The 144,179-nt window shown below is 41.9% G+C and overlaps 2 protein-coding genes across 2 annotated transcripts in view; both read left to right on the top strand.

The window, feature by feature from the left end:
• The window catches only part of plpp4 (phospholipid phosphatase 4), a 46,926-nt gene extending 36,401 nt beyond the window's left edge, over nucleotides 1-10,525 (top strand). Inside the window, exons 6-7 of the mRNA XM_062400409.1 lie at nucleotides 5,345-5,515; nucleotides 6,922-10,525. Of these exons, the coding sequence (XP_062256393.1) occupies nucleotides 5,345-5,515; nucleotides 6,922-7,130 (380 nt within the window). The 3' untranslated portion in view covers nucleotides 7,131-10,525. The remainder of the gene's footprint in view (nucleotides 1-5,344; nucleotides 5,516-6,921) is intronic.
• A 41,167-nt stretch (nucleotides 10,526-51,692) lies between these two features.
• wdr11 (WD repeat domain 11) lies at nucleotides 51,693-104,932 on the top strand. The gene is made up of 29 exons (XM_062401057.1): nucleotides 51,693-51,877; nucleotides 53,432-53,543; nucleotides 55,023-55,176; nucleotides 55,426-55,599; nucleotides 55,895-56,099; nucleotides 60,494-60,659; nucleotides 62,963-63,065; nucleotides 63,753-63,951; nucleotides 64,992-65,092; nucleotides 68,672-68,848; nucleotides 74,820-74,904; nucleotides 79,145-79,251; nucleotides 82,765-82,840; nucleotides 84,343-84,451; nucleotides 85,168-85,289; nucleotides 85,685-85,832; nucleotides 88,854-88,960; nucleotides 89,553-89,667; nucleotides 90,766-90,937; nucleotides 91,655-91,763; nucleotides 93,832-93,894; nucleotides 94,225-94,290; nucleotides 97,337-97,526; nucleotides 99,500-99,595; nucleotides 100,761-100,926; nucleotides 101,204-101,301; nucleotides 101,404-101,549; nucleotides 102,137-102,219; nucleotides 102,986-104,932. Exons 1-29 carry the CDS (start codon nucleotides 51,792-51,794, stop codon nucleotides 103,183-103,185), a joined length of 3,735 nt encoding a protein of 1,244 aa, XP_062257041.1. The 5' UTR covers nucleotides 51,693-51,791; the 3' UTR covers nucleotides 103,186-104,932.
• The last annotated feature ends 39,247 nt before the right edge of the window (nucleotides 104,933-144,179 follow it).

Raw genomic sequence — 144,179 nt, 5'->3', positions numbered from 1 at the left:
CCGAGGGGTGTCCAATTGGTTTCTACAAGAGTCAAAGGTCAGATTTGGAGGGTGAGAGTTGGAAAGGCTCGGAGATGGAAACCAGCCACATATGTAATGTAATCAAAGACACACGGACCTGCCCAGGAGGTCGGTGGTTCACTGACAAATATCTCATCAGAAAGAAAGGGAAGAAAGTTATGGAGACAGATATTTATTATCCAACCTCAGGACTTTGCAGTGGCTTTGACCCAAGCATTGTTTTGGGATATGCAGCCAAATCCTGAGGTTTGAAAGAAAGATTCACACCTCAGGATTTGGCTGCATGGCTGCTTGGTGGATTGCTCAAAAACAGGATTGACAGAACATCTCCTAATATGCTTTGTTTTTACTGTTGCTGTGTCTCTTTTTACCACCCAGTCCCTATCTCCATTTATTCATACATCTTTATATATACATTTATTTGTCCCAACACATGCACTGACATGCACAGGCACACTCATGCAGTGTAGGGAAACCTCTGCTTTTAACCCATCTGGTGCAGGACACACAGAGCAGTGAGTGACCATGTACGGCGCTCGGGGAGCAGATGTTTGGGGAGTAAGGTGCCTTGCTCAGGGCCAGTTGACAGGGTAGGGAGAATCCTCTTGGATTTTTGGACAGATCAATCCAGGTTCGTCTTTTTGTTGTTTCTCCATGGAGTCGAACCAGAGATGAACCAGAGACCTTTTCTGCCCATAGTCCAAGTTTCCGCCACTAGTCCACCGGGTCTGCTACCCTGCTGTAGCCAACACTCCCCCAACTTACTATTCATGAACACATTACACAACGCAAAGGTTATACAATAATCAATTTATGTAAGTAATTGTATCAATTGGAGTGACAATAAAAACATACCTGGATGGACAACACCTGGATCTGTTCGAAAGTCCAAGAGGACTCTCCCTGCCCCCACTTTCTAAGTGCCCCTGAGCAAGGCACCTTACTCCCCCAACATCTGCTCCCCGGGCACCGTGCATGGCTGCCCACTGCTCTGTGTGTCCTGCTGTGTTCACCAGATGGGTCAAAAGCAGAGGACAAATCCAATCCCTCATTTGCATGCAGTGTGACTGTGCATGTGTTTGGGATTAATAAATGTATCTTGTATCTTCAATGAAGAAACCAAAGACAAACATTATTATTTTCTTTTCAACTTTACAGCCACATTAGCAGTTATGTGAGGCTTTATAAGTTCCAAGGTCATTCATTTAGCTAAATACTAACATGGGGACAGGGCTAACTAACCCTGTAGTGTAGTGGGTACAAATCATGGCCAATGTTACTGTAAAACATCCTTTGGAAACACACATGTCATAAGTAAAAGTCATGGCAATGAATGGAACATGTCTTCAGTGATTTTCTTTACAATCCAAACTGAAACCTGCTGCAAGAATATTAGTCTACTTCAATATGTCATGCTACTCTCACACCTTTATACATCGCATGCAACCAACTCTATGAAAAAAGTAAACACAATACAAATGTATCAGATTTGATGATGATAAGGGGTCACAAAATTATAAAATATTTGTGAAAATATGAATTTTGTTCCACACTCTATATTGTCTACATTATCCCAGAGTCTTTTGGATGGAATTCCATGTGCATCAAATATTTTGCATTGCTACTCACCCAGTAAGAGATTTGATGAACCTTGGTTACCTTGGCAACACACAGGAAATTACCTTGTTACTAATCATAGCTTCCTCTGAATGAGAAATTGCCCCCAGTCACATTTCTTAATCTTTTTATCAACATGTGTACAGAAAATCCCCCCATTTCTTCAAACATTGCAGATATGCTGCTTTAGTAACAATTTCTTAACAATCATTGTGATTGTTTTGAAGATTGAAAAAGCAACTGCACAGCTCATCACTCCCATTAGCCGTCTTTTTTAGTCTCAAGGCTTTTAAGTGCATGAAGTGGATTTATTTTCATGTTGTTTTTTCTCATTGTCTCCTCGTCCCTGTCTTCTGGCCGTCAGGGACTTCTGCTGCCTCCTGATGAGAGACCATCAGTTGTTCTGGGTATACCTGATATTCATCGCATAACCTTACTGCTGCAAATATATTGGACGAGTTCATTATGTTAATGTCACATGTAGAAATGTGTTTGTTTGTCTCTTTAGATGGTGTGGGGAATATTATATTAGCTATCCCCTGCTCATGTATTATGCATATCACCAAAGCATTTCTATTAGTGTTATCCTAGTGTTGTTGTCTCACCGTGTCTGCAAATATTTTGTCTTATATAGAATGAAAAGAAGGGATTTTTTTCGTTTACTGCTTCACTGCACCGTTATTTCTTATGATACCTTTAATAATTCAAATGCAATTTTGCTTGGTTCAAATAGCAAATCTGTGTTAGAGATCTAATTAGCTAAAGAGGACCTAAAAATATTGTATAGTTGCCATTTCCTATCTCTATCTTATTTTAATTTATTTGTCATTGAGGCTCCTAATTGCATCAAAACAAATGAATCATCAGTTGTTTTGTTTTTATGTTTTTCAATGAACCCAGACTAATCTTGACCTAGTTTTTTATTTAAACTTCGGTTACAATAGCTCATATTTGAATTAATATATTTGAATGCTTCACAGATTCACACTCACTGTGTTTCTGTGGTTTCTTCTGATGCACAAACACTCACTCACAGAGTAACTGGGACTGTAGGTGAATAAATGTATTCATCGTGTGAGGGCTTGTTGACCTGCCCTTCGGCACGTCCCTGTCTTCCTCTCAAGCATGCTTGGATAAGCTTCAGTTCCCCTCACTCCAATTGATAATTGGGGATGGTGGGTATACTGGGTCCTTCCTTGATCCTGAGCATTGATTTACTGTCTTTCATTGGTATAAATTAAAGTTATTTTATTAGTGATGTGGGATCAGCCATGCAGAAACTGTAAAAGGTGTCTCGGAAATGCCCTCATGTAAAACTACTGGGAATTTCCCCCAATTTACAAAGTTCAATCAAAACACTGAATATGTCATTCACAGATAATTGAGCCCCTGCTTGCCAAATGAGTTATGTAATCGTCTTAGCTATGGTTAGAGCTATTCAAATGAATGTTGAGTGAGCTGCTGGGTGATTGGAAATGTGAGGAGTTCGCTCAAAAGTCAGATGACGGGCAATGAGGGATGCTGTCAATATCACTGCATGACTTATTGTGTGATGGTCATTGGTGGTAATAATATTCTGATTTCAAGTGAAAGTACCACACAATAACACCAACCCGAGATAGGCAACAGCAGAACCAGAACTTTCACTTTAAAAATCAAAATTCTCTGCAGAAATCTTGTTAGAATGCTGAGCTATTTTGCAATTGGCATGTAAACTGTCCTTGCTAAAAAGACGGCTGATTGTACAGATTTTTTTCTCCATCAATTATTTAAACCCCAAAAAAGTTTTAAAGATCCTAGTTATCCTTTGAAGGATCGGCTGCAATGTGGAATCCTGGTGCCAGACACCACAGGAGTCTTTTCCGTCTCCATACATTGGCTGGTTGGACGTGTTTGGGCGGCATGTAAACGATCAACAACATATTTGGCCAGACCAGTCATCATTTTCTGGCTCTGTTGTTATGCCCCATCTCCACACCCTTCACCTCTGACCGATTCTGAATATTTGATGTATAAATGTGTGTGTCGGGTCAACTCCAAAAAAGCATAACGATATTTATGTTGTTAGTTTTCATATTAAACTGGAGGGACTATAAATAATTATTCAAATAAAAAATCAATTGATGTCTGCATCTAAAAATAAAGTCTAACAATTTCAACACATCTTAACAACTGAACAGCTCTTACACCTGCTTGTTCAGTGACAGAAGAGAACTCTAGCTTGACCTGTCAGTTTTTTTTTTGCTGCTTTTGACACAAGTTACAGTTTTGATCTGCTTGCAGTTTAAAACGCAAGCAACTGGTCTGTGAGCTCCCTCGGCCGCTAAACCAGCGCTGCAATGGGTAGAAAACCTGCGATGGTCAAAATCTGTCAAAATCTGAAAATTCGCAATGATTTATCGGCTATAGGTCTGGGATGGTGTGTGGCTGTGGATGCTGACCCCAAAACCCCTAAGAGTGACACTAGCAACAGCAAAAACCATACAGATCACTACACATACCATTATAGAATACCGACACACAAAATTAAGGAAAGTCGGAGTAGAAGAACATTTTATTATATAAATGCCATGATGCAAACTTGTGTTAGTTATTTACGGCACTGTATAAATATATCTTTTCAAATAAAAATCTAATGTTAGCCGATCCCAGCCGCCCCATACATTGATGTAAAGTGCCTAATGGGAAATGTACAGGTGTTAATTGAGTCATCTGTTGCTCCCTGACATCAGAACAAGCTCTGAGACAGCAGGACGTTTGTCTCTCCACCGTCCTCCGTCTCAATCTGCAGGCTACACACGTATCATACAACCCTAAGTACTCTCGGCAAACTCGTGGGTTGAGTGACAAATGGGCAGGTGATGGGTGCTGAAGGGGGCTGTGAGGTCCACTGCTGCGGTAAACTAATGACCCCCGTCTCAGCACCATCTTTTATGGCTCCATCACACAACGTTTAATACACACAGTTGGACAGCCGCTGTTTCTCTTACACTAACGACCATCAGCCAGGACCCCCTTCAGCACAGCTCGGACAGCAGCTCGCTCACGACTGTTCCTCGGTCTGGGCCGTAGTGTTCACCCTGCCCTCAGGCTGTCTCGCCATTGTTGGGCCTTTTTAAAGAATACCTATAACTATGTATCAACTTCAGTCCAGTCTTATCTTTATAAGGCATTGATTTCCCATGGAACTTAATTTAGTCCTGCGTGTTGGCTCAGGGATGCTCAGTGCTGCCACGTACACACTTGCTAAACAAGTCTCCTTCAGTGTGTGGGTTGTGCTTTGTCTGTGTGTGGATGTGTCTGTTCGTCTCCGCCTGCTCTCAGGCACCTGTCGCACACTCTGAATTTGGTTTGGAGACTTTTGCCTGACAGACTGAAGTTCCATCGCTCAGTGAGCTCACCTGCGAGTGGCTGGCCACGCTGCAAAACTCCCATCTGCCTGCTTCGTTATGTTTTTTCTCTGTGAAATGCTCTCTAATGAAGATATAGTTGTCCTTTCCATTGTTGATTTCACCCCGTCGCAAACTTGACGGCCACACGGGGTGATTGACTTTTACAAGACAGACCCTTTGCGGTTTATGTCTTCGCCGATGAACAACAGGATTGGTCACAGACATGGGGAGGGTTTATAAAGTGAATGCTTAATATATTGTTGAATTATCACCCTCTTGTCTTCTCTCTCTTTCTCCCTTTCTTTGTCCGTCAGTTGCTTTCTCTGGTCTTGGCTTCACCTCCTTCTATCTGGCGGGGAAACTGCAGTGTTTCACGGATCAGGGTCGAGGGCGTAGCTGGCGTCTCTGTGCCATGGTGCTGCCCCTCTACAGCGCCATGATGATTGCACTGTCCCGGACTTGTGACTACAAACACCACTGGCAAGGTCTGCCTGACAACTCCTTCTGAATAAGAATCAGATGAATGCTGCATGTTCTTAACGTACACAGTTTTATATCTTTGTGCAGCTTATTTTAATCACACGTGGCTTAAGGCAGTTTTATAATTATTATATAGATCATTTACAAAGCAAACTCCTTGTGATGCCTTATTTTAAACAGCTACTTCAATCACACATATCTTAAACTTAATCCGCCCGGCTGATGAATTCAGGGAGGACCCCAAAACAATGTAGAGAAAAATCAGGCTCAGTCTCGTGCTTATTGGCCCAACAGACTGAACATTGCATTCGATAAGACTGCCAGTCTTAGCATAATGACAGTTTTTGATTTCCTGAAAACTGCCTCAGATAACGGTGAGGTGGCATTTAATTCCGCAGCCTGAGAGAAAGGGACAATTACAAGCTTTCATATCTGTTGTGGAAGAACTGGAGGGAGACTGGGAGGGAATGAGGTAAGCACATGTGGGTGGTGTGTGGGAGAGAATATGTGGTGCGACAGCTCTGTCATATGGTGTTAATTAGTTTCAGAGAGCAATATGCGGCTTGTGAGCCGGGCAGCTACAAAACTTTGTCTTTTAACGACAAATCATCAAAAGCACAACGCAGGTTGGAGTCGCAGGCGAGCGGTCCACTTTCAGAGTCTTCTTAGTATTTCTTAACTCTGCACATATTTGTTCTGCTGCCTCTCACAGGTTTGCCGGGGGATCAGTTCCAATGCACTTGAGAGGCCTCAATCTGCACTGAATGTAAACACAAACCTGAACTTCAAATCAACGTCTCAATTAGGCCACCAAACCATTGCATTGCATCAAATCATATTCTATTACATTCAGCAGACAGGGGTCGATGAAACATTCAAAGGGCAGGCTCATCCATTGTAAAGTTCTCCGCGGAGGAACAATCGATGATATACTATATTTCATTTCCCTCCAATAGAGAGACAATAAAAGGGAGGCCTATGGAAAATGTAATTTTGATATCATGAAAGCCTCTATTTCAGCTGCTCCAGCCACCAGCTGGCCATGTCATTTTGATCTATACGGAGCAATATAGGCTTTACAATCAGCCTGGCAGTGTGATAGTATGCAATGTATCACAGCTTATAGGGAGGTATAATACAAAAGTGTTGGGTATATATGACAAAGTGACAGACACAGCATGTCCAAGAGGCAAGTGCTCAGTCGAACAGATTCATCATCGCACCATTTAGTTTGCTGTCGACCACTAAACTAACCAGGCATGATGGATTGCTCACTGAAAAGCTATAGAACAAATTAAGTAATTTGTCTAATTAATTGTGTTCATTCTCAGCGCAGGTGTTGCCTCCACATATGCTCAAATTAAATGTGGATGCAGACCTTAAAATAAAGGTGTTTTTGTGGCTTTTGCAGACGCCTTTGTCGGAGGAGTGATCGGGTTGCTGTTTGCGTACATCTGCTACCGCCAGCACTACCCACCCTTCCTGCACATGGACTGCCACCTGCCTTACGCCACTCTGGCCAACGCCGCCCACGTGCCCTCGCACCCACCGGACGACCTGCAGCCCACTGACAATGCCACCACCCTCCCCCTGGAGGGCCTGACTGAAGGTCCAGTATGACTAGTGCCCACCACCGAGACAACCCCCAACCCCCTCACGAAGCCGGAAAGCCCACCCCCCCATCCCTAGTGACTGGCTGGCTCTCGTACACATTCAAGTGGACATTAACACCTACATCTTCGTACAGTCACACTCCGGTGACACACATTCTTTTCGTGTTTATTCTTTTAAAATCGGGCTCTTGCTCAGCAGCCATGAGAGTCTATATTTAGATGGGATGTATGAGAGGAGCCTACGAATATGGGACATCACCACTGAGAGGGAAGAGAGAAAAGCATGTTGAAAGCCTGAAGAAAGCGGTTTTGCTAATGGCTGTGAGGGAAGATGAAAATAAAGCCAGTCTTTGCTGGAAGTCTTCGCCTAATAAGAGATGTGGCTGGCAGCTCGTTTTTAAGCCGGAGCACATTCAATGTTTTGCTATTTAAGGACTGGGACGGCAAGTTGGGGGTAACCCAAGAAATCCCATTAAAATGTCACAGCAATCAAACCATGAAATCAAACCACTGTAATTAAACTAATTAGATATTGTGTGTTTGATGGCACAGTTGGAAACAAATTATAGAATCCGAGAGCAATTCAGCGACATTTTGAGTGTTTCAGTTTGACTTTCACACCCTGTATTTTCAGAGGGAACCAATGTAAGGACATGGGGAACTAGATTCATATCTTTTCATTTGCAGTTGATCATAGTAACATAATTAAAGATATTAGACAAATATATTATAGGAAATGAGCGCTGGTCTGCGTTTCCAAACCCTTCTAAAATGACTAATCTACCTTACTCCGTTTTTAAACCTTCCATTTAGCTTTCCTGTGCAATCCTGGACCCACCAATCCAATTTTATTTCTTCACGAGCCCTGAGTTTTCCACGTGTTCCCTGGGGTTGCCCATGGGTGTGGAGCCAAATTGTTCCTCAATGAGTGCAATCAATAAGTGGCAGGTGGGAATGGCATGGCGGAAGTGTGTCTGGACAGGCACAAACTCCAATCTGATCCTGCATTAATCCTCATTAAGGGAGGTCGGCCACCGCGGCTTATGAGGACATGAGGACTATATGAGATGCCCCACGGACTGCCCAAGCATTGCAAATGGCTCTCAGCCCAATGCGGTCCCATAAATGGCCAATCTCACATTCAGCAGATGACAGGCCAGAGCCCGGACAGCGCGTTTGATGTATTAGTCATCCATTAATGTTCTGGTGTTTAGGAATATTTCAAGCCTTCATTTACGGACACTGTGCTGAAACGAAGCAAGCACCAAAGATTTGTAGCTTTTTTTTCTTTCAGCTCGATCGTATGCACCCTCTGATGTTTTATTTTTATCAAACATGAAGCATTACTGGTTCCCTATCATCACTAAAGCAATTTGTAGCCTCTCACAAGTTTTGTTCGAAATGACACATAATTTTGTTGCCTTAGTTACTGTGTCTGTTTTGCCATTGCTGTGACATTAATGGGAAGGTGCCTGGTCATCTTATCTCTAACCCTACCAAGCTACATAGGAAGGCAAAGGTTGTTCGGATTTGCACATAAAAGTGGAAAAGGGGGTAAAAAACAGCATCAAAACATTAAATGGATGTTTGAGTCTAATCTAGACTTTTTACATGTTTGTGTAAAAAGCATCAGTGGAGACTTGTACCTTCAGCTGCAGTTTGCTTCCTGTGCTCGCGGCACAGGGAAACGCAACCACGACATTCACTGCGAACAAAATTCCTTTAAACATCATTTACTGAAATCAATAAGGCCTCTATCACTGATGCAACCCAGTGGCACGTTCTTAAAATTGTATGTGTGTGTGAGTGTGGGGTTGTTTGCAGTACACCAATGCAATATGGAATGAAACTTTACAAGGGGGGAGGCGCTCGACTCTGCTCGTCAGACTCTGGACTCGAAGACACTGAGGAGTCCAGAGAGGAAACTGACTGGGAGCTGCTGCAGAGTCTGTCAGCCAGCCCTGGATACCAGTGACGGAGAGGTTCTGACCGCTCGAGTCAGATTCTTGGATGAATGGATTGTGACAGAGACGCGTTATGTTCTATAGAGCTGCATTCGCCTGACTTGGCAGCCTGATGTCTGTACCTTGTCATTAGTTCTCTCCTAGTAGATGTTATGTATATTGGTAAAAAAAAAAAAAAAGTATTGTTCAGAAATTGTGTCTGTAAGAGTATTTTGGCTTTGGTGCTATAGATACTTTTGTAGCAGTAGGCGTTACTTTTTTTCGAATGGTGGAAGAGTACATTTGAAATAAAAGTTTTCTACCTAAACAAAATATATATATATATATATTAAACATAATTCTGTTTTGTTTTTAGTTTTTTGAACCAAATGTTCAGAGGTACTATAAGTAGTACGGCCATGTTGAATAAAAAATACTGAGATAAGGAATAAATTGGAATTGTTGGAAAAGAAGTAGCAATTTTTCAAGAAATATGTTGTAATATTACATGATGAAAGATATGAATTTGTAATACATTTACCTTAAAAGGTTGGAATTTCACGCAATTGTAGGATAAAAAAGATAAAGAGATATTACGGCAAAGAAAAATTATTGTATGAGAATAAAGTTATAATATTACGAGGAAAAAGGTGGAATTTTATGAGAATAAAGTTATATTATAACGGTAATCTCAGATTTATCCCCTCAACCTAGCCCTAATACAATGCTGTATAAAGGACACCACTGCTTGTGAATTATTTCCAACCATTTCACCATCCCAGAGACTGATGGGATAAAAGTAAGAAAAAAATATTATAGAATGATGAAACTCCAGGTGTCTGAAGAAAAAAAAGCGTGAAAGACTTATGAATCTCTTTTCATGGCATGCCGGTTCCATTTGTGAGAAGAGTGTGTTTTCTATGAATACGCATGTCTTGCCTTGAGAACTCTTTGAGCTGTGTTTTGCTGTTTCTATACTTTATGTACAATAAAAGACTGCAGCTGTGTGAAATACGTCCGTGAAGAAAACAAAGGAGCCTAATGTATCTTGTCAAAGTGTGACCGCTGGAGTCTGCATTTGTTGTTGCTACAGGAACTCTGAACTGCTTCTCATGCATCCAACACATCGAGACAAGTCACGGTCTGAGGATGTTCGTGTGGAGACACTCCACCCTGTCATCACATCCTTGGTGTTGCAACATTAGCATTTATTATATACAAACGGACAGTCTCACATTGTGCAGCGGCAGACATTGGAATGAGTTGCATGAGTTCATTTTCAGTGAATTTATACTTCAAAGGTCCTGCTGACAGACTGCTGTGTGTGTATGGGTGTGTGTGTGTGTGTGTGTGTGTGTGTGTGTGTGTGTGTGTGTGTGTGTGTGTTTGTGTGTGTGAATGCAACTGTGTTCTAAGTGTGTGTTGTGACTTTTCTTGCATTAGTTGTGTTACACTCTTGTTTAGGGAGTTTCCAATAAACATATGTATGCGTAAGACTGCCTGATGCTTTTCATATGAGTAGGATTCAACCAGGCCGCTGGAACCTTTCTAAAGTATAGAGAGTAAATGAGTGTAAAAAAAAAACTTGACAATTATGAAGCCAATATATATGACAATATATCATAAATAACAGATGAGTAATAAAAGTAAAACCAAATACTGTTATCAGATCAGGAGGCACAGACACCTAACAATACATATGTGAGAAGTGACTATAGGTCAAACCAAAAGTTAAAATCTTATTAGTGAGGAATAGATGAGATGTTGTGTATGTTGGATTGATCTCATCAGATAAGTTTTGATCAGTACCATAGAGTCTGATGTGAGGCGGCAGAGTTCCAGAGTCGTGGTGCAGAGCAGCTTAAGGCTCATAGTGCTGAGTTTAAATGTGGGGACAGAAAGAAGAGCAGCCGAGGAAGAGCGCGGGGCATGAGGGGATGAAGAGGGTCCGACTGATGTGAGGGAGCCAATTAAAATTAAATTTATAATCTAAAATCCAGGCGATCACCAAAGTTATGCGATTCTCTTTGGATAATTAGGCTCCCAGAAGTAGCTGCAGAGTGAGCGCTCGTCTTTTTCACGCTTCTCTCAAGGGTTAAATCATTTGACTCTGTCAGGTCGTATGGTTTGGTCCGGGAAAGATGTCTGCCACAGATACAGGCAGCTCAGGACCTGGACCCTGGATTAGTCTGAGGCTACATCCACACTTATACAGAGTTTGACTTTTTTAAATCCAGTTTCATAACAATCTGCCTGAATTTTTGCTTCGTATCAGCAAATATCTCTATTAAATACTAAAACACCTGAAATCTCAAATCACCAGTCAGGTACCGGGTGCTGAAAGCAGGAAGCCGATTCTCTTAGTTGCCCAAAATACAATGAGTAAGACGCAGCAATGCAGAAGTAAGAGCAGGGAGTTCTCTGGGTCAACGAGTTGGAACCGTTACTTTTTCTGCTCTTCCAAACTAAAACACAACCCCCGCCCTGTTTCTAGGAGTCTTTGGTTATGTGCTTTAAAGCTTTGGAGTATTTTGATCACCAGGCATGAACAGATATAAAGTAGTACTTATGACATAGAGATGGAGGCGGCCAGAGGAGGCGAGGTGCCAGGTAACGTTACCTTCTGCGATGTAAGATCTGTTTGTTTTATATCTAGTGTCTGCAAAAGTCCTGCTGCATTTAATTTAATGCATTGCACGCAGTAGCTTAAAGGAATTTTGAGAACCCCATTCAATAACTTTGCAGCTCAATAAAACAACGGTTTGATATTCTATATATTAAAAAAAGGAGAAAGTCATTGAATTCAAATCTGTTTTGACTCACATAGTTCTTTGTCGGGCACGACACGATATAATCCGAGATTATTTCTTCTGCTCTTTGTCAGTGCATCGAGCGTGCAATCAGATTGGTGTTTTGTTTTGAATGTATTATCAGCTTTTCTGCTTTATTACACAGAGACAGCAGAGTGATGAGCAGAGTGATGAGCAGAGGATCACATGGCTCGGCTGGGATTTGAGCCACTGCAGCATGGACTCAGCTTTGGTACTGGTACACTCTTACTACCTGGCAGGGGTGGATCCAGGGGCGGGACCGGTGGGGCACTGGCCGCAGCTGAATTCTGATGGCCCCTGAAGTGCACCTGTCCAGTCAGTAGTCTTGAAATTAACTTACATTAATAACAAAATATATGACAATTTGTTAAGATTTGTCTTTTTCTTTTCTAAGGTTTATTGAAGAACACAATGTGAAAACCCTTTGATTACATATATGAAATGATGTGTAACTTGTCTCAAAGCTTTAGAGCTTTTGCTCTTCCTGAATCATGTGTCGTGCATGGACATGTGTAAACTGTGGCCCCTTCACGGCCCCTGATAGAGACAAATCCTAGATCCGCCACTGCCTGGGCTTCCTGACAATGTGATTTCTGCCTCTGACTGAACAACTGCGACAGTATACCAGCTTGCATACCAAATATATTACTTTCAAATAACATCAGTAATTCGAAAAGTCATTTTGAGTGGCTCCCACAAGGAATCCCTGAAGGCTTTCAACACACATGGCCTTGTTCCTCATAAAAACGTCTTCCTCTGAATAAGTCAGAGGAATAAGATCAATAAGGTGGCTGTTCACAGATGTTGTTCCCTCTTCAGGGCATCGGTAAGCCGTCGCTATGTGTCTATTTTCAAAACTTGTTAAAGTTTGATGGTATTTGCAAAGTGCTATAGGCCTGAAGGAGGGCGAGGGCAAAAGGAATGGAGGGAACGCTTTCAAATATTCACTCTGCTGATAGACAATGTGCGATTGATGCATGATGTCTGGTGAAAACCGTCCAATCAGAGCCAGGAGAGCTGCAGAGAGCCTGGTGTAAGGCCCGAAGGAGCCTGGCTCCCCCTCACACACTCCAAACATCTGAACTGTTAGAGGTGACATCATTCATAGGCAGGAAAACACATGACCTCATTGTGAGCATCTTTAGAGTTAATGATTGTCAATTGTCCCGCGAGGGAAATATCACATACATTATTTGGAGTTGACAGTGTAAAACGTTATATTTCCATGGCACACTTTGTAGTTTCACACAACAGCAGAACACCCACACAGCAGCAATTACTCATCTCCAGCCACGGATGCTCCTCAGCAACGATCCCTTCGAAAGCTCACAAGAAAAACACGTGCTGTGATATCATGTATGCCCCTGAGGTAAATGATCGGACAAAATACAATTTACCTTAGGAGGTGAAATGGAAGCGAGGTATGTGTGTGAATGATTAGAGCGCTCAGTCAAAGGCAAGTCTGTCATCCCCCTAAACATCCGTATTGTTCTCCTGTGAAGGGCAATTCTGCTCCCCTGGATGAGCGCTGCCATCATCCCAGTGAAATCCACCTGGATCCAATGCATCAACAGTCAGCTGGCACCTAATATCACTTAACATTGCAGTGCCCTTCAAGACGCTGAGCATGTCAGCCCTCCATCATCCTGCTCAGGGTTTTCACAAACCTGTGGTTGGTCCACATCATGAAGGAACAGGGATCGTTAACATGGCAATTAGGTTTTGTTGATGCTGATGCAAGATACTAAACAATTAATGAATGTCAAACTATAGGGTTTCTCTCTAATGGGACTTTTTTATCAGATGGCATTAGAAAGGCCCTGGACTGGAACATACTTTGAAGATATGCTGATAGCAGCAGCTGGATTTAATTAAAAAAATGTTCATTTGGTTAATGTACGTGTTGACAAGGTGAAAATCAGAACCATTGGCAGAACAAAGGTGTCCACAGACGAATTGAAGAGCAACTTAAGTGTCTTTTCCTGGAAATTCAAAAAAAATACCTATAGAAACCTTGGAGGCGGAGCTAAAACATGCCAACGTTGTCACTCTCCCCCACACACACAGACATTATAAACACACACACATGCGATATACCAAGTTGGTGTCAGCCTGGATTTCAAAAGAACGCAGATTATTCAGCATTCCCACTCGAGCTGTGTTCTCTTCCCACAAGCAGTCGCCGGTGGCAGAGCGACTCCCGCCTTTATCACAGGGTGTCAACCTTTCCAAATATATTAAAATGTCACGGCAAAGAGACGTTCCAAATGGTCGACTCTAACCCTGAAAGGACCAAGGCAGTTTGAAACACTATGTGGCTTTATGAGACATGTTCAATACCATAAAGGTCGATTTTTTTTTTTATAAATGTGGTAGTAAAAAAACATTGTCGTATCTTTCAAGCCGCAGTGTCTTGTCGAAGTCGGTGTTTGAAGAGAGGAGACGCGGACCCAGAACTTGCAGCATAACAGAATTTATTACACAGAAGTTTCACAGGTCAGACGGGCTCCATGGTATGCCCGGAGAAATCACAAAGGCCAGATAGTGAAAATCTAGATCGCATTCTGCCAGGCAAGACCTTTTAAAGAGGAGGTGTTGCAAACAAAGCTATAGATCAAATGACGTAGCACATAGGGTCTATGCCTAAATTTGGACATGTTTTTAGTAACTTTAAGTTGAAGTCAACCGCTAGATCTTTGCTCCTCCCTTAGCAGGCCAGATACTGTACGATAGGTCAAAGATCATTCCAAAGAGGGGACCAAAGGACCCTAACACATGGAATAACACTTACAAAGCCTGAAAACATCAGAAACAAGTAACTCAAAATGGTAGCATGCCTTCATGGTATATGACCATGTTAGAGCTGAATATACGACACCATCATCAAAGAACAGTCATTTAATTTAGTCTGCAGCTCAACAGGTATACGTGGAAGATTCTCTTTAATATATGAAAACACACTAGACTGGAAAAAACTAAGGTCTCCTCCAGACATGTCTGAAGAAATATAAAAATAATTTCTGTTTACTATTTTTTTTTTCTTAAAAAAGGTGATTAACCCTTTAATGACTGAACCTCCTCCATTCAAATCATTTGAAACAAAGGAATTGATTATTTATGCCCAGCACAATTCTAGTTTCACACCTGTGTCCCTTCTTGGCTACAAATCCAGGTAACACTGCAGATTTCAGGTGAGCACAGATGAACTCTTTCACCCTCAGCTGAAGAATCTGAAAACTGCCTTTCAGTGTCAAACTCTGAAAATACATCATTCTGCTCGGTGAAGGCCAAACATACAAGAGTTACCCGGGGTAACTTTAGTTTTTCCTCTATTGGAGAGTTAGTCATAATGTAGCTATGTTGAGATATTGGTTGATACAACACAAGCTTTAAATAATAAACAACTTTTTCTCTCCGACTGCAGCCCATCATTTGGAGTCTTTAGTTTGGGACATTTCTTAATAATGAATGTGGATCTGGATTTCGAATGAGATGGTAAATAATGGAGTCATTAGATCGGCTCATAATTAATGAAGCACACAAGGTATGTGGCGTTTTGACCAATATCGGGAAAAAACGGAAAACTGCTTCGCTCCCAGCAAGTCAAATAACTCAGTTAAAAAAATCTTGTTAAGGGGAAAAATCATTCACAGTAATGACTTTCTGAACTGTGGCTGTTGGGCAAGAAGTGTTTTTGTGTTTTCCGTAATTCTCTCTCAGATCGATTAGCTGCTTATGATTGCCCCAATCCACAGCCACATAGGTCAAATAGATGATGAAGTTCACATCGTCCTGTTATGTGGATTATATATAGGTTCATGGTTTCACACACTCTCACATCTGTAACACAGGTTTCATTTGCATCACATTAGTTCACAGACACAACCGGTCATTTTTGGTTTAATCGTATTCATTGCTACGTTTCTGTCTCTACGCTGTTGTCTAAATGAGGAGCTCACATTTAGTTTACGCTGTTTTGTACTTATTAGTTGTATTCATTTTGAATTCATTCAGTTTCCATTCTAGTTTGGCTAAATGATGTGTCTGAGGGTTGAGCCTGTTAAGATACAGAGGACCAGTAACATGGACAAGACCAAATGTTGCATCCGCATGGGGTGGAAATGGATTTTCTTGATTTTGTTTGGCCCTTTCATTTCCAAATAATTGAATTAAGAGTATTATTTGCTCAACCTTTTTTATCCTCCTAGTTCACTACTTCATTTTAAAATTTCTTTGTATTTGTTTATTACTTTTAGGTGAAATAAATCCCATCTCTTGAAAATTTATCTTCTGATCGTTTGTCCTCTGACTGTGCTGATTCCCGGCAAAGGCCTGCAGCTCTATTTGTGGATTTGATTTATGATTCTATCGAGAGCATTCAAAATCCAATGTGCATTGAAATTATGTCATCAGGGTTAAAGACTCAAATGTTACATTGGTATGAAAACTGTAAATATGTACGGCAAAGTAGCACACACGACACAATTTCAATGAAACCAAACATGAACAAGAGCTGAAATGGAAACTGACATTCATAATAGATCAGTGGCAGCGAGCAGACAGATGTGGATGTACCTTTCATGCTCCTGTTCCTCGGGGTGCTGTGCTATATCGCACGGCTCCTGTGATTTCTGTTGTGTCTGCCTCATTAATATGCAAACCACAATTCTGTAAAAAAGTGCAACACTGACTTGTAACCCCCCCCCCCCCCCTCGAGGAACTGTTGTGATTGGCACTCGCGTGCTCTCGTCTCTTAAATGCTCCGTGCTGATTGCACTCGAGTTTGGCTCGCTCACAGACATCAGAACAGTCAAAGAGTCGACGAAAGACAAACACACTTGAGTGGAAGAACGCGAGGCTATTTCCCCAGGGAGCGCTGTCAAATGATTATGAGAGGGAGTTTGAAAAACTTTGTGAACTTGACTCCTAATGCTGCTGTGAAAAGGGAGCGTTCTCGTCTGCTCTGCATAAGAAGGAATCCAAACATCTGAGAAATATGAGTTGGAATCTTGTAATGGTCAGAATCAGATCCCACACTCAGAAGGTCAGAGTTGCTGTTCTGCTGCTCCGTAATGAAGGCCAGCGAGTGAGTCGACGCCAAAACACAGAAACTATTTGATTTGATTTATTCACTTATTTATTTCACACCACAAGGCAGCTGCAGTGTGAGCTTAGCGCAAACTTACACAACTCCCACTCACAAATACAACCCTTGCATCTCCGATTGCGCCTTTGACATTGTTGTTTTCTGCCTAATTGATTCAAAAGTACACTTTAAATCTTGTATTTTTTTTGACATGGTAACTTTCCAGTCTACCCTGGTCTCCCACTCCTACTGTATTCTGTTTCTGACTTTGCTCCATAGCAACGCCTTTGTGTGTGCTTGTGCAAAAACAGAACAACTTTTAATATTAAACTGAAAAAAATGACTTTTAGGGCAGTGTTGTTTTCTGTAGACTTTAACACGAGGTTACATAAGTTGTTTTGTTATTTTTATGGTGAAATCCTTGAAAAATCACGATGTAACCAGAGCTTCTTAAGTTCAGAGCTGCTATTCCCAGGTGAATCGGTCCAGCTCCGGCTCGCTCTGAAGGACCTTGTTAAGTCCTCTTTGCTGCAGCCGCTTCAGGACCGTTATTGATGGTTGAGGTGTGAGCTGAGCTGAGCGACACACTGAGGGGACACAGCGACTCCGCTCTGTCAGCACGGCTCAACTTTTCAAGCCTCACACTTGTAACCTTTCACAAAACTTTCCCAAAGTGTGAAATTTGCAATTCCCAAAGGTTTCACGAACGGTCACTGAGGGTTTTTTCCTCGCGCGTTGAATGCTTTCATCTGGCAGGTGACCTATATTAAAATCATAACTCATCTGAACTTTAAAAAAAGAAGTGGAATGGAGCGTATTTTATTTCCTTTTGGCTGAAATACTGCAGTGGACCAACAGTGTCAGAACGACAGACACACTTCTCTCCCACAGCCGAGGCCACAGGGGCACGTTCTGGTGGAGGGCGAAAGGATTAACCAAATGATATGCTCTGCACCACGGCCGGCAGCCACAGGTGAGCTGCATTATGCTCACAGCTGCTGACCCAGTTGTCAGCACTTTACAGAAGAGGAGGAGCAGAGGAGTGGCCGAGGCTGGTGGGACTCTGAGCAGAGCAGCTCTGTGGTGGCTGACAGTTGGCTGACAATTGGCTGCTGACACGGGCACAGCTTGGTTTTCATGTAGTTCATCAAAATGAATTATATGTTGCAAAATTCTAGAATAATTGTTTTTGCCTTAATTATTTTGAGCTACAGAAGGAGAATCAAAATCGAGGATGATGGAAACGCTGACAACTTCATAGAAATAAATCCACATATCTTGCTGATCGCTGTAAAATGTATTATTTATTAATTTAATTGTTCATTTGATCATCTGGAACTTGTTATGTATACAACAGCCAATTGTATCCATTCATTCATTTTTTATTTAAGTAGAATTACAGTTAAATGGAGGTTGGGAAGACACCTTCGATTTCTGTTGACTGAAGTGAAGTTGGCCAGATGCACGTTAGACTTGCACGAGCCCAGTGGGGGTGGGGGGTGGGGGGGGGGGGGTAACCGACGATCTACAGGTGGGGAGTATGGACCATGTGTGTGAGGACTCATTAGAGAGGGTGTGGATAACTTGTAACCGCCGTTGGAGTGCAGAGGCCTCATTAGCAAAAATGTTGCTGAAACTGAAAATGGGAGTTTTTTTGTGCATTTCCACAAATTTATGAAAAGTCATGTTCATTTTGCCTGCAGATATATTGTTGGAGCTGCATTTCAAAATGACACATCAGCTAGTGGTCCTTCACAGGCTGTAAGACATTTAACTTGTTATTAAGGGGAGAGCGTGGCCTAGGGGATAGAGCGGGTGCTCTGCAACAAGAAGGTTGCCGGTTCGAGTCCCACTCTATCCCATCTGCATGCCTAAGTGTCCTTGGCAAGATACTGAACCCCTAGATGGCCCCTCATAAAATGATGAGTGTTCAAAAAAATGTAAGTCGCTTTGGATAAAAGCGTCAGCTAAATGACGTAATAATGTAATGTAATGTAATTATAGTAGAAAAGTAATATTTCATCCAAAGTCGGTCCATTTTTCTCTGTGTTTCTTTTTTTGTTTTTGAGAAAGATTACAATAAAGTTTTGGAACTGATTTCCACAAAACTCTGTGCAAGAATGAAACGATAAACTTCAGAACAACCCTTTCAGTTTTAGTGCTGATTCAGATTTAGGAGCTGACACAGGATTTTTCTTCTTTCTTTAATAACTTGTGCCGTGTCTGTTCTGAACCTGCCTGTTTGGAATGGGCTGTTTGTTTGGCCTGTGGTAATGTAGGTGCAGTCTTTTTTTTCTGCAACTATAAAAGTGACCTGCAGTAATTGAGCTGACGCCAGTAAAGACCAACAGCAGGATTCACATAACTCCACAGAACCCTGAGGCTGCTCCATCGCTGCAGCACAAAGACATGTTCACTTGTTTATTTAAAACTCAGTGAAGCTCGAGTCAGTACTCTGAACCTCGAACCATATAATCAGTTGTCTTTCCTGTTGTCACGATCACCATTGATGAGTCCCAGTCGTCGATGCTGGTCGCCTTTTTATCCAAAGTTTACTAACATGCAACACGTGAGCAAATCGCATCAAATTCAACTGCGCTTCCTTGGGCCCTAAAAATCACACATGCCAAGTCTGACACTGATAAAATGAACAGTTCTCTAAAATGTTTAGATAGATCAAGTTAACTCTCCCACGCTTCTTGAAATCTGTGTTACGGGTCAAAGTTATTCGAGACTGAACTGCTGACTTATCCGCCATCTGCAGACCTGTGAGCTGAAGGTAGATGGGAAAAGCCACAGGGAAGATGGAGAGTTCATCTTAACCCCAACCTCAACCCGATCTCCCCCCATCTAACCCCCACCACCTGTCAACTCTCTGCAGGTTTCTTCCTCCTGATGACTCTGTCTGTAGTGTCTACTGCGCGTTCATGCAAATATTCTCACAGTTATTAGCCATGACAGGTATTTTGAAATCTCTCAAAACAAGCTTATAGACTTCTGTGCGTACACTTGACTGGTGTGTGTCGGTAAATCCGTGCGCATCAGAGAATTAAAAGAGCTGAAGTGAGCGGGAGGAAAGCCCAGTGTGGAACAAATAAATATTTCATCATAACCAAGTGCTTTCAACACACAAGGCAGGGATGGAGATGCTGACTGGCAATGCTAAAGAGGAATACAGGCCCATGCAGGCAATCCAATCTCTAGCCCCCATAATGACTGTGAGGAGATATTGTATGTTAAATTCAAATTCAACGAGGATTCAAAATCCTCGTTGTAGATAGCAGAATTGGTTTTCAGGATTTATCTCTTTTAAATTCATTACACCAGCTGAGGCTAGATCTGCATTCACCTGTGTTCACCACCTGCTCAGTGGAGAAATTGTAATAAAAACTCCCTTTCAGGGAATGAAATGACAGACCTGCTTTTTTCGATGTAATAAAAAGTAGTGTGTGTTTTCAATGTTGTAGAATGTTTGTCCTTTCTGAGGTTGATGTTAGAGCAGGTGAACTTGACTGCATTTCACCTGGTACGGCGCTCACATGGTTTGTTAATTAGCTATGTCACACATCAACTTATATATTCACAGAAGATTTACAACCCAATCTAAGGTTTTCAAATATTAATCCATTTATCTGTCAGAGTGCAAAGTAAAAAGAGAAAAGTTTGGGAAAAGCTGTGCTGCAAACGCTTTGAAATTCATGTGTTCCGAATGAACAACTCGAGGAACAAGAGAAACCACAGGGTGTCGATGTATTTACTGACATGCCCATTCTGTGGATAAAACGCATGCTTGTCTCTGTGCATGATCACACATAAGTTTCACATGAGTGAAACGAAAGAGAAAATAAATCTGTAAAGAATAACCGGCTTGTCAAAGAGAGAGAGGGAGAGAGACACATCAATGATTCAACAGATACAATAGCTCATCGCAGGTCAAATCTTTGCGTCACAATGTCCTGACTCTGTGTTTTCCACTGTCACTCTGAGTCAAACAAACAAGATGGTGTTACCAATTACCTGTGCAGGTCTTGTCATGAATCATAACTTTAATCACAGCCGATTTGATGGATGCTGTCCCTTCCTGTCGCTTGTTGCATCATCATATAATGACTGGATGTCAGAATCAAGCTGAAAGAGTCCCGACGGTCGTGGATCAAGGTTGGGTGAGTTAGTGGGCTCGCTCGTCCACCTAGTCGCTGTTATGCTGGACCATCTGGCAGGAAGACAAGGTGGATGGGGAGATTACAGGAACAGTGCCTCCCCTCTCCTTGAAATCCAGGGATGACGTGCCCTTGAGCAAGGCGCCAATACCCCCGATTGCCTCGTGTTCACAGGTGGATTAAAAGCAGAGGTTGTAAACGTGGGTGTGTGTAGACGTACCCGGCCAGTAGAGGATTCTTCTTCTGTAAATAGTCATCGATTATACTGCAGCTTAATATCAATTGACAGGAGGCGACTAGCTTAGTGTATCATTTATACTGGGATCAGGTGGGACACAGCTGTTGAGAGTTCTCTTCATTGCAATGACCATAATTACACAGACATCATTAGTCTGATTATTATTAGTCTGACATTGAAGACATATTTTCATTCATGAAATTCGCATGAAATTCCATTCATATTCATGATTACATGTAACAGAGCCTAGTCTGATTACTGAACATTACTTGCTTCTATTTATTCACACTTGAACACAGGGCATCATCCTGTATTTCACAAAATGCTGTGAAAACTCTAATAGGATACATGTGGTATACACAATGCAACAAGCGTCAGGATACTATTTACATTACACGTTAACTGGCTGATGCTTTCATCCAAAGCAACTTACAACTAGTGCCTTAAACATCTATTAGGGGCCATTTTGGGGAGGGTTCAGGATGATACGGGACGCAAGGGTTGGGATTCAAACTGCTGACCTTCTGGTTGGAGGTAAACTGCTCTACCCCTTCATCCACAGCAGCCCACAATAACACAATACTCCAAATGTCTTAAAGGTAATTCTTCATTAAACCCAGAGAAATCACCAGTATTTTCAAGTGATGTTAAATTTTGGTGGACCTTTAATTGTATACCTCTGGCTTTTCAGGTCTCTGCTATAACAAACAACATATGACAAAAACACTCAATAAATTATTATTTACTATCTGCTGCGCAACGTGAATAAAACTTTAAAACATTAACTCATCTGTGAACTTGATTTGTGTCTGAGTCATGTCAGAATGATGTCCATTGGCCATGGTGGTGAAGACATGATCATGATGCCTTCTACTTCACAACATCATCGAACTAGGTCTTGTGTTATTGTTTTGATCGAGAGACGCCTATCGGCCAAAGTTACATATCTTACTTTATCGTAGGGCAGTAAATACACTGAAATCTGATGAAGTTAGCATGACTAACTTGTTTGTTAATTATAGTATAAATTCATTCTTCTCTAAAATCTGCTTTAGTTTCTATTAAATTGGGTTGGTTGCTCTTCAGCTGCTCTTACAGTTGTATGATAAAATAAGTTGTTGTGTGTGGCCCACGCAGGACTGTAATAATCCTGACCAGCTACAGGGGCCTGGATTGGATTGGAGGTGCAGATGAGAGGGGGAGGGATGTGTCGATGCACTTTTTCAAACCCTTCTTCTACTTTTTCTAGGATTACCCCCTAGCTAGTGTTAGGAATTTAAATTCTAGCTGGTATGTGGGTCTGACTGAAACTATTTGCAACTAAAGGGGGGGAGAAGCATGAGCAGTTTGAGCCAGATATAAGGCCTTTATACAAATGATTTATAAATAACCCTTGCTGCATATTGTTAATAATGAATCTTACAATTGTTCTGAATTCTAACTTTTGGTATTAAACCATTATTGCCTTAGACTCATTCACATATATTTCAAGCAGCTGTCTGATAAAATATGGAGGTCGGACAGAGTGATTTTGTTGACATTGTTTTGTTTAGTTGTTTTGGTTTCAAGGATCCTACTGTTTACATCAACAGGACATTGTTTGAAAATAGCAGGAACATCATATTCCTTTCGCCAATGGCCTACATGGCATCAGCTGTGTCAAGGCCTTTCATGAAGAGAACATTTTGCTTAGCAACTATCAGAGTAGTAGGAGCGTCACGGAGAGCGGCTTCTTGTCACTTCGTGGATTCCTTGAAAAGAGGCGGGGGACTACAGCTGTGGACCAATAAGGGAGAACCAAATTGATTTGCGGTGACTCCCCTCCAATCTTTTATAACCAATCACATTAATTCCACTGTTATAATTATATCTAACCCCTTCTGTTCGGGGCCATTATTAACTACCTATTGCTAACTTATTTAGCCTAGGTTTTGATAATTGTCCATGGCCATGTTGTTCATTGCCTCTCAATAAACTCTTGAATTGGATCTGTCCGGCTCTTCTCATATTAAGGATAAACCAACACGCTTAACACTAGTTAACTAACACTTGCTTAAACCAACAGGTCCGATCACCACCTCAGGATCATGATAGTTGCTGCAACTTCTTAGCCCAAAACACGTAGGCGTCATTTGGCATTGAGGCATTTACAAGTCAGTGTTACTGTGTTTTTCACATGAATTTCTTCGAGGATAAGAAGCAGCCGGGGAATGCAGGCATGAATTAATTATATTTGGGAAACTGTTGAGAGGCTTAATAACATCCCGATGTAGAATCAACTTTGCATTAAATAGTACTCACACACGCATGACTACAAGGAGCCTCATGATATTTTTGTGTTTTATGAAAACTACTGCAAAGCCTCATCTTGCCTGAGGCACGAGAACATTCTTAAAAAAATCTGTCTCTGAAACAAAAGTACCTGGTTTCATCCCGATAGCTCCACTGCCCCAAGGCTCCCTGAAGCGCTGTTTCTCTCTCTCTCTCTCTCTCTCTCTCTCTCATTCTTTCACTGGTTAAGATACATATCTGATGGATTGAGAGACCTATACATTTCATAACGAATCTCACCGATGAATTATAGATAAATTGTCTTTGTTGTTGCCTTTAAAAACAAAGCCGCTAAAGAGGGAAAAGAGCAAAGATAACATCCGAGGAGTCTATTTTAGAATGAACAAAGGTGGAGAGATGTGTCGAGCAAAGGGAATCAACACTCAGGATAAATATTTGAACTGTCTCCTGTCTTCCCTTTTTAGTCATTTGTATCTATTTAATTGGCCTTCAGTCCCTTTTCCTGGTTCCAGCAGATGAATCTCACATGAAAAGGATCCTGTATTTTTTCCTCTGAGGAGCCTGTGATGGAAAGTTTGTCAAAGAAGTTACAGTCTTTTCTTCCGCTAAGGAGACCGGTGGGGTTTGTGTTTCAGTACTTTATGTAAATGTGAAAATGATATGACACTTTGAAAGAAGGTACTGTACTGTAGGTCTCAGCTTATGGTTTTCTCTGTTAGATGACATCTATGCGGACAGACTCTGGGATTTGCTCCAAATTGTAGAGGGATGTCATAAAAATTATGTTTCAGAATTGGCGTCTTTGACTGTCCGCTCAATTCATCGGCTGCATTCTTCAGAGAAAGCGCTCTACGCTGTGTGGCCCATGGAGAATGCATCCTCCGTGGGCAACATACACTGCAAAGGCTGAACCAAAATGAGATGCTCTGATTTGCAGAGCTCTGCAGCTTTGAAAAAACACTTGCTCGTCCTGCCCTGATTGCCGTGGCCGTAGTTTTATACCTTTTTTAAGTGAACCAAATATTGGACTTCTCATTGCTTGCTGGCATCATAACTTCTTTGAAAAATTCCTTAGAGACGGGACTGCCTCGTCACGCCACTGTGACGCAAACTTTCTTCAAATGTACCCTCCGAAAGATGCAGCGCCTGAATTGAAAAACAGCTTGAGTCACCCGTGTGTTATTAATTTTGCGTCATGGGATAAACATCAAGGGAATGAATGAATGTTACGTGACCAGCAACACTATGAGCAGGAGTTCACACATTGAATTTCCTTCCCCTCGCCAAAAAAGACTCGATCCTATTTTTATAACTATAGATTATTCAAGTGTTAGAAATGTATCAGGTTTGTTGAAATTTAAATATTCATGAAGTGTCTAATGGTGTCGGTTTGTTAATTTTATGCACAGACACTCACACACACTCTCGCACAAACACACACACACACACACACACACACACACACAAAAACAGTGGAGTACAAGCAGTCGGCCAGCCCTCTGAAGTGGAGATGATGTGTGAATCTGGGGCATGGTGTGAATGATGTTCAGTGCTGATGGGCATTGGCGCTGCCGCCCTGCCAAGCCCACGAGACTCCCAGCTGAGGAGAGAGGCTGCAGCTGGTCTGGGTGAGGTTGGCCATCAAGAGTGACAGCGAGCTGGCTTCAGTCTGTGACCAATGACTGTAGCTCTACTCAATATAGATGTAGGTTTTACATTCAAAGCATCTGGTGTGAGCCGTTTCACAACTTTCTCCTGCTACGTTTGCCCCTGAAGTATGAGTTTGGGCAGATTTTTATGGGTTGTATATTGGCTACGATTTATAATTTGTAAGAAGCTGACGTTGTTTACGTCTGTGAGAATCCGAACAGTCAAACAGGGCGCCTGGAAGAGAGTATTAGTGATACTGAGGAATGTTCAACCAAGCGTCTCCTTGATTCATGATGGAGATGTTGGTAGAGTTTCTGAAAGATGTGTTCTGAATGTTCAATTCTCTAGCAACGACTTCTTCCTCAGTATCTGCAAAAAGGAGAAGTTGATGTAGGCATGTACATATTCCTGATCCTATGATGGTTTGAATAGTTCTTTATTGAGTTAAAGATGAGCAGCAGGGTGGTGTGGTGTGTTGTGGTTTCCATTGTGGCATCACACCAAAAAGATTCCCAGTTCAGATTCCAGTTCACTTCAGTCAGGGTGTTTCTCTGGGGAGTTTGGTTTTGACATTTCAGGCAGGTGGGGGTGCTTCTGCTGTTCGTATGTTTAATATAGGGTCAACTTTTTAGAAGAATAGAGCAGTGGTTCTCAAAGTGGGGGGAGTGACCCCCTGGGGGGGGGGCGCGGACTCTCTCCAGAGTTACAGACAAAAAAGATCACTGGTTAGTGAAAGCTCCCTCAGTGGTGAAATGCTAGGGGCTGGACTGACACAAACAAATCAAGTACTGTTTTGTTCCTGATCCACCAATCAAAAGAGGAGTGTTATCATTTGAACGCGAGTTGCACGAACACTTCCGAGTATATAAGTAACTGCAGGCATGGTCAGGCAAACACAACTACGAACAAGTTTCTGATTCTGCAACGAATAGTTGAATTAAAAATGATTACGAATTCCTGAGTAACAGATTAGTTGAGAAAAAGAATAGTTTGTTTTATGAGCAGATTAAAAATAATAAAATGGATCCAGAAGAACTCCAGCTAATGGAGAAAATAATGATCTCACTTCTAAGCAAAGAAATTATGATAAATTATTTCATGAGCAGGATCAATGTGCATGATTACTCCTTTACCTAGAGTAAATGCTGGTACTACTGACAAAAGAGTTAAAATGGCAATTGATCAATATTAGCTCAGTTTCCGGGATTTGGCTCACATCCATAATAAAAACCACTCCCTAAGACCCAACAAATGATCATTGCATTGCTTTGAATTAAAAGACATTTTGTCTGTTGTTAAGTGAAGAAAACAGCGCTCCAAAGAATAGAGTTGTACTGACCATATCTATAGTTTATGCTGAATAGTTGTGTCACAGGTTCTCTTAAAGCTTTGGCTGCATAAATCATGACCTGCACTACATGTGTGCAGGTCCATGATCATACAACAGGTTGGTTTCTAAATCCATTTGGTGTGAGAAAGGGGGAGGTGCTCTCTCCTGCATTATTTATCACGGCTACGACAAAGTTCACATTTTGTTCTGGTTCAACACGTCTGTCAAGCTGAATGCCATAAATACGTAGGGCCCACTATATATGACCACGTTGCCTTTGAGGAATAAAATAAAATCCTTAACAGATTCTGCAGGTGGGGCGCTGGGAGCTGACCTTGGTTCTAAATCCTGTAAACGTGTTAAACTACAGGGGACTGGGGATGTTGTCAGCATACAGAATGTGACGCTGTTCAGTGCAGAGCTTTATGCTGTCTTCTAATTACTCAAACATTTGAAGTAAGTGGTAGCATGGGATGGGAGCAATGCAACAGTAGAACAGGAAGATCAACATACTAAATAATAGATAGATCTCAAATTAAGGGTTGTAATGGAATATTTAATTACATTTCACAGCAAAGACAATTATCAATTCTGGTTCATACAATTCTACCTAGCTGCGGCTAGGGACCAGAGCACCCTGTCACTTAGTCAGACTAGGGGAAATGGCACAGAACAATGGAATCACATTTGATTTATTCTAAATAAGCCCCTCGTTTCACAGAGGTAGAATGTTTATCCAATCAGCTCTCTGCGTGTTGTCTTCAGGCTTAGACTCAGTGAACCCCCGTCTCTGCTGGATGACCCTGTACATAGGTGTGAATACCTTTTGTCTCAACAGAGGCACAGAGGAATCTCTTAAACACACAGGAACAAATCAGAATAATATTTCCATCTAAAACTGTCATTCCTTGCATGAAACATATCTAAATATAAAATCTCCCATCACAGGGTTTACAAATAATTATTCCTAGTCTGTTTGCTTGTTCTGTCTGTGTCTTGGTGATTCTTCTCCGGGTAAACTGTCTTCATCCATAGTACAAAGACATGCAGGCTGGAGACTCTGAGGTAGGTGTCAATTATATATATTTATATAGATGGATTATTCTTGGACAGAAGAGCTTGCAAAAATTACCTGGCATTGTAGGGACTTCAATAAATATCTAGAAATAAAAGATCTTGTTGTGCTATTCAAATCAAACAAACCTTTGAGCAGTTTGTCAGTCTCAACCTAACCAGAGGTCTGTCTGGTGTCTTACCTCCATCAGTGAAAAAAGGGGAAAGCGTCTCCTGTGTGATGTGGGAGAGGAAGAAAATGCATTTTTGTTCTATTATCCATTACATCAAATCCAAACTTTTAGACATACGTTCATTCACAACATTTCTGCTGCATTTCCTGTTTGTTTGCTGAGGACAGACGCCTTCAGAACCTATGTTTAGCTCAAACAGCTAAATTTGTGAAATGTCAGATTACAACCAACAGTGTATGCGAGTGCTTTATGTTTTATGTGTCAAAGGCATAGATATGACTGTGTTGTGTTAATAGCTGTAAGAGCAGGATTGTGTTGTTTGTGTTGTTTGGTTGTTTATGTTATGTATGGATGTACAGTCCCTGAAGGGAATTACAATACTTATCTCACAAAACTTTTTTCCCCCTATTCCTTCTAACCCTTACATGCAGGGGGGGGGCCTCAGGCCATGTTTTTCTCTACGAACCTTTCCATGAGAAAACTGACAGAGTCCGACCCAAAACCTGAAAGCCATTGGGTTTCTTGTGTCTGAACCCAGGCTGGTAAGCTGCACTGATTTTGTTCCATTGCTCGTTTTCTGCTTTTACAGGCACGTGCAATATAAAAATCTTCCCAGCCTTGCCCGCTCCTGGTATTTCATGATGGCCTGATACGATGATGATTTAAAAAATGAACGTGAGCAATATGAAAACTGATTCGTTAAGTTCAGCGTTCGCGAAAAATACGCACAACACTGTACTGTACAGCCACTGCAGAGGGGCTGAAGAGCCGCGTTCGGCTCCAGAGCCGCGGGTGGCCGACCCCTGTGTGGAACCGAATTTATATGATGTATTGGAAATTTTTGCATCTCCTGTGGCAGCGGTGTCCCTCACTTTTAGCTGTCCTCTGGAAACACTTCCGTTGTGCTTTCTCCTCTATTCGCAGCGCATTTGTCTATTTGCTGCCCATTTCTCTATTTGCTGCGAATATCTGTAATGTGTTGTGATGTGTTGGGAAATTGATGACGATGTTTTCTTACTTTGCTTGTGTTTTGTCGACTTGCATGTGTTTTCTTAAGTTGCTGTCCGTTGAGCTCCCCTGGCCCCCATAGAATTGGGTTTTGTAGACTGCATGTTAAGTATAAGACAAAACACCTCTAGGGTAATTTGTAGCAATATTTTTCCATGGATTTATCCATCCCACCAAGAAACTGAGATTTGTTCTGGAATTAATGGTCAGGGGTATTATCTGGTGAAAGCAGGCATGTTTAGAGATTCAAACTTGAGCAGCCAAGCACATCTGCAGATGGTTCTGAGCCAATCTGATAGTGTCTGAGATTTATTCAACATCTAAGAACAGCTCACTTGGAGTGTAGGGTTCACAGAAAGGAAACGAGCCAGTGAGACGAGTTTACAGTGAGGTGAATCTTGTTGTTTTGTGTTGCCAAGGATTAGGGAATGTGAATGTTTGACAACCCAGCAGGATTTCCTCACCATGAAAAGTTGTTTGATATCTTCCCATCAAAAGTAATTTAAAGAAGAATTTGACTTACTGTATTCCCTATGTTAAAGTAACATGCTGGGCAGCACAACTGGATTAATCTCTGCTCTCCCCTCTCAGTTCCGTCACCCCCCCCCCCCTTCACATGCACTTGCAGATCTGTTGCTCTTCCAGACCATGCCCTGAGCTGTAATAGGATAAGGCCCTGGGACACTGTCTAAGATTGTGGAGATCATTAAAATACTGTCCTAAGCTGTGCATGGTGTTTGCTCACTATAGCAACGACCATACAGCACTAATAACCACGGGTTTAAAAAAAGGATAGAATGGATTGGAAGTGAATGTCTCCTCTAATTCATCCCACATATGGAAAGTGCCACAACTTGTGGGACTGTGCACATATCAGGGAATTTTTACGGTATGAAACTGTGAGAAAGTGACATTGTTAAAATAGAACCGTCAGAGCGTGCTCACTGGGTTTTCCTATAAAGGTTGTAAAGTAAGAAAATAGTTCTCTCCAGTTCGTGGACTTAACCCTCTCTGTGGTCCTAGGGGAATGGAACCATATTGGATTATGGGAATGGATTTCAGCTGCTACAAAAATACAGGATGTCAAAATAAAGAATTCAATTTGTGGCATGACTCTTATACAGTCAGGTTAATTGCTATGAAATCTGGTGCCTATAACAAGCTTTACCTCAGAGAGAAGCAACATAGACCCAATTCGATTCCTTATTAAAAGTTTCCAGCTTTATCAGTTTAATACTATACTATTAAATTAACTATAGTTAATATAATTACAGAACTCAAATTAACCCTTACCAATGTTGTTGACAATTAATTGAGCATTAATCGTGGTGGACAGCATGTCTGCCTGTTGCCTTGGTTACTGTTATGTCAGTGGTTAATGGGATGCAGCTCCACTCCACCAGCCTCCCCGGTGTTACTGCATGTGCTACACTTGTATTCCTTATTATAGTTTTGGGAGAAAACATCTCTACAGTGTTCGATCTTTAAGAGAGTTACTGGCGAGTAATAGTCGATGAGACATTGAACCTGTTCTGAAAGAATGTCCCTCAATATGTTTGCCTCAGTCTGTTTCCTAATAAGAGCTCTTTGTTAGCAGCAACAGACAGTTTACTTTGGAGAAAGGGATGCAATGGCTCAGTGGATGCAATAGCCTTGTTTATCCACTCGTTTTCATTTGGGCCTGCATGCCTCCCATCCATCTAAGGCGCACTGTGTAGAATGATTGAAAGATGATGCCTTCAAGCCAGTCGAGGGGCTGCTGGCTGCTGAGCGCTCCTACATTCATTACCATATAATGCAGAAGAAGGATCGGCTCTACACGCGGGGCTCTGGGTTTTAACCGCTTACAAAGATTCATTAAATATGCATGAATCATAAGAGTGATTTGCAGATGATTTCCCATCTATGAATATTTAATGCTTCTTACTTTGTCATATTGCATTTGATACACCTCCTCTGCTGATCACAATGAAAAACAGGTGGCTTTTTTCAGCACATTATAGACTTACTGTAAAATATTTTGTAGTAAAATTATTATACAAATATTATAAAAAATGTATTGTAAACCAAAAATACACTTTTAATTTGATTTGATGGTGTAAGACTTTGTCTTAACAGTTAACATATTCACTTTAAAACCGTGTATGAATAATACATTTTATTTTGAAATTAAAGAGCCACCGAGGCTGCCCCTAACACCCCAGGGTCATTATCACTTATTTAAGCCAATTACATTTCAGGCTGTATTTGAAAATGTGCATTGACATATCTTTGATTTAGCCATGCACTTGAAACCAGTGTTGCCTCTGGCAAATATGTCTATTACAGTCTTATAATAATAAAGATGCAGCTGCAAAGACATTTTGACAGGCATTTGCCTAAAGCACATTCAACACAACTGAAGCTATAAAAATAATCCAATAAGGCACTTTAAGGTACCAGAAAGAACAAAGGAGAATATTTGTATGCTTATTTCTCAAATACACCCTCATGGCAGGGTAAAACATATAAAGGTGAGTATAAGGGATCTGGAGAATGTGTTAAACGTAACTTTTATCCTGCAGTATTAAGCCCTAGATCTACAGAGACTCCAGTGCAGAACCTGCCCAGGTTCACAGCTGAACTCAGCACGTACTCCTCAGCAGTATTTCTGACTTTACACTCATCAGTGTGCATTGCTAAGCTTCTTATTCCACTGCCAGTCGGAATACCTGACTGCTGATATATTGAATAAATCTATGTGTGCCCCCCCCCCCCCTCCCCCACTCCTCCCTCCCTGGAACTCAGTCGTCTTGTGAGTGTGTCTGGGCAGAAGACGCACTCCGTAATCATTTGGTTGCAGCTGGGAGCACTGCAGATATCAGACCATATCCAGGGACTCCATCTTATGCCCTCCACGATTCTGTCTGGAGGCTTTTACTGACATGTTCTGCTCATCCCATTGTCTGCGGGAGCAGCTTTGTTTGCTTGACTATTGAGTGGAACATTAGGACATATCTGGTGACTGTAACCTTGCCCTGTTAATTAACACAGAGCCTTGTAGAGTAGAAATAACCAATCACTTCTGGTCTATAGAGCCTGTCTGTGTGTCTCCTTGACGAGCAAAGTTGCCAGTAGCTGATAGGATGACATTTGTCTCAGAGTGGGTTGTATTTTTGCCCTTCATCAGTGTGTGTGTATGTGTGTGTGTGTGTGTTTGTCCCTGCCTTCCACTTCCTGTCTTACACACACACACACACACACACACACACACACACACACACACACACACACACACACATACAAATATGTTGGCCTTGCTCTTTCGTCTCCCTCACTATCTATTGTCAGCCCTGAAAATGCAGAAATTCAGAATTGAACCCAGCAAGTGCAAAACGAAATGTTGTTTACTTTCGTCTTTTTGTCAATTTCCACTGTTCTGCTCCAGTTGGTGCAACAGTTCAATTGCTGCTCATCAGAGGAGATGCAGTCACATGGTGTCCCAGGTCCATCCTATTCCCCCATGTATGGAAAACGACTCCACTGCTAGGACCAATAGCATTAAATGGGCTGTTAGTGAGCGTAAACTGGAGACACTTAAAAACCCAATAACACCACATAGAGAAAGAGAGTTTCAGTGATATTCTCTATAGCATCCGTGTAAGGAAGGAAACTATTTGTTTTCTAGTAAAGGATGCCAGAGCTATCACACAAAGTTCTCTTATTGGCTCGGGTTCTCAAAAAATCAGGACTCACTACAGGCATGAATGATGATTGAATTGTGACTCAGTTTACCAAAATCAGAGCAACGTGTAATGTCATTAAATTTGTGAGGCTTGAGGAGGCACATTTGAGACACCATGAGGGAAAAACACTGATATGTTGGACTATTTCACTTCCAAAACGTGTCTATTTTCAGACTAGTTAATGATCCAAAATACTCATTAAAGTGTTTTCACTGCGCTTTGCAAATTAGCATTTGTTGATTTCACTTACGCTTCAATGCGGATCTGTGAAGGCCATTTTCTCATTTGCCAGAAATCTTCAGATCAGTAAGTTTTATTTAAATTTTATTCCGATTTATATTCTGAAGGTTTTATAGAGGTTCATTTTCATCTTTCATTCATAGCCTGATTTGAATAACACTGTAAACTCAGAAACATAGTGAAAGTGGATATTTCATCTGTATGGCTGTATTTTTGTGATTTAGTGAAAGAGATAACCCCTATTTAACGTTCACAGTTAATTTACAATTAGCATATTAAAACATGAAACTTCACAAAACTTGTATAGAGACAAAAAAGTATTCTCCAAACAAACTCACTCACTCTACTTTCTGACACTACTTGGCGCATCGACTCCGCACCAGCAATGACGTCATTGTCTTTGTCGGAATTATGTAGTAATATGTAGAAAAATTACAGAAATAATGTAGAAATAAACTTGATTTTCTCAGTTTCTGTTTTGAGGCTCTGCTTCAATGGACATGTACACGACAGGTCGGACTGGTCCTGCTGCCCCCCTCCTCTCGTCTCTGCTGCGAGCGAGCACAATGCATTATGGTAAATACTGCTTGGTAAGTGACCATCGGATGTGCACGACATACAGTGCCTTGCATAAGTATTCCCCCCCTTTGGACTTTTCTACATTTTGTCATGGTATAACCACAGATTAAAATTTATTTCATCGTGAGTTTATGTAATGGACCAACACAAAATAGTGCATCATTTGGAAATGGGGGGGAAATATTACATGGATTTCACAATTATTTACAATTAAAAATCTGAAAAGTGTTGAGCATATGTATTCACCCCCTTTACTGTGAAACCCCTAACAAAGATCTGGTGCGACCAATTGCATTCACAAGTCACATTTGCAAGTCACATAATTAGTAAATAGGGTCCACCTGTCTGCAATTTAATCTCAGTATAAATACACCTGTTCTGTGACGGACTCAGAGTTTGTTGGAGATCATTACTGAACAAACAGCATCATGAAGACCAAGGAGCTCACCAAACAGGTCAGGGATAAAGTTGTGGAGAATTATGAAGCAGGGTTAGGTTATAAAAAAATATCCAGAGCTTTGAACATCTCTCTCAGAGCACCATAAAATCCATCATAAGAAAATGGAAAGAATATGGCACAATCGCAAACCTACCAAGAGGAGGCCGTCCACCCAAACTGAAGAGTCGGACAAGGAGAAAATTAATCAGAGAAGCAACCAGGAGGCCCATGGTTACTCTGGAGGAGTTGCAGAGATCCACAGCTGAGGTGGGAGAATCTGTCCACAGGACAACTATTAGTCATCTACTCCACAAATCTGGCCTTTATGGAGGAGTGGCAAGAAGAAAGCCATTGTTGAAAGGGATCCATAAAAAATCCTGTTTCGAGTTTGCCAGAAGCCATGTGAGGGCCCCCCAAACATGTGTGCTCTGGTCAGATGAGACCAAAATTGAACTTTTTGGCCTGAAAACGCTATGTGTGGCGAAAACCCAACACTGCCCATCACCCTGAGCACACCATCCCAACAGTGAAACATGGTGGTGGTAGCATCATGCTGTGGGGATGCTTCTCTTCAGCAGGTACAGGGAAACTGGTCAGAAAAGAGGGAAAGATGGATGGAGCCAAATACAGGGAAATCCTTGAAGAAAATCTGATGCAGTCTGCAAAAGACTTGAGACTGGGGCGGAGGTTCATCTTCCAGCAGGACAATGACCCTAAACATACAGCCAGAGCTACAAAGGAATGGTTTGGATTAAAGAATGTCAATGTCTTAAAATGGCCCAGTCAAAGCCCAGACCTCAATCCAATAGAGAATCTATGGCAAGACTTGAAGATTGCCGTTCACAGACGGTCTCCATCCAATCTGACTGAGCTTCATCTTTTTTGCCAAGAAGAATGGACAAACATTTCCATCTCTAGATGTGCAAACCTGGTAGAGACATACCCCAAAAGACTTGCAGCTGTAATTGCAGCAAAAGGGGGTTCTACCAAGTATTGACACAGGGGGGTGAATACTTATGCACCCAACAGATGTCAACTTTTTTGTTCTCATTATTGTTTGTGTCACAATAAAATTTATTTTGCACCTCCAAAGTAATATGCATGTTTTGTTGATCAAACCAGAAAAAGTTTATTTAGGTCTATTTGAATTCCAGTTAGTAACAGTACATAATGGGAAAAAGTCCAAGGGGGATGAATACTTATGCAAGGCACTGTATCATGATGCATTGTGGGAAACAATAAGTGCACTATATAGGGTATAAAAAGCGTTAATAAAAATTCGGACACCACTACAAAAGGGCGAGCTTTAGTGTACTATATAGTGATTAGTGAGTGATTTCAAACTCAGCCTTAATGTCCTAATGTAATAATCAGCAAACTCCCCTGTGGTTCAATGCAGTCATTTTTACCTGTGGAGAAGTATGGCCTTGGAAGTAATATGTTAGCATGCTAATATGCTAGCAATCACCAGCAGATATAATGTTCTCCATCTTACATTAGCACGTTAACATGTTTACATTTGCGAATGATGAATAAATGTACGACTGTGGCTGAAGGGTCCTGGATGTCAAGGAATCGCTAAACTGGGTTTGTCCTCATCAGAGGGTGTATGTGTGCACAAAGTGTCAGGAGAACCATTAGCTGGTGGTTGCCGCACCAGTGGGCCGACCAGGTGCTCCACTGGCATTTCCATCCCTATAGAGCTGGCTTGCTGACGTGACTCAAGGGAACATGTTGCATTTTCCTACAAAAGGTTTGAATTTTTTCACCCTGTAAGAGGCTAAATATTGTTTTACCAGCTGCAGTGACAGGACATCCCCTTCTAATTTGAACATTGTAACGACTCCTCCCTCCACTGACCGTCTATGCTTCTTCAACTGACACTGGTCAAATATCCCACTCAGCTGTGGTAATTGTGGGACCCTGTTGCTTTGAAATGGTTACTTTTCTTCATGCAATCCACTTCTTAATAAGTTGCCAGGCTCATTTTAATGAGGCGCTCTGCTGAGATGAAACACAGACACATATTTGCTGATGTGTACAGTGCAGGCAGCGTAGGGGAAAAGATTTTCTTATCAGTCCCAGCGAGTAAACACATTCAAACGGCACTGCTTCGTGTTTGTCTGCCTGAAAGTGCAATTCATTTCATCTCACGGTGATAGCTATTTAAAATTGCAAACTTCTTGAATAAGGGCATGTGCGCAATGAATTATTAATATAAAACTCCTATTTTGACATGTTTTAGGGCAATTTTGATGTTACTTGGAAAATCTTAAAAAATATGCACTTCTGTCCTAATTTCACCTGACAGTCTCTGCCACACACCATTTATTCATATGTTTTCATCCTTTAAAAAGGCTATGCACCCAGAATTTTTTAAGTCCTCATCACAAATTCATTTCACACTCAACAAACAGTCAAGTTGAATCTGCATTCCGGCCTCTTATTCACAAATTATCTGTTTGCATCAGAACAATGGCGAGTTTCACCAAGCTGATCGAATTGGAGTTGGAGCTGATAGATGTTGAAGAGCAATTATTTTTTATGAAAGAACAGCAGCAAAGAAAAGAAAGACGTTGTCCTGCAAGTCTCCTGGAAATGCGATGCTACCAAGGGGACCAATCACAGATCTTGTGTTCTGCGTCACCCCGACACGTTGTTACATTTTCGGGTGTGGGTCCAGCGTACTGCTCTGCATAGGGTACACCTCTACTCGAAGGCTATGGCTTGGCTTCGCCGCGGAAGCATGAATTGGACTTTAGATATGGAGGCTCAGTCAAAAGTAACGAATACACAACCATTCTTATTTTCAACCTACATTTTAAATAGAACAAATAGAACACAATATTTAATGTTTCTTTCAATAGATCGCTTTAAATCCTGCACCTTTAACTTTTCTTAGATATTCTGATTGATTGGAAATCTTCAGAAAGCCTGTCTTTGAAAGGGTAGGGTCATTGATTCTGTGGTGGGGTGTGGGGGAACATAATGTGCTGCAGTGGTAGTATTGAACGCAGTCCCAGCCTTGACCCACCTGTGGGCCGTTGTTCTTTCTCCTTGCTTGTTGTCCTGGCTTGGTTGTGGCTGTTGAAGGTGACAAAGGTATCTGGCTGGCATGATTACTTTCCCCTGCCTAAGTCACTCTCTGTTGCATGCTGTCTAAATCGACAGTCTCCACTGGAGCCTGCATATGCCCTTGTTATTCTGGCTGTGGGAGACACTGGAGAAGGCCCCATACTGGAGGTGGTGAGTTGTGGTCTTCCCCATATTAATTTTTTTTCGTGCAGCATGGTCAGCCTGGCTTATTATTGTGTTTTATTTGTGTTAGGTTCACCTGCTGCTGTTTTTTTTTACTGCTTGATTTTTCTCAGTTTTCATTAATATTGGTTTGGTTTCTTTATGGCAGCTTTATGTTACTTTATGGCTGAATAGTTTTTTTATATTTATTTGACCAACTGGGTCATACCATTAATGGTTTTATTGTTTACGGTTATATTGCTTTTAATTTCTACAATAGTTTTGGTTTCAGTGCAGATGAGTGCCACAGTGCACAGAGGCTATAGGTCCCGACATTGATGCATGCGAGTCAGAGCACAGGTGAGTGGCCCTACTGGGCAGTCCTTAGTTAGTCTGCCTCTTAGGAGAGGCGGTGGTCTAGTGGCAGAAACTTGGACTATGGGCAGAGAAGGTCTCTGGTTCGTCTCTGGTTCGATTCCAAGGAGAGACAACAAAAGACGAACCTGGATTGATTTGTCCTAAAATCCAAGAGTCTCCCTACCCTGTCTAGTGCCCCTGAGCAAGGCACCTTACTCCCCCAACATCTGCTCCCCGAGCGCCGTACATGGTCGCTCACTGCTCTGTGTGTCCTGCACACAGATGGGTTAAATGCAGAGGTTGAATTTGCCTGCCATTGGATGGGTGTGTTGTGCATGTCTTTAAGGGGTTTGGTAGTATAGTAGTTTTAGCCTAATGTAACACAGTAACATTCTAATCTTCCTATTTGCTGTTGGCATTTTTTGTTTGTCTATTAACCTGTTTCTCTCTCCCTAGAATTTCCAGACCCTCCTATCCAGTAATGTTGAATCATTACAATAAAATATTTGTTGTTGATAAAACGATCACGTCTCTGCCTCTTATCAGTACAAGCTTGTGCAATTGATCGGTTTCCAGAGCGGGACCTTGAAGCGGTAGATCCTGGGCTGCAATTCCTCAGGTGGTGGTGTTGTTGTTGTTCCAACCAAACTCATCTGTTTATTGCCTCCCCACCACCAATCCAGAAACAGAAAGTGTGGCCCTCTTGAAGTGCATATGAAACTAAATCTGAATGTGCTTCAACGCCCATATACAGTGTAGTATAAAGAGTGCATCAACAACTACAGTAAGAATGTGTTGGACAAAATGTTTTATTCAACAGTCTCTTGAAAAGAAAAGACCTAAAAACACGTCAGTTGGGTGAGAGACAGTAAAAGCTGATGGGGGGAGTCAGCAGAATATTCTGACAGTGCGCAGAGATTCAAACTGCTCTCCTTTGTTGTCCAATAGTCTTCGTCGGGGCAGAAAATGTAGGTTAGATTGATAGTTCATTCCTTTTGATGGCTTCACATTTCGTTTCGACCTCTTTCACATCAGACCTTCTGCTCTGGTATTTTGGAAACTTTCCATGTTTGAATGAATTATACATCTGAGAGAATTGAGGTGCCTTGACACAGATTTATAAAGGACAATCTGTCCTAGCTATGGATTTATTGCACTTGCACAAAATAATACACATAACAATGAAAGGTCACACACAGTCAATACATATCCCCTTGTATGTTTACTTGCCATTTAACTCCCACCAAATTGCTTAGTCATCCAGCCCCCTGAATCTGAAAGGGGATTATTAGCTGCAGGGCACCGCGATTGTTTCCTGAATGATTGTCACTTCCATGAGCTGTAATCAACCTGTTTACAAAGGAAAACAAATCACCTGTTCAGAGAATAAATAACAATCCCATTTCTTTCAAATCTAAAGCAGCCTTTTGAATTTCAAAAGATGGAACACAGTCTGTCAGAGTGTCTGGTGTTTTATCACCTGTTTTGTGACGACATTACTTTCCAGGATTTATGGGTTTAAAGTTTGAGGTTGAAGTTCCAACCAAGATCTTCTGCACTAACCACGTTGACAGTGTTGCCTGTCCACGTGGGTCAGGGCTCGGTCCTGTGCCAGTGGTCGTGGCGTGATCAAACTTTGCCAGTCCTTTCCAGTCTGTTGCACTTTATGTCACTAACCTCCCCTCTCCTACCTCCAGGCTACTGCCTCAGGATCCCTGCAGTGGAACCTGCTCTCATCTCAGAAGGATGATTCATTACCCATCAGCACCCACACTCATCTACTCGTCACTGCTGCACCGTCGCTGCTCTTTTAAGGGCAAGCGTTGGTGCAGCATGTCACCATAGCCAAAGTCATGGGATTGAGAGACTTTGATTTCATCCAAGTGTTATAAAAATCCTCTAATCTTGGTTATTACTGAAACTGGTTTTGGCTCTTGGCCCCAATAGAGATGAATGACCTTCCTGCTAAAGTTAAAGAGAGCTCAAAATCCCCTCTCATCCTCCCTAATAAGCAGGTAGGTCATAATTTAGTCATGACTGCATAACATTATTCTACTGAAACCTCACCCCTGTACTGACTCATGTGACTCCCGTAAAAAATGATTCCCTTTTTGAAAATTTTCATGATGTTTCTGAGATTGCAAAAGTTCAGGCTGCACAACAAATTTCTCAGCTGTTTTCTTGTTGATATCTCAAGAGAAGAATGAAAAAAGAACTGAGAAACAGAAAACTAATTTAATTTTTTTTACATTAAAGAGATTCTGCACACTTACATTTGCTGTAAGCTAAATAATATGTCCTGTGGTAAAATAGATTAATGCTGGTTTTAAAATGTGTTATTATTATTTTTTACATTTATGGGTTGACCATGGTTCATAACACCACCTGGTGTTTCAAACCATCTTAGAGCTTGTAGAGCAGACACTAACGTAGGGTCCACTATTTGGGACATCTCTACATCATAATATTTAAATATATTTAAAAATGTCAACACTCACAAGCTTTCATCAGCTTGTGAGTGACATCGCAGTCTCTCACAAACACACACACACACACACACAATCACACACACACACACACACACACACACACACACACACACTGAACCGCTCTCTGTACAAGCAGTTCGAATGGCTCGAGGCGACTGTGGACTTGGCCGTCAGGAAGCTCTGGAGGCGAGAAGCTTCGTATTCATATGACATTTCTAAATGTGTGTGTGCTGCTATGGAGTCATCGCTCATGGCAGGACAATCAAGATAACTTAGCTTCAGCAAAAACTGTCATCGTGTGCAAGTGTGTGTTTGTTCGGGTAGGCAGGTGTGTTTTAGAATTTCCAAGGAGATTCACTTCAGACAAAACTTAAGATTGAAGTACACTTTGAATCATAAAATACATTCTCTTAAGGCATGTCACAGAGTCAGGTAAACCCTGACCCTTTCAACCAGACGCAGGGTGGGGGGCCATCTGTATTTATTGGTTGTGGAGAGAGGAGAGAGAGGGGGAAGATAAGAGAGCTATTTGTAGCTGGTTTGGTATGATGGTAATAATTATACTTATAGGTGTAATAGTGTTACAAGCAGCCCCAGACAATAACATACACTTATCAATAATGATGAGTGTGGAGTAGCAGCTCTGGAATCTGCAGCTACCTGCAGAATGAAGACAGGGGGAGAGAGGAATCGCACAAACTGTGGGAGAGAGATATCAGAGAGTTAATGACATGGTTGAAATGGGATATAAAAGCTTGTGGAGAGGCAGAGAGAGAGAGAGAGAGAGAGAGAGAGAGAGGTGCCCAGCGTGTTGGGGAGGTCCCTCAGCAGTCTGTGTCTGCAGCAGCAGAACTGAGGGATGGTTCAGTGCTCACCTGAGCCCGCTCAAACTAAATAAGCTTTATTAGAGAGGAAAGTTAGAAGTCTAGAGAGGGTGACTGCCTTACTCAACACAGCGTGGGAGATGGAGACTGAAGCCTCTGCTTCCCGTTATACTAGAAACCAAATCACCAATAAGAGAACAGTGTCAGCAGATGAGACACGTGTTTGATAGGTGGTGTGGGATGAAAGAGTTTAATCAGTGCTTACATCATGTTCTTGAGGCCGGATTGTTTACGTTCAAGATGGACATGTGGAAAGGAGAAACCAGCTCTGCTCAGGAGCTCTGCTCTGATCTCGTGGATTTTTTTTCGAAGGGTGAATAAGGAAAGTGGTAGATTTGGAGCTGAATATAAAGTCAATGAACTGAAGGAGATGACTGAGTGACAACTGGCGGAACAAAGCATAATGCAGTTACATAATATTGAAACAAAAAGGTGAGCTTGATCTTGGAAGCTCTATTGTAAAGCTTTATCCTCGATTCAGTGATTTGCATGGTAGCAAATGCTGAAATGTGAGGGGGAAAGTAGATTTTAGGGGGAATTGGAAAGGAGATTATGGAAAGCGTGTAGAGAGTGTGTCTCTCAATGGCATAGTTATAGCCATGAAATGATTAGAGATGCAAGTGTGTCTGGTGTCCTGACAGTGTTGTGATTCACAATGTAACAACGATAAAGGTCTCCTGCCTTCAACAAAGTATTTATTTTCATTCGGCCTGAAGCCAAACCCAACGATTCTAAATCCTAACCATGGTCACAGTACTTGTTGGTGTTTGTTCCAGTCATCCTGCCCCTAAGGGTGTCATATTTGAAAAAACTGACAAGGGCAGTCACAGGTCGTTCTGTTGTTTAGCCTCTTGTTTTACAGTCTCTAGTTCCATTTATAAATGTTTAAATCTGGGCTCAAAAGATTAAATGTATCAGACAATATATACATATTGATGCTTGGATTAGTGACACTTTTTTCAAATTAATGTTTAGATAGAGAGGTTGACCTACAGGTTCAATAATAATAACATCTACACTTGAGTCAGAGAGTGAAGTCAATGTGTTATCAGCATATAGATTTTCGCCGGACTGGCTGAAGTACTAAGGGGTCATAGGGTCAGGAACAAGATCCATAGTGGAATACATTCAGTCAGCCCTGCAGGCCATTCCATCTGGATCTGACCTGGCAAAGACGAAACTCCAGCTCTGACAGGGGAGAGTGCGAGACAGAATAAATAGCCTTAAGTGAGGATAGACACAAATTAACTTATTCTTTTCTTTTTCTGTTTATCTCTACCTGCCTCATATATTGTATCACACACTGACATACACACACACAATTGGCCCAGGATTTTCAGTTTGTATTGATCAGTCTTGCATTCTTGCTTTTGGAAGGTGATTTGTAACTTGGGTAATTAGAATGTAACTGGAAATGCAGCACAGGTGATTCTAGCCTTTACTTGCCGCAGGGAACACATGGGTGTAGCCTGCATATGCACAGAGTGGTATGTGTTATAGTTTACGTGGGCATGGGAAGAGGGTGGCGTGCAGAGAGAAACAAAGTGTCTTGTTAAATGTGGTTTTCTGGCACTTTCTTTTCTCCTTTGCAGATTGTCAACCTTGAATCCTCCACTATTCACTCTCTGCCTCCTCTTGACACTCTCCCTTCCTCCACACTCTCACTCCCTCCATTGAATTCCCCCTAAATTCAATTGCGTTTTAAATCTATATATCATAGAGCCACCATGATCAATACTGCCAAAGTGTCGGGATATAATTAAATGTTCCTGAGGTGAAGGGGGAAAGAAACATTGCTGCACTTTCTCTTTTATTTCTGTGTCTCTTCTTCTCTTCACGCTCTTTGTCTTTCTTCCCCACCGTGTAAGTGTAGCCCTGGCAACAGGGTCTTGAGTGTCGCCACTACCCACCATTCTATTGTTGCCAGAGACAAACGCATTTTCTCTCGGGAGTAAGAGAACTAACTCTGTGAAAATGTCACCCTGTAGTGAGTTTAGACCCCAGAGCCAATTCACATCATCATGAGGTCAGATTAACTCACATTAGTGTGAGTACATTCATCAGCAATGTGCATATGGCCAATACTGTAAATTAATGCATCACAGCTGTACTCTTCACCTAAAAAAAATAATGAACGCAAAGTTTAAATCATAGAAAAGCTAAATGATTTTTGCATGAATGTAAGCCGTCTTAAACTTGTCATGTTGCCGGAGATTTATTTGCGTCATCACGACATTAAGCTGGTCAAATACTTTCAGAACTGCTCTCGTGGCCTCAGCATTCTTTATTGGTGTAACTAATAGGCTTTAAAGCCTCGTCTGCTCTGCATGTTGAATATATTCCTACTGTTTTACTGAAACATCACACACCAGGGGTTTAATCCATTTAGCTTATACGTCTCTCGGGAGAGGATCATTTTTCTTTAACAGCATTTCGTGTCTGACCGTCCGTCACCTTGTCATTTATTAGACATTAATAAACATCGAGAGGGAGGCCACAGCGAGAATAGTAATACTTTATGCTGACAGCTGTATCAGCATATGTGGTTTGTGGTGATGAGGCATTAAGTGCAGCCAGGAGACCAAAGGGCCACTAATGGATCTCTAAGCATCGGGTTGATGTGACACTGTGTTACCATCACATTAAATATTCTCTCCACAGGTTAAACATCAATGCACTTAATTTGTGCCTGTTTCTCTGGGCACCTTGGTCAACTCGCATGCATTCACTGTCACCATTCAGTTTCTCTGTCCTGTCTTTGGTGAGAGCTTAGTGGTTTGTTGACTCTTTCCTTGTAATGGTTACGTGGTTTGAGTCTGAGGATAATGGTTCAGATTGAGCTGAATGACCAATAATATGCAGAGTTAAATTGAGCTCCATCCCACTCATTTCTCTCTTATTATGAAAGAGAGTGTCTGTGCAGGCAGAGAAAAACTCTAAGGGTTCACAGATACAATTTTGTAAAAATCCTCAAAATCTCATGCAGATAAGGATGTGCAAAATCGTCCCCTTAAATTCAATTGAGCTGCTCTAAATTGCACACACTAATAGATATCAGTCCCCTAAACATACAAGATTTTTCATTAAGTATTCTGTGGGAAATCTATGAAAATGTAGGAAAAAAAAAGAAAAAAAGCCCTATCTTGCTAATTCATGTTGAAGTCTTGGATCTGCCCCCCTGATCTAGATCATCACTAAAGTGTTATCTAATTTAATTTAATTAAATTTCTTTACTGACCTTATACCACTTGCTTCCATCAAGCTTCATTGATATTTGCCCAACAGCTTATGGCAAATCCTGCTGGGCAACAGACAGACAAATACAGTTGAAACTAGGCAGGAGCAGTGAGAGCACATACCTCCACCAAAGCTAAGGCCATATCTCGCTATCTCAAATCAGTGTTTCCCAATAATTATCTAGACTGCATCGGCCCGTTATATGCTAATTTGTTCCACCAGTTTTATAATGAACCCAAAAATAATTTGTTTCACTTCTTACATAAGAGATCTCAAACTTGATGTTTTGCTCAGTCGCTGGATTGTACAGCTGTGTGCAGAGCCCTTTGCCGCACTGTGCTATTTCAGGTGCTTGCACTATTGTCCATAAAGGTGCTTCCAACCATGCAGACAGTCAGACATCATGGTCTCACCTGCAGTTGTGCGCATATCAACAAGTGGCATAGAATACAGCTCTTTCTTTCATGGGTGAACTTTTCTGTCACTTGGAATCTGTTACACATGAAAGAGAAGCACTTTGTTCACGTGCATGCATGCATGTCCCATTGTCCTTGGAGAATGTTATAATCTATGTCAGCATAAACCTTAAGAAGCTATACAGTGATGACATGGAAGGAGTTTCTCTGGAAGCGTAAACTATATTTTCTTACAAACCCAGTTTGACGCTGCCCCCGAGCGCTGTCCAACTCTTTAGATTTGGTGACTGTGAAGGTTGTTTCATATGAATCCTGGCAGTGAGCCCTGGCCCATCTGCATTTATTTATGACTCCCCCCTTGTTGATAAAGGTTTTCACTTTAATCTGTCATGGATGTTGACTAAACAATCTCACCTCAAGGGCCATTTGGTACCTGAGCTTTTGATCCCATCGGTGTTTCTTCGTGAGGAGATGGAGTCAAGTTATTTATTTCCAGCAACTTTAGATTCCACGAAGAGTTGAGGTGACGTGATTTTGTCAACTTTCTTGAGAACTAAATTAACTAAATTAAACGTGTCTTCCATATGCAAACAAAACAACCATGCTGATTCAATGACATTATCCCACAAAAACACTAATTTATACCCCCTACTTTAATTGCTCTACTGACTGCTCAACTGACATTCAGTTGCACTAAGTTGATGAAAATTACTTTCTGCAAAATGGATTTTGAATCATACATAATATCTCCCCTGAGGTTACAATTTCCTTCTGCTTCTATAGGAAAACGGTCACATAACCTTTCATGTTATATGACCTCCTGGTCACTCCGCATTCTGCTGTATTCATGATAAATGAAACAGATCCATTATGTATGATTTTCCTTGTGTGAAGACATTATGCAGCCCGAGCGCAAAATGATGTCTCATTTTGCCGTCACAAACCAACAGTTTAGAATCCATTCCGTACAAGCAGAGGTAATAGAGACAGTGCTGCCAATTACACAGATGACAATGCCTTTATTACACGACTCATTCTGGCTTTCATTCATATTCATGTGACAGATGTTCGATTGCCTGGATGATAAAAGTAAATCAGGAATCTCTTGTGGGGATCTCTCATCTCAAAGTGTGACATCATAACTCATTCTGACATCCGACGCTGTAACCATTGAGCGAGGCAGTTTGAAATATGGAGGAGAGCTGTTAACACATTCCGGAGGAGTGATTCAAGGGACTGGCTCATTCATGTGGATCTGACATGCTTCATGAGCAACAGAAGGTCTAATCTGGTCATGAGGACATTAAAGAAAAACATCAACGAAAATAAATGAATTGAACCTTCTGGATGTTTTCGTCCCTGTCTTTGCATATGTAAACGTGAGTGTGTGTTTACTTGTTTTTGTTACCTCTTGAGGACCCTAACCTGCACAAACACTGACCTTCCCGGGACCAGTGGACCTCATGAGGTCCAAAGCCTGGTGACATTGAAACAAAGTCAATCCAAATGTGTATTTTCTAAAGAATCTGTGGCTCCTGTACGACTGTCGAAACAACCTGAAGCTTAAATAGACCTTAGATAGTGGTAATCCACACACCTTTGCAGCCAATAACATTAAAGACATAATATATTGATAAATTAGATTATCCAATCAATTGAATTTACTCAGACTTTTCTAATCGTGCGGAAATGTTAGCTATATTATTTCTTGGAAAGCACAACACAGAGCCAGGGGGTGTGGATCAGTAGAGCTTCTCTGAATAAATATACCATACATGCTGTAGATCAATAAAACATGTCGACATGCTCATAAACACGTGAAATAAGACTTGATACTGGGGCTGGAAATACAGAAGGGAAGTGGAACTAATGGAGATATTTCACACGACTGACAGGCAGCAGTCAAGTGCTCTCTGTTTTGTTTTGTTTTTGTGACCCAAAGTGTGATAATCCCTGTTCTCCATTTTCATTACAGAAACTTCATTACACATTGCCACTAAAACTCTGAGCCAGAAAAGTCACATTAACTTAAAGGCTGCAAGAAGAAAAACAATAAAGATAAAAAATTGACTGATTTATTACATTTCACTCTGTCGTGTAATGGCTGTCCTGTAAGGGCAGACTGATTTAACGCTGCCTTAACATGGGTGAGTTGTGACACTGATGGAGAAAGTTGTTCATCTGGGAATTTGATTTTTATCAGGAGTGGATCGAGACCAAACCATGTTGTTGTTTTGCCAGAATAAACAGTTCCCTTAAGAGAAGTGAACATCTCAACAAATTCCTAAATACAAATAACAAATTTAGTCTTTGCAGGAAAAAAAAGTTTATTTACCAAAATGTTGAACTGTAAAGAAAATGTACAAATAGCCATGTAAGTTGTTCAATAATGTGTTTGCTCAAATACAAAATGCTGCACATGATTTTCACTGTAAGTTTCTGCTTTGACAGAGAAGCTACTCCGCTCAGAAGGACCTTGGACAGCAGAACTGGGAGAAAAACTTAAATCCACCCTCCAGTTTGAGTTTGCTCTGTCTTATCAGTTTCTTACCACACGTGATTGTGTTACTATGCCCCCCAGGCAGAAATCACTGGGCATTGTTTAGTTTTTATAAAACTTATCTGACTGTACATCCTTTGACTTTCTGCTCAGACACCTCCTGAATGACTGACTGCTTTGCAAAGTCTTGAATAAAACTCACAAAAGACAACTTGGTGTCAAGCAGCTTTTTGAACCCAAACCAAAATCTTTCTTCAAGATAGTCAACTTGACCATCTGATGCATAATAATTAAGTTAAATATGATTTGTAACTATTTTGGAAACGCATAGAAAATTGATCCTGCCTGTAAAACAGATCAAGTAATTGTCATTTATTTGCCTTATATTTGCCAGAAACACAACTCTCATGAGACCCTTCATTGTCAATAAATTGGTATATATCTAAATCTCTTAAAAATGTTAACAGTCTGTTTTTTTCGGGGGAAGTATGGTTAGGCGGTTTTCTACCTTGAAGTGGTAAAAAAGATGACAACTGCAGCTGGATCTGCCTCGAGAAATCTCAGAGCTATCATCTGTAATTCTCTGTAAGAGAGGCACATCAAGTTTGACAGTAAATAATAGTTTGAGAAAAGACATTTGTCCCTGGACACGTCTAAACAACGGGTGTCAAAATTAATTCGTATATGTTTTCAGATCATTTACTTACCAGGAAAGCCCAGACCCATCAGTCTCAGAGAGAGAATTCGACATTTTGGGAACTGTGGTTGGTAGTAGGCTCTTGCAATCAGATAATACGATTAATGTGTATTACATTTCTGTGTTAAAGTTCCTTCTCAGTCCCTCACTTCCTATTAAACTCACACTTACACCGATAAATGTATCAGCTCCACTGGGGGAAACCAGCTTAAATGTGAAATGCTGAAATAAGATCTATTCAACAGCGTTCCCACAAGTTTCCCAAGTTTGACATTCTCGAACCTAAAGGCGATGAAATATCTCATCATGAGCAGATTTTTCCCACACTGCCTCAAATTCATTATTTTTCAATTTATTCCCAATACCTGATGTTAAAATGTAAATCATGGCAACAGTGTAAGATGAGAGGCTGCCAGGAAAGATGACCTGATTCTTCGGGTCACTGCAGACAGAGACAGACATGCTGTGGTGAGAGATTAGATTTGGTGCATCTATATTTATGCTCACTTAATGAAAATAACACATTTATAGGCAATATTTATCACTTTTAAGAAGTCAAAAATTATACTGTCAACCTTGGAATTCTTGATAAAGGAACCAGCTACATGACAGAAATAACACATATGTGAGCCTCCTTGGCTGGTGAGAAGTAGTTTAGTAATCCTATATCAGCTCAGCAGTGCTCCTAAAGACAGCAGGCCTGCAGTTATTATGATGGAAGGGAAGATTCTGGATGGGTACATTGTTCATGCAGGGAACTGTGACCACAGGATCAGTTTGACAGACAGTCAAACATGGGATATGTAAAGTGAGAAGCAATCTTGAGTCAACCAACTGACAATTAACATGCAAATCCGTATAGAGCTCCAGGGAATTTTTAACAATAACCAAGTGACACAGACCACTGTGAAACATGCTCAATAGTCTCCCGGGCCACATATGAGAAAATCAGAATTTCTCTTCCGTATGTATGGATCTATATGTTGGACTTGACAACTGCACACACACAAGGAATAAGAATAATGTTGTATGCTTAGATGTGTCTGCCACATAATGCAGTTTGTAAAAGATGGTGATGCAATGAAAATCTAGAGGGCAAATGTTTTTTGCATCTCTATCTCCCTGTAGAAAATTAAATGAAAATGTTCATTTGGAAAACACCATTAGAATTAATGCATTTGCAAGCAATGGACCATAAGTGATGAAAAATGTATCAAAATATTTGTACATCATGTGTCAGTTTCGCTAGTAGGTCTAAAAAGAGAAATCATTTTAGCCGACAAAAACACTTAATGGGCCTTTCAGTCACACTTAAGCAAAATGCATTCAAGTAATATTTCATCCAAATGATTTTAACAGTCTGGAAGTATGCAACAACATTTGCAAATTTAATGCACTCATACTTTAGTAGTGTGTGTCAATCAGGACATGACGAGAAAAAAAGAAAACCCTTCACATTAGAAAAAAAAACTTGTATCAGAGCCTGTTAATAAATCCTCCACTTAAAATGTTCAGTGTGGCCAGGACTGCACAGAAAGGTTTTTGGTTTTATTTTTTTGGTGGTAATTAGTGCAGTTGTTGAATAACTGCATTGTGCTGTATGTGATTATAAGAAGTTTTATTCCATTTAGTCAAAATTGTAAATAAAACACTTGATAGTAGTGACAGTTGTTTTTATCAGTTCTGTCTTGTTATTGTCTTGTTTTAGTCATGAAAATAAAGGTTGTTGGTGAAGATGTTCATAGTTATGTTATAGTAATTCTGTAATTTTCAGTGAACTATTGAAATGAAATGAAATTACCACTAGTAAAAACTCAATATGTCACACAGTGTGGGGCAAAATGAGAGCGAATTCTGGTTTTATGAGAATCAATCAGACAGTCATCTACCAGTTAATGGAAGATGTCACTATGCTTTATGTCTCTGTACTTTCAAAAAGAGGTGAGGAACATTTTTCCTGTCAAGGGCCAGTTACATTTTACAACATCCTTCACTGACCATACTAAATCTTCGAACACATATATCATACCAACCTCGCCGATGCCTTGGCTGGAACTGCTTCTCTCTGACGTCAGATGGTAGTGATGATGGCGATTACACTCACAGCTGGTTTCAACATTCTCAAACAAATCCTCACTTTTGGTAAAACCATGCACGCCTTGCAAGGAAGGTTAGTCCATCTTTCTATCAAACTCAGCAATGATCCCATGCAAAGAAATAACTTGTTGAGTGGTATCTGCTATGTATTTTGTTTTCATTACAGACCAAAGGTTTACTTGTTGAATTTCCTGTTCTTTCCAATTGTTTTTTTTTTCAAATTCTTTGTCCAGTGTGGGCAGCTTCCCATCAGACACATATTTCCTTCTCAAATTCTCCTTCCACATGAACTTTCAGCCTCCTAGCTCTCTGCTTGTTCACTGACTTTTTCTATTGGCTTTTTCTCATCACTGTGAACGTGTCCCTGCAAACAAGGCACACTCACTCTTCTTTTGCTTCGAAATACATGTATATATTTGTGCTTCTCTTGGAAAGTGTGACATTCCACATCTACTTTTATTTTCTTGAGACCTTTGCCATGATCCTTGCCAATGAAAAACAGCTCCCTACGTGTTGACTTCATATCCTTCGTATTTTTATATTTCTGAACTCCTCTTTTGTGTTAATGAATTATCATTGTGGTCAGGATCAAATTGTCTCTCCAGAGGCTCCTTGCCCCTCACAAATAAACTGACTTTCTATGTACCACTTTATTTAATATTTTCTGCACCTTTGACTTACCTGATGGCATGTCTATATTTTCTTTGTGCTGCTCTGTATGCTTTATCTCAGTTCACCTTCCTCAGTAAAGAGAATCTCAAATTCGAAGGCTAATTTCTGGCAGAATGTCTGTCATTATACAGGTACAAAGGCTTTTAAAAAGTGTTTCATTTTGCTATTTCGTCTACTTTTCAGTTCAATTGCATTAACTTCTCCTGTTATTCTTGAACTGAGGGTGACGTATTCAGTAAAAAATTAGACAGAACTTTGGACATGATGAACATGTGTCACATGGCTTTGCAGATGTTGAGAGAAAGTTTGTACGGTTAAGTGCATGATGTGGACACATTTCTTTCCCCAGTGTAATGTCTGTGTGTTCTGCAGCTTGTGTCATGACTACTGTCAAATAAAAAGCTGAAAGTGTGTTAGATTCTGTATTGCCAAAAGACATATGATTGTATTTTTATGTTGCACAGCTGCAGTGGCCAAAAGCCAACCCCCGGCTCTACTTTTTGAGATGTTTCCAAGCCAGTCAGATGACAATAAAACTGTGAGACATTACTTTTGGTAGCATCTGCGCTTCTGCATATCAGGGTGCATGGACTGACAGCAAATACACTGCAAATTGGAATGAATAATAAGTTGATGGGACAATTGTTTATCACTGGATTTTATGAAAGAATCAATAAGCTGTGATACAATTGTATGCCGCAAAGTAAGTTGTTCTTACTTACAATTCTTTTGTGTATTTATTTTTGTTGATATTTTTTTATACAGCTTCTGAAATGTACCTCACTGCCATCTTTAACACTTAAAATGACTTAAAACCATATTATTACTTTTGTTCAAAAATCTTCCATTTTTATCTTCTATTTTGCGCAATATGATCAAATATAATTGTATATTTGTCCGTTTTTTATTGTACAGGGAATTTTTACTATTCTAAAACAAGCTTATCGAAAATATTATGCCACCATATAATGAAAACAAAAGGAAATAAATAAGAAATTCTTTAGTAAATTTTAAGATTTTTGCTTAGAAAAAGTGATTTTTAGTTGGAAACCGTGTTTTAATTATTTAATTAACTTTTTTTTCGTCTTGTCAAAGAATTTTTTTGTCTTTTTAAAGAACAAACATGCAGAGAAATCTGAAAGTCAGCTCTGGAACCTTATTGCGCTGGGATTTGTTCCCGCACGACTTTCCGTTTAGAGACACCGTTTCACTTCCTGTCAGAATTCACAACAAGAGCCGAGCCGCTGAAGCTAATTCATTTGAGCAGCTTTTGCTCAACAAATGTTAATGTAGCAAAAATATTTACAGACAACAATGATTCCTTACACCGTCAACATCAAACTCGCGGCTCGGACGTTGACTGGCACTCTCAATTTGCAGAATAAAACCGCGGTGGATTGGTGAGTACTGCAGCTCAGCCGTTAGCACCATGTAGCTAAATAATTCAGTAAAGATGTGCAGAATGACATATGTTGTTTAGCAACTCTTAACGTTTCTGCTCGTTTCACTCTATTGGTCCCTCGTGTCGCTGCTCATACAGATGACAGTTTTGGCCGAGCCCGCTGATGGAGATTTCTTATTCAAAGAAAACAGAAACATGCAGGAAATCCAGTGTCATGTGATGTGATGTGACATTTCGCTGGGCCTGATGCATTCCTCAGGCCTCATCTTGTCATAGTAATTCCCCTGTATACTGTGACTGCTGCGTGACTTCATTTACGTTTAGGTTAAACTAAGATTTAATCCAAGATAATATTACTATTTTAGTCGAGGGAACAGCTGAACTGCTCAATTCCTCATGCATGAAGCAGAGGTATTCTGCTCACATTGCAGAAGTGACAACAGAGACCTCTCACGTTGCATGATTTATTGTTGACAATGTGTAAAGGAAGTTTAAAAAGGCACAGGCTATGGTATGGTGGTGTTGTCTTCGTCTGCCACCTCTCAAAACATATTTCTTCTGGTATTCCCACATGTTGGTTTACTGTCACATACTAGATCAGCATTTTTGTCAGCCTGCTGCACCAGGAGGATTATTTGAAAGTCTGTGTGAACATGATTGTATTTATTAAATAGCTGAGTTGCAGGATTTCATGTGGATTCGACTTGTGATTTTGTTGGGGGTGTGGACGTGGTCCAGCCATAACATGATTGACGATATTTTATGGACACTGAAAGATTAAAATCAATATAGACATGAAGTCAAGAGCAGGAAACTGTTAAACAGAGACAGCTGCTAGGTTCTAGTACCATATTCATCAGATCAAATACGTGCATTGTTTGATATTGTCTAATAAACCATATGTAGGCTGTGGAAATTTGCTATGTATGGTCTGGCATGTGGTATGATGAACCTTAAGCTTCCTCCTACATCCCTCATCACTTAGTTGTCACCCCTGTCTGTCAGTATGATGGTTTCTTTTCTTTCTTTTTTAGCAAGATTACACAAATACTACGGTATGCATTATCACTAAAACATGATGGAGGGATACGTTATGGCCATTCAGTTTTGGTTCAAATCCAGATTAGTCATGCTGATTCAGGATTTTCTTTTTACTTTTAGTTAACATTGCAAAGTACGGTGTTTTTCCACTTTTTCATAAATTACTCAAGAAATAGTTTAGATGTCTTTCTGAAATTTACTCAGTTATATGTATAGTGAGCATATCTATAAACAGGTAAAATGTTGTGCACATCTGAATAATATCTGGATTTTTTTATTTAGGTATTGTTTGGTACCAAATATTCCATTCAACTATATCATGGAAATTATATTTTGGCTGTGTTTGATAACTGGTTTACAAAAAATGTCTCTGTACATATTATATGTATCTGATGCAAGATACACTATGATGATGAATGCCTTGGAGGAAGTATGCACTCTCTGAGTGCCCTTCTGGTTTGGTCTGAATCACTCCTCCTGTCTCCTTCCCTGTGACTCTCCTGCACTGAAGGGGCTGGCAGGGGCTGATAGCTCAGGGATGTCACTCCAGTATCCTCATCATCGACCCAAAGACATCCCAGACCATTCAGGTTCTAGAAAGACACAAAGCCAACGTGGTCAAGGTGAGTTTTCATTTGTGTGACTGTTTAGTTCTATGCTGGACTGCAACTACTATTGTTTTTATTCTATCACTCTGTCAGTTATCTCTTTTAATTTATCAATGATTTTGTCTAAAAGTATTGAACATATGAAGAAAATGCCCAACCTAAGCTCCTAAAACTCAAAGTGATCCTACTATCAAACCCTGAATTAATTGAATGTACACTCAAAGAAATAAGAAAATAAAAGCAGCAACAGTCCAATTTGAGAATCAGATTTCAGCTAATGTTTGGCATTTTGTTTATTAAAGGATATTTAAACTTTTATTCCCTAAAAAAATTATCAAGGCCTTTTTTTTTCTTTCAATTAACAAATCAATTAATATACAAAAATCGTAGCCTTGCCCTATTGGCTACAAATGACAATTTCAGGAAATTAAGTGGTTGGACAAAAAAAAAAAACTCAAGGGCACAGAGAGGATATGACAAATTAATGTAGTTTGAAAATTGTATTTTAAAAATTTATGTAAAATTTTGACCTGAATATTTTGAAAAGAACACACAGAATGAAGAAAAGAATTTCTTTCATAGTTTCCTATTTACTTCAGGTCAGTATATGTGGATGTGGAGTGCGGTTTGTAAACTCATCAGTGGTCTTATGCTGTTTGCCTTTTATATACATGTCAATATCTTGTTGTGCGGAATAAAAACTTGCTGATTAATTATTAATATACAACCCAGTGTTAATGTCACCATGGTGTGACCTTGAGATAAGTTGGCCGAGTCTCCGGCAGACAAATTCAGCTGTACTTCACTGAGAAGCCCACACCAGGAACACTGATAAAGGTTGCTGCGTTGATGGAGAACCTCATTGTTTGTGTACGTGTGTGTACACACATGCTTGTTTGTTAGGGTAGATAATGGGCAATAAATTCTACAGTGATTATCAGTGCCGGGGCTCAATCCGAGACTCCCATTCCTCACTCGGAAGCACACTTTAATCTTGTAAAGCACCACCGCAGCAGCAGCAGTGGGCCATTCCTCACCACCAGGCCAGACACAAGAACGCTTCCTGGGAAAAAAAGAAAATAGTAGCTACAGTAAAGGGCATGTGTATTCATGTTGAGAAACATGGACATAATCAATTATACTACTAAAGCTGGCTCTGGAGTTGATTTATTGTAGAACGTGCATTGGTTTCACTTCAGTTTTGTGTGTATTTGAATCTGTTTCTTATTTCTCTAGTTTTCTGTATCTTTCTATCCTGAGCCCACATTTTGTCAGTTATTAGTGAAAATATGTAAATGCACTTTTGCAAAGAAAAAAAATCCTCCGGAAGATCTCCAGTTAGCTAGAACGCTGTTGTTTTCTAAGTCAAAGTCATCATCTTCCATTTCATAAATATGCTGTGACCCTCACCTTAAATGAACACCAAATCAACACACACACAAACTGATATTTGATACCAGTAACTTACCATAGCATGTGTTTTGTGTTTTTTAGGTGAAATGGTCCAGAGAAAACTATTACCACAACGTGAGCTCACCCTACTGCCTGCGTCTGGCCTCTGGAGATGCCTCAGGGAAGATAATAGTTTGGGACGTGGTCAGCGGCACTGCCCATTGTGAGATCCAGGAGCATTCCAAACCTATCCAAGGTAATTCCCCATCACACAGGCTTGAATTGATTGTTGTTTGTCCCTCAGCTCGGCGCAGGATTGAGAATTTACTTTGCCAGCTTTGCCAAGGGGAAATCTTTGAGCTGCTGCTTTGTTGTTGGCTATTTGTTTTCATTAAGATGCTCTTACTGTCACTCCCTGTCTCTCCTCCTGCTGCACTGCACAATATGTCTCCATCTCCTTCATAACAAGGTTTCTCGTCTCTGTCTGCCTCTCTTTCTCTGTCAGACCTGGAGTGGTTGTGGAATCAGGATGCATCTCGTGATCTGCTGTTAGCCGTCCACCCTCCCAACTACATCGTCCTGTGGAATGGAGACACAGGAACAAAGCTTTGGAAGAAGAGCTATGCTGAAAACATCCTCTCCTTTTCTTTTGATCCCTTCGACCCATCCAACATGGCATGTAGGTGAACCATAACATATGACTCTGCATTAATTTAGTCAGTTTCAGTCTATTTCTTGTCTCTGTGATTTCCAAATCATCAAGCTCAGTGTTAGTAGCAAGCCAATACTCTGCATGAGCACCTCTTATCAGACTCACACTTCTACATCTAGAGAGATGCATGTTGAACAATTTATGAAATCTCATTTTCCATAATTTGTATTAATCAAAACAGATATTTTCTTAAGTGAAACATACAAACAGACTACGTGTCCAGTTGTAATCCTTATCATGTTTTTCTACCCCTCATTTGCAGTACTGACCAGCGAGGGAATCGTCTTTATCACAGACTTTTCCCACTCCAAGCCCCCAGGCAGTGCTGGCAAAAAGGTGTACATCGCCAGTCCGCATGCAAGCCCCGCCCACACCAAACCTGCTCCCGCCCCCGCTCTCCCGGCCCCTACTGGCGCCAAGAAGGCACTCAACAAGGTCAAAGTGCTCATCACCAATGAAAAACCAACGTAAGAGCTACTAAACTTCCATGACTGTTTTAGAATGCTTATAACGTTTTTATATTTCTCCTGTTTTGGTTTACAGTCATACAAGGGCAGTTGTATGAGCCTGTTGACCCAGAAGTTTTTAATATTCACAGCATCATATCTTTTATAATTTGTATTTTATATTTAGAATTAGCTTTTTTGCCAGTGAGCTTTTGTCACAAACATTTTACAGTGAAAATGAAATAGAGGAGAAAATGTCTGAGAATGTTGAGGAGGACCCTACTTACAGAGCATCCTCCTCTGATGAGAATAACCTCATTGCTGATCCTCCTGGTTCTCTAAACCACCAGCAGACACGTTTCTGTCTAAAAATTGAAAGTTATCCAGGTCCCGTTCCCTATTTGAACGACAGCGTAGAATTTCTGCTGCTAATGAAATAGAAACGGTTCCAGGCACCAGTAGATACGCTGTCAGCCATGTCCATGACAAAATCAGGATTTGTGCTCTTTATAACATTTGAGAGAGATCTAATTGAGATAACACGGGGAAGGCACGTCTATGGGTACAGTTGGAAAAAAGCTTGGTTGCTCATTTTGGCAGTAGTGTTCAACTCAAAAGACGTATCACCAACAAGCAGTTGGAAGATACTATATTGATTAATACTGGAAGGTCTTTGCTTTGACGACAATGAAACACTGCAGGGGTGATCATCAGCAAACTCCAAGGAATAAGTAATGTCTGGGATAAGTGGGTTCAGCCATTACCTTACCAATGCTCAAATTTACCTTTTTATAGATATGAAGGATGATAAAGGACTGTTATGTGTTCTTTCCAGTTGCTTGATGATGATGAAGCTCTGTTTAAAAATAAGATCTGTTGATCTTGTTTGAAATTGTGTTACGGTTTCCTGGGGTCAAATCGACCATGAACATAATATTTACTTACTTGGTTACTTTCCCTGATAATAGAAAAAGTTTTTCTCTTCAAATGGAGACAGAAAACATTACTTGGAAAGAACATAAACCCTCTAACCCTTCCAAATTTAGCAATTGGTGAAGTTTTGCATATCTTTCAAGTAGAGGAGTATTTTCATTTAGCTAAATATCCATTATAGTGTGAACAGGGCTTAAATGAATGACTTGAATTCCAAAGCAATATTCAAGCAGAATTCAGTAACTAACTGTATTAATTTCTTAAACCATCAATCTAGGTATCAATATGTTAGATATGAGCCATGTACGTAATTTATTTCTTAAACCATTTTAAGAATCTGTCTTACATCATATCAGTTTCAGAAAGTCTCACACAGCCTGGTCTGCATTTTAAGTCAAGTCCCTCACAGTTCTACTTGAGCAACCAGGATTGAAGGGCATCGCTCAGGGTCGACTCGGGAGTTTTATTCATCAGACAAGGCTCAGGGCAACTTCAGCTATGAAATGTAGTGCCCTTCACTTGTGGTGAATCTGCACCCTTCAGCATATCCTTCACGGCTGGAAAACATTTTTAAGCACTTGCATGTGTCTTATTTTATTAATCAAAGTTTTTCTCAAATAGATACGAGGGTATTATACAAACTGAAAGATGCAACATCAGGGAGCAGCTTAACTTGACCATGTGGCATTTTTTGAATGAGCTCTAAAATTGTGATGCTCCCCCACTTTGTCTTAATCATGTGAGGTGACATGCTGACACTGAATCATGACAGCGGGTCTGTTTGTGGGATGACATGACACTTAATTGTTTATCACACCCGGGAGATTTCTCTCTGGAAGAAATAACGGGCTCTGTTGTGTGAGCATATGATGGATCCGGGTCCTTTTTTTTTTCATTTTCTGATTGAGATGCATAGAAGAGCCTGTTTGTTTTTTCAACTCAATGTCGATTGGTGTGCGCAACATTTTACATCAAGGATTGTTTAAATTCAGGCAGTTTAAAACTCATATTGGTAACGGTTAAACTAGTGATAAATTAAGCTAAGTGTCGGGATTGAAGGGAAAGATTAATGACCTGCCACCTTCTACTACATTGTTTTATAACAAAGAAACACATAAAGATGTAGCTAATCAAAGATTTTATAACATTAAACTTTTTATATTGTATGAGGCTGATGGATCAGGGACTGAAGCCTTGTTTGATGTGCTGGCAGCTTTCTGCCTGAGTGGTTGTGAGTGTCAAACAGGCTTATTTATAGCAGCAGCACTCCGGCCTCTCTGTCCACCCACCCAGCCAGCTCTAATAACAAACACTCCATTAATCTTAACTTAATATTCTCTCATGTCTCTCTTGTCATGTTCATTTCAGTCTTTGTGTCGTCTAGTATTAGTACGTGACACCACCCTCCTTCACCTTTCACACGGGGATAATTGTTCTCGCTGAAAATGCTGTATTCCTCCGGGCTGCTTTGTCTCTGTGTCGGGATTGGGGGTTTATAATGTTCAGCGTTACAGTATCCCTGCTCGTGCTCTGTCTGCCTCGAGTTGATGTATCTGCTCTCCAAGCCTGTTGTCAGAAACGCGTACTTGATCACGCACAATAGAGTCTAATCAGGCAGCCATAAATCTGGCTAGCACGGATCTGTTCCCTTTATCAAGAGGACAGAGAATGTTTTTTTACACTCACACAATCCAGCATGCCTGTTTGTAATTACAAATACAACTCCACACTAACTTTATACAAAGTATTACATAAGCAGTTTGTGTAGATGTGACTGTTGATATATAATTGGATAGCAACTAATCTAACTCAACTAATTTCTTCTCTTTTCCCCAAACACAAACCCACACACACTCACACATGCACCCAGGCTTAAAACTTTAAAGTGAATAATGATTCCTTAATTTACATGTGTTGATTGAGAAAGTTATAGGCAGCACCTACTGCTTTTTGTCGAACTTAATCATTATATCAGATTGTTGATGTTTGTATCTTGATGTCACTTTAAGAATCGTTACACCCCTATTACATCTGAAGGCCATGAGCACATCCAAGTCAAAGTTATGATTTGTGCGCTACAATCAAGTAAGTTTATTGTACATTGTCCAGACATCACAAGCGGAAGTATCTACGTAATGTATAAACATTGTATCAGATGTTGATGTAATTTTCCCTTATTTATTTAACATGATCAAACATCAGAAGCTGGATGGTGCTTTTTAAACCCCTGTCCTTTGAGGTTGTCCTGTGCTGTCAGGAACATCTGGTGTGTGTTTGCGTGTGTTTGTATGCATTACATGTAGCCATGATTAACTATGTATGATCCATTGACGGCCGTAGCCTTCATGCTTTATTCACAGCGAAGAGAGGGAGAAAGAAGGGAAGTGTGTGCTGTTTGGGAAATTGGGCAACTGAATATTTTGAAAGTGTTTGGCGTAATAGGATTTGTTTCGTTTTTTCTCAGTAGTCTCGTCTTTCTCTGTGAAGATCTGTTGCTTTCTTGATGTTTTGCCTTCGGTAGCTCGTCTGAGCCTCCATCTCTGCCTCGCCTGACTTCAGTGGGCTGGTAACTGTGTGATTTAGCTCGGCAACTGCTAAAGGTTCCTGTATTCAGTCCATTTTATCTGTTAATCTTTCCCTGACACGATAATGATCTCCATTGTGTGATAAAGTTTGTTTTCTCCTTTATTTTATCTTACTGTGACCTAGAGGAATGAATCTGTAGCAATAAGTCATGGCCTTGGACCCTCATACATTCTGAGAATATCGGGCGTCTGTTCCTTCTTGACTGGACTGCAAAGTGTCTCAGACACCTTTGTTGTTATACTGAGAGAGCAAAACAGACTGCTGCTTCAGATAGTAGTACTTGTAATTAATTGAAACACACATCACGGAAATTGCAGCAAACAGCCTTGGTCTTAAAATTTTTTTATACTCAAAATGTTTTTTATCTTATACTGCCAATACCATCTTAATATCCTCAACTCCCAACTACCAACAGTAATAACTAATTCATTCAGCTTTCTGAATGGAAAGAAATTAATAAAGATGGAGTCGATCTTAGAAATAAAAAAAAGTTTTTCCTAAAGTTGACTTTCTTAACCATCTTCATGCTGATATACATAATTGGTCATATTATAATCATATGTTGTTCCAACAGAGTTTTATTCATTATATTTTAGGTTATGTGTCCAAATAAAACATGTTATTACTTGTCACTGCAATTTATGTTTTGCCTTTTTAAACATAGCATGCTTTCAATAAATTGAGTTTAGATATTCATGCAAAACCAAGACAGGGGACAAAAATTGAAAATGCCAAATCCTAAGCAATTCTGAAGGAATTGTAGATATAGTCATCTAATTTGTATACTCTTTTATTTATGAAAAGATACATTATTGTTAAATATTTGGCTTTCAATTCAACTTCACTTTCTCACTTTGTGTGTATCCCTGGCCCTACTCTCCTGTGTGTCACTGTAGTGCGGAGGCGGTGACGTTGAACGACTGCCTTCAGCTGTCCTACCTGCCCTCCAAGAGGAACCACATGCTGCTGCTCTATCCCAGAGAGATTCTCATCTTGGACCTGGAGCTCAGCCAGACGGTGGGCGTGGTGTCCATCGAGCGCTCCGGGGTGCCCTTCATTCAGGTGAGGTGTTGTTTATGTGTTTGGGGAAATCAGTAAAAGACTTGGTGGAAATTGCAAACCTATAGAAATACACTGACATCTCAGTTGGTCTAAAGTGAGATAAATGAGGGGATTCGGCAAAAATCTTTTTCTGTAATGGATAATTCTTCAAGGAAGTCAATTCCCGCTGCCCTAGATTACAAAGTTCTCTGCCTTTCATCCTCCCTCTCAGTCATCATCATCATCAAGCTCTGACAACTGTAACTGCACAGTCCTTAGCTACAGCCTCACAAATCCTCACCAGCCTTTGTATTATCTGACTTCTGCGCCCTCTTTTATTCACATTCAGCTGCACTCGTGACCTTTTAGGTGCCAATTCCCTCCGGAGGATTTGTCCCAGGTCCAGAGCCTGTAACCGAACAGAAACAGCCTCTTAATGTCACTCTGTTGATTGTGCTATCACTCTGGGTCTGTGAAAGGCTACTGTAGGGCTTGTCATTACACTGAGTGGTTGTTGAACTCTAAGCTAATATTCCTTTCTGATGGTATAACCTTGACATTCATGCCTGCATGCACTTGTATTGGTCAGTTTACTGTTCCCTTGTTTCACACAAACATTTTCTCTTTGTGTGAAACCTGTTTCATATTCTGACTGCATAAATCGAACTTTCCTTGGGTTGTCAGTGATGTGGTTTTAACAAAGATAGCCACGGTTAAATAGTACAAAGGAAGAGAACAAGTCTCTGTAGTCACGGAGTAAGTCCTAAAGCCACAGAGCCGGAGTAAAAGGAGTATTACTCAGCCTCCCGGGCTCTGTCCCACCAACTCCCTCTCTAAGTATTATGAAGTGCTTGTCACACAGCCAATTTGCATGACTGATGACACAGGTTTCAAATACTTAAATCCAGACTGCAGTGTAGAAGCTCGATGGGAAGACAGAGGAATATAGACACACACACAAACACACATTTGGACTATACACTGACAGCCAGTTTGTTGCTATACTACTTGTAATCGATGACTCAAATTAAGTTGTGACTCTGTGTTAATGCAACAAATTGTTTTAATTATTTGAATTGCATTGTTTAAAATTGTATCTAGTAATTTGTTCACGTGCACTAAAAAACAATACAAGTTAAATACAAATATTGTTGGGTAACATGTGGCTCAGTGGTGACAAAGTGAGAATGACAAAAATGACAAATCGAGGAAAGATGAGAAACTTAAAAAATTATGTATGGAGAATAATATTTGACTTTTAAAACGTATTGATCAGCTTGAAGTTTGTTGTTACAGATTGAAAAAGGAAACAGGATCACAGCCATGCAAACTCACTGTCCCCACCATCGCATGTCTAATGAAGTCGATTAGTACATCTTAACTTTCATCTCAGAATATTTGCCCTCTACTCGTTGAATTTTGACATTCTACCAGGTAAATTCAGGTGAATAACCACATGTGCGCTCAGTTGTCAACATGACTGATATTGTTTTTCTATTCTGTCTGAAGCAATCGATTACTGAAGATTAATGTGCATCTATTTTAAAGAATTGATTGAAAAGTCACTTTTCAAGCAGAATCATGGTTTAAAAATCTGTGGATGGTGTGTATGGGCATAATATGCAATTCACCATGAGTAATAATTAGGACTGTCAATCCTCTATAATTCAGTTTGAATGTCATTCCTTATATTTAATATCCAAATTATATTCAGATTTACAACAATACTACACCATTGTGGCACTGTTTATATTTGTAGAATATGTCACAAGGACATAAACATAAACACAGTTGAAGGGCATCTTTTTTTCTGTTGCGTTGTTTCCGGTCTCTCTCCTGTTCTTGGAATGAGTATAAATAAAACCATTTTGTTGAGCTACACACGTGTGAGAAGTGCAGCAGATCAGTCTGCACTGTAATTTGCTGCAAAGCCCCAGTGCGACCCATGCATTACATATTTATATACCGTCTTGGGGGGGACGAGTCTGAGCTGCAGAGGCAACTCAAAAATACACATTTGAACTGGAATCATAGCATTTGAATAGTAATGATTTTTTTAATTTTCAAATTATGCTAGACTCCTGAGATTAATTCTAACAGCCCTCACACTCATATTGTCATAAGTGCATTTTCCATTTTAATGAATAATGGGGGGGGGGGGGATAGCAGCTTCTTCAGCCTGAAACTAGCAAAGACACTTTACACTTTGCGTTTGCTGCTGCTTTGTGCTCAGTGTAAGAGGAGACCTTTCAAAAAGACAGTTTGTAAACCTGATTATGAAAACACACATCATTAGCTGTTCCCCTGACTCTCCCTGTGGTTAGGTTATTCCTTGTGCTCAGCGGGACGCCCTCTATTGTCTCCATGAGAACGGTTGTATCACCCTTCGAGTGTGTCGCTCCACCACCACTACAGAGGAAGCAGCAGGTATGAAAAGTCTTCCCAGAGACTAACGCACACTCCCACGCACACGCACACACACACACGCACACAAGCTAGTGGCACTGTTCTCACTCACAAACCACTGTCACTCTATTCAGCCAAACTGTTCTGCAGCCAGAGCCTGTAGCCTTTCTCCATGCTCCAGTGGACATGTTGCCTTTTTCGGTCTCATTTATCTTTGGCTTAGTGCTATAGGCTGATGGGACCATTGTGTCGCCGAATCTCTCTCACTCCCGCACTCCCTGCTATCTACTCATCTTTATTTTTTCCTGCCATGTCCTATTTTGAGACTCTCATGCACTAATTTATTTTCTTACGTCCTCTCTTCATCTCTTCCTTCATTAAACCCTTTTTTCTATCTCTTGTCTCTTATTCTCTAACACTGAATAATCATCTTCACTGGGTTCTCAATCCTTCCATCCTTCCTCTTCCTTTCGCTTCACTCTACCCATTGTCCTCCTGCCAATTTTCTCTTTTTTTTTCTTATGTTGACCCCCTCCATTCATCTCCTCGCCTATTTGCTCTGATTTCATCTCATTCTTTTTTTATCTCCCACCATTCCTCTTTTCCACTCTCCCTCACTGTCACTTTGTCCCTTGTCCAACTTTTCTTCCACATTTATCTCCTCAATGTTCCTCTGAATCTCTCTCCGTCTTTCTTTCTTTCCCCCAGACCCAGAACAGAGTGTCCAGGAGCTCATGTACGACCTTCGCTCTCAGTGCGATGCAATCCGAGTCACCAAGACAGTCCGGCCATATCGCATGGTTATCTGCCCTGTCAACGAAAACAACGCTGGGCTCATGGTCAGCGACGGCAGAGTCATGCTGTGGGAGCTCAAAGCTCACACTGGCAAGGCTGCAGCCAATCCTAAGTACGCACACACAAACACACGCACACACACACCCACATAAGAATGCAATTATTTCTGTCATGTTACATTACAGTTTTGCAGGAAGAAGCTGAAATTGCAGGAACAAGTAATGTTCAAGAGTCACAACTTTAAAGGTGACTTAAACTGACTTAAAACTACATAATCCTCTGACCTACATTTACTCTTCTTAGTGACTGGTGTAGCAAGGGGGTTCAGAGAGTTTATAACATTGATGAGCCCTGCTTTCCTTTGAACACTCCCTCGATGCTCAAGGAGACGGTTTTCTATTTGTCTCTTAAGTTCCTGCTCCCTGTGTGAGGTTGAGAGAGGTTAGTCTGCCTGTGAGCAGTCTAATTTTGGCAAACACGACAAAACCTCTTCAGTGAATTATAAAGGGTTGTCACACTCTTCCTTTTGTCACTCTCTGATGAATCATCTTATTATACTCTTATAGAATATAGAATCTCAGACATGTAGGTTCTCTCTTTCTGGCCTTTTCAGATGATGGCTGATGCCTTTCACACTGCGATAAATTGATATTGATTCAAGCATTCTGGTCTACAGTCTTCCTATTGGAAAGATAACAAATCTGAAAAAGGTCCAGGTTAAATATGCCGACGTGAATTATAATTCCCTCAGTGACATGGTGTTTGTCACAGAGTGCTGAGCTTGCACAGATGAATTAGGATGATTTATTTATGGGGAAACCCTTCACTCTGCTGTACCTATTCAATTTTAGGTCAAGCCACCAGTGTATCAAGTGCCATCAACAGTCATGGAAAAGTTCTTTCTAGGAATAACATCCGTTCTTTACTGAGCAGCAGCTAATCAATATAAGGCATCAGTACAGACTTACCCTCTATGAAATGTGCTCTGTCACTTTGGGTCAGTTATTTATTAAGAAGCAGATAACATCCATCATTTGCACAAACAACATTCATTTATCATCCATTCACTTGGTTTCAATAATGCATGTGCGCCTTGCTTTCATTTGAGAGAAAATGTTTTTGATTCATATTCTCTCTCCCTCTGTCTGTCAGTTCGGGTCTGTCGCCGCTCTACTCCCCCGTGTCATTCTGTGGAGCTGCGCTGAGTCCAAACCAAAAAAGGATTCAGGATCTCTCTCTTAACAGCATGATCGGTACGACTCTACACATCAGTATCAACACCAGACATGTGATGTCGACAACACATATTTCACACTTATCACTTCTTGTTGAAGCAGGGGCTTTTTTTCCTCTCCATAGAAAGATTGCTTTTCTAAATTGAAAAGATTAAGAGATACATACAGTGTAAACTATAAGAATTTCGACAGCTGCACATTATGCATCCTTAGGCTCTGTTTCAGCACTTTAACTTGACGTATACTCATTTAGATTACTTTAAAGAGCTGAGTATATACTTTTACTTTGATATATAAACTTCATAATAGAATCAACTGTAATGGAGATAGAGCCCCTGTAACAAACAGTTCCAAGTGTGCAAGGGTTTTGAAGCAATAATGTTTTTTTTAGATCATACATTAAACAACTCACACATGGCTCAGATTGACTGAGAACTGAGAGTTGCCATTTAAATTGAGGTTGAAGTCTCTGTCAATATGAAGATTAAAGATGTGACCACTGCAATTTAATAAGATGATGTAGTAAATAGGTTTTAAAACATAAATAAGACATGTCAAATGTAATTGGGTTATTTAAATCAATAGTTAGGTATTTTCTAAACAAGCAGAGGGAAATACAGGACAAAGCAGTAAAACTAGATAATTACAAATGAGAATAGAACAGGAAGGACAAGTGTTTTGTATGAGCAGAAAATAATTTCTGTGATGAAGATAAACTTATTTATGACGATGGAGGAATCAATGCGCACTTGTTGTCAAACATCACGAGAAGAATTCATGGCCACAACCTCAGATAATTCACCACAAGATGCAACCTCTTTTTAAACCTCAGAAACAGAAACACAACAAGCTAAAGGCCGGGAGTGCCCACAACGAGCTGAAGAGCTGAAAGTGGTGCAGTGAGAGAATTATCATATTAACTACATTAATCAATTTTATTTATATAGCTTCAAATCAGACAAACAGACAAACTATCAGGGCACTTCTCACATAGAGTAGGTCTTGACCATATTAATATTAACAAAGATCAAACACTGCTCACCATGAGCAAGTGTCGTGACGACAAATTAGAAATATTATGAATTTTGTTATGCTTCATGTGCTTCATCTTTGAAGTTTGCTGAACACTTACAGTTTGACCACATATGTTTGCAGAGCTATATTTACCACACAGTTCTTTCCCCACTGATATTAACCTGCCCCAATTAACACTGAGACACTGAATCACTTAAATGTAGTTTTTTAGTTATTTCCAGCTGAATGTCCCTAAGTCAGAACCTGATGAACAGTATGTGTGACACCGCCCACTGTTACTCTGTGGAATTGTGTGTACTTAATATACTGTATATGTGTGAAAGTGTGTTCATCAGGCCTTATTGTATCTTTTATTGTTCCTCTGTGAGCTGTTTGCGAGGGCCTCTCCCTCACTCTTAGCTTTAATGAGTGACTACTGGTTTCTCCTCTGCTGCACGGCACAAGCCAGAATGATTCCCCAGGCTGAACGGCTCGGAGGAGTCCCACGGGTGCTTTTGCCGTGCATCCTTTTCACTTTTATCTCTTTACCTTCTCATCCTTTTGCTTATATTGTGATTTTCTCTCTAACACATGCTGGTCATAACTCCTTACAAACTCTCTTTCCTCCCCGTTGATTTAGAACAGACCTGCCTATCAAAAGATGAATGTAGGCATACAATAGTAATGAAATTCAGAATTTATTTTATTTCTTATTTTTATTCTTTTATATTATTCAGTTGTATTCAACGAAAGTCAAACTGCATGTGAGTGGAAGGCCTTGGGGATGTGGAGCACTAGTATCTATGCTGGCATAAGAGAGGAGGATTTTGCCATCTCTCCCTTTATACACACACACATGCAGGCACGCACACATACATTCACGCACCCACACACGCACACAAGCACACACGCATTACATGCACATACAGGGAAATTGAAGCCAGCCATTGCCTAAAGCAAAGGCTCTGTCTGACATTTGCTGACTAAATCTCTTGTTATGAGGCAATGTCACTGACCTGCAGGATGCTAATATTTTATGAAAAGCTATCTCTTGTTATGATGTGATGCTGATTAGCTGACCATAAGAAAAGGATAAGGCAGACAGATTATTGCCACATACAAGAACTACCCGGCAAATGTGTTTGATTTGCCTTCATTTTGTATTCTCATTTGTTACACCTTTTAATCTATTGTTTCTCTGGTTCCGGTTTTTATTGATGTGTTGCCTTGTTTGGAATTATGTCCTCATCTCATTTTAATTATAACTTCAAGCTCTTATGATGCTCAGTTAGACGCAGAATGTATTCCAATGTGAAGCAGGCTGTTATGGTGTATGAATTAAAATCGAAATGGATTTTTCCACCAGTGCCAGTAAATACATTAAGGTTGTTGCACCCTCAGATGATGTCCATTAGATCTCAAGCAAATATGCAAAAGAAGATGAATATCCATTAAATGTAGTCATTAACAGCCTAATTGTGAAGGACATGGTAATCCAAAACCAAGCTTCAGTAAAAAAGTGTATAGGTTCAAGTATTTAAAATATTTAAGGATTCAAGGCTTATGTTTACATTGAAAATAAAAATATTAACAAAAAAATAATGTGAAGTTGTTTGACTGCACAATGAGAATCAGCCTGCAGGGGCTGTGTGATTATGGGCTATACAAATACAATTTGATTGATTGATTGATTGAAATGGGAATGGGTGTAAACGTGTACTGTAGAGCGTTTGGGACATTCATCAAGACTAGAGAAGCTCTAGAAAAACAGACCATTTTCTTAACTGGATGACACATAGAGAATCTTCTCTGGCGTAATTGTCTCAACTCAGCACTCCCTTCTTGAGATCATCAAAGATGGTAATCTTGTTAATAAGCCACAATTTAAAGAAATACCTATTCTAATCTCCTGGCTCCCGGCTGCAGTCAGAAATAATGTGAGTGTTTAAATTTCAGCCAGAACAGAAGAGCTCTGGATTAGACTGCTGAGTTGAAAGTTTTAGTTGTGAGAGTGCTAATGAGCTCTGTTACAAAATATTTATCTAGAATTTACAATAAAGGGAAATGAGCAATAACTGCACACTTTTCTCTGTGTGCTAAAAAGATTAGATTCTGGCTTCAATCTGTATCAGGGTATGAATGACAATGGATGTGGAGGAGTAGCACCTGCATGAAATGAGTACACCATGCTGGTCTCATGTATATGCAGCCTCATCTTGAGTTTGTAGCAGGAGCAAGAATGATGCCGTTTAATAGTTTGCTGTTGGTCCTTTAGCTGTAGTTGGTTAGTTTGTGTCTATTTGTCTAGGGTTATTAAATAAACATGCATTGAACAGTAGTGAAACCAACTCAGAGCATCAATCATGTGATGTAAATGGTAATATTAATTTATTGCAAATTGTATGAGCTTGGTTGAATGGCCCTCACTCTTTTCCCTCAAATTTGATTGTCTTGTAATTTTCTTTTAACAGTGCTATAAATTCTGTATATACTGTGTAGAATAAATTCTAGTTTTTCCATTAATCAAAGTCTATTGTGATAATGTCAACCTCAAACTGTCCACTGCTTTGGTTCTATCTGTAGGCCAGACCTTGATTGCTGGTGAGATTCTTCCTCCATCATCCAACCAGACGGAGGTCCAGTTAAAGTTCCTGCTGACCGGCCTGCTGTCTGGTCTGCCGCTGCCACCGTTTTCCATTCGCATGTGCCCACCACTCACCACCAAAAACATCAACCACTACCAGCCCCTGCTGGCTGTAGGTAAGTAATAACGCACCTCTGACACATACACTCACAGCACTCTAGAATTCAAAGAGGAGCAATGCACTATGACTGGCAGGGGGGTTGCAAATTCTTTGGTTGATTAGATAATTTTTTTATTTTTTTAATAATTTTGTTTTTATTTTGGACCATTTTTCCCCCCACAAATTGAAATGTCTATAAATACACATTAACATGCATCCAACATATTGTGAGGCTGATTTGACCCTCTGCCTGACAACATCCATCCGTCCAAGATTACATAAGTTGTTTGCTACCCACCAGGGTCCGACATCTCACTAATGTGGGAGTATGTGTGCCATCCACAGATGGCTTGAGGATTCACTGTCTCTTCTACATGTATGTTTAAAATAAAAACATGAATCTGTGAATTACTTTAATAGCTCAGTGTTGTATTCAAGATCTATGTTTATAAATGGCAGTGGCATGGCCAGCCTGTACCTTGGACATGTTTAAACATGAACATATGAACCTGTGTAATATTTGAATAGCTTAGTATTGAATGCACAATAACAGGGTAGCTATGTTAATACATGGCACTAGGCCCAGTTTAATATAATTCACAATTTTATACAATAAATATATAGTAGGGGGTCCCCGCTCCATCTTTCCACCAGTTTGGGGGTCCTTGGCCTGAAAAACGTTGAAGACCCCTGCACTACACATTTAAATGATGGCTAATAATACTCTATGAAGGACAATTAAAGCAGACAATCAGCTTGGAGTTACAAAGTGTTTTCAAACTTGCTGATATTTTACTAAACCCACTTGACGTTTCGAATGAACTTCCTTGAGTTTATAAATTAAAATGAATCCGACTTTGTGCTTGCAGCAAATAACGCAAAAGACATAGAATTAATCTGAAATATCAGCCTCGGTTATTATCTCCCCCGAGACAGCTGCAAGGCAAGAGAGACAGAGAAGCAGAGAAATTTTGATATATTTGTTTTTGATCAGCATAGCAATTTTCATGAAAAGCTGTTCCCTTGTCTTCACCACAGTAATGATGCATACAATTACACAGTCTGTATTTAAATGGGAAACTAAGAGCATAATTTCCTATAAATCGGTCTCTGTTTTTGTTTCTGTCTTTCCGTCTGCTGCTCAGTGTATGTATGCACACACACTCCTGCCTGTGCACCTAAATTAATTTTAGGCACAGGCATACTGCTGTTCTCTCCCTATCGTCGCAAATCTTCAGTTGAGTTGTCAAGCTGAAAAATGGGCTACGCTCAGTCCCCTGATGAAGACCACGTAAATTAATCATACCTCAAAGATATATTGCCTCGTTTAGATCCACACACAAGCAGATGAATAATGACACCTTCAACCTACTCATCTTACAACCATTTTCACTGGTGTCTTTGTATTTCTGACATTTCATTACATGAGCAACATGTCCACAGTGGTGAACACCAAGACCTGTTAAATTCACTGCACATTATTACCTAATAAATACAATAGTTCTAAAAGGCTTTGAGGATCAACCCAATTAGTATGCAAAACACCACATTGTGGTTTGAAGATGCATATTTTTATTTGCTTTAACCAGGGTGCGATAGATCCTGTGGATTTTTAGCAACCTAACCCAGCAACCAAACTGCAAGTCCATCCCTCATCAGCTATGCTGCTCATACTTCGAGGGTCGCAGTGGGGGGTGGAACCAATCCCAGTTTACATTGGGTTAGAGGCGGGGTACACCTTTTGAAGGGTTGCCAGCATATCACAGGGCTGACATATATTCACACATACATGCAATTTAGAATATAGAAATTGACCTAACCTGCATGTCTTTGTACTGTGGGAGGAAGTCAGAGAACATGAAGAGAACCCACAAAGATACAGGGAGGACATGCAAACTCCACACAGTAAAGCACCAGCAGGCCGTTTAAACCAATAACCTTCTTTCTGCGATAGAGCTAACCACTGCACTACAGTGTAAGAAAAAATAATTTAAAGAGATAAGTTTACAGTCAAGAAATAAACCTGGATTTAAACCCTTGTCACCTGGGTAAACGATCTGGGTTTGACCCAACCATCCATCACTACTTCATTCATATGTGCTTGTTGTTGTTCTCTATACTACTTCCCCGTCCTGCCTGAAGCCTTTCAGCAAGAAAGCTTTCAATACATTGGTTTAAACAGTGCACTACTTTCAGCAAGAAAGCTTTCAATACATTGGTTTAAACAGTGCACTAATTACAAAGCTTCATTCTTGCCCCATTAGCTCTATTCTTAGGATGTTCTCGGCAGCAGACGCCGCTCTTTCAAAAGCAGCAAATCCAGAAAGCCTGTTCAGTCAGGGACCTGTCTTGTTTCTAATAAGCATGTGACTCTGAGCGATTACAGTAGGACCACCTCCTACTGCAGATGGTGTGGGGTTGACTTGGCATAGCTGGTTCCCAGTGGCCCTCAGAATCTAAAAGTAGAACACGACATCCCCACGGTCGTCTCTAGCAGCATTATTGAAATGTGCCTTTTGTTGCACTTGCTGAATGCTGGCCACTAAGTGTGAAAGACTGGATAATCACAGAGGAGATTTTGATGAAAGAGGCGATCTTTACTGAAAAGTGAAAGGTATGTTCTGGCAATTCAAAAGGTGAAGTTTGTTTAATAAAAATAGCAGCTTGAGGCAAACATATTTCATTTATAGTCAAGTTCTTATTGTAGTTTTGTAAGGAATAATACCTGTGCTATTACAACAGTAGAGTCACAATTACTTAAGAAACTGTCATATTTGGAGTTTTGAAATCTGGTACTTTGCCTCCTGTCATGCTTTATAAATTGGAATACATTCCTGGGTTAGAATTGCCAGCCTCACCGCCACTATAATGATGTCTAGGCTGGTTCTGTGACAAGTGCTCTGGCAAGAGATGGCATCTGTCACCTCTCCTATATACCAAGACCCAGAAGATAGACCTAATCACTAAATCCCTGTATGAGGCCTTGAAAGCTGGAGCTCAGTTTCTCTTTTGGCTTCTGAATTACTCTACATTGGGGTTTCTACCGTTCGGAATCTGTATAAGTTTTCTTTATGTAGACTGAAACAATCTGCTGTAGATCGAAACTTAGTTAAATAGAGACTATTGAGTGTCAGCGATGTGACACCAGTCAGAAGAACAACCGAGGGAAACCAAGTTTGTACACCTTCCACTTGGTGCAAATAAAGGCAAGAGATGAGCTCACTCTAAAGGTGTGAAAGCACTGGGGGCTGAAATTGCTATCCACAGTTTCATACAGGGAGAAAGAGGGTAGGAATCCCAGTGTGTTTCTATTTTCTCTATTTCTGCTTTCTACTTTTCCCTTCTGTCAGTCTTTCTTGCACCTTGCCTCCGACAGGGAGGTTACAGAAACAGTGCTACCTGTCTATCTACCCAGAAGCAATGCTGTATGGTGTCCTGTCGAAAAACCTGTAATCTGTATGAGACGTGGCAGCTCCATTACAGATAGTTACAACACCTAGAGCCTTCCTCTCAGTGACCTGTGCACAAACACAAACAATCCAACATTCTTTTCCAATCATTGGATGGCAGCATGACTAATTTATTTATGTGTGCTTTGCCCAACAGCTATTCTTTGCTGCATTGTTTGGATTTGATGGGAATGAAACAGCACTATGAGTAGAATAAAGTATCAACTCAGCTGAAACGTACATTTCAATTGCAAAATGTGGGAAATAAACATCTACGCACTGACATACAGGCAGCTACTGAAGCATGCACTTCAAAAAGCAAAACAATTATCGGATGGACTGATTCACATTCTCAGTTCCACTGGTCTGTCATTGGGAATATCATTTACATTTGTCCACAAAATAATCCATATAAACTCAAAGCCTTTAGTTTAAGTTACAAATTTACTTCTGCCCCCACACACGTACTTGTAGAGTTGGGTTCAACTGAGTATAGTCTAGCTAACAGCTGCAGTTGGGTGTTTAAACAATTTAGTCTGGGGATTGGTATAAAATCTAATTTGAATACAACATTTCGATTTCTATCATTTCGAGAAGGTTTTCTACTCGGTGTCAAGCTTATTCATGAACCTAATGTTTTTGCTAACGTCTATTGCTGGCATTAGCTTTTCTTAATGCGGTACTTCAGGGTCTGTACATGACCCTGAAGCCAGCAGCCGGTAAGCTCAGCAGCGGAAACTGTGCTAGGTCAATTAGTAGTTCCCCCTTATAAAATGACAAAGTAGATGTGTTTACACTTCAGTTTTGGTATGGATTTTAAACAAAGAGTATTTAGAGAGCTTTATAGTTGTGCAGCTCACCAGCTAACCAGCTAAACTACTTTGTTTTGGAAATATTTTCCTCACCTAAAGCAGGAAGATTTATCTTATATTTGTCTTCTAAAAACATAAAGTCAAATACTGAGCAGCATTCAGCATAATATGAAAATGTCTTATGTTATATAATAGCCTGTGTAATGAACAGCTGACCTGAATTATAATGGAATTTTGGCGAATAATGATGCTATTTTCTGTCATATTTCAGTTATCTTTTGCAGAATCACAATGACATCTTCTTAAAAATAGTCTCTTCTCCACTTCCAAGGAACAGGCTGCGTCTTTTGATCACCTTCAAACAGACGTTATGAAACAAATCAGGGAAATAAATATCTACTGTATGTATATCACAGACAACTCACTTTTTGTCTGCCCAACTTCCGGCTGAAACTTCCTACAGTCTCACTGCATGTCATCCATCAGCTACTCAGGGAGCAGGAGCACACACACACACACACACACACACACACACACACACACACACACACACACACACACACACAACACACACACACAAAGTATGCAACCATGCCCATGTGGCAGTGCCTATGGGCCCTGCCTATCACTACCTCCAGATGTTGTGTCAGCATGTGGTTGTCATGATGTCGCACGGTGCAGACTGAGCAGTTCTTTGCAGAGGGACTGGTACATCAGCCCAGTTCCATCACATTCAGGATAATCATAGATCTGAATGTCCTGCTGCACCTGCTGGTGATCATTACAGAAATACATAGAGATCCTCTAAACGTAGTTAAACACTTTCTCAACATCATGAAAATTGGTTTTATTTGCCTTCACATCTGCTACAGAGTTTTGTGCACCATGCTCCTGAGTTGAGTTTTAATGACTGCATCTCCCTTTCTTAAGTTACAACCAAAGCTGTTTTGTGCTATTTTAAGCTGCTTGTTTTTCCGATTAATGTAAATCTTGACAATTGTATTATATAAAAGCATAAGAAAATATTTTCTAATCGGAAATGTCCTTATACTAAATAGGATTAGTTTTCTATGGTTCCGTGCTGAAAGTGTAAATATGGGCTTCTTTTGCATATTCTTCAAACATGGGCTCTTATATAGTCTAGTAGAGGAACAAAAATGTGACATCACAAATCCCCAGAAGATGCAAAATCCTTAACTTTTTTATTTGAATACATCAAACGAGCTCCTTAGTATGAGTTTCAGTCTGGATTTAAACCAGGCCTTTGCTAAAAAACCTCAGCTTTCCCTGCGAATGTTAAAACGTTTACATCAATTAATAGTTGGAAACAATGTCCACATGAGAGCTATTCATAAATAATCTCAAAGTATATTATAAACAATTTGTCAACATTGTCAAACCTTTTGATCCGTGTCAATGGACACATGCAGTATTAAATCGGGTGGGGTTAGAGTTGGAGGTAGAGCTTCTGTGTTACTTCCCAGCAGTGGATGAACAGTGTCCTAAGGCTGTGAGTTGGATGAGTCACAGATTGATGGAGTGCCTCTATCCCCACCTTCTGTATTGCAGAGAACACATGCGGTTGTTACACTGACGCGTCGTCTGTCTGGAGGCGAGACCACTGGAGGCGAGATGCTGCTAGGATAACAACATGTATTTTCTTTGTAACTTCTCTGTCATATTCTTAATTCTCTGCTCTCTATCTCTCTATCCCTCTTCGTCTCAGGCACCAGTAACGGTTCTGTACTGGTCTATAACCTGACCAGTGGTCTTCTCCACAAAGAACTCAGTGTCCACTCCTGTGAAGTCAGGTAAGATTTTTGTTTCTGTGCAGAACTTTTACATCGTCCGAACGTGGTTATCTTACCAGTGAAGCGTGTTCAGTCGTGGTGCTTTTAAGGACCAATATTTGTTACAGGACATTGTAGCATTTTGGATGAGTGTGGCAAGTCACTCAGCTCAAGGCGGATCTCTTTTTTTTCAGGCTCATTAAAGTTTGTAGAGGCAATTGGCACTCACATAAGTAGAGTGCCACCATGACAACTGTTGTGTTAACGAAAAGTAATTCCCTGGCTTGCTTTACAAAGGTTTTACCTGCATATCTTAGAGTACTTCAGCTGAGTGCAGTACTTTTGACTTGAATAATTATACAAGAGCTACAACAATACAAGAATACAAGTACTTTAAACAGATATAGAGATGGTGGTTAAATATATGGCCTACGGTATATTATCTACACGTATAATGCTTTTATATGCAAATTAAATCAGAAAGACTGAAAATGTATTTGTTGACAAGTGAAAGTCTTGTGACGCTCTCAGAAAAACCCTGTGTGATCACACCAAAGCATATTTAAAGAAAAGAAAAAAAACTACGTGTTTCATACATTTATACCAACAACTTACTGAAAGGTAAGTTTGTTTCCTGAAGTGTGGGTGAACACAACTGAGATGCACTTGAAAAATGGGACCGGCTTTTCAAACTGCAAATCAATTTATCTCCACAACCCAATAAATTGTATTACAGGGCCCATAATGCACTGTGTGTATATGTGTGTGTCGACCTTTGTGTCAGTGTGTTTGAGAGATTGTGTTTGGAGTGGAGGTTGTTTTAGATTTGTGATGCCCAATTTTATATACAGTATCAACACAAACTGCTGATGTTACGTTTTGGGTACAGCCAGTGTGGTGTTGTATTTGCCCAGTAAACTCTACACATGCTATCCATTTTAGTCATTTTGTTTATCCTGTTTGGGCTGTAGGGAGCTGAAGACAATTCCAGCAACAATGGGGAAAAAACATACCATCTCTGCCATTTCGCAATTAATTTGGAATGAATCTCAGTAGGAACATCGCCCTTCACTGATTTTCACACAAGGAATACAACACGCTCTCTCATTGTTTTTACCAAACCCAATTTTGACAGCATCCACGTTTCTCACAGTATAGACCTGCTAGACTTGTCAACCTCAGGTGTTGAAAACTTTAATGCCGTGCTCTCGTATTACGCATGCTGGCTCGATGGAAAACCCCAGCGGACCACAGTCATTTTATTAGTTACACTTGTGTTTTTCATGCTATGACAAGTACAAATATTGCCTGAGAGGAGAGTTTTATTTATAACACTGTGAAATGCACGCTGAATATTACTTTAATTGTCATTTGTCACATACAACAAATTTCTTGACTTTTTTATACATTGAAAATTGGGCAGAGTGTTGAGGCTTCTCCTGTAATGATCTCTTAACCTCCGAACACTACACCATTCTCTCAAGTGGCTAATTAATGAACCTGTCAATCACACATCACAGGGGCCATTCAGGGACAAGCAATCTTCATTATAAGACAGACTCCTCCTTCTCCTCAATACCAAGCATTTGAAAAGGGAAAATGAAAAACTAACAACATCAGTAATATTGAACAGTTGTTGATGACATTTCTTGGAATCGATGATGAGACCTCCAACAAAATTAGGAGCTTTTTAGTTTGGAACTCTGCCTGATACAGATCGAAGCTATTTATAAAGATAAAATGTTGAGATTCTGCTCAATACTGCATATTAATGGGTCATGAATACTTCTGTGCCAGTCCTGCAAAAACACTCTATTCTTATGCCTATTCATTTTTAAGTATTTTTTCTCTTGATGTGGGCTGGCAATAGGGACTGTGACTGAATGAACAATAACTCCATTCTCTATGATCAAAAGAAGAGTTGTTACCACTGGGCTAGTGGAGAAATCCAGCCGGGACAAAACAATTCACTAGCTGCATCAATGTTCATGCTGAGAAAAGTTATTAAAAAGTTGTCACTTAATTTGATTGTTTTTTTTTAATCCTGAATAACTCAATTATTCCAGATTAATGTGGTTTTCAGTACTTTTATGATTGTGGTTGCATATTTACTCATAACAAGCTGGCCGAAGCAATAAAAACAAGTCAAGTTGCAGAGTTCTAGCTTTTGAAGTTTGGTTACAACTAGTACATTGCCCGTTCTAAACCTGCCTGTTTGGAATGGACTGTTAGCGTGGCCTAATTATCTGGAGCTGGTTCAGAACTATAAATGTTTTAATTGGTGAGTCCCTTTCTAATAGTTCTACAATATACTGTCAACTTTTTATTGCCTTTGTAATGAACATTGTGTGAAGAGCTTTTTATAGCAGTCTAGGGAAGTTATAAATCTGCAATGAAGATTTTATAGTCATTGATTTTCATAAAATGAAACTGAATATGCTTTATTACTTTTCACGTGGGAATTATGTACAAGTTTGAAAGATTTCAGAAGTCTGTTGAGTTCTCGACACAATGTTCAAACCGAAGCTCACAACTTTTCAATCTAAAAAGCTCTGTAATTCAGATGGATACAACGCAAGTGATTCTATGAATGTTGTTGCTGGAGATCAGCATCCTCGATGTTCAACCCTCGACAGCTGTCCACACCGACCACATGGGACTGTTTGCCTGTTTATGCTCAGTTTATCAATATTACATTCCGAATTCAACACTGCACTTCCTTGGGCCCTTAGCGATACACATGCCAACTGTGATTCTAAGAAGATGAATAGTTCATGAGATATGCGAGACAAAGATGTCCTGGTGAAGACCAAACCTAGAAAGTAGTTACGTATTTTACCTAAATCTGGCTTTGTTTCAGGGAGGTTTTGTTTGATATTAAACTCTTATGTCCTGCTGTGTTTCTGCTCTATGAACTGGTTTATCATGGTGCGAGTGGCGAACCACGCTGAAAGGAGATGAAGTCGGAATGCTGAGCCCCAAAATGCAACAGCCCAGCATCAACAATGAGCAGGGCTGCGCGTGATTAAGATGATGCAGATTAAGATGCATTTATTAGTCTCAAACGCAAGCAGAGACATGCAAAGGCACACTCATGCAGGTAGGGAAATTTAATCTCTGCTTTTGACCCATCTGGTGCAGGACTCACAGAGCAGTGAGCGACCATGTACGGATTTTTGGACAGATCAATCCAGGTTCGTCTTTTGTTGTCTCCCCGTGGAGTCGAACCAGAGACCTTCTCTGCCCATAGTCCAAGTTTCTGCCACTAGATTAGTTAGTATTCTCCCTAATGTGGAGTAGAACTACTTCACCAGGATTAATCAAGCTCGAGATTGAATCATTAATGCCGTGAAGAGATTGATCGGGAGCAAACGCGATTTGTTTGAGCAGAGCCATGCTTTCTTTAATGAGGGCAGTTGGTATCCATGGATGAACTTACTTTAATGAGCTATGGAACACAAGCACAATTTACTTGAAATGTCTGTAGCTGTGTATGTGTCCATTATAAGGGAATGACTAGGCAGCGAATCTCTCTCAGGATTTGAACTACAGTCGTGATGCTGAACTGCTTCTCAGATGCTTCTCATCTGCTTGTCATCTCTCACTGAATGCTCTTGTATCCTGTGGCACACATGTGGCGTATAGTATTTTGCACATGCAAGCATTTACCCATTGTTTATTTGCTAGGTGTTGCACTCTGCTCTGGTAGATTTTAACCACTAATGTCTTCTAATATCAGGAGAGCACGGAAAGGACACAAAAATGGAAAATAAATGAATAACATGACAAACCCACTCAGACATTCATATCAAAGCGGTGCCATCAGCTCAGGGCCGTCTCTGTAGAGCGCCGCTGTTATGTCCGCTGCTGTGATGCTCAGCATCAAGTTCAAAGCTGTGTGTTTTGTGCGTTGGGAAGAGCAGAGGTGCTTATGGAAATGAGTCCAGCAGCCCTCGCCCGATCACAGTCATGCCAAAGGAGGCCTGGCTACTTAGCATTTCATTTACATTTAGTGGGGAAATTGACTAATTAATCATGTGGCTATTTACCATCTCATTAGTGTTGGTGTGTGTGTGTGTGTGTGTGTGTGTGTGTGCTCCCTGAGCTGTGCCCACCTCTAGAAAAATTGTAATATCACACTCTAAATTAGAAGTAATACCTTGTCAGAATGTGCGGAAAGAATATTTCACAAATACACAGCATGTTTGGAATAGCAATATTATTCATGTAAATAAAACCTGAGTGTGTGCTTATTCCGCAGGGGGATTGAATGGGTGAGTCTTACCAGTTTCCTATCCTACGCCACTTCTTCCCCCAACAACATGGGCCTTGTGCGAAACGAGCTGCAGCATGTCGACCTGCTTACTGGTGAGAGACACACACACACACACACACACACACGCCTGAGGGTAACAACTATCACTTTTATATTGGTCATGGTTCTTGATATTGTTGTTATGCTCACAGCTCTACACCAACAAAGAGAATACATCTCTCTCTCTTTCTCTTCTCTCTCTCTCTCTCTCTCTCTCTCTCTCTCTCTCTCTCTCTCTCTCTCTCTCTCTCTCTCTCTCTCTCTCTCTCTCTCTCTCACACCTCTGATTTCAGAACTCTGCATGTTATCTAAAATCGCACATGGGGCGTTGATATGCCTGTTTAATTGGTTCAGTGTAAACAAGCAAAGGGGACGTATATAAAGTGGGATCTCTAGAAAACAGGGGCTGATTTTGTTCACCCCCAGGAAGAACTTACACTCTCCTCGAAAAAATTACGGTCGGAACCAAACAGTGTTAGGGTATCACCAAGGGAGGCCAGCTCCGAAAATGAGATCCTATCATGAGTTCCCGCAGAGCGACTTATACCTTGCCTGAGCTCCTTGATGGGTCTATAGAATTACTGCACAAGCAGTAAAGCCTTTCTGCCTCCCCAAGGGCTTGAAAATATACAGTGCTATGTTTTCTGTGCAAAAAGTTGGAAAGTAACTTTAATGTGATCAGTTGGATGCGATATTGGATATAAATAATTGATGAGCTTGTATCATTTTGCAAAATGTTTCACTTTAATGGGCGGTTTGAGAATTTTGCATGGAAACAATAGAAAATATGGTCAGAGTAATGAATCGGTGGCAAAGCCTTTATCCCCAATTCAATCAGGCCCACGTCAGGGGTAAGTCACTTCTTTAATGAGTCTCTCCTAAGCACGGGAGTCGTCAAAGTTAACAGTCCACACCAATAGCTTTGGTTATAGGCCCATACACTTTCCAGCACAGACGTACTTAATTGTTTTTCCTCATAAGTTCATAAAGTGATTGAAATCCTCAAGGATGGTATTTTTCAACCTGAGGTTAATAGATTCCAGGGGTCGCCGGACAAATAAAAACTCCTGATCATGCTTTTCATGTTTATCAAAGCAGATATAGTCAGGAGGCTAAAGAACACAGCATGGTTGCAGAGAGGGAAAATTCATGGAACTGCAGTGCCCATAGCACATTCAACAAAACGCAGATGCTAGCTGTTACAAATAAACAAAACAGCTGTCATCAGAAATTCAACTTTAGTCTTTATTTCTTAACATTAATTTATCAGAGCATTCTGAACAATCACTCAAAGTCAGTGAAGGAGATGCACAGGAACAGCTGTTTATGGTTTTCATCTCTGTCTCTGGCTTACACCTCCACCCTCTCGCTCCCTCACATTGACGGTCCCTTCACGTCCCTGTCGTTTCCCTTTTGTCTGTAGATTGATCGCTACAATGGAGGGAAAGGAGGGCTGAAAGATCTATTTACAATGATGAAAACAAGCAGGCTAAGAAACTACTTGTTCTCTGTCCATCTATCAATTTGCCCTGCACTTTACGCTATCGCCCCCTAATGTATCCAGACTCATTTCACCACTTCACAACACAAACACCCACTTGGTTAGCTGTGTTGCTTAGGGCAATCATATGCCAAAAATATTCAGACACCAAAAATCATTAAACCACTTTCCAGCATTCAGTGCATCTAATGCTATATGTGATAAAGGAGGTGCAGACATTGATTGGTGATCAATGTGTTTGCATGCGAGTAGTGGGGAGAGGTTCAGAAGCCCCAATGTGATTATCCTGGGGGGTTTGTGACTAGTAAAGCTTAAGAACCTCTGCACTCAGGTGTCCTTGACTTGGAATGCAGCTGCTGCTCGTGGAAATAGGCTTTATGGATTTAGATGTCATGGCTCACATGAAAATATCAATATTTTTTAATCTGTCTGTGTTCAGTGCAGAGATGCAGGAGGTCTGAAAGGTCTTTCGTCTGGTGCAGAAACAAAATGAAAAGGAAAGCAGAGGGAAACGGCTTGCTGCGTTTTGTCAATACTGAATTTTCAACTACTCAAAGATGTCATATTTTCAATTTATACTTCAGGAAGAAATGATTTTGGGAATTTATCTAACATATGCGTGTTATATTTAACACGCATATAATGCTGAACCTTAACATATGGAATCAGTTGGCTTTTTTGTCTGCTTATTTGAGTTACAGATGTATTCTTACCTTATCCGATATGTAATGTTAATGTTAATGTATTGAATCCTAATTTTTAAATGCTATAAAAACACACATTGATTTAATGGACCACATTCAGGAAGACTGCAGGCAGATTTTCACAGTTTTGTTCTGTTTCTCGAGCATCAGGCTTGTTTGCAGAATCTATTCAGGCAAAGTGAGCATATCTTTGCATATTTATGTCCTTAAATAAAACAAACAAAAGTGTGTTTTGCTATAAAAGGTTTTGTACTTCAGCTGAAAAAATCCATTACATTACAACTTGAGCATTTTTCTGATAAGATTTGAGACTCGAGGATGATAATAATTTTCCTCGCTCAACTTACTCAATGCTGGGCAGGTCTGGTCTGGGCAGCCAATATAGCAGCTGTCTGAATGGACATATTAGTTATCTGGGAAACTATTTTTGGGTGCTGAACTGTTGGTGTTGAGACAATGGCAGTATATCCAGTTTGCACAGCCTCCTGCATGTTTAAATATGTATCATGTGCACAAAAGATAATTACCCACTATTTATACATGCAAATCCATAGCTGGTGTCATCAGCTCAATACTCTAAGGTATTTATCTAATAATCATCCACAGAAGGTGAAGAGCATGACAGTTCAGACATTACTGTGTTAATTAGCAAACAAAGCCTCTTCCCTTCGCATTACGCGACCAAAGACATTTTTTCCTCTCGTCTTTACTGATGCATTTTGCTTTACCATGAATTGTATTTCAGACCTTGGGTTGTATGTGTGAGTTTGTGTTAGAAACAATACTTGACACTTGGTAATCAGTACATACGACCCCTCCCACTGTGTGTTACTGTGCAAACTGCTAGAGGAAATGGAGGAGACGGCTGCATTAGTCTCTAGTGAGCCACACGTCCCCTAAGTTGTCCCTACACCATATGCTCAGCTATTTAATTCCATCCAGGTACACGTCCGTCTCAACACACCTGTTGGAGTTCACCCCTCTTGCTCAAACCACCACAGGCTGCTCCGTAGCTCGGACGTTTCAAACAGGCCACCTCCCAGAATGTCTTCCAGAAAATCCGATCAGCACATTCTTGGGCAAACACGATACCATACACCTGAAGGGCATTCTTGTTTTGTTTAAAGGGGCACCTTGACACTCTGCATAACGTCTGGTGAATGGTGAGAATAAGTCATCTGAAGTTTGCTCTCCCCCCTACTTCGGCAAGAGAGATGAAATCAGGGCGCAGCCGAGCTAAAGTGAAATGAGATGAATCTGTCTTTTCAGAGGTGTGAAGAGAGATACTGTCATCTGTGTTCCATCATCACCTCCTGTTTGTCACTTACTCTCTCCCTCTCCGTGGCTGCTGTGTTTTCCAGGCAGGTGCTTTGCATTCAGAGGTGAGCGAGGAAATGATGAGCCACCCATCGAGATGATTAAAGTGTCCCACCTCAAGTAAGTTACCCCCCCCTCCAACACCACCACCAACAAAACAGATACCAACAACTTCACACAGTCTCTAATGATTTTACCTGAGAAACACACACACTGTTCGCCAACTGTATTTCCACATACAATATGAAATATTAACCCCCACACAGCGCCCTTCACCTTACTGCCTGGGGCCATCTCACCTTTGTCTCACTCCCGTGTATATCCATTTGTGAATATTTAATTAAATATTTATTATGGTTGAAGGGAACCTACTTTTCTTTCTTTATTGTTTGACTGAAATGCTAATGGTATTCTGCCGAAAGAAACTCACATATCTTTCATTCCAGTTGTTGTATCTGAATGTCCCCTAAAACCTTCATCTCTTCATTCATATTCATGTTGCACGTGTTCCTGATGGTGACTATTTAATTCAATCGTTTTGGTGCTTTTCAAAAAAATAAAAGAGCTTGTCTGCATTTACAGTCATCACACACCTTTTGAGAAATGAAACTATAGGCAAGGTTATCAGATAAATATTCTCTGTCATTTGTGCTCGGTTGATCTTGATGAGTTGGAACTCTACTTTCTTTTCAAGGGCAACATATATAAAAAATGCTACACTATCTTGGTTCTTGTATTTGTTGATGTATAGTTAGGATATGATTAAGCTTATAATGTATCAAATTGGAAAGTGTCACCTTTAAATATTCTTCCTAGAACAGGTGAAAACTGGCACATGAAGTTTTTTGCTGTTTTACTTTTGTTAAAGATAAAAAAAATTCTCTGGAGGCATTGAATTAAAAATGGTTGATTTCAATACTCTAAGATATTTATCTAATAAATACCTTAGAGTAATTTGCATGGCCATGCAAATTACATATTTACATATCACAAACAGATTTCTGAAAAATTACAAATGACTAATGCATTAGGGAAATAGTCTGATGGCAATATTAAAGTGTATGATGAGGTGCACAAATATCTTAAAAGCACATCACAAGCTAATAGGAGATAACGAACTTTGTAGATACTGGGCAGTGCATCATCTTTGTTTTCATCTTATTACCATTTTATTTTAACGAGGCATTTTGCCGAAGATCCCACCTTATAATTAATTAAGGGCTTATAGTTACAGGGAGCAAGAGGGTAACAAGTGTTTACACACTGAAGTTCATGTCACAAGTCGGAATGTAGTATTCGTGCTAGAGAACGTTTTTCTTCTTCTTGCTCTTTGACTACAATAAGTGCGTCTAACAAATACTACAATATGAAAGAGACAGTCAAACAAAAAAAAGCATGATAAGCAAAAATACCTGAGCAGGTAAACATGAACTCATTCTGTCACTTGCAATCCTGGTAATCTGACACTTTGCTGACGAAGTAGCAGCTTCGCATCCAACGTTTAGACATCCAAGATAAATGGCGACCAATTTTGTTACTAGCACAAGAAGCCTTATTGCGGGGTTGTGCACAGTTTATGTTTTTGAGACTCAATGTGTGTGTGTTGTGATATCCGTCCTCAGACAGTATCTGGTGGTGGTCTTCAGAGACAAACCCCTGGAGCTTTGGGACACCAGGACAGGAACACTTCTGCGGGAGATGGCTAAGAACTTCCCCACTGTCACTGCTCTGGTAAAGATGAAACTACATACCCATAAAACCTAGATCTTTAACAATCTTTCATTCAGAGGTGCTTATATCGAGAAATTTAGATCTTTCTCGGAAAGTGCTCAGGTTAATGAAATGTAATTCCCAGTTGCACATCTGCAATGTTTTCAGTTACATAATCACTTTAACAAAGCACAATGTTAATCGTGTTGTCTCTTTCCTGTTGGTAATAGTCTCCCATATGTTTAGACCCCTTTCCCTGTTTGTGTTTGTGTGGCCAATTTGAAAGATTAGTCTGCAAATTTCACTAACCTCAGCAAAGAACCGAGGTTTCATTAGGCCGGAAGAAATACTCATAAAAAAAGAGTTATGCTGGGGAAACTTCGCAGTGGGGCTGTAAAAGCCTCCACAGTGCAAATAAAAATGCCCAGTTACCTTAATAATACATGCCGGCCTCCCCCAGACCCATATTGCTGTCTCATTTCCATATTGATTATAACCTTGAGTTAACCCGACTACACCCCCAGTGCTCCGGCAGTTAGGAAGACAGCATGGATTGGGGAAATAAGCTCTCTTGTGTGTCTTGGTCTCATTTATGTAAGCATCTAATGTAAATGCAAATCACTTCCTTTTCATCCTTCCTGTCTCTCTCAGGGTTTGTTGTTTTGTCAGCAAATTTGATTGTGTCGGGGTCTTTGTCTGGGTTTGTCGCTGTAACTGTAACCTGTGTGTATAAACAGGAATGGTCCCCGTCGCATAATCTGAAGAGTCTAAAGAAGAAGCAAATGGCAGCGAGGGAGGCCATGGCTCGCCAGACGGTGTCAGACGCTGAGCAGAGTACCGTTGAATCCTCAGTCATCAGGTCAGCATCATAATATCGCTGAAGAATTTGGTTTTGTTGTGTTAGAAAGCTTTTATATGTCATAGAGTGCTATGCTGCTTAGATGAACACTCTTATACACATTTATGCGGTATAACTAGTCGTGGCAAAGGTGGAATTAAAATCAATCAACTAGTTTTCACATGAATCACAAACTCTATAGACTGTGTGATTATGTTTTACATGATGTTAATTGAGCCGCTCTCTATTCTCCATGCACCATAGTCTGGACACTGCACAGCCCTCTCTGTGGTTAAACTACCCCTGTTTGGAAAGAAATTCCCTAGGGCAAAAATATCAAGATGTCAAAATATCTCACACTGACATGTTGTGCTTATCTGAGAAAATTGTCTGTTTGTGTGATTTCCCGGCTACAGTCTCCTACAGGATGCAGAGAGCAAGTCGGAGACCAGCCAAGCCATCTCAGCCAGAGAGCATTTTGTATTCACTGACACAGACGGGCAGGTCTACCACATCACCGTAGAGGGCAACACAGTAAAAGATGGTGCACGAATTCCCCCTGACGTGAGTCTAGAGACTATGTGTCTGTTTTATGTCTCTCCTTTTATGTCAGTGATCCTTGAACAAGGCTTTTCCGACATGCTTTATATCTCTGTGTCTCCATTCAGTTTAATATTTGGTTAAACCCTTTCTGCACATAAGATCTGAATCTGTCTCCTCTCATGACTTTTTCCTCTCCTCTCCTCTTTGTATCAGTCTGTTATCTGTCTAATATATTAATCAATACTTTCTCTCAATATTTTAAAATACGCTGTCATTTTTTTTCAAAAGAAAATCCCCACCACATCCATCACATTTTTTTTAACTAATAAATCCTATGTTTTCTTCCTTAATCTGTCATCTTTTCTTCCGTTTGTCTTCTTGTATCCCTCTGGCATTGTCATCATCTTTTTTCAGTATGCACAATGCTTTCTTTTACTCAAAGAGAATGAAAATAAGTCTTTCACATTAATTTCGTTGCTGCTTTTGTGATCAAGCATCTGCATTATGTCAGAAATTATACTCCTTTTTTCGAGCTCAAAAGAAAAACTACTTCCTGGTTGTAAGCCAACTTCTGCAGTTTCCTCCTCTATCAAGTAAAAGCCATCACTCCCCCCCTGCATCCTGTGTCCTTCAGTTTTTTTTGTGAGGCTTGTGTGGGGGATGATACAGATGCTGGCTTCAAAAAGTAGCCAACTTCATTTGCAGTAATAAACTGCATGGAATCAAGGTGAAGGTTCAGCTTAAGTCTTTATGTTTTTGGCAGATCAAACTTTTTCCCCTTTTTTTTCAAGAGAACAAGCGGCCAACTGAAGATGTGAGATGTGGAGTGTTTCTTCAGTTTGTCCCAGATACTGCATGTTTTCTGTACGAGTTCAGATCGTGACTCAGACTCGGGGAGAGAGAAACTTTCACTGTATTTACTTGAAAAGCATCTGATGCTATGCAAGTTCTTAATTTGCTGTGAGAGAAAAGTGGCAACTGGATGTTTTATCGGCATTTCATTACATAAGAAGTCAATGTGTCACTACTAGCAAAGATTTAAATACAGTATTACAGCTCTTTTAGGCAAAGCCTTTTATGAAGGTTTTGGCTTCAGGAACATTTTTAGACTCATTATCTCATTGTGACTTGTAATTGTGTCAGGGTGAGTCATGCTATAGAGTAGGAGGAACCATCTGTTATTTGTTGTTGATTGTTGCATTTTTTTTTTTTTATACCTTATCACTAACTTTTATTTCTTTTTGTCACAATTCAAGATTGTAAAAGTAATCTAGCCCCATACAGTATTTCTTAAGGAGGGCCAATACAGTATATCCTTTCTCAAGTCAATATCTGTGCAGCGTATAGAGCCGTAAAGCGCACTCTCTTTCTTCCCGCTCTCCACCTGCGTACATTCCCCCCACACAGGCCGACACTGGAGGTTTACCTGGGGATTTCAAAGCCTTATCTCCTTGACGGCTGCAGATTCATAACTCAAAGATTTGCATACCCCAAAGCTTTTACAATCCATTCAGGATGATAAAGGATCTTCATATCTCTGTCAGGAAAGTAAAAGAAACTAGCCTAAAAAGTTTTGTCCTGTGTTCACGCTGAAGGGGATCTGACACATGGTGTCTTCACACCAGCGTTCTGTTTTGTCGCAGTGGCCTAATTAAACTCAGACGTCGAGCTTGTTTACGACTCGACTGTTGAAGATATTTTCATTTATTTTCCAGTTTTCAATCACACTATAACATGGAGTCTTACGGAGTACAGCTGTCAAGATATCTGATTTTCACGAGAAGATTATCATGCCAACAATATAATCATTATTCTTACAGAAAGTTTGGAAAATAATAACAACAAAAACTATTTTGAATGTGCTTCATTGATTCACACTATAATATTTTATAATACAACAATATCAATCATTTGAAATATGATAATAACAATTTTAAAAGTTATTGTCAATATTGGGATATCTAGACTCCCCTACTGGGGAATGGGACGATGTTTACAGTCGAGGATTAAAGGAGGTGTCATGCTGTCGGGATTACACCAATTTGTCTTGTATTTTTTTCCTCAAGCCTTTAACTATTAAATCATGTAGAAGATGATCATTAACTTCAGTTGGCTTTTTTAGACAATGGTTTTCTCGTTACTTCAATGAGTCCACTACAGTCACTCACTAGTGCACCTCGTTTAGAGTAATCCTCACAGATTCAGGCATGATGCTTAAAGGTCCAAGATATAGGTGTAATGGATTTATTGGCTGAAATTGAATATAGAGAAATCCATATCCAATCAATCATCTAAATTGTATGAAGTGTTTTCTTACCCTAGAATGGGCCCTCTCATCATCTCATTTTCGTCCGCTTATCCGGGGTCGGGTCGCGGGGGGAGCAGCTCAAGCAGGGGGCCCCAGACTTCCCTTTCCCGTGCCACATTGACCAACCCTGACGGGGGGATCCCGAGGCGTTCCCAGGCCAGTGTTGAGATATAATCTCTCCACCTAGTCCTGGGTCTTCCCCGAGGTCTCCTCCCCACTGGACGTGCCTGAAACACCTCCCAAGGAAGGCGCCCAGTGGGCATCCTTACCAGATGCCCGAACCACCTCAGCTGACTCCTTTCTAAGTAAAGGAGCAGCGGCTCTAATCCGAGTTCCTCACGGATGGCTGAGCTTCTCACCCTATCCCTAAGGGAGACGCCAGCCACCCTTCTGAGAAAACTCATCTCGGCCGCTTGTACCCGCGATCTCGTCCTTTCGGTCATCACCCAGCAGAATGGGCCCTTTTATATTTAAATACTTTACCTTTACATCTGGAGCAGCTCCTCTATAAAGATGCCGGCAGACTTTTTAACACTAGTTCAGACTGCAACATATAACTTCACCACCTAATATCACAAAATTCTACAGACTGAACCTTTAGAATTAAGACTTGCTCTAAAAACTGTTTAGGTTCATGTCAGTGTTTTTAGATTCTTGAATCTTTGTGCAGTATACGATTCTCCTCCCTCCTTTGTTCTTTAAAAAAAAAAATTCTTCCTCTTCCTGTCCTGCAGGGAAGTATGGGCAGTATCGCCTGCATTGCCTGGAAAGGTGACACCTTGGTGCTTGGAGATGTGGACGGTAATCTCAACTTCTGGGACCTCAAAGCTCGTTTGTCCAGGTGACAACTACACTTTACTGTATAATGGGTCACGGTTTAATAATAAAATGTGCAACATAACATTTTCCTGTACAGAATGTCAATGGATTGATTATCAAGGTAAGCATGTTAATGTTTAACTTTAGAGTAGTGTAGAAGAAGAATAGGTTTGACATATTCAGACAGCCTGTAATCTATTAAATATTATAATGTAAAGACCAGATATATCATATAATGGTTTTGATATAAAAAAAGCGACATTGCAGTACGTTCTGTGAATTTTGACATTTCATTTCAACACACAGGACAAGTTGGTGAATAACTCATGTGTGTTTGAAACGTCTCTCGCACTAGTTTAATAAGTTGCCAAACACCAGCAAATGTTAGCGACCACCAGTTGATGTTAGGCACATATCATCACATGACTCCCTCACGCCCAGAGCAGGCTGATCAGACCTGGGTGTGTGTCCCTTACATCTTTGGTCCCAGTTGGGATCGGCCCTTCTGATCCTGAGCCATTCCTGGCTGAGCGCTCTGCAGTCCCTGATGGTTCTTTCATGGTCTGGTGCAGGGAGATAAAATAAATCAATCTCAAAATGACCAATGCTTTCAGGGGGATCCCGACACACCGTGGCTGGGTGAAGAAGATTCGCTTTGCACCGGGGAAGGGCAACCAGAAGTTGTTGGTCATGTACACAGATGGAGCAGAGGTCTGGGACACCAAAGAGGTGAGGCTACATACACCAGCTCCTGCCGGTGACATAAAATTGTGGTTTTTTTTTTTATTTGAGCAAAAAGCCTGCAACTAAATAATATGTAGGGGAAAATTGTGAAGTGGTCTGAATACAGTTTGAATGCACTGTAAAGTCCCTTTATACATCAACCAGTAAAGGTTCATATACACAAGTCTTAAAATGTCTCTGCTGACATATATAAGTTAAACCGTAAAAGGATGGATGGTCCTCATTTCTGTGAGCGTGGTGCACCCTTGCTCTCTTTAACTTTGTTTAACAGAAGTCATATAGAAAGTCCTCCCTCTGTGCAGTCTTCATTTCAACTCATCTAAGGATCCCTCTGGCTAGTTTGCACTGCAGTTTATCAGTTAAGTCTAATGCCAAGACTGGACTTTTCTCTTTTTTTTAATCGTTTTTATCCAGACCGTTATATTTGTTAGCTTACCCAGCAGCAATGAGTGTTGTAAAAAGGAAGAACAGATGAATGTGGACACAGAACAATGCTCTGGTGTATTAAGTGGTGCAGGGGGAGGGAGATGGTCCCAACGGAGCACTATTTTCCGGATGGAGGTGATGCGCTTTTCTTAAGAGGAGCCTAGATAAGACACAGTTTTCGGTCCCGAGTCGTAAAAGCCAGACAACAGATGGATCAAGCTGCAGAGGGAAACGAGCATCAGCTATTGAGCGGGAGAGAGAGAGAGAGAGGTGGAAGAGAAAGAGAGAATGAGAGGAGGAGCAGGAAAAGATTTCTGAAATGCTTCAGTGCTCTGCTGACAGCCGGGTTAGGCTGACTCCCATACATTCGCATAAAATGCCAGAGAGGGAGGTTTTAGAAAAGTTTTACCACTGACTCCTCTCTTCCTTATCCTGCTCTACACAATGTTATTAATTTTACCATAGCACTACATTTTTCCCATCCTTTGTTGTTAATCCATTAGGCTTTTATTGAACCCCAAAATCATCCCATATTGTGTCTTTCTCCCCTTGGCTTTTTTCATTTCCTACCAACTCCCTGGACTCCTGCAGATGCTGTAAACGGAAGCCTCAAGGTGACAGTTTGAGTTGAACTTCCTCAACCCCTCTCTCTTACAGGTTCAAATGGTCAGCAGCACGCGCATCGGTCGCAACGTGAACTACCGCATCTTAGACATCGACTGGTGCACGTCAGATAAGGTTGTGCTGGCCTCCGACGATGGCTGCATCCGAGTGCTGGAGATGGCCATGAAGTCCGCCAGCTACAGAATGGATGAACAAGACCTGACAGGTGAGCCAGGGATTGAAGGAAATAAATATTGCATTAGCTGCTTTCACACATCCAATGAATTCCAGGTAACCCCATGACATCCAGAGAGGCTGTATGTGAGAAGGTAAATCTCCAAGTGAGAGGCTCTGGACTTTCCTCACAGTTTTTATTAGGGGGCTGGCCAATAAACGTAATGAGACGATGTGAGAAGACAGCAGAAGTTTCTCAGCAGGATTTACAGCAAGTTAGTGACAGCCACTCACTCACTGTTGACAGCGTTCCCAACACACAAAAATAATATAAATATCTCAGGATGAAAAAGCCACACAGATGAAGATGTCAGGAGAATTTTTAGTGATGAGAGCTGACGCCGGTGTCGATGTTTTGTAGGCGATAACGTGCTCACCGCCGCAGAATTTATACGAGACATCCGGCCTATGACTGCTGCACCATTCCTGCGTCCTTATGAACGCCACTGATTGGAGCATCTCCCGCTGCACTGTGAACGTGTTACAGGCAAACTCCAGAGAAGGTCCAGACCTAATTGTGTCAGCATCCTCTGGAGTTCGTCCTAAAAATACTTAGAAAGGTGAAAAGGAGACGAGAAATAGAAGATTCGTATGTCGAGAGAACATATTTGCTTTTTCAGTTCCATAATGTCCCATGATAGTACTCTTTGTGATGATGGCTATTAACAGCTTAACATTCTGTGTCTTGGTTTGTGGGGAACATGTTCAGATCCAGTGTGGTGTCCTTACCTGCTCGTTCCCAGAGCCGCTCTCACCCTCAAGGCATTCCTTCTCCTGCAGCCGTGGTCAGGAACCTTCACCATGGATATCACTCAAGTGTAGGTCTCAACTCTCTGACATGTTGAAAATTGCTGGTATATATTTATTTTTCCCCAACAACAACAGATTTAAGCTCTTTTTTTTTGCTGTGTAGTCTACCAACGCAATGACAGAAGTGCTTGTTTCAGTTTATGGCTCTCAGTGCCAGCATTTACAAGATTATCCAAATGGAGTATTTTTGCCTATGCTGGTAAAACAATTTTCAAGAAAAAATTCAAAGGATAAGGGGTGATGATACAGATATCATACGTTGCAGTGGTGGTTTGTTGATATCATTGACAATCACACTTTGCTTGAAATAACAATATATGGACACAAACCGTAAGCAAGCTTATTGAAAAATAAAACATTGGGCTGTTCACAGACTATTTATTGCTGGAGATGCCCTGTGACAGTCTGCAAGATCAGTATCAAGGCTGATCATTGCATTTTTAAATGAATTGTCTCTGCGATGTAAAGTCTAATCAAGTCTAATCCTCAGTTGTGTCCACCGGCTGTAAAATACAAACCCAACTGGTACTTATCCCGGAAGCTAAATCAAGTTCGCAGAGCAGCTCCTTGATAGAGGCTAGTAGTTTCAATAATTGATATCGAAACAGCATGCATTAGAGGCTGAGCAGAGCTGCTATAGGTTAAACTGCATTTAAACTTACAGACTGTGTATTGATGATTTATTTTTAACTTTTCTGCAACAGTTACAGGCGGGCCTCAACAGTATGTCATGCAAGGCACCTGAACATATCTAAATCGTTAGCTTTATGTAGAGCTGTTTTAGGGGAAATAGTCCTTTTGTATTAAAAACATATTAGTCCCAGATTTAGCAGATATGGGATCATGGTCAAAAGTTGGTAGTGCCATCCTAGTTCAATACATTCACTTTTTACGCTAATTTTAGCTCATTTTAGAGTTGTGAGCAGGAATAGTCTAAAGTTTTGAGTCAGTTATTTCTAGTAATACATGAAACAGAAACTTAATTGTGAAATAATTCATTTCAATCATCAAGTAGTATGATTTGCATAGATATTTTTTCTCATACCACCATTTTAAGAAGTATTTTTGTTCAGTTATCAGTTATTAGGAGTTTAAGTCTCTAAGTAGAGCCAGGCCATGCATCTTCACACAGGTCAGACCTGAATGTCTTTTCCTTAAAACAGCAGTTCACTGTGTGTAGGTTGGCTTTCATATTACTAATGAGGTGCACAGTCATAACAAACAGCCAGGCTCTCTGTGTCTCATGCAGTTTGGGAGAAATCTCAAAATTATCTGGAGACAGAGCAAGCAAGGGTACGTATTTTTAATACCGATGCATAAATGAGATCAGGCTGATGAGCAGTAATCAGCAATCTTCCCCTGACTTTACTCAGAGGGGCACAAAAACAATAAGATGCAATTCTAAGTGGAAACAATTAACACAATTTGAAAAACAATTATTGGGATCTACAATGTGAGTCTATTGCCATGTGAGAAGATGTTGGTGTCACTACACCCTGTGAAGGAGGACAGCCTTCAGAGTTAGGCAATCGCTCTTCTCCTTGATGTATCAGGCACCAGTAAACTGCCACTTCAGACATCTGGGTCTCCTGAAGCTCACTAGGTTCTCCATCACAACCATAACATATGGCAACCACCCAAGCATTTCAGTTTAATAGACTTCATTAAAAAACACCTTTTGTAAACAAGTCAACATGGGAGCCAATAAAGACTGTCCTCAGAGACGCACAGTATCTCTGTTTGTTCAGACAGCTAGAGTGCATCTGTGTTTAGCTGTAGCCTGATGTAAGTGTGCCCCATTTAATTGAGACCTTATAGTGCAACCCTGCTTTCTTTCATCAACCACACACAACTGGCTGCTTATCATGACTCAGGCAGCTACATCAGCAGCGGCGCGAAAGGTGCTACCTGACCTCAATGTTAATGTAAGAGTAGAGCTATCTATTACTGCCTGACACCACAAATCGACTTCTCTTAACAAGCTGGTTCTCAGCTTCCCATTTAATATCAGGTCAGGTTTTATTTTGGTAAGAAGTGAGAGGAGCCATTTGACTGAGTTTGATCCTTCTGTTTCAGAGACTACACTGAGAAAAACGAGATAAAAGGTCTGATCCAGGAGCAGCTCAACTCTCTGTCTAAGTGAGTCCTTACACTACTGCTGTGTCTTTATAAAGGCACACTGCAGCTCAAAGTGGAATATTTGACATTGTCGTTATTGAAAAGTCAACAATCACATTTTAATGCATGAGTGTGTGAGTTTGCAATTGTCAGTTTTGGTTTTAATGTACTTTTGGGATGAAGTCAGAGTCCCAGCCTCCTTTGGGTTTAAAACAGCAGGCCCAAAGAGCATGTACTGACGTCTGTGGGTTCACAGATAAGAGAATCTCCTCTAACAGCCACTCTGTGCCTGCTGTGTTTGAGAAGTGCAATTGATGGGTTCTGATTGTAAGTCTCTGATTGGCTCCCCAGTGATGTGAAGAGTGTGCTACAGGACCCAGAGTTCAGTCTGTTGCAGCGATGCCTCCTGGTTTCACGGTAAGTCCCAACTCAACATGGAATAAACCATAGTTTGCTCTCTGCCCCCACGGTACTTTGTTCAGGAGGGTAACAGGAACCCCAGCTCACTTATATTGTAACATTTGAAGACTTGACATGAAAGTGAGAAATGCTGTGTACAGTTTTTGTAACTGAGATAATAATTAACATTCAAACCCTGATCCTATCTAGTATTCACATCTGACTCTGCTGGTCCACAAGCTGCTTGAGGACTTGTTGAGATCTGTGGAAATGTGTTTAAGCAGTGTGTACATAAACATGTCCACATTGTAGGACCACCTGCTGGAATTTACATCAGTAAAATCTTACATCATTGTAGGACTGCACATTGATTCACATATGGTCTTTCTAAACAACAATGACATACATGTGTGTATGTATATAGATCTGGGAAGTGAGATGCAATCTCAAGTGGTCACTCCAGACACATGTGGAGACACATACTTACATCAGGTGTGAGCTGACGTACATCTGAACAGGGTCGTAGAAGTGAAATGGGCCTTCAGGATACTAACACTTCACCTCATCATAGTGTAAAACACTATACAACAAGAGGGGCAGATCAAGTCCTTACCTCCGCCAAGGCTAATTCCCCCTGTCTCGCCATCTGAAAGCAGAATTATCTGAACTGTGGCAGCCTGCCATGTTTTAATTTGTCCTGCCAAAGTTTCATAATGAGCCAATTTGTCTTCTCATAATAACAAATCAGATCTGCAACTTGGTGTTTCGCTCTGTTGATTCGTTGTATAGTTGTGTGCAGCGCTATTAACAGTATCCCCGCTCGTGCTATCTTCCATAAAGTCGTTGCCGTTCATGCAGACAGTCACACCTTATAGTTTTAGTTGCCGTTTTGTGTGCACTCGCATGAGTTATGCAATTGTCTCCTGAGGCCTTGTACCTGTCACATGGAATATGTTGTGTGAGAAACAAGTGAAGCAAAATTCCAGTATCCACCCAATTATTCCTCTCTGCAGCTCAATTTTATGGATTCTTTCCTGAGCCATTCTGCATCCTTCCACAAGTTTCATGGTAATCTGTCCGGTAGTTTTTAAGAAATCATGCTAACGAACAGACAGACAAAACAAAAAACAAAAACAACCTTTTTGGTGGGGTAACAGTGTGACAGTGAGCACTGAAGCTGTTATTGTTTAACACAGTGGTTCTCAAATTGGGGGCGCAATGTCACAGACAAAAAAAAAAAAAACGACCGACGACCTGTCACTGGTTAGTGAAAGCTTAAAGGCTCACTCCTTCCTTAGCAATACCTTCCTGCACTTGCAGCAGGCCTATTTGTAGCCCAATCTAAGGAGTAATTTGCTCCACAGTCTTTTTTAGAAAGCTCATAGCCCCAAGAGCTAGCCTTCTAGCTAGCTAACTTCCACCAACTGCAGCTAGCCCTTTTCATCTTAACAACTACCTTTACATCTTCAATCATCCACCGTGTTGCAACAAATAAATCACCAGCACTTGAATACTATTCTGTGCTGTCCCTGTCTACATTGTGTACTGTTTGTTTTGTTAGGAACCATTGCCTAGCACAGCCTTATTCATTATTCGTGTGAAAGTCGTTCACAGCCACACATACAAACACACTTACAAGACCACGACGTTTCAATTAGAACATTATTAACATCACACACACTGTATCAGCAAACAAACACAACTATGGACAAGTTTCTGATTCGTAAAAGTCAGGCAACAAAGGAGCCAGTTGCTAAGAAGCCAAAGCTTCGCAAATGTGACGAGAGCCATTTGCAGTTTGGTTTCACCGTCACTGGCACGACTGAGCAACGTCCTCAGTGTGTTTTGTGTGCCGAGGTGCTGGCGAATGACAGCATGAAGCCATGCAAATTAAAAAGGCACCTCGACACCAAACAACCCGACTTGAAAGAGAAGCCTGTGGACTTCTTTAAAAGGTAAATGTGATGGCCTCCAGCAACAACAATCCACCATCTCCAAGCATAGCACTGTCTCCAAGCTATCTATCTATCTATATATTGATGTGTGGTTGAGGGCGGTGGTGGCGGGCGGGGGGCAGGGGGCGGGGGGGCCCCAACTACCCCTAACCAGCTTTGGGGGGGCCCAGCTTGCAAAAGTTTGAGAACCCCTGGTTTAACAGAACACGTGTTAAACTTGTCTTTGACTACATAGCGTCTTCCTGTCGGTTTGTTTGAAAGCTCAGGCAGGAGTTTGGTTTACAGTGAGTGAGGCTCGTTTTTGGCCGGGTCACGGATCAGTGATTGAACACAATATAATTCAAACAAGCAAGACATAATTAGATAGTTTGGAAAGGATTTTCTACAGAAGATTGTCTGTAGTGTAATTGTGTATTTTCATATCATCATTCGCTCCTTCACAGCTGTAATGTAATGGGAAAAGATAAGCATGCTGATGCAAGATTATCATCCAAATGTGCTGTTCAATAATTTAGGTCTAAAAATGTCGAGTTATCAGCCACAGCAACAGGGCTTACTGTGCTCTCACTGTACAGCCCTTCTTTCCACATCTCCACAAGAGAGCATGACGTGTGACAGCTTTTATCAGCAACTCTGATCTCAGCTCTGCTCCACTTCTCATTTCCCTCAAGCATGTGGAAAATCTAGAACAGCCAGTCTGAGCGGAGATGCAATACACCTCCTCCATTTGCATCCTGTTATTAAAGCCACAACGTTCCTGGAAAGTCCTACGGACCGTTTTGGAACCATGGATGCTGTGACCGATCTCATATCTCTGCATCTGGCCGTCCAAGTTTCCATGCTGTTCTTAACATGGCAAGGTTACCTAGCAACAGCCTGTGCAGGTATGTTATAGGGTGGTAAACGACACAAGAACAAGCAGAGGGATGTGGTGAACGGGAGGAGAGGAGCTTGAAAGAGCGAGGCGTGGTCTACGGTCATAAGTGATCAGATTACTGTGAAAACCAAGGGACACACGTTGATTCAGGCTTCACAGTTTGCCTAGATTCTCCACAGAGAAGCCTTATCTACCCTGAGCCCAGCTGATGTGTTGTTGTATTGAACCGCAGGTTGTTTGGGGACGAGTCAGACCTTCACTTCTGGACGGTGGCATCCCACTACCTTCAGTTGTTTGCTCAGGCTCGTCAACTCAGTGTGGCCACAGCAGACGGTAAGGCCCCGAGTGAAGGCACACCGCCATCACAACAGAACCACCTGGACATTTGCCACGACATCCTGTGCGAGAGCTCGTACTTTCAGGTCAGTAGAACAAAAAAGAAAAGGACAAAGTGTTTATCTGTTTTATTGCTTTTTCTTCTCCTTGGCAGACAGAGACGATAGAGACAAACCCACAATCCCAGCAGTTGACAGTTAAAAATAAATTCTCCTAAGCGTCATTCAGACACAATTAGTATCTTCCAGTCAGTCCCACACAAACACACCAACACCCAGTCCCTTGTTATCCACAGTGACAACAACATTGTCACGCTCACCCAGTACATTCTATTATTAATGACATTGTGCATCTACACTGTTGTCTCACTAATCCGCCGTCTTCAAGCGAAGCAGCTCACACCTTTAAGCCTCAGAGGTCAAACCCGCGTCCACTTCATTCCTCACTACATTCCATTCCCCTGACATTTCCCCTCAATGATTTTAGCCCACACCAGGATACACTCAATTAAATAAAACACCCTGGATTGTTTGTGCCGTATCATTGCTCGGATCAATGCGTCCCGCTGATGACACCAGCGACCCGGCATCGAGGGACCTTGTAAACAATACCCCGAATCCTCTTTATTTATTTTTTTCAACTTTAATTATCGACCCCTCTCGCTCCAAAGAGTATTAGAAAAGTTTCTTCCAAAGATGCCTATCGATTGGCCCTTCGCTGCTGTGTCTGGCCGCATCACTATGCCGCTGGACACAGCACCGCACTGAACAAAGACATCCACCTTCATGTTTTGATAGCTAATGGAAAGGTTTTGTGTCCAGGCTGGAAATGACTTCTGTGGACTTAACTTTAGAAGAGTAGTTTAAAAAAATAAAAAAAGTAATTCAAGAGATTGCCCACTCTGCAAGTGAAGACCGGCAGTCCCTAGCTTTTTCTTCCCCCACAAGGCTCTGCCAGTGAACCCGGGGGAGCAGAGGAGAGGAGAGAACGTTTTTTTTTTCTTTGATGAAACACGATTAGCCAGTTAAGAAAAAGATGTCAAGTAGCTTTTAGCTCTCGCTGAACTTTCAAAGTGCTGAATGTAGAGGGATTTCACTGATTGCAGTCAGTAGCTGTCCCATGGAAAAATCTCAAACTAGCTCATCCTTTTCTATGTCTTTCGTTGTTTTTCAGGACGTTTTATGATTATGCTCCATTCTGTTTCTGTGGAAGTTCTGCTCCCCGTTAATGAGGAACCACATAGGGATCGCAAAGTTTGGAGTTTGAAAGAGTTGCCCAACCATTCTGCAGCCTCACTTGGTTCCTGTCGTCATATGGCAGCTTCAGTTGCAGCAGCTTGTCTGTAATTACTAATAACCAAGACTCCAATACAGAGCACACGACTCTGAAGCTCTGAAGCTACTAACTAATTTGGTATCTCTGTGAGGATTTATGCCACCGGCTGTTACACACAGAAGAACTCATCATTATAAAAGCTACAAAAAAGCTTCTGTGGTAGATAAAGATACATAAATGTTCACGCAGGCAGACACACACACACACAGCGTATGCAGCTAGTTCTCTGCTTTGCAGTTATCTCCTCCCTCATTATATCATTTTTCCCTCTCCAGAATTCTTATAAAACTGATAAGCTCATATATTTTAAAGCATCTAATGCTGTTTTAATGTTTCATGATCATCCTTTGGTTCAGTGAAAAAAAGTCTGATCTCTCATCAGGGACTATGAAGTGAAATAACTGGTATAAATCCACCAGTAATAAAAGTCGTAATGGGAGGCTCTGGCACCAGAGACACTGTGAAAACTCCTGAATATTTTAAAGACTTTATTATTATAGTCTCCATTTCTGGGCTTTGTATTCTTAGAATTCTTCTCCAAAGCTTTTTTGCTCATCATCGCTCATAAAATGTCCTTATATAAGCTATGTATGATATGTGTGTAAGCAGTGATGAACTGATTTCATAGCTCTCTCTCTCTCACACAAACACACACACACACACACACACACACACACACACACACACACTCACACTAAAAACTACCTTTATCTTTGCTCAACAGAAGTTCCAGTTGGATCGGGTTCACCTGCAGGAGGTGAAGCGCACCAGTTATGAACACACCAAGAAGTGTGCGGACCAGCTCCTCCTGCTGGGTCAGGTAGGTACTACACTGCCACTTCACATTCACTCCAGCCGGTAGTTTTTGTGTAGCCTATTTCAGACTCATAGGTAAAATATCTGTATAGAAATAAAAAAACAGCACAATACAGAACAAAAAAATTGTGATAAAATAACCACACTTTTCATCTCAGCATGTGAGGCTGAGTAACAAACACATGGCCTGTATGGCCCAGATCCTAAATGCTCATTATTTGCCCTCCGAAGCTTTTAAATGTTTGCACTGCTGTAGCTGCACCACCAGAGTGCTGTGTAGAATGAAGCCCAATAGGCTCAGATATAATTGTTTAAACATCATCTCTACACATAGTAAATGTGCATGCCAGCATGTTTCCTCATGCACAGTTTCTAGCACAGACGTTTCAAATTGTTGTCACATAAATCATTCCTGATGGTGTGACCCAAATATCTTCCCTTGCTCACTACATCTAGTACCTGGTCTTCCATTAAGAATGAAGGGAAATATTGCTTCTGATCCACCTTGGTTTTACTAGTCATGACAACACTCTCTTTAAGGGCTGAATTTAGTGCTGAGCTGGATACCATAACCATAACATACTCTGAGAAGTGATATCCTCACACATGGATGGATACATTCTTAGTTTCTGTTTTCAGCTGCCACATCTTCAAAAACCTATGTGACACAAATTGCGCGTTCTCTCTCCATCATCCTTTTTTGCAGCGTTCAGACTATGTTCTTCCCCTTTCTCCTCACAAGTACACTTCACACTCCTCAGCTCTGCGTATCGGCATACTTGTAAATAGGTCATACCAATGCCGTGGAGCCTAAGGAAGCAGGATGGACAGTAAGTGCTGCCTCGGTCCTTGCTGGCATCTCAGCCTGTGTGGACTAGATTCACTTCTCTCCCCTCTCGATGTCGCCACTCTCCCTGTAATCACAGGCTGCAATCAGGAGGCTGTTTGTTGGAGGCGCAGTCCTCCATTAGGGAGACAGGCAGAGGCCAGGCCGTGCTGACCCCAGCGTGAGCTTAAGCCTTCATCTCCCCCAGATGAAAAGACAGATAATAGACAATAATTCCTCCCTGCAATCCTGTCCTGATTAGCTCACACAGTGATTACCTGGGCGAGCCACTAATGCCTTGTTTCTCTTTGTTACCGCAGTCATCTCTTTGTTTTGCTCTCAGACGGACCGGGCGGTGCAGTTACTACTGGAGACGAGCGCCGACAACACCAGCTATTACTGTGATTCGCTCAAGGCCTGTCTGGTGACCACCATTACCTCCTCGGGCCCCTCACAGTCCACTATCAAATTAGTGGCCACCAACATGATCGCTAATGGCAAGCTAGCAGGTAGTTTTACGGTATATCTGATACTGGTCGGCTCTCTCTGCTCCACCATTATAATGAATGTTCTCCAGCTTCTAAATATGTTTAAATAATGAATCTACCTTTTAGGCCTTTGCAGCCATTTTGATCCTTAAGCAAAAAATAGTCTCACCAAGATGTAACTTTCAGTGTATCGAGAAACAACTCGACTTGGGAAGACTTAGCCACTGCAGGCAGTGTTAGGCCATCACTCCTCCGTGTCTCATCTTTGCACATATTCTCCCCTTTTACTGCACGTCAGAGGGAGTACAGCTGCTGTGTTTGATTGACAAGGCAGCCGACGCTTGCCGCTACTTGCAGACCTACGGGGAGTGGAACCGAGCCGCCTGGCTGGCTAAGGTACCTCAGCACGACGGGCTTCCATCAGAGGGAAGCATCAGATACTGTGTAATGTTTGGACAGTTACTGAGTGTGTCCCCTGCCTGTTGTGTGTGACTCCAGGTGCGTCTCAGTCCAGCAGAGGGCTCAGACGTGCTGAAGCGCTGGGCCGAGCACCTGATCTCCCCGCAGGTCAACCACAAGTCCAAAGCCATCCTGGTGCTGCTGTCACTGGGCTGCTTTAACAAAGTGGGAGAGATGCTCCACAGGTAAGAACCAGGACTGATGCTATCATGAGCCTACTGCATATATGTATATATATTTAAGAGTTGCGCATCGTCTATGACTAATGTTTCGAAAAATGAGAAACACAAACCCGACATTTTCTGTCTCGTATTAATTCTATTCGTAGAAATCTACAAATATATATCCAGTCTCACAAACTATTCTCTTAATAGAGATTCTCGTTCTTTTGAAAAATGTCCTCTCTTTCTGAAATGTGATTATCCTGTGATTTTTCTGCCTGACCTTCCTCTTCGCTTGCTTCCTCTTCTTTTCTTCTTGAGTACAGTGAAGGACACTCCGCTGTATATGAATTGTATGACCTTATATCTTTTACCTCAGCATGGCTCTGCTGTTGGTCGGCCCATTCTCCTAGACAGCTTGTGTTCTGAGATTCCTCCAGCAGCACAAAAGCTCTCACAGAGAATTAAAGAGGGCTCGTGATGACCGGCTTGATGGGTGCTTCAGGATACAGACATCATTGCAGAGAGGATGCTGGTTTCTGACAATAGTTCTCCCATCCTCATCTACCTGCCTGTCTTTCTCCTTCTTTCTCCTCCCGTCTCCCGAGCAGCATGAGGCACTTTGACCGCGCCGCACTCTTCATCGAAGCCTGTCTGAAGTCCGGGGTGATGGAGGCCAATGACTCTTCCAATATCCTTTTTGAAAACCCCCGACTTTACTCAGAGCATCTTCTGACCAGCGTTAGCTCGGCTGCTAACTCTCTGCTACAGACACGCATTGGATAGTGGAGGGCTTTTATCACAATAAAGGTCAAGGTAGATGCTCCGTGGAGAATATGGAGCTATGTTTCTCATCTTTCCAATAGGTCATATCCCTTTAATGTCACAGAGTGAGAGAGAACATTTACATCCGGCACTTTGAAGAGGTTTCACACCTGACCAATTATATATGGTTATAAAAAAACAGCCATAACAGTACCTGCCGGTCAATTTGTGTTGTTTCTTGTTATAGTCTGACTTGTGAATGGGTGTATATTTACACCTAAAAGAAAATTACACAGTCTCACACTGTGATACTGTGATATTATGGTGATTATCTTCTCAACAAAGAAATTATCTTTACAGTCATATAGTTACTATAGCTACTGTATGTACACTGAAGAGCCCTTTAGGCTTGTATACTGGTCAGACTGGCTTGTAGCCTCTTAATAACATTTGATTTATAGAGACCAGACCAGAACAGAAGTGTGTTAAAGGCCAGGCTCCCCTGCAGGAGCAGACTTTTCCAAGAGTGATTTATCAATTCATTTTCTTTACCATTGTAATTAGCAAAAACACAGTGAACACAGGCTGAATTAGTGTCTCTAGTGTTTAGCCAACCTTCATTGCTATAACTTCTGATCTCAGAGAGGTCTGCTTGACAACACTAACAAGTTCTCCTTAACCACCATTTGCACATAAACTCATCGAGGCTGCGTTTTTGGACTATGCCCGGCTGCTCCGCTCGCTGGGCCTGCGGGAGGGTGCTGCACTGTGGGCGTCACGGGCCGGCAGTGCAGGGGAGCAGCTGATGGAGGAGCTGTTCCAGGGAGAGGGAGGTGTTCCAGAAGCCATTCTTGGCGGAGAAGAAGTCAAGCTGAGCCAGGAGAACGCTGAGTGACCTGAAGGACGGGCAATTTGGTAGATCCGGAATGGCGTGCACATTACTGCAGACCAAGTGCCCGCCATTCATTCTAACTTCAGCAACTTAACATTTGTGAAGGAACTTTGTGTCAGTATCCAAGGGAATGATGAGCGTCATCTCCACACCAGGAGAAGGAAGAGCTGTGCAGAGTTTCCTCCATGTGAAGTTGTCAGTTGTTTGTGACTTTTCTGAGTTTCTTAACGTTTGGTATGAACAGTGTGAGTTTGTGTGCGTATATGTGATGCATGTAACAGCCCCAAGGGGAAACACCCTTTTTTCCTGATTCCCCCCAACAAGTGGAGTTATACACATTGTTGTTATTCACCTTGATATCAGTGTGTGATTTCATAGGTTCATTAATTGAACTAGATTCATTTTTAAATGGTTAAACATTCTTTTTTGTGCCTTTATTGAAAATTTCAAAGTACTGTTGCATCTCTGCGGGTTCAATTAGCCCTTTTGCTGCTGGAATTAAATATGATTAATCAATGCCAAATTAGTAAACTAACTATTTCATTTAGAAAATGTACTCCTCCAAAACTGCTGTGACTGAATTCCAGAATTTGCTCTTTGCTTTTCATTTAGCGAAAACCAAGTGTAATTGAATCTTTATAAGAGGCATCTAAACAGACACATAACAGAGAGGAGCTTTTCTCTCCAGCAGGTGGCGACTGACCTAAGCCACTGCAGATGGGAAGACAGTGAACGCATTTAGCCAGGCTGCCCTGCACTCATTACACATTTATTAAACTATTATCTCCCGGCATACCGAGGGGAGCGGAATCTGACCGCTGCTCCCTAAGATATACCATTTAATTAGCCTGTGTAGAGTTCAGCTCAGTTAAATAGATGCTGATTGTTCATTAATCCAATTTGAGTTTTTCTGTGCGTTACAAGACGAGCGGTTGTAACACGTTGTAACTCATTTGACCTCTGACGGATCGTTTATACACAAACAATGAGAAGTGCTGCTCACTGGTGCTCGTCACAATCACAAAACCTGACGCACAACAAGAAGTAGTTTATACTCGGGACTCCTGCTCTGCTTTAAGTTCACACTGTAAATTCAACATCTACTGATCTTTAAAATCCTCTATGACAATGCAACGACTTTAGTGATTTTGTGTTTTTTAATTTTTTTAAATGCCTTGTAACATGTTAAGTTGTCCTGAAGTGAGACACTAACTCCATCCACAGGACTTTTTGTGCGTTATTGTGTTTCATAAACACGTGCTGTTTCTCTGCTGTGTTGTGTTTTTACCCCAGGCACTGTCACTATGGCAACCCAGGCTTATTTTCATGGGGGGGGGGGATATATATGCTGTTCCTGTAGATCCATTTCTCACACCGCCCCACTAACGCACTATAGGATCACATTGAGTCAGCCTAGGGTCACCTGGAGTTTAGCTGGTGCTGTGTCTCTTTTCCCAGTAATGCAGTATGGTGGAATCATCCAGGACCTTAAGTTAGGATTAACACGTGCTCCTTGTCTTTGTACTAAAAACAAACTAGACAAAATGATTCTGTTCAGCGTGTAGACCGGTGAGAATACATTCCTCAAACAGTAGGTTTTGTAAGAAGTCATTGTAATGTTTAAGCCTGTTTTCATTGTTCCCTGTTCATTGTTTACACAGTGATCCCGATGCTTTAAGCTATATAAATATTACAAGAGAAGAAAAGATATATGTATATATATGGATGGCAATAAAATCAATATAATTAACCTGAAGTTTCCAGTGTGTTTGCTGTCTGAGGAGGTAGACACCAGGGGGCGCTGTTCGCCCTCAGTAGCAGGCAAATTGGCTGGCGCTCTTTACCGTTTAATGGCTGTCAATGAGAAAAGACATGTTTCATCAAGTGTTCTATGCAATTATCCTCTTTTAATTTCAATGCAGGTAGATTGAATTTGAATGTGCATTCATTCATCAAAGTGTCCTGAAAGTGAATTGGCTCCTGCATGAGCTGCTTCCGCAATTAATTACTTCTTTTCTGGCTCCGGAGGAGGGCCAACAGCTGGCTCCAGCCCGCTGCCCAGGTCCCAGCGCTTTCACCCTTTTCTTTGCCTCAGATTTATTCATCGACGTGTATTCTGTTTCTCCTCTCACCGAGAAGAAAAACAGTCTGAAACAGAAGGCCGCACAAATGACTTGGTTGTGTTCCTTTAATGGCTTAATGAATAACTGCCGGGGAGCTAATCCAGCCGTTAGAGCCTGGTCATCAGTATGCAGGGCCTCGCTGCAACATTTCTCTTCTGTCCCTCGGCTTATACAGGTTACCACCCAGCTCTCCAAATGGCTCTGATAACAGCTCCCATCCAGACACCCTCACATGCAACTTCCCTTTCCCCCCCTTATATGTGCCTTATCCCTCCTTTTCTTTCTTCTATCCCTCCTTGCTTTTCTTCCACTTAAAGAAAGCAGGCGGACGTCGTGCCAACTCATGTTCTCGCTGCACCCCAACCTCCACTAATTTCCTGGAAGACTTGTTTCCATCTGCTACTTGGCTTTCGCCTCTCGGTAGCCCTTCCTGAAATAAGACTCAAAGCCGAGTCAGAAACACAAGATTAAGTGTGTTTGGATCCAGAGCAGCGAGGAGCACTTATGTTCACTTAGCAGATGGAAATCGCTGGCCCTCGCCGCTTCACGCTACATATGGCGAGAATTAACAGCCGGCTGCAAATGAATCGTACTCTGTCGTTTCTGTCACGCATTCTCAATCAGATGTAGAAGCGGGCGATACCTGTGGCACAGCGGAGGCAGAGGCTGTGTGGTGCAGACAGTGACTTACAGCAGGTCATGCAGTTCCCATGAGCCTATTCTCTGGGGCTGCTGACAGACAGTGTTATCCAGGTTGGGCAGGTCCCGGCCTGCTCACAACACCTCACTGAAAAGCCTCTGTCTGTTACCCTACTTTGCTTTCCCTAGTCTCTCTGGAGGTTACCATCGAGTTCATCCCTCATTATCTCTGTAATTATCCCATCTTCCATTGTTTTCCCGACACCTGCCCGAGACATTGTAGAGCATTCTTCAGGCAACTCACAACCCCGGCTAGTGGAATTATTTTGGGGCTGAGTGTGTGCTGCGCTCATGAGGGTAATTATGTGTCTAGGTATCCTGATTGTTGTTTCACTCTTGTCCTTTTGACCTGGGTTGAAAACACAGTGAAACACCATTAAATTTACATGTTGTTTTTGGACTGACCTGAATCCAACTCCCATGTTTCTCATCCTTAAAGCCAAATAGTCCCTCTTCTCCTCCTCACTGTAATTATGGCTCACTTTCCTCACCTTTCTTCTCTGTTATCACCGGTTTCTTGCCCCACGGGGGAACCTGATCTACATGTGTAAAGGTCATATCCGTTTCTCTCACAAGATCACCGTCAACCCTGCATCACCTCCCGCTGCCCACGTGTGTGTGTGTGTGTGTGTGTGTGGGGGGGGGGGTCGCCTGGCGGGAAGAAACCCACAGGCCTGATACCATCTGATATCTGCTGCCACTCATCAGATTGGTGAGAAGTGACTTCCCTCCCTCCTTCCTGCCCCTGCTATGCCATTTGTCGATCTCCCTCTTCCCCCCTGACGTGTGCAGGCTCTGGTTGGCTGCCGGGGCAGTGCCAGGGGCCCCTGCTCGGGGGGGCCTCAGGTGATGTTTATGTTGAAGGTATTCAGGCCCCTACCTTTATCGGATTCCATTTAGATGGATGTCACAATGTTCAGCGGACCATGGCCTCACCTCACCACAACGCACTGCTTTTGAGAAAGACAGGAGCAAGAGAGTAAAGCGGGGAGGAGGGGCTGCACCGGTGGGGGGGGGGGGTTCAGCAGGATCTCTGGAACATTACCATGCGATGACAAACTCTTATTGAGCCCCCGGTAATGACTTGAGGACAGGGTAATGTTTTCAAAAGCTCCCTGCTATCTCTAAAACAGTTCTTTTGTGGCCTCCACGCGTGCATGTTGCGAGCAGGGCTGCTATTTACAAAAGCAGAGCGGAATCAATGAGCGTATTGTGTCAGGGGCACGGAGCGGCCTCTGTTACAGCGCGGTGTGCTGCTCACTACACAACTCTACACCACTAATCCCCTGAGAAGGATCACTGTTGTGTGTGTGTGTGTGTGTGTGTGTGTGTGAGAAGAGACAAATGATTCGCAAACAAGGTTATGACTCGCTCAGACGGGTGGGGGGGGAGGGGGGAGAAATTTCCAAACCCGTGAGCGGGAGGTTTATCTCATGATATTATTAATAGGAAATCCACTCTGCTATGTCAACAAGCCAGAAAGGCACGGTTGAAAGATCTCTTTCCAAACCGTTGTTGACAAAGCTTAAACCACATCCAGACCCTCTTGTGTCTGCATGTGTTGTAACGTGTAAACAACAAATAGACTCAGTGGAGAGGTCCCATTAAGGGCTGGGAGGTGAATTCACAGCAGTTCCACAGTAACCATACAAAAGGCGACGTGAGCTAATAATCAAATACCAAATGAAATGTTAGGAATGAGAAGAAGTGTCAGGCCCGCAGACACAAAAGGGACCCAGGGGGACCCAAGGCGACCCAAGGGGACCCACAAATCCCAGCTATGGCTGCAGTCGACCCCCAAAGTGTGTGTGTTATTGTGTGTCAGTGACGGGCCAGGAGGTAATAGAGATGCCACAGATGCCCGCGTTACAGCGAGGCCATCCCCCGGGCTAATTGCCACTGTCCTTTGGGAGATTAGAACAGGGGAAGGCAGGGATGATTATGAAGGAAATGGCCTCTTATAAGCCGCTGTACACTCGGCCAGCCGGGCCCAGGGCCGCACAGACGACGGTGTTCCCTTTCATCGGAGGACAGTGGGAGCCAGGAGAGGATGTAAGGGATACCTGTTCTGCAGCTGACCCATTTCCTGTATTGTTGTGTATACGTCCAAGTGTGTGTGCGTGTGTTTATCTGAAGGTGTGTATGCCCCTGTGCAGCCATGAATACGTGCTCGTTGCTTGAATGTACAGAACGATCCCACTTTAACTGCCTCGGCCTCTTTACTGTGAGCGCAGAGAGACTTGTCCCGCTGTGTGGGTCTCTCCCGGAGCTGCGTGTTTTCGTTTCTAGTCAAGCGGAGCATGTGTGCTTCCTCTCCGCCGTACTCCGACCGGACACACTGGGCCTGTGTGTGAGAGCGGGCCAGTTGGGGTTGGGGGGGGGGGGGGCACACACTGGAGGATCAGGAGCAGTGGGCTGTTATGCTGTGGCCCGTGCAAGCCCACACTCCTGGGGATAACCACGTGCTATGCTGCCAAAAGCCAACCAGGTCCGGGCTCAGGCCTTCTCCAGTGGTTTCTGAAAAGGAAAACATCCGCTGCACTGTTAAGTCGAGATGGCTATTCATCATAGAAGAGTCATATTTACAGTGTGGGGTAGAAAGCCCTGAGCTTTGTTTTACGGCTGCGACTCTCGACTGTGTTCAGCTGAGACTGGCTCGCTGTCCCACTTGTGTTCTACGAATTCTAACCATGTCCTGGGTTTATAGCCGGATGCATTCAGAGTGAAGGAATGACAAAAGGAGGTTTGGGTTTCTTATGTCCCACATTGAACGATACCATGGAAACAGAGTTGTTGTTTTCAGCTGCTTCATGAAACAGCCGTGTCAGTTTCATTTACAAAAAATTTTGTAAATGATCCGTTTGGCAAGGTAATCAAAATTGTAGTTTGATCCTAATATTACAACATAAATAAAACATGTGCATATAATATGTGTCAATGCGAAACGTTGTTACACTATTATTACATACGTTATACAACATACTGTACTTTGCATTAGTACAGGACTCATAGGTTTGCTCTGATTCCACTGGGGGGCAGCAGAGGTCTGGGAGACGTGTAGAGTCATGTGGTGTAGCTTCCTGCTGCAGCTGCTCTGCAAATGCTTCATGTAGATTCACCTCTACCGTCTATAGATTACTACTGCAGGCACAACAATACAATATATATATAATAATCAATTTAATTAACTTTTGAAAACTAATTTTAATATGTTTCTTTTCTCATTTCTCATTAAAAAAAACATCCTGACAAACAAGAAATGCTGCTTGTATTTCAGTTAACTGTTGCTTCATTCATATTGATGTAGCTACAACACACAACTTCACTTTCCCACAATCTGTGTCTGAATCCTATTGAAAAGAGTCACATTCCACTGTGTCTGCTGCGTGCCTCTTGTTAGCCGAGGTGTGTGTGTGTGTTAGTGGGTCACATAGCGAGAGAGAGCCAGACAGAAATTGCAGGTCCATTTCATAACAGCACAGTGTGTGTCTGTGTGTGACGGCGCCGTGTTCCCTCTATCGCTGAGACGATCTGACACCAGCAGCAGCAGCAGCACTACTACTGCGTGATGCGGCCTAATCGGGAAATCAGCAGAGCACCTATTTCTTCTAACCCCTGCTCACACTTCTGTGGGCATGTGTGTTTGACTGTGTGTTTGAGTGTGTGTTTGAGTGTGCATGTGTGTGTGCAGGGAAAACTCCTCTCAGGAATGCCAGGTTTACACTTGCGATAAGTTTTGGGAGGTCACTGCTCACCGACACTTCCACTCCAGCTCTCTGAGGACAGATATTTGATGCTGGAACATTGCAACAGGCTCAACACAGAAATACATCAGAGAGAGAGAGAGAGAGAGAGAGAGAGACAGAGAGACAGAGAGTGAGAGAGATTGGACAGAGGGAATGAAAGGCTAAAGTGATGAGGAGACAGAGAGGAGGAGGAAAGCAGGATGACAGGAGAAGTGGAGGGAGCAGTGGATGAGGGAGGGGCAGGGTGCTGACAGTGTTGGGTTGGAGTTATGTAGATGTAATCCCCTCTGATGGGCAGGTCAAGCTGCGGAGCACAGAGCCACTGCCCCGGCCCGTGAGCACACACATGCAGGCCCATTTTTACCAACACAAGCATGTCCGAGAGGCATGCTGTGTGTGTCTGTGCAGGTCCAGTGTGCATGTGTGTCAGTTGAGCCCTTGTTGCAATCTGGTGAGCCTCGTGAAAGGGGGGGGGGGGGGGGGGGGGGGGGCAGAGAAAGGGTAGATTTTCTCCTCAAGCAGCAAGGACCGGGCCGCAGAGGAAAGAGAGATGGATCTTCACCAAATGCCACCGTGGGCGAACTAATGCCTGCTTTGTTCACCACGGTAATTCTATTATGGTGATGGAGGAGGAATCCCAGCTTTCTTCTCCTCCCTGCTCCATCCCAGTTCGATGCCTTCTTTCCCCACGACCCCCCCGCCAGAAAGCTTCCGGCACAAAAACACAACAGTTAAATGGCCCCGAGAGGCCCCTGAAAGATTAGATGCAAAGTCCTACTGCGCCATTTACTGAGTGGTGAAATAAGCTCTTTTTTTATTCTCTGTCACTGATATTTATCTGTGTCTAAGGCAGTTAAAATCATGACAGACGTATTCGTCACATTTATCAGTTGGTGATTATTTGTATCATCATAATGTTGTTCTGTCTGACAGACAAAAGTAAAGTGAGTGATTTTCAAAGATTTGGAAATCCTCAATGACACTGAAATGCCCCTCCTCCTGTCAATCGTCTTAGAAAATAAAAGGATCTGAACTAGTCACTTCCTAACAATATTAAATGTGACAATTCAACAAGAACACAAAGTGCTTCTATAAGGAACAATTCAAACATATATATTTGTGGCTTTGAATCAATGCTACAGAGCTGACAGTAAACAAGGAATGACTCCAATGTGCACTTTACTTAATCATGAATTGTGCATAGATGTTGGGTTTATAATTGGCCCCTAATGGCCCCTGATTTAGATCTATGATAGATATTTCCCTGACTGGGTGTGCCATGCTGGGAGGAGGTTGAGTGTGATTGTCAGGCTGGACTCCATATATCCATAAATGTTCATTCCAGTGGGACCAGCCCCACTCTTCTTTGGACAACACTCCACCACCTCACCCAGCAGGCCCCAGAGACCCTTCTCCCTCCAGCCTGGGAACAACCCCAACTAGTAGTCCCCTTAAAAGTCTTTTTGGTTGTGCACTGCGAGTTGCTATGAATTACAAGCTGGGACGTATGGAAGGAAAACCATGGCAGTGATAAATCTAAAATAATGAAACAAGGCTCTAAGTGGAACCAGGCGGGCTCTGCTGACCCAAACTCGGGGTAACACGATAGGCCTGCGGAGTTGCTGGACGCAGGACTGCTAACCCAGCTGGACCTGCGGGTACCTAACCTCAGCACAATGTGGATCTCATTGGAGCCCTGGGAGACCAGCGGCAGGTCACATTCCTGGCCTTCAGGCTGACCCTGGGAAAGATGGAGCTACAGTGGTACAGGTCAAGGTGTTGCTGCAAATTAAATTCTCGATGCGGCCGTGCCGTGTCATCTCCTCGTTTCCCTTTTCCAGACTTTTAGGAAGAGTTGTGGACCTGAGAGTGTTGGAGCAATGGGAAGGAGAAGTTCAGCTAACTAACAACGGGCTGTTTACCTTTGAACTGTGATAAGTTATCACTCCGGACAGGATGAATTAATTACTTAAGTAATACAAATGTCCTGTTGCCTCATGTTCTCCTGTCTGTCCAGCTATTCATATACAGCAAAGATCTTCTTCTTCTTATACATGTGTACAGATACTGTAACTCAGGACTGCCCTGCTGCCCTGGGTGTGTCACGGCTCTGAGTGTATTCTGAGGCTGGTGTGTGTGTGAGGGGGCCTCACTACTGTGCAGCCATAAAGGGCAGCCTGTGCACATGAGCGATGGAGCCCTGCGCCCCGACTGAGGCAGAGTTGCTTTTTCACTCTGAAGGCGATATAAATTTCCAGCCGGTAATATAACATGTTTGGGTTGGTTGCCGTGTGCATATGTGTGTGTATGAGAAAAAAAGGCAGAGCAGGGCAGAGAATGGATTGCTCTGTCACAGAGAGGCCAGCTAATAAAGTGGGTGGTTGAATCGGTGTGTGTGGGGGGGGGGGGGCTGAAAAAGAATGCTTCTCGTCTTTCTCCCCTTCGCCGTGGGTTGTCATCAAGGGTGAATTAGTTTTTATGCTGAGGCGAACGCAGCCAATAAAGTTCCGACCACTGGTCAGGTCCTTTTCCAGCCCCCACCCATGGCCGCCACCACCACCTCCACCCCCGCCTGCGAGTGGAAATTGCATTGGCCACGGTTTAAGAGACGCATGCGGCTAGAGTTTCAGCGCTTTTGAAGTTTTCATCGTCAATAAATTGCTAGATCAAGCAGATTAGTTAAGTGTATTTTGGCTCCTTTTCACAGCTGGGCAATCTTTTTCTTCTCCTTGTGTGTGTGTGTTTGTGTGTCTGTGTGTCTGTGTGTCTGTGTGTGTGTGTGTGTGTGTGTGTGTGTGTGTGTGTGTGTGTGTGTGTGTGTGTGTTTGTGTGTGTGTGTGTGTGTGTGTGTGTGTGTGTGGGTGTAAACACAAAGATGTGGTTGTTCTTGGATTCCACTTTTACTTTTCCAGAGAACTCCTCTATGTGCTGACTGATCGAACAAACAAAAGCTAATTGCTCAGAAATTAAAGTTTAGAAACAGTGGAACATTTGTTCTTTCTGTATTTTTCTCAACATTGGAGTAGCGTCCATCGAACTGGAACTTTGAGTATGTGAACTGTTTCCCTTCTTCTCCGAGCTTGCAGAGTTTTCCATCAGTTGCTGTTTGTCTTCTGTTGCAACAGAATCTGTGTGAATCTATATTTTATCGTGAGATGCAATAATCCCACCATTTTTCACAGCAGGTCTGAGAGACGTGTCATCGGATGGATGAGCCTTTTAGCTACTGTTAAAATCCAAGAATGCAAATCTCTACAAGCTCCATGTATCACCCTCCGATGGGGTTCACTTGACTGATATCAATTTCCGACCGTGTCTCTGTCCAACGCTGACAGACGCATTCACACACACACAGTCCGTTCTTCATCAGGCGAACAGCCTCGCCTTTTTCAAACCAGGGTAACAGCTCAATCCCTCCAGCCCAACTCCTTTTCCCAGCCCATTTTTGGGGGAGGGCTGAAGGAGGAGGAATAAAGGAGGGTGGTGTTTGGGCTGATAACCCCTCTCCATCACGTCTGCAGCAGGGCCTCTGGATACAGCCACAGCCCAACGGACTGCATGGTCACCCCCAGCGAGGACCCGGAAGAGGAGGAGGAGGAGGAGGGAGATGGAGAGCACGTGAAGGAGGGTAACAAGCAACAGGAGGTGTGGCGGCATTGGGGTTGATAAAGAGTAAGAGTGAATGATGGAGGCCGAGCTGAGAGGTGGCGTTATCTGCTTGGTCGTATGTTTGACAGACTCTTTCTTTCTCCCACAATCACTCACCCTGTCATCATGTGATATCAGTCCGCTCGCTGTGGCGCCAACTTGTTATCAGGCCCACAGAGGCCAAAAGGTTTGTGGGCATTGGAGTTATCATAAATGTGCATTACTACATACCTACTGTATGACTGCACTGAGCTCTGCAGATAAGGTTAGGCTGTATGCTGACGTCTTTTTGATGTAGTTCAGCTTTCCGCCCCCTGTTGACACACATAGCGAATACAGAGGGAATGGATGCCTGCAAAATGAAGGAACTTCGTTGCAGATACACACATGCAGTAACTCCTATATATGGGATGTGCTAACAGGGAGAGGGTGGACTCCCGCCGAGCCCGGCGCTGCACAAATAAACGTCAGTCCAGATCTGTAAACGTGTGGAGAAACACCATCTGTCACCATCCTGCATCACCCCCGTCGGAGGAGGAGGAAGAGGAGGAGGAGGGGGAGGGAAAGGATGGAGGGAAGCGTGAGCCTTAATGGAACCCAGGCAGTCACGTGGTAGATAACAAATTTCACAACAGGGAGTGAGGGAATACCATAATGTGAAGCAGCCATCAGGGTGGAGGGCGGGGGGGGGGGGGGGGCAGCGGTGTGCAGCTGCACTGACCACTACAGCCCCGGCGTTGCACTCGCAGCCACTGCCTATGCCCCGGTTCTGCAGCTGAAGTGTCTGAAGGGGGGGAATCTGTAGGAGGCTTGATCTCAGCGTGTTGCAGCACGAAATGCCCCCGAAGTGTCTACCTGCCCATTAATTCTACTGTATGCTTCAGGTAGGTACTTGTTCTCAGCCATAGTAACGCAATGTATTGGTAAAACATTTATAACCACCCCAAAGCAGGATAAAAGTTGCGCATCACTTACTGCTGCACACTGCTGTCAGCACGACTCATGCTGGGACAGGTTCACTCAGCCAACATGGTGCAACGTAATTGTGGGAATGCTGGGTTTACATAAGGGATTGAGCAAGGCTGCTGAACAGGGGAAGCTCTTGTTGAAATAGACTGATCACATTTTGCTTCACAAAACCAATAAAATCACCTCTCACAGATGCCTCTCTGGCTTTGATACTTTATCAAAGCCAGAGAAGCATCTGTGAGAAGTGATTTTATTTCAAAATCAACAATCAACTAATACAAATGGGCTTTTTTTATATGTTTTCTCATTGCAATCGTGTTATCATTGCAATAAATGTATTATATACATTTCTGGGGAACTTTTCAAAGGGGCAGTGTTCCCCAAAACAATGCAATACTTTGCTCCAGTTACATTACAAAATAAGGCTTTGAAAAAAAAATTTAAAAAAAAATGCTCCTCCATCCTGGAAGCCAGCCCTCAGAAATGCATGTTTAATCTGTTTCAATGTAAATTTTGACAAATGAGCAGAGACATGAGGGTTTAAGGAGTCTTAGCGTCCATAGACTCCACAGCTGGTCGGCCTTGTTTGCAGATGTGGCAGCTCAGACTCCTCGGCCTCCTCTGTGTGTCCGTGTGGTGCACGCCTGACATGTAGCAAGAGGACTGGGAATGGATTGAGCTCCGTTTTCAGATCCTTCTTTCACTTCGCTGTCCATGCGTATGCCTCATTGCGTAAGACCACAGGCTGTTCATGAACGCTAACGTAAATACACCCATGGCGGGGGATGCTAATGGCGACGGCTGGCAGGGAGTTCTGAGAGCCCGATAAACACAGGGAAGACGGGGAACCGGACGAACGTGGCAGCCCCAGGCGTGACCACGTCCTGTGGGTACAGACGGACCATCACCAGCCCCTTGTTTGTTGGTGTCTAATGCTTTGTGCCATTTGAAATCCCCTTTGTGTCAAGCCAGCGCTGACACACAAAGATGGATGTACCTTTGCACTCGCGTACCACCACCCCCCCCCCCCCCCCCACCAGCCTCCCTTAGACATGTTTTGTTAGAGGTAAACCAGTGAGCATGTGTGTTTTTGAAACCCACACCAGCGAGAGAGGACGGACCGATGTGTTCCAACTTTGGATAAATATTTAATATTCCAAAGCCAGGCCACACCAAGCGCATGGTGAAAGATCAGACTGGAACAGAAGACGCACGCAAAGTCCAAACGAGGGGGGAAAAATATATATAAACTTGTTTTATTAAAGTCATGATTTTTTTTTTTTTCTCCTCCTCAATTTGTTTCTTTTGTCTGGATTCGTCAGTTGTCAGCTTCAAAGCCTTGGCACGGCAGCCGACCACTTGGAGAACAAAAGAGTCTCTGCATGTTGTCATTGTGAGAGTTTGCTGCCCAGCTCTGGTGTTTGTGGAGACATTATTTTATGAGGGGGTCTGCTCATGAGCATATTTTCTCTCTGGGATCGTCCGTTCTCTCTGGATCTTGATCCTCTCCTCAGTTCTCTCTGCTTCTGTTTGCTTTTTCCTGGCTCGCCCCATTTCCTCACGTCATGCCCCAGTGATGCTCTTACATGTGACACACACACACACACACACACCGTCCCTCCTTTTAACTTGATTCTCAAGAGTGTGTTTGTTATCGTTCACCAACCTTCCTGACGGGAGGACGTGATCCTCTCTGTGAACCTGTGTGTAATCACAGAGTAAATAAAGACAGACAAAGGTCCGTGTGGAGCTTTTTTCAAAGTCATTTAAAAGTGTCAGTTTTCTGTGAACAGATGTAAAATCGTGCACATACAGTATCAAAATAGTTCATACCTCACCCATGGACGCCCTCCACCACCATCTATATCGTTTCCAAATGTTCGACTGCAAGTGTGAGCACATGCACGTTGCAGCATCCATACGAGCTCATGGAGGTGGGGGTCCTATCTTCTTCTCTCTTGGTGTCTGTGGGCTCTGTCTGTCAGAGCTTCAGAATCGGGGGTCAGCACATGCTTTTAATCAGACAATCTCCAGCTTTGCCAGACGACCCTTCACTGTTCCCCCCACCCTCCTCTCCTCTCTCCTTCTCTCTCTCTCTCCTCTCCTCCCTCTGTATCAGATACATTTTCTCTCACTGCTGCAGAGGGAGGAAATGGCTCAGTGGCTCCATCCTGTGGTAGATGTAGATCACACAAGCCGTAGAGAGTCTCAACCGCTTCTTCTAGTGGCGGGACGTAACCAAGCACATTTATTCTCACTGCAGTTCAGAGGGAGAGGACGTTGCCTTTTATTCCACAGCAACAGCGAGGTAACAAAGACCTGTTAAAAAATGAAACCAGTGGTTTGCACCCCCCTGGTTCGTAACCCTTCACAAAGCAGCAGTTACTGCCACATTTCAGATGTTTATGATTTGTAAGAAGTTCCACCAAAGAGTGGTTCCCCCTCTGAACCTCTCACATGGTTTCGGTAAAACTCTCCAAAACTATAGAATATTCTTTAAAATGAAAACAGATTTTATTACAGGACTTTGCCCGTGTTGTCACTGACTAACTTTCACATAGAGAAGAATAAATCAGTTCCATTTTGACCAGCAGATTTCGTCCTTACTTCTAATGCTTTAAGAAATTTAGATAATAACAGGCCTGTATTTATACAGTGTTTTTCTTGTCCAAGCACTTAACAGTACAGTTCTTCCCCCCCCCCCCCCGACCCTCTGTTTAGTGGACAACCCACTTTTCCCCTCTTAGCCGCAGCCTTATTCAACTGTGGTGCTAGCACTTTCACTAATATAAAAGATCTTAGAACATCTTCCACAGTTATGGGTATCGTGCAATGATTTATCGCTTCTTTCTTTCTTCATTTCTTTGTTTAATGTGGCACAGAGCAATTCCCAAAGTGCTTCTCAAAAGTACAGCTGTTAGAATTAAACACGAATCAGACAAAAGGCATTAGCACACACACAAAAACAACATCAGCAGGAAAAGGCCAGTTTGACTAAATTAGTGTTTTGAAAGCATCCACCGAGACCACAGATCTTGTGTAAGTAAGAAGGGTTTTATTTCATAGTGTTTGGACTCATAGCTTCAAATTTACATTTGCTTTACTGTCTCGCCTGCTTGTCCTCTTTCACTGTCTTGTTGTGTCTCAGGTGAGGATAAGTGACAGTTGGAGTGACAGGCTCATTAGGGCTTCATTACATGGCTGCCTGGACAGGGGGAGGAGTGAGGCCCGGGAGATGAGCTATGAAGCAGGACAGGCTGGCTGGACGGCCCCGGCAGGGCCCAGGGCTTCTCCTGAGGACCCCCGCAGGCGAGAGCACACCTGGGCCAGGTGAGGGTTTACCGTGGACATTCAGCCCAGGAGGTCACCCTAAGGCTCTGGTTCATACTCGCTAAACACATAACATGCTTGTCATCATGCATGTACGTATCTACAGTACACCCACTCACATACGCACTGTCTGCAGAGGGTATTAAAGCAAGTTTAGACTTTTCAACAGGTCGACTCAACCAGAAGAAAACAGAGCAACGGGCGAAATCACTTTTTTAAGCTTGAATAATGAGCATCGAGACAGGACACAGGTTGTGACATGAGCTCCTCACATTAGATGTTTCAGGCTGCTCCTCCCTGAACCGCACCGCCCCCTCCCAAATCCTGTCAATCGTGGAGAAGCCAGAGGTGATTATTACTCAGCCACCGGATTCAAAGTTAAACACCTAACAACAAATGTCAGTCAGTGGTTTGTTTTCTTGGGGGAGAGACTGAGAAATGTATCTGGAGCCGCAGTGATTAGGGCGTTCAGAAACCATTAAGTAGTTAAATTAAGTGGTTCAATGGAAACCAGGTTTCTTGTTGTTTCTGCAGCCTTTGTGGGCAGAATCAGGTAACAACTCTGAGCCGAGTAAAGACCTCAGTCAAATAGTGTTTACACAACTCTTGGTTTGAGGTATTATATTTGTGGAATTAAGTTCACCAATGTAACTAAAGTAAGGTTATTTTGTCCACTTTAACCTGCTATTTACATATTTTCCACTGGTTGCAGTTTAAAGCTCTATAAAATAATGTGTCAGGCTGAGGACAAAAAAAAGGACCTCTCTATGGTGCTGCTGCCCACTGCAATGTGTAGAAAGTACTTCAGCCACAGTACAAAGTACTGATGGGGATCGTATTTTGTGTCCAGAATCCTGGGAACATCCTGTGCGCAGGTTTCAGCACCTGTCCCACACTCCTTGCACTTCCTTGTGTGATGGAGGAGGCTTGAGTCTGGAGGGACCTTATCGAAACAGGCTGCACCCAGAAATCTGTGCCAGTGAAATATATCTTAATGAAGGAAATGTGGCTTCACTGGGAGGCACAGCAGCCGCAAGTATGCAAGGCTGCACAGTTAAATGTAGTGTGAGTGAGTGGATGAGGTTGGAATGGGAGAGAGGGCAAAAAATGTGTGTTAATGTTAAACGTGTGTGTGTGTGTGTGTGTGTGTTGTTGCATGTGCGTGTGCTTGTGTCTGTTCCTCTGCACTTACTTACTTTCCAGAAGATGTTTAGGCTAAAGCCAATTTTTCCTATTAAGCTCAGTGGAACATTAAAAAACTTTTGTATACATCAAAATCTTTTGACTCACTTACATATTGTGAGTGTAACTTTGCTGAGGTCTGTTGCATCACCTGCTGTGTTAGATAATCGATAAACGGATATGTTTAGCAGCTTTGCGTAGAAATGTAAATAAGCTAGTGATCAGTTCACTGGAGGTTTTAAAGTCCTTAGTGATACCCATAAACCCCCAAATGTTCTTAGTATCACATGACAGCATTTTTCATTGTTTTGGTTCAAATTATTTGATGCAGTAAAAACGTTGAAATGTCATGATTGACTGACTTGCCATTAGTTGAGCGGGGACCTTGTATTCCCCGTTTGTTACTGCCCAGACTCTGACTCCAAATATAAAACCTGCCAGCAATTGTATCTGAGATATTTTAACTTCATTTCTGGATAGTGGGGGGAAGTGGGAATGAGTTGTCCAGCCTAATGTACAGTCTATGATCATACATCTGATGTGTTCACTGACTATACAATTATATTCATAAGTAGTGAAGATGAGCCTTGAAATGGCCGACGAAAAATAATTGGTACATTTAAAAATGTACACACATTTGCTTGTATAAACATGTTAAACAGGCCAGATGCTAATGCTTAAACTATATATGTATGTATGTATACATTTATATATACTGTATATGTGTGTCTGTATGTGAGGGGTCATGTTTGCGTATGTCTATATGTATACTATGTCTGTGGGTGTGTATGTGTATGTGAATATAGGTGTAGTTATATATAGAGAAGGGCGTATGTATATTATGATCTTCAATGTTTTACATTTTGACATTATGGGGGAAAAGGTTTCAACTGATAAAATGACGTCTGCTTGTGCTATTCTATTTAAAACCAAATTATTTCAGATTCATGGTTTAATTTCATGTTGACAATATTTAATTTTCCCAGGGTCTTGTGGTGACTTGATTTGACATCCCTAGTTGTGTCCCAGGACTGAGACTGGTGTCACTTATTTCGAACCAATCGGGGTGAAATCCCTAGTTATTATGAGCTGGTTTTAGAATTTGTATCTAAACACAATGACTCTGTCTCTCTCGAGGATTAAGTGTGATTTAGCTCTGATTACCATCCAAAAATCATAGAGGAAATATGAACACAAACAAAGTCCAAAATCCCTACTGACAATCTCATCCCTTCTTTCTCTCTCAACCCACTGCCTCATGTTCCACTTAGGCTATGAATACATAACCACTCTCTCTCTTTCTTTTACTGCAGCAGTTTCACTTCCCCTCCTCATATGTGACCTTTCACCCCTGGCGGCAGATTGACTCTCGATGGCAGACATGCTGGTGTCTAGCGCTCGTTGCGCTGCACATCGGTTAAGTCACACTCATTTCCGAGCGTCTCTGTGGCTGAAGGAAAGAGGAGCTGCGTGGAGATGGATGATGGATGCAAGCATCATCTTGACCGAAATTAATATCGACTTCCCTCTTTCCCCATCCTTCATCTGCTTGGGAGACTAGTGGACGCCTCATCACTTCCTGCTCTCTTCCTTCTGCTCATTACTCTATTAGTTATTCATTTTTCTCTTTGTACAGAGAGACTTGGTCCAGTCGGTGCACTGCCAGGTGCCTCGCTGCCGGTGACAACTATGATGTCTGTCGTCTGTCCATCCATCCATCCATTTCATTTTCAGAAACGCTTCAAGGGATTTTTTTCTTCACAAATGTTAACTAGGGATTAACTGATGTTCTAAGCTCAAGGTCACTATGACCTCACGTTCTTGTAATGGGAATATTCCAAAAACGCCGGTAGGGAATTTCACATCACCCCTGGCAATGACATCCACTTGGACTCACTGTGGCACAATTCTGGCCATAAATCAAAAATGAGAAATATGACCCAGTTCAAAATCAAATTTCTGATGGTATAACCTGAAGTGATTACATTTTATTTTCAGTTTCATTGTGACATCATGATGTTTATGTCCATTATTCCACTACATTAAAAAACGGCAACAGAAGGGGAGCTGGTGACCACATCGCAAAATGCAATGCTTCTTCATAAAGGTTTCTGTATATTAGAAAGTGGTTGATTCATGCATTTTCTCACAGCGGCCACTTATCCAATGACACAGTGTTCCTCTGTGAGCGGTCGAGTCGCTGCTTCCCACAACTGGATACACGAAAAGAGAGTAAATTAAAGACAGACGGCAAAATAGGAACATATCAGGCAAATCAAGCTGACATTCAAAACCCATGGCAGCCGCATCACTGGATATCATGGCGCTATTTGGTGAAATGATAATTATGATAATTGTTCTGTGAACTGTAGAATTGTAGGGTTGTAATAGTCGCTCTCCCCACAACAGGAACTACTAGATCTCTGCACTGGCTTGCCAAAACCACAGCGCTTACACAACACTGAAGATGACAAGACGGGGAGAACGAGGGGAAGGGGTTAGTGAAACAAAGAGTAAGGCGTGCTATAGGCTCCCATAAAGACTTTCATATGTACTGTGCCCTGCATGTTTCATTTTCAGTGCCTGTGGCTTGGCTGCCTCTCAAGGAAATTCAAGAATAATTTCCACGATGTAGAGGAGTCGATCTAGGAGTCTTCAGATCCTAGCATTCTGTTAGTCATATGTAGTTCTTTGATTCTGACCTTTCCTACCTGTCATCCAAGTGCTTCAGGGAATTATTCAGTTTCATGGCTGCAGATGTGCAACGGTGGCTGGAACCCTTGTTCCTATTGCCTTCTTTTTTTTTATTCTTCATAACATCCTTCACTGACCATGTTAAATTGTTGAACACATACCACACCAACTTCTCTAATAAGATGAATGGAGCAGCTTCTTTTTGGCAATTTATCTGATGTCAGATGGTAGTGATGCTTCTGCTGTTTGAACAAAGAAACTGTTCAAATAATTCCTCACCTTTGGTACTGCCCTACATGGCTCCCAAAGGCAGCACTTTCTCCATGTTATAAAACTCATCGGCAGTTCCAGGCACAGGAATTGCTTGTTGGTTGGCATTAATTGTGTCTGTTCATCGCAGGCCAGAGAGAGAAACAGGACATTTCTTGTAGTGTCCCTCTGGTTTTTTTCAATGTCTTGTACCAGATCATTAAACCCGCTCTGCAATGATTCTTCAAGACAAACTGACACTTTGAAACAATTTTCCCTTGGCCCATGCTAGCAGGTCCGCGGTGAGGGTGCTCCTTTAGAAATTCGCCCCCGGAATGAGGTCTCATCTTTTTAGCTATTAGCTTGTTCACCACAAAACTTGCCTGCATAAAATTATCTCTGTCAGAATGTGGTCTTGTGAAAGCAGCATGCTGGGCCCTCAAACTCCGCTGAAGAATGTTGACTTTATTCAAGAGCATTTGTCCTTGCAACACATCCAGTTCAGCCTGTTTCCAGCTGTAATCACGCTCTTGTTTCTCCACTGCAAGCACGTCCTTGCTACATGAGAACAATGTCGTTACTGCAACAGAAAAATGGACTGTTTGTCCATTTCTCTTGGAAAGAGCAACACTTCCACATCCACTTTACTTTTCTCAGCTGTCGCCATGCAGCTTGTCAGCGATGACACATAACACGCAAACTACGTGTCTGCTATGTTCACCCTGACCATGACATACAGCCACATGGGACCACCATGCTCCTACACAATTTTTTGGTATTTCCTTCTTTGCAAAAATATATTTGGGCCAAGATTATTTTTGGTTGTTTTTGTTAGTTTAGTTTTTTCGTATTTTGCATTTATGAACAGTCTCTTGGTTTGGATCAAACTGTCTTGTGGGCTATGCAAATCCCATCTGACATTCCCCACCTCTGTTCTGAAGCTCATGTAGTTACATATTGTTTCTAAAAAAATTATAAAATAAGCCTTTTTGGGAAACACCGTGCTAAAACTTGATAAACACCAATTTATTCATCAACTAAGTAATTCCCGGTACTTGTTTGCAGATGAAACTTTGAACAGGGACAGGCTACTTCCCCCTGCACTCAGTCATACTGCTGCCCCCAGCTCATCAGCTCCTGGAGTGTGTGCAAGAACAAATGATGGCGGGGAAAGCACAGTTTTAGGGTTGATGCATGTTAAAATGATACGACACAGATGCTCTGAAAAGGCTCAGCACCGGGCAGGATGTCTATCCACTCAGTTGAAAGCTTTGTCTGCTTTGCACGTTCCAAAATTCTCTTCCACTCACACACTCATTATTTAGAGTTAGATAGAGTTCTGTCTCTTTTCTTTCTAAATCCCCTCTTCATATTCAGTGTCCTCTCTCACTCTGGCTAGCGTCTTGTTTTTCCAGAGCTCTCCGTTAGCACTCTGAGCTGTCAGGGAGTGAGGCTGCACAGCTCTGCCAGGCGGAGGTAAGGCGCAGGATGACAGGTCAGGAAGTGAGATGAATCTCTTCCTCTTCATCAACACCTCAGTGTTAAATGTGGGGCTACGAATTCTTAGACCCTGTCTTCTCCCTCCTTTTCCCCCCTTATATGTGTTCTAAATGTTGTACATTTTTCATTATTTCTTCTACATATTTATTGATAAATGTATATGTGTGATATAGTCAGCTGGTTTACAGGATGTGTCAGCAGAGTACAACATGTGAGAAAAAAAAAATCATTAACCTGATTCCATGAACCATGCCTACTTGGCTATTTTCAGACACCGGCCTCTCTCTCTCATACACACACACACACACAGAGCAGGTATGATTGCTGCCGCCACACTGGCACACTCATAGCTCTCAGGCTTGAAAAGATCAATTCTATTTCCTGTGTCTAATTTGGGGTATTCAGGTGAGAAAAATATGAGATTGTTGCCAGGTTTGTATCAAGATTTCCAGAGCTCAAGCGATGTTAATGGCTGGGCTGTGAGTTGTCACCATGGCAATGGTCAAATGTGTCCATGCTGGTGACGCACCCTGGTGAATCTGTCCAAGGGTAATAGAAAGATTGTGTGTGTGTATTCTGTGGGTAAAGTCTTTGCTTCCCTAACTTCTTTCTAGTTCCTGAGAAGTGGGCAGTGGTGTGAATGGAGCGCCAAGGCCAGATTCTGTATGCTCCATCCACACTGGGGGGCTTTGGTGTGGAAAGCTTTTGCAACTTGAAGCTCTTGTGGGGTCCAGTATCCAATTTTCTCTCAATCTGACTGATTCTCACCAGGGCAGTGCGACAGCTTGATTTAATAAAGTGTGACTGGTGCTGTGTGGGTAGAACTCAGGTTTCTCAGACAGTATGATGTTGTTCAGACAGGGTGGCCTGCTGGACAACTCTGTGACTGAAAGGTTGCAAGTTCCGTCCAAATAAAGAGCCAGAATCCCCATTTTGCTGAAGAGTCTGACAGTTAACTGAAACCAGTCATCCATGAAAAATGGCAAACCACTCAGCAGGAACTTTGCTTTTGTGAGAACAGTTTTACTTAATTGCTGTGACAAGGTTTGGACTGTCGCGTCAGCCACTGCTCCACCTCTGTTTTTATTTCTACAAACAAACCTATATGTGGCCATGGACGTCCCGTGATGTTTGCTTTAATCTTTATTCCCTCTGTGCCCCGGTTGACTCGGCCCAGTCCAGGAACTACAGCAGCCATGCAGCGGGGCCACACTGCTGGGGGGCAGGAACTTACTGAACAGGAGGGAGATCTCCTAATTGGCCTGAATGGCTGCAATCAGAGCCAATAAGGGATAAGCGCTGGATTGCGCTCCAGATCGGCAGCGATAACATTGTGCTATGTGACTACGATTGCGCTGTTGACCAAACAGAGAACAGGTGTGCAAGCTCTCTCCTGCTCAGGTGGCCTTCCCAGCAACCCCGAGCTATAGCGGGCCTCACGCACCCTGAGCAAACACACTGAATGCTTGGATTGCTTTACACTATATGCTTTTATACCTGTGCCAGGCTTGTTCCCATGTTATAGCAGGAGTACTTACAGTATAGAGGAATGTATTCATAAATGTTGGAACAAAGATTTTCTGATCCTGCTTCCTTCATGCCTGATTGAACCATATTGACTTTAGTGATATGGGGGCTGGTTAGACGGATGTTGGCAGGTTGAATCCAGTACAGTGCAATCTGTTACCTAGCCTAGCTTAGACTTTGCTTAGACAGCTCTGGGTGCTAATAACAATTCCCCTTTCCCTGCTGAGTCTCTGAAGCAATTTTACTTTAAATATTAACCACAGGGTTCCACTTTTTTTGTCTTAATATCTTCCAATATCATGGGGTGATGTATAATAAGCACTTTTCACAAAAAGTTAGAAGTATTGTCGACATATTTAAGCTTCTGCATGCAAGCGTTTTGTTAATATTTACGAGGGTAAGATAACTTTTAGATCTGACCGGTCAGGGGTAGGGTTGTGAGGGACCCCTACAGTAGAGAACTAGATGCTCGTTGAATGGATGAACACAGCGAAAACTGTATCTACCAAGTATATGCGTCCATGCCTGCCAAGGATTGGAAAAGCTTTTTGAAAGTTTTAATGGCCACTGATGTATATAGGATTGCTCCCGGTGCTAATGATAATGTATCTGCGTGTAACAGATGGTCAGTGTGAGTATGAGGTGAAAGGGTGATTGAGGCAAAGAGGGCTGTCCTGATCTTTTTTTATGTGATGCGGTTTCAACATTAAGAAATAAACAGCGGATCCTGCAATCTAGTTTGCACTAACTACAGGATGCTCACCTGTATACACATAACTCTCTCTCATAGTGGAAGTGTGTGTGTGTGTGTATGTGTGTGTGTGTGTGGGGGGGGGGGGTCAAGGGGGATACATTTCTGGTCATTTTGGCGGAAAATAAATGATATCGCACGTCAAATTATGTTGTATGAAAAGAAAAATGAAAAGCAAGTGATAACATTTGAAATGACCTGAGAAATCGGTGTCTTGTTCACGTGCCATTTGGTGGTACAATGCTGTGTGATTCAGAGCCATACGTGTATAAATATGCCCATAACCATCTTGGCAAGCAAACCCCGACATTGATGTCTTCCAGATGGCGAAGGAATGTTAACAACATTCACATTTAGCACTGTAAACAAAGGAAGAGAATAGGAAAAAGAATAAGCAGCAACATCAAAACAAACAATTCTTCACAGCTTATCCTTTTAGACTTTACTTCTCTGTTTGTTTAAGCACATAACATGATTTGCATGCGTCCGTGTGTTTGTGATTAATCATTTTAATGATGCATATGAATGATTGATTTCTGGAAAATAAACAGCTATTGCTCATAAAAACGTGGAGAAACAGCGCACAAATGCTAAACACCAAATTTGTTGTGTGCATTGCAGCTCGGACGCTGATGGATGCGCACAGGCCTTTGTGCCTGTGCGGTTTACGTCTGAGTTTTACTGAGTAAGTGTAACTTTTTCAATAAAAGAGGAAGAGGGTCTTTTAGAGGGGGATCCCATCCTGCACCAGAGCCCTGCACTCTGTTTCGAAAGCCAGAAAAAGTGATGGGTGTGCTGGAATAATGGGGGGGGGTCAGTATCAGAGGGTGAAAGCATTCGGGGATAAGCCATGACTAATGGCGAGGAAGTCCGAGGACACTTTGATCTACACGGGTCCTTTGGCACGTCGAGGAAAAGCTGTGTGCTACACCAAGGAGACCCCTAATCTTCTTAGGGATACGCTTAACATTCCTTTACTTTTGGGGACAGGAATGAGGGTGCAATGGGTGCAATTCAAAACATTCTCCAGGCCTGCATCCTATTTCACTGTTGGTTTTTACAGAAAATGAGGGAAATGGAGAGCTGTGGGTTGGTGGGTTGGCTGCTCGATGGGAGGAAGCCCTCGTTTGGTCACAGTGTGGGTTGGTTTCTTCTAAGCTGGAATAGGTTTCTTGGTGGGTTTTGGGGGAGATTTCCGCATCAGACATTGGCATTGCATAGCTGACACTAATCCTACAGAGGAAATTTTGATTTCTCTTTGGTTGTGGAAGTATTTCCTTTTTGAAGTGGCTTCATCATCACTTCAGAATGATGGATTTCTCTTCAAGTCAACTGGATCTTTTTTTATAGAAAACCCTTCCTTTTGTCTTTCTGCTACGGTGGGAAGGTAGTTATTGATGTTATATTTCCAATTAGACTGAATTGGTCGGAGTGACATTATGCACTATTTTCTGGGGCATCTTGACAAAGGACAGAGCTGGAAATTAAAGTGGCCCCGCCAGTCTGCTGCCCGCCTGCGTGCCAGTCAAGGAGAAAAGCCCAAAAAACAGCAATGGAAAGTATGGAATAGTCCTTTTCCCCCCCTTGCTGGACTGGTACTGTGACTCACCAAACAACTGAAATGAGTTCAGCCTAGTTCGCAGCAGGACATGTTTTTCATCAACACTTTCCCCCCTGCTCTTTTCTTGCATTTCTTATATAAACTTATTCTCACAATCCATATTGGTTTTGTACGGTACATCCATGTAGCATGGACCAGAGAGCCCTTCTGGTCAGTCAGGTCTTTGAGCTGGGGAAGGTGATGGACCCAGAGACCCCGCTGTCCTGCTTGCTGTACGGCCAACAGAGCATTAGCCAGCCGAGGCCTGCGTGTCTGCAGGGGCTTAGGCTTGCCTTCATTCCTCGTTCTGCAGCCAAAGCCAATACCCCTCCAGGGCATGAGGAGAGAGGAATGCACTCCGACCCTCCACCCTCCTCTCCTCTTTCCCTCCAGATGAGCAGGGATGGAGGCCCCTTTATGGAAAGCAACCAAGACCCTAGGCATCAGATCTTTCTGTTTTTCATCCTTCTCTCTACCTCCTCACCCTTTGCTCTTTTTCTCTCCTTTGTGTGTGGGTTGTTTGCCAGTGTAGAATACACAGTGCGCTGTAGCTATAGCCTTGCAGAGGGCTTTGGTAAGCTGGGCTTGGGCCCCTGATAAGGGCTGCACTCGGCTGCTGTGAGGGGCCATGAGAGCACAAACATTACGCCACTGAGTAAACGGACCCTGGGGCCCACGTCTGAGCGCCTTTGTTATTGTGGCTCACATGCAGCCGGGTCAAAAAAGACAGATAATGCAACTCATATGGCTGGCTTATCACAAAATCCAATCTCGGACCTTGTGGTACAGCCTATTCTTGGAACCTGCAGTATTCTAACTCTCTGGTTGATTTGTCTTCCCCTTTTTTGGGGGCTCTTTCAGGGATTTGATTCAAAGCTCATTATAAGAGCAGCTATGAAAGGGCATTTTGGGATAGTCTCTGTTCCAGATGGCTATCTGTGCTGTTTGTTTGACCGTGATACACCGGATCAATCATTTATGTTGAATATTTGCCCACAATATCAATGTTTAATTAAAGAGGAAATGGCTCGCCTCAAATCTCTGTTAATCTCACTAAAACCCATGTTATCTGGAAGTGCTGTGGGAAAAACACATCTCTGCTTTTCTTTGGATGAGACAATCCATAGATGTACTTAAGTTATTACAGGATTTTGTCGTTTAAAAGCACAGGACATGATAGAAAACTTTCCTCGGTCAGCTCTAAGGCTATTTACAGACGTCAATTTTTTTGTTACTAGCAAGCGCAATGGAGATTTCAGCACCATCTAGTGATGGATACAAATCTGTGTATGCATTTACTGTCTGTGTATGTCTTCTCCTCTGTCGGTCTCTGACACTCATCCCAGCATCCTCCTTCCGAAAGAGAAGACAAGCTGAAACATAGCGGGAAACAGAGACTCAAGCAGATGTCTAAACACTGTCAGCGGTGTTCCTGTGCAGTGACGAACGATGTTTCTGTGTGTTCTGTCTGAGGTGACAAACTGGAGGCTCTGGTTCCTGTCCTGGGCCCCGGCTCTGGCTCTGGACCATCCCCGCTGATGTCCCACAGGCAGAACACTCAACAATATATGGCTCATTTGGGAAACTAAATCTCTTCATTTTGTTATGGTATAGTATGCACATGCTTTGTTCATATCTCCGATCATTCCTTGCTGATCCGACCAGCATACGATTGCTCATGCAAGCAACGCATCTTGTAGACTAGTCGGATTTCATGAGGCATGTTATTTTTCTTCCAAATGATGACTCTGCTGGAATTTGCCTTTAAGGACAAAGGGCCAGCGACCCGGGTCCCAGGCTCTGTTTGCACATGCCAAACACGCAGCACCTGTAACTTTCCTGCTCCAGTGTTTTACTGGAGGCTCCGGTCACTCAGCTGTTCCCAGTCTCTCTCTGCTCTCGTCCACAATCTGCTGCCCAGCGTCTCATTCCAGACTGTGCAGACAGAAGAGTCTCACCTTGGTAAACCTTAAGGGCTCTTAATGAAAACTGATGACAGATCAGTCATTAGAGCTACGCATAGCAGGCATTTGAACTCATAATCTGTCAAACACAAGTGACCTTGGGATTTGGGTATATGAGTGTACATTCACGATTGTGCCCTATCAGCTGTGTTTGTTTAGTCAGTCTGTTGATGACTTAGATATGAGTGTGTGCATTTATATCTTGTTTAAGATCAAATTTATCTTAATCACCTTTATTTATTTTCAAAAGACAACTGAAGTGGGATCACAGTTCTTAGTTACAAATCTAAGCTGCAAAGCACTATTGTGAATATACTCACATGTAGTGAAAATTCATGAACTGAAACTAAAGCCCATCCAACACCTCCTGGTATTTGCCTGCAGTATATACAGTATCATAAATGAATGCTTCGACCATGTTAGTTGGACAAGGACCAAACAAAAAAGACAAAATACATTTTGTTTTTGATTCAATTTTGTTTCTGTCATTTCAGGGAAGTTGTTATCACACAAAAAAAAAAAACGGGATGAAAAGTCATGACTGACAGCTGAGACCGTCTAGCACATGCATGACCTCGGTACTGCGACTCCATCCTGTCATAGCTACTGTGCAGACCATGGCTCCAAATGCACAAGATGGCAGCTCTCGTTTTCGGCTTCATTTCTGGATAGTGGCAGGAAGTGGAGATGTGTCGTCCATCGTTTCCTGCAACTCTATGAAGTGTTTGAACTGCTTTCAGCTCATAAATTTAGTTTCCTGTAACTTTTGTGTTTGATTCACTCTCAGAAGTCTTGAAGTTTTGTCATGCTTTTAGTGAATACGCTCTACAAACCCCTCTGTGCTCTACCTGTTCAACATCAAACAGCAGACATAAGAGGTTAGCAGTTAGCTGCTGACGAATAAAGTGTAGCATTTAGCATTTAGAGTCTGAGATTTCCCTCAGAGCTGGGTGGAGACCAAATCTGTTTCTACCCACAAGAGTCAAAACAGACTAACTACAATGCAACCACAGGACTTATTATGCTGTGAAGTTGAAGTCACACATGTCACTTTTTCCCAGCTGGAAAAGCTCACCCTTTTACTGCTGCCATTCTATTGCTATCACCACTGCTCCTCATGCACATTGTAGCCTATTGAGACACACATGGGTTCGTCAAAGAGATTCTTGGAAAATTCTGACAATAACAAGCAGAAGTTGTGCAGCTGAAGCGGGATGATTGAGAGTGGGAACACTAAATTGCAACACTTTTATATTGCACTAGGCTACAGCTGGATTACTTACAGCACTCCAGTGGAGTTCATGGATGGAATTTTCCATTTAGGTGCGTCCTTGTGTGTGTCTATCTACACAGTTTATTCATACATCCAGGTGGGCTTAAAGCCTACATGTCCCGACAATACTTTTTATATGCAGGTTGCAATGGTAAATCCAGGTGATCTTTGAATTCAGTTGAGACTCCTTGAGGCTTCAGCAACCACGCCTTGTAAAAAATGACTTTTGAGCTGGAACACTTCTATTTGTCATAAATTATACTTTAACAAGAGGTTCACACTAGGGGAAAAGAAATCAATATACTCTGCATTCACTTGTAGTCTTTCCTCAGCATAGTTTCCCAATGTCAACGTGATACAGATTGAGTCAACTGCATACACTTGTTATTGTTTCCTGGTTCTAGAGGAGCTGGACACGAGCCATAGCTCTTTATAACCCGCACTGGCATTTGCAAAGCAGTGTCTCAGTGATCTCTTGTTTTGGCCCCTGACTTCTTCAGGCTCATTTACGTGATTAATGGATGTTTGAAAAAGAAAATGGAAATGCAGTAGGATCCAAGCACAGCACTGGAGTTCCACAGCTTTTTAATTTGTCATCACTCATTAGGAGAAAGTTGTTCAAGTCTCTTGCTGAGATATTAGCCCGAGTATAATGAGTGTGAGTCTTCTCGAGGGAAACCTCTTGAAGGGTTTTCTTAATGAGACTTTATCAAAGACCACTTTTCTTTACTTTTTATGGCATTTAAAGAAAAACCTTTAAAAACACATGACCTAATGGCTCTACTCCTGTGACCGTTGTTGCACTGGGCATGTACTCTTACTCCCGATTGTCTCATACCAGAGAAAGTATTGCTGACCTTATCTCCTCCCCCTTGTTGCTCTTCCTAATGGGGAATTTAATTTACTTGGGAAGTGATCCGTTTTGTCTGAGCATAAATTGCAGATAATTGTGCCATTTGGACGCTGAACAGCAGGGTCACTAGACGAACAGTCAGGCAGAGTGAAAGTGGAGGCCTGGGAGTTCACGGTTGGCTGATGTTGAATGGACGGTGTGTATGTGTGGCCGAGTGCTTTCACTTGGTGTGTACCCTGTGTGTGTGTTTGCGCAAGCTCCTCCCAGTGTTTGTTCTTCCACTCACAGTGGGTCTTAAACCAGCGCTGGCTGAGGAGTATACTTTTAACTATATGTAATTGTCCTCTCCAATAACAGCCACCATGTTTGCTCTGGCAGCACAGGCTGTGTGAGAGGGGTTCAAATCCAGCAATGTGAGGCCCATGTTTTATTTTCCTATGGTATCTCACTTCACCACGGGCTGCCAAGATCTATGAGGGCAATGGGAGTGCATTGAGATAGCTGCAAGGCGTTGCGACGTCCAAACACTTTTCCATTCTTACATCCAACTCTTTTTCTCACAGATCATCGTGAATGACAAAAGTTTCTATCTCTCTCTCTCTCTCTCTGTGGCACAGTGGCTGGCACACACGCCTGCAGTTACAACGTGAGCTGGTGCTCTATTACTTTGCTCGAGGTGAGGTGACGTCCAAACACAAGCTCAGTCAGGTGCAGGTGCTGAGGGGAGGTGGTGGTGGTGGTGCACTCAGGATCTTAAGCGTTCTGACTGACAGCTCCTTAAAGCTCAGGCCCTGGAGCTTGTTCAGGTGTGAGACTGAGGCTGCAAACAGAGTCAGATTAGGAGCTTCTGCCTGAAGCAGCCCAGCCCACCTCATTGGAATGACTTATGACACAGGTGAGTGTAGATAGACAGGTTGATTTATCAGCCTGCAGATAGTAAATAGTAAAAACTGGCACTAAATGTGACATGCTTTTATAGATTATGCATGGGACTTAGAAAGTCTTAACATTATTTAAGCACAAGTCTGGTAATGTTCTACATTTTTGTTATGGTCAAAAAATCCCATAAAGACACCAGAAAACAATTTAAAGTGATCCCACTAACATGCACTGTCTGAGTATCTAAAGCCTGATACTTTACTCCTCTTTACTTGTTGAAAAAAACAACATTTTAATGAGCCACAATGTGTGGTCTGACATGTTTCCTTGTTAACGAACATTATCTTAAATCTTCGGCTCTGAATTTTCATTAGCACACTTTCAAAATATTAGAAAATATCAAATACTTTCAACCGTGTATGAATTAAAAAAATTAAAAAGACAGTGGTCCATTTGTTTAACTTTTTACTTTTTTTTTCTTCTTTTCCTCTCTACTTTTCCTGTATTGATATCCATGAAAGATGTATGTGTGATGGAACATCTTCTCTTTGGAGCTCCGGCAGGAATAGGGCCTAATTGGCTTACCACAGAAAATGGATTGTAGCTTACTAAAGTAGCAAGGTAAAATTGACAGGTAATCAAAAACAGCTATGTTCAGTCAGCGCTGATATTTGAAATGCTTGATGAGGATTTGGCATGGGGTTAAACATGGACGCCTTGGGCCCAGTTCTGTTGCAAACCCCTGGATGATCTAAAGCCTCCTCGCCGACCAGTGCTGTTCCAGTATGCATCAAGGTCCCCCAGGGGAGAGTAAATGATAATCTGGCTGAATTGCCAGTTTACAACGTGTCCGAGTGTGACTTGACACTACTTGCCTTGATTGTAGAAAATAAAGTGGAATTTACCTTTAAGTGTTTGTCTAAAGTCAAGGTTAATTGTCTCCCTGAGAAGATTCAAATTCATCCCTCTTTTAGAATATGTCAGAAGTAGTTAGAGGCCCTGCCTTCTGTCCTGGGGCAGCATCACCAGATCACTTCCTGTGAGCACTGGCAAACAAGAAAATCCTTCAAGGCACAAAGGTATGGAGCCAAATCAGGCCTTCAACATTTTGATCAAGTGAAACAAGTATAGAAATTTGAATTCGAATTTCAAAGTTAACTATTAATCTTTTAAAAAAATGTATTCAAACTAAAAATACGTGAAGGGGAATGTTTTTCAGTTATACAAAATTGACTATACATTTCTGGAATTTTGGGAATAAATAAGTAATATTTCAGTTCCGGTTGCAAATTTACAGTTTTTAGATTTAAGATCCAATTATGTTACGGTTTCAGATCTGTTTTTCAGGGTTCACAGTTTTTTTCAGGAACTGTGTAAACACAGTCATACCAGCTGCAAATTGATGCCTGTGTATTTGTGGTCTTTAGGTAAAGGTCCTTAGCAGAAAAAGTTTTAATGTTAAAAACGTTGAAAGCTTAATGACACTGATTATGGACATTTGAGTTGATTTCCAAGCAAGACATTAACAAATATAATGAAAATGATTATGTATAGGTTTTTTATGAAAATGAAAGGCAAAGTTGGCTACATTTTTATTATGGCACTCGTTACTTGCTTCTATTAAATATTATTTAAAAAACATCCCTAAGAGATGACACAGATATTTCACTTAACTCTTGTTCATGGTTACCTCCACAGTGAAAAAGTTATAGATTAAAAGTTAACTTTGAGTTTCAAATTAAACTTTTTCAATCGATTTTTTCTTTCAAAGATCAAAACATTTGGCCCTGATTTGGCTCGGTACAGAGACGTGCATCAGACCAGGCAAGCATCTGCTTGGACACCACAGCTGAGTTTGTTTTGGCCTCGTCAGAAGCTCTGAGAAACTTTCCCCAAGAGGAAAACTACATACCCTCTGTCTCCTCCGCTCATGTCAGCCTTTGTGCATCCGAACTGCAGCCTGTGATGTAGCATTACATGTTCAGTGCAACATATCAAATAGGACATCTACATGTTGGGAGGATTCATTTAAATATGCATTCCACCACAAATTACAAAATACTTGCCCTGGGATCTAATGTTAAGGTATTCTGTCAGATTACTCAACATGAGAAACTGTATAGGCATAATTTAAATATGCTTTGTATGTGTGTTCTGAATCGTCTCACACTATTTCATGTGACACTATGTAAGAACAGTGGCACTACTAAAAGTAGACTGAACCAAGGAGGATATTTAGTCTGGCAATTAAGGATGAAGACACAATTTCCCTTGACTTTAATTTTCCACAACATTATATGCAGGAACACCAGAAAACCAGATACAAACAAAACTATACCAGTTTTCCAAAGAACATTGAATTTACACCTAAAATAAACATAGTACCAGAGATGGCACTTTTTAGCTTGTGTTTTCCCAGAGCATCACATTGCACAGAGAGGGCGCTAGTTTGCATACCAAAAAGGTATAGTTTTCAAACTATCAGTTAATTTATCCCAGACATTAAGGTTTGTAAATACAATACTGGTTAGAATAATTAGCCCAAAACATCACTTCCTCACTTTTTTTTATATATGTTATTTTATAAGTAAGTTATTTATAATTGGAAAAATCCTTAAATGAAATAAAATGGCTATTACTTAAGTAGGCTAGCTAGGTAGGCAAATGTGCAGCAAAACTGAGCTACAAAACTATAACCAGGCTGTTTTTATAATGAGTGAATAACGCAGACCTGACAAAAGCTAATCTCTTGTAATCTCATATAATATATTTATTATTAGAACATGGTATTCGGATACCTAGAGAGAGCATGCAGACAAATAACCCAGTGCAAGCCAACAGAACCACATTGTCTGCAAAAATAATGGATCACCTCATCTTTAAATTATAAGTGTAATAAATACAGTTCCACATCGTTTACTTTCTAAATAAGTTACTCTTTACAAGAATTTCATTACTCCGTCCTCCCTGACATTGAAGATATCAATGATCAATTTCCTCTTTCACCCGTGTTTTCATGTCAGCCCTTTTATCAAGTTAAAGGTCTTAGCTCCATAAAACAATCATCGGAGTCCAAGCACCACAGATGCATGCAAGGCAACATCTTTGCGGGAGGTGAAAGGTCGACCTTTACTTAAAAGTTCAATGAAGCAATTTAGCTTTTAGTCCTGGAGAGAGAGACATGGCCAGCAGCTCTGAGGTGTGTTCATCCAGAAAAATAACTGATTAAACCAGAAGCCATGAGCTTGTCTTCACACGTGGGACTTCAGTGAAGCCAGGAATTTACACCTGCTTCAACTTTGACTCCTGAACCAAAGTCAATCCTCTCTGCGGACACGGACAATTAATTGAGTTAAGAATTTTACTTTCCAGAACAAGTATCCCGCTAACTGACATCATGATCTAACCATAATGGCTGTTTCGGAGTTTTGCGGATGGAAGTCTTGTCCTTACATGCATGTATCTAATTACTGTAAATATTTATGTGCGCCTCTCTTGAATGGAGGCGTCCTGCATCGGAAGAGAGGAAGAGGAGAGGAGGGGCGGAGGAGTTGGAGCCCTGTAAGTGGAGAACTATTTGGATTGCTGCAGTCTTTGGATAATGCAACATTAATCTCACGTCTCATGTGTGTTTCCCATCACAAAGCATGCTGTCTGGATTCTCATGAGAGAATAACACAGTTAATCTTTACGGGTTAGCTTCATATGGAAAATCGTCTGGCAGACTTAAAGGTCTCGGTTTGGCCTGTCGTGACAGGCCGAGGAAGAGAACATTTCAATATGATGCCTTCCTCCTCTCTCCTGTTTATCTGGGGAGTTGTTTGCTTGCTGGACATTTGTCCTCTCTGGTGCGTGACTTCAGCCATAATGTTTGGATTTTGAGCCTCACTTTGGTGTGGTGTCGGAGCCGGCTCCGTTCAGCACAACAATGCCGCCAAAGCAATTCTGACCCTGGCTTCTCCACACAAAAAAAAAGAAGAAACAAGCAACTGGCGACAAAAGGCTTGTTTCTACCAGATCCATCTTTTTTTCCTTACTCCAATTTTCTCTGGAAAATATTTGTTTAGAGCCTTAGGTTTTTATTAACATGTAGTTGCACTGTGGGGTAGCAGATTTGGCAGGAGGCAGCGAAGCCAGCGCCGAGTGCCAACCGGCTTGTGAGATGGTCTGTGCTCCTCAGGGGGTAAAGAGAACAGATTCTTGTGTAAACCGTCAGCGCTCTACAGACCCAAATGCACGGCAGAGTGAATAAACACACACTTTCTCAGCCGTCTCTCTCTCTCCAGCGCCGACATACACAGTCTCTGTCTCTGCTGTCTGTTGGGGGTCGATGTCATAAGTGCTCCGCTTGCCAAAGGAAATCACTGTTGTATTTATATATGTGAGCGCGACTGTTATTATAGGAGATGCTATGAAAACGAGAAGATGGGGGTAATGAATGAGACTCATACATTCCACAATTCCAGTGGTTTTTCCCTGCTCGCACCCCCCCTCTGAAAAACAATGAGACATTGTCGTTAGAGAGAATAAAACGCTATTCAACTAGCTGCTGCTGTCGCTGCATTTCCCCCCCCCTTCTTTCCCCTCATGTCTTTGCTCCGCTCACTCCATCTTTTTTTCTGGACTCACTTTTTCCTTATTGGTCCTGTTATTTATATGAGCTCACTGTGCTCATGTCGGGGCAGCTTCAGAATGGAAGGTTCCCCAGGGGGAGGTATAGTGGCAGCAGATTGAGGAAGGTGTGTGTGCGTGTGTGCATGCGCGTTCATGTGTGTGTGACCCGCCGGCCACCCCTGCACAGAGGGCCCTTTGTGCACATCCCCAGTTTGTAACACCTCCACTCTTCTCTTCTCCACTCCCCTTTACACCATTCTCTTGCTCTGCAGTCGCTGCCAGTCCTGCCCACTGATACTTTCATGTACACACACACACACATTTATAAACACACATCAAACTGCAGGCCGCTTTTTATTGTAGGCAGTGATCGCTCATTCTTTCCAGGGAGGGGAAGCGTGTCGTGAACTCCGCGGCTCTCAGCCCAGGGCTCTGGCAGTGGCAGCCTGTGATGTAGCCACAAATTCAAACCGGGTCCCCCTGGTCTGGAACATCCTGCTGCTGTGTCTCTTGCTTAGATGGGAATAACACCCAGATGTTTGAACATATTATAATTCTTCAGAGAATTTGCAAGTCATGGTATCGATTTTCTCCCTTTTCTTGTATATACATTGGTCTCAGAGGGAACCTATATGTACCCTCAGGCCTCCAACGAGCATCACTTCCTGCATAGCCTGCTACTACTTCAGATTTCTGCTTCTCAGTTTCACTTTACCGCAACATGAAGATGCTTCATCGGAGTGAATAATGTTGCCAAATGGTTTACACTATGGAAATAGTATGTTACTGTGCAGCACACAAATAATTTACATCAGCATCGTTTTTTTTAATCCATCCCCTAAAACAGGTGTATGCCCACCTACGGCCCCACACCTAAAATGTATTTCATGTTCACAGCACCTTTCATTTAACAAGGTGATGTTGATGTATATATATAGAGAGAGAGCAAGAGGGAGAGATAATAAATTAATACAGTTAAATAAATAAGGTCAAAATGTGTTTGCAAATTATTTATACATGTATAAATGTAAAATTCGGTTATTTATATTTCTTTTTTAATTTATATATTGAAGATGTGGAAATTTGTTGTTGTCCACATCATATTTATGAATAATTCATATGCTATTGTTTTACCTTTAAAACAATAATGTATGTGTATAGCCCTTGGAAAGACTACGGTTGTATATAACATAGCTAACAAATAAACTTGATCTGGTTTAATAGTTTTAGTGATTTTCACCAGTTTAAATAATCAAAGACATTGTGATGCCTGATTGTTGTTTTTCATGCTCCCCAACCGAAACTGCTTCATCATTGTTTTTTCTTCACAATTATTAAGTAGAACGTTCTTTTCAGGTTTGACAGCTTCAAATACATTTTTGATAATTAACCCTTTAACTACATGCAGCAGAAAAACATTTACTTTTGCAGAGCAACAACATATGGTAGTTTTACTGTCTTCCCCCCTTTAACACTGAGGTCCCTTTCATCCCTGCAATAAGAACAGTTCACGCATGCCTTCGAAATCAAAAAGCAATAAGTTTAATATTTTCTTCACATGCAAGCACTCATGAAATCTGTCCCCATCCCCTTTTAATGAACACAGATTCAATCCCCCCCCCCCCCCCGCCCCTGAATTCACACAGAAAATGGGTTTTCCGACATTACTTTAGCACACCTGTAAAGTTGAAATATTCTGTCAACAGTCGAGTGGCAAACGTTTTCAATTTTTGGAAACGGCCTTCTGTGGTATATATAAGGAATGTTGATGAGAGAGGAAGGAGCGAGACCAAACCGATTTATGAATCTCCCCCAAAAGGTCAATATGGGTTTCAGGTTACATCTACGGCGCTGCAGCAGAGATTTATGTTTAATAAGCTTCAGGTGTTGGCTGGCTTGGGTTTGGGCCAGGGCGGGCAGGGCAGGGGAGGTTTGGATTGCTTGCTTGCAGGGAGTGAACTGGGTAACTGTTTCCCATGCACACAAACACACACACACACACACACACACACGTCTTGCTCACTGCCCGTATTTTGCTGTCACAGGCCATATTGACGCTTCAATTTGGACGGCTGCCCTTGCATCTGGAAATACAGAGCTACCTTTGTGCCTACCTCTCAAATGGTTACATGTGGCCGTCCGCAACGCCTGTATGACAACACACATCCCGCCAGGGGTGCGCAGAGACAAATGGAAAAGCTAATATACGACTAATAAGCAAAGAAGGGGAGGAATGTGAAGTGGAGGTCAGAAGGGAAGATTGACAGCAGCTATTAACAGCGACCCCTCCTACGCCTGCCATATTTTCGCTCTGTGCTATGTATTTATGGGAGTGACGGGCATTTTGTGCGCCAGTAGAAGTGTGAAACAAAAGTGGGTCTGTATGTTGGTGTGTGCCCAGCTCTGTGGCGTGTAGCTGGAGGCAGGCAAAGGAGGATCCCAAGCAGAGGATGTGAAGGTGATGGGGCGTTTGGCAACGACACAAAGATGTATTTTACCGAGACTCCTTTTTCACCTTCGCCCACATCTGTCTGGTCTTGCCCTCAAACCCCTGCTAAACATCCTACACCCTACCAATGGCTCCCCATGCCCCTCATGGATCAGCCCTAATTTATAAGCCGATTGTAAATCATCACAGCGACTTTCAACCGTGACACCTGAAAGTGTCTCAACAAGAAGGGCCAAAAAAATGCAAACTGTGGCACTTCTGCCACAGTGTGAAATGGAAACATGGGAAATTCAATAGCAGAAAATGTGTGCTCGCCTATGGCAGCGCAGCCTCCTGCCCTCTCTCTCACTTTTATTTCCCAGAGAGACGCCATGAGAAGAGCCAGCTGTGGTAATATAGAAACTCTAAACCTGCAGCAATATGTCGCCCATTCTGCTTTTCTCACTTAATCTCACACCTTTGTGTTTCCCACAAGGTAAATATTAGTTTAATTGTAGCCATTGAGTAGAGAGAAACCGGGCCACCCACAGTCAACAGGTCATTACGCTAGCAAAACCGAAAATGAGTCCAAATCAAGTCTGTACAGTTGAGAAGTTAATTAAGGAAAATAACTTAATTGCATCTCTTGTAGATTCTTTGTCCTTGTTTTGTGGTAACAACACCAGGTCTGTATTCAGAGAAAGGCTTCACGATCTATTGTATTTGCGCCCCCCCCCCCCCCCCCCCGAAAAAAGCGTTGGTTGCTTTGCGTCACAAAACATATAGCTTTTCAAGGCCGCGTGAACAATGGCGGGTGGTGTTCATATACTATCGTGCTTTTGTCTAACACTGGCGTTAAGATGGGTTGTCAAGTGATAATTGGAGGTATTTGTACACAAGGTCACAGCCCGGAGGGGAAATAAAAGCCTGTTGATTTGATTGGTCCGTCCCTTGGTGGGGTTATTGTGTGTTGTGTAAAATGGCACAAGTGGCTCTTATTCAGCAGACACACGCTGCAGGGCCCTACCTTTCTCCTCGGCACAAAGGCCCACAATTCCCTGGGCAGTTCTCAGGTGGATCGCCTTACCACTACTGCCTCGGTGGCTCAGCCGAGGACCCAGCCGAGCAGCATAAACCTGCTACAGTCTCACAGAGAGAGTTACAGTTACGCGCACAAACCTAACGCGTAGGTACACATTCATAAACACCAGCAGACAGCGGGTTGACTCTCGCTTATAAATTGCTGTTTAAGCCGCTGTAACAACTGGAAAACCCCCATTTCGGAGTCCATGCACACACATGCCTGCAATTATGAGACATTGCTAATACACTCTCAGTGCATTCAACTGTGTCAGGGGAGAACTGTACACTGTCACCCAAGCTGCTGCCGTAAAGTCACTTTTCACTCACTGAGCCAATCGTGAGCTTTCCCTCCCGGCGAGACCGTCCACGTGCTCACCGAGCAGAACTCTCAGATTCCCACAGAAGATTGAAACGTGACGCCGTCCCACGCCACACACACACCTCACACATACACTCGTTATCAGGTTACGTTGCTGGTTTCTGCAAACAAACACACACACACCACAGCAACATCTATACAGGAACGTGCAATCACACACACACACACACACACACACACACACATGCGCGCTCAGACATTGTGTTTTTCTCGACAATTAGCTCAGTATGTGGCCTTGTCACCCGGTGGCAGTGGAATATATTCAGTGCTGCTTTTCATCACATCAGCCCAGTGAGTGTTTGGTGTAATTACTCCTGACTCCGACAGTCAGCATGTCCATTCATGCACTTACCCTTCCCTTCACCTTCATGGCGCTAACATTAAGACCTGGCGGGAAACGTGGACCTGCACCTTCCACACATTACAGACATAGCTTTCAGGGAATTTAGGGAATATGTTGGCCACCATCACCTCAGTTCTTTAGAGCCCAGAGACACAGATAATTATCTGCAGATCCACGCAGGCTAAACTGTCAGACTCCCTGCCAGCCGGGATTTACTGCTCACTCTGGCTCCGGAAACACTTGATTGACTGAAATAAAAGGAATACGAGAAAAAACGTCTCCGTCGAGAGTCTGAGTAGACTTTAAGTTATGTGTCATTCTGCTATAATCAATTGTATTATTGTGTTATATATATAATTAGTATCACATTACACTGCTAACAAAGTCATTGTGATTATCATCACAACGATGCATTTTTTATGTATAGGTATTTGCTTTGATCTGCCTTCTGTTCTATCACCCTAAATCTTTGAGCATTGTTAAAATGTATTAGTATTATTAGTAGTAGTATAGTAGTAATCATTGTGTTAGTAGTAGTTTTAGTAAGAGCAGTATTTGACTTAAAGAGCTAAATAGTATTCAGTAAGTATAAACATACTAAGGCTAGGGCATTTTTACCTCAGGCCCCTCACCCGTGAATCCTCCAAACACATTCTCAACATGTGATTGCACAAATAACCTGCATATAAAATGGAGTCTGAGCTGCTGAGACAAGTGAAAAAAAAGATGATTCTTGGACATATGCAAGCAATTAGGAGGCATTAGCGTCGTACTCTCAGTGTATGGAAGCAGTGAATTTGAGTGAGTCCAGGGGAAACCGTCACCTCTGGCGGCTGCTGCTGCTGTTGCTGCTGCTGCTGCTGCTGCTGCTGCTGAGGAGGTGGAGTTGTTTTCTTTGTCGGAGAGGTCTCTTTAAAACAAGTTGATTTGTCCTGGAATGAATGGTGGAATTTTACATTCATTTGAGTAGCGTGACCCAGAAGTTTTGTGAATGAGCAGAGAACACATATTAATAGCTATAGATTATGAAGAGCATGAAGAAAAAGGTTCAGTGTGTGAAAGGGAATACAACTAGTAAAACATACCAATGGCATGAGAGGGATGGTGAGTATTAGACTCCAGATACCCCACCATGTGGAGCAGTTTAAAGAAGGCGAGGGGATTTGTTTCAAAGTCCTAAACCCAGTCAAACAGAGAAGATTTACTATCATTCTGAACTGGCATTAAAACCAGAAGACACCGGGATGAGTCAAATATCTGCTGAAATCCTATCCTATCTGCCAGTGTTTGAGAAAAAGTTTGAACTTTTAAAACTACAGATGGTGATGTCACTTTGGCATTTACCTTAGAATCACATTATGGTTTCGGTAAGGACTTAGGATGTATTTAATGTATATTGACATATTTGGCTATGACGAGAAGTTACTCATTCTGGCAATAAAATGTGGAATTAGCTTTCTCACCATAATTTCTGATTTCAGCAGAAAAAGCTGCGAGCTGAACTAAATGCTCTCGCCTTAGTTTGTTTTGTTTTGCCTGCTTTTTATTTTGGATGAGAACAGTTTAGATTATTATTGATACATGATTATAACATTCATTATAGGAGGTTTGTTCTGTGAAAATAAATAAGCATTAAAAGCACAAAGCTGTAGATGTCATTGTTTTTATTGGTCAACATTTTTCATTTTTTTTATCAGTGTTAGTATTATTATTATGATGAGAGACTGAATGTATTCAGCGGTAGATAAATGTTTGTGAGAGAGGAGAAGAGAGAGAGAAGATTTATTATTTCTAAACATTTTGGACGTCTCACGACCCTCCTCAGTTGATGGATCTGAACAAGCAGGGATTTGGACTGATATTTGATTCTGTCTGGAGTCTGTGTCGGCACTCTGGTTCACCTCATCACTCCGTCCCACTGCACCAGGATCTCATTCACCTTTGAACTCCAAAGCCCCCACCCCCCCTCTCAGAGACTCCCAGGAGCTTTACAGTCACCCGTTGCCGACCAGGTGCAGAGCTCTGCTTACTTCCATCTGTAAATGTGGCGTTTTGCATCCCAGCCAGAAGGTGGATAGAGATAAGGAAGATGCTCCAAGAAGACAGAGATAGTAGACTGGTTGAGGAGGCGAGCATCCAACCATAGAGAAGATTAAATGAGCAGGAAAATAGATGGGATGAGAGAAAGTGAGGAGGTTGGAGAGGGTGTAGGAAACAGGAGGGACAGTGCATTAGTCATGCGGACTCTTCAGCTTCCTTTGTGTAGAGTCATATTTCTCCTCAGCAGCTGACTGGTTTGGCCGGAGCAGAATACAGAAACACTATAATCATGCCAGACATGCCATTTGTCCATCTAGCTTCCTTTATGTTTGTTTTCCTACAAGCTGACTCCACCCGATGCAGAGCAACCAACATGGACTCGATAGGGTTTTGTATTAATTGTGGTGCACATGCATTGGGTAAATTGAACCGTGTTACCTCTGCATACTTTGCACTGTATTAGTTGTCTTCTTGCTGTTGGACTCCTACAATGTAAAAGTTGAGGAGTTGATCTTACTTATGTAAATCTATAGTAGTCAAAGTCTATAGTTAATGTCACTATGGGTCTTAAAGGTAAGGTTGGTAAAATGTTTCACTTCTCATCTTATTTGTTGAAATCCTCTTCATGTCGCGATGTCATCAGTGTATACATTTTTTTGAAAAATTAAAATGAAACTAAGTGGCGCTTGCAGGACTCTAATAAACACGACCATGAGATTCGATGGCGTGCCTGTCAGTCACTAACAACCTGCCTGCCTGCGAGCACTAGCACTTAAACCTGCACTATCAGGTTTGAGTAAAATAAGTAAGTCTGACTTAACGACTTAGTTGTATTTACTCAGTCTAAAAAAGTGTGGAAATATTCACACTGGGCTATTTAACATGGTTTCCATTGTTACCCACAATCACAGTACCTTTGATATAAGCCATTTTAGTTTTCCCACACACCTAATGCTAACCATGCACAGCTTCACTCATGCTACCAAAATCTACATGTGCACCGCTGAGCTCTCATTCCCTCCAGGACAACAAGCCCTGTTTACTCAATTAAACGTAGATTTACACCTGCAGAAGGCTGAACAACTACATTACTCACATTACATGAGTTGCATCTACTTGATGG

This window comes from Platichthys flesus, chromosome 12, assembly GCF_949316205.1.
Source record: "Platichthys flesus chromosome 12, fPlaFle2.1, whole genome shotgun sequence".
In the NCBI taxonomy this organism is placed as follows: Eukaryota; Metazoa; Chordata; class Actinopteri; order Pleuronectiformes; family Pleuronectidae; genus Platichthys; species Platichthys flesus.
The sequence above is the reverse complement of the archived record's forward strand: the minus strand, read 5'-3'. Positions and strand labels throughout refer to the sequence as shown.

Excerpts from the sequence above, each read along its gene's own strand:
- wdr11 (XM_062401057.1), top strand. The coding sequence starts at position 51,792 with ATGATTCCTTACACCGTCAACATCAAACTCGCGGCTCGGACGTTGACT. Across the intron at positions 91,764-93,831 it reads ACCATGGATATCACTCAAGT|AGACTACACTGAGAAAAACG; the intron begins GTAGGTCTCAAC and ends CTTCTGTTTCAG. Across the intron at positions 101,550-102,136 it reads GTGGGAGAGATGCTCCACAG|CATGAGGCACTTTGACCGCG; the intron begins GTAAGAACCAGG and ends TCTCCCGAGCAG.